The following is a 144,179-nucleotide window of genomic DNA, read 5'->3' as shown; positions in this document are numbered from 1 at the left end:
ACACCAGAGATCTTTCTTGCTCTCTCTCTGCCCTGTGAGGATACCATGAGAAAGCAGTCACCTATAAGCCATGAAAAGAGGCCTCAGAATGAAAACTAACTTGCTGACACCTTGATCTTAGACATCTTGGCCTCTAGACCTGTGAGAAATAAATGTGTGTTGCTCATTCACACACATTTGGTAATGGCAGCCAAGGTGACTGAGACAGGAGGCATATCATGAACACCCTTATGTTGATGACATGTCCCCTCTTCAGACACCCATTTGTCTTCCCTGACATCTCTGAGACAGAATTCCTCTCACGTTTAGGATGACTCCTTCTAGTTTATTTTATTCATTTACCAAATGTGTATTGAGCACCAGCTATGTAGCAGGCATTGAGCTCCGTGCGAGATACCTTTCTGAATGAGTTTACAGGGCAGTGGGGAGAAAAAGAACAAATGAAGCAATTCTAATACTATGTGATAAGTCCTATGACAGGGAAGTACAAAGTGCTGTAAGAGCCCAAAGGAGAAGCTACCATCTCAGACAAGGGGGATCGACTCACTACAGTACAAAATGTTTCAGATGGGCCCTGAAGGATGAATGAGAACTAGTCAGCAAAAGGATGGGGAATGGGGGTTTTGGTCTGATGACAGTGTACATACATGCTGTGGGCTGGGAGATGTGGGTTCCTCTCCCTTAGTCACTCACTGTAGACCTCCCTCAGGGGTCCATCTGCAGCCCTCATATCTGCTCTAGAAACAATCTCTCCCTTAATAGATCCGTTTGTTTCCAAGTCTTCAATTATATTCAAATCTGAATTCCTAACCAGAACCCTCCTCTTGTGCTCTAGCACTCTTTTTAATTGACTGATCATCATTTCAGCAGAGCAGGTCACCAATAGCTTGTCTAAAATCTAAGTCTTTACCCCTTCTCCTCAGATCTGCTCTTCCTCTTGGATTGCCCATGTTTGCAAATAGCCCCAGGCTTCTCCCAGTGGTGTAGCCATCTTCTCCTCCTCCTCCTCCCTTACCCTCCATGTCCATCCATCACCACGCTCCCTTTCCTCAATATCTCCAGAATGTGCAGTCAGATCCCAAGCATCAGATTTGAAGACTAACCTATATTGATTTATTATTACAAATAATGACTTGACACTTCACTTAATCGAAAGCTGCAAAAATCCATGAATGAAAACACAAAATCCAAGAGATAAAGGCAGATAGGAAGTGGAAGTTGCTATCATAGAATCCAAACAGAGATAAACAGACAAACAAACACAAATTTTGAGCTCTGAGCTTTCTATCATACAGGGAAAAGAAGATGACGAGACTGACTACAAAATTCTCATCATAGGATGAAAAGAGGCATGGCCAACAAATCTGTTGCCTGGAAGGGATTTCTCAGAGACATAGAATACTAGGGCATTGAACAAGGGAAATGGAACAACAAAATAGGAAAAAGCAGGTTTTGTAAAATAAGCAAAGATCTTCTACATATGGATCTTTTACATATAAAATATTTCTTAAATATTTCATTTACAGTGAAGCCACCTAAAGTTAAATCATGATTCTGCAAATTCAGTCTACATAGGAGTACAGTGAAATGTTTCCTATAGAGAGCTCTCTAACAATCATGAAAGCCTCACCTGTCCCTGAGACCATCTAAGTGCAAATGCCTCGAAGGGATTTTTAACCAAAGCTATGTTCACAACCGAGGTTACAAATTAGTATCAAACATACTAGGATACTAGACTACTTCTCATCTTTTCCTATTTCATTTCCTCAGCAAGGCTTTCCCAGAGGACCTTAGCTAACAAAGACGCCCCCCACACCCCAGTTTAATCTATATACTGACATCGTATCATTCTCTTTGTTTCCTCAGAGCAGATACCACAATCTGAAATGACTTGTTCATTAACTTGTTGATTTGGCCTGATCATTCTTCCCCAACAGAGGTAAGCTCCCTGAGGGCACAGCTCATGTTTGTCTTGTTCACAATTATATCCACAGCCCTTAGAAGTACCACTGGTTTGTAGCAGGTGCGCAATTAAAAATTTTTTAATTACTGAAATGAATAAGGATGTAGTCTATGCTTTCTGTTTTAAATCTTTGTATGCCGTACACCGTATATATGGAAAAGACAAAGATAATATTTTATATGAAAATTTTAAAGCCTGGCTTAAAGTCTTACCCGTCTCCATTTTCTCCCTTCTCCAATCCATCTTCCATTTTGCTGTCAGAGTTGCCATCTCTAAGACAATCTAATTATCAACTGCTCCAAGACTTGTGAAGAGCTACCCACTGGCAACTCTTCATAGTGGCAATTGAAGCCCTCAGCAACCCGAATCTTTAAGCTTAGTCTTTTACAAGTCTCTTCACTCTTCCCACACAACCGAAATCTACTCACTGTCCCCCTGGTCATTCATGGCCCACAATCACCAACATGCCCGCACCCATCTCCAATGACTTACCTTTCCTTGTGCTAATCCCAGCATCCAGGAGCCCCACTCTTCACATTCCTGTCTGCGGAAACTGTACTCATCTTTCTAGCTCATTTCTTAAGTCACAAGAGCCTTCTCTGGATTCTTGTGAATTACTAAATGTCCTTCCTGTCTTCTCCAATAGTGCTTTTTACCTGTCTGTATGGCATTGTCCACCATCTGTTCTATACGATTTAGGTGGTTAGTTTTATGTTTCTGTTTCCATAACTAGATTAGATTATGAACTCCCTGAGAACAAGGACCAACACTTTATTGATCTTCATAGCTCCCCAATCTTTAGCACACTGCTAGGCATATAGTAGGCGCTCAACAAATGTTCGTTGAACTTAACATCTGCATAATTAGAACAACTCAAGAGGCATTAATGGTGACTGCTCTGGATTTCAGTTTTACACAGTTGAAGGCCTGGGTGCAGCACCACCATTTACTAGATTAGCTGATGGATTTCAATTTTGAACAGTTGAAGGCCTAGGCACAGGGAAACCATTTACTGTATTAGAAGTGTATGAATGTCCACTTTACTAGCTTACAGTATCATATTAGTAATTGTTGCAAGTAGTTCTGTTGCAGAAAAATTATTTACGTTCCAGTATACAAATACGCATTTTTTCCTAACAATGACTCATGTTACAAGGTGCTCTACTATATTAAAAACATTTTTAGAGACTCCGTCCGTAGACCAAACTTTTACTTTTTAATCTGACATCACATATAACACTGTATCTTATTCTGTGAAGATTTAAAATGATTCAGGGACTTTTTCAGCCGCATTTGCTGAACAAAAAGACAATTTTTCCAAATTCGGCATCAAATGTAAAACTAGTTTTTTTCCCTTTCTTTTTTAACATTACAGAATTCTGAAAACCTTATATCTGAAGAAGTTTAATAACTCTAAGTACTTGGTTGAGAACTAAAATTGTGCCACTTCTTGATTGCTTTCAGTACTGCTCCCCCACCAAGATTGTTTGCCAAATTCCAACATCATTTCCAAAAGTACTAACAATCAACAGAGAGGGCAATGAATGAATTCGCCCATATGCATCTGTCAGGCTACTGAGCGATAAAGCATACAGGCTGAGAGAATGGTATTGAGATATATGTGTTCTTACCATCTGCACATGGTGCAGCAATGCATTTCACACATATGACACACCTGAAGCCTAATTTTGCATATGAAGAAGAAAAGCATTCATGCCAACTCTCAGCACAACTCACGTCACATCGGTTTCACAATTGGTGGCTTTACGTCACTTTATGTTCCATATGCCTGTATGTCCAAAATATTTTTCCTTGTGACAAATGATCGCGACATAGAATCAGGTATCTTTTTAAATCAGAGAGGATACTGGCTTTAATCTTATGCTAACAAAAATCTCAGTCACACTAAAACAGAGTATTTGAGAACAGATTTGTTTGCCTTCTCAGAACTAGTTAATTTTTACTTTAATCATACCTCAGAAGACTAAAGAAAGGAAAGGAAATTGAACTGCATAAAAAAACAAAGTGGCAAGCTATGTATATTAATTTTACATTAGATATTTTGGAAGGGCAATTCATTATTTATACAGGTGTTACCTGACCTCTGTCCAGGGAGTTATTCATTTTAACCTATTAATAAGCACACTATAAACAACAATGAAAGTTACGTGACCTTACACAGCTGTCTCCAGCCACTGTACTTCCATCGTTAAGGAAACTGTTAGATGACCCTCTTGTCAGAACACACTAAATCTGTCTGAATAAGGGAAAACAAGACGTTTTCTCCAAAGGATAAAGCAAAAATCCTGGGCAGAGTTGCTGCTCCCACTGTACAGTCACCCTTGTTATTTATCATTTATTATTTACCTATGTTTTTCGTATAAGCATTACAGGAAGCTTTTATGCTGCTTGTGGCACATAATCAGTTGCTTATTGCCAAGGGAAAGACTTTTTCCCCAGAAAGACAATCTGTGCATACACTAATTTGAAAGACAGGATAGGAGCTGCAAGTGTTTTAATAGCCCATTATCAAAAATTATCCCTTGGCTATAAAATCCCCAGACCATTGGCTTGAGATCAGCTCAAAGAAAAATGAGATTACAGAATTTAATCTAGTGAAGGGGAGTGAGAGATGAGTTTTAAAAAGGCTTAGATCACAAAAAAAGAAAAAAAAAAAGAAAGAAAGAAAAAAAAAGACAGCAGACAGAACCGAGATCAGCTTAGATTAAACCTTCCACATGTTTACCTCATACAAATCTGACATGTTCCAAGATTGATTTTAATTTTTAAAAGTATGCTGTTACTTTGCAACATTTTAATAAAGAGTGGGGAAGGTTCAGAAAAAAATTATATGGTGAGGTGACAGGAAACAAAACAGCATTTTGTCTTAAATTTGCACAATCTAATTTATAGCAATAAAGCAGAACCTATGAGTTCTGGTAAATGTCAGGGCTGTCATGTCCATTACATATGTGGGTAGGTATGAAGCAGAGTCTCCGTAGGCCCTTCAAAAATTGCACACAGCCGCACTAATGCAAACCAGAAGTCTCAGACTGCTGGATGAACACTCGGATTCATTCCCATGTGGATATTTAGAGAGGGTGCCCTCCAACCCCACCCCATCCTCATTTATGTACATTTCAAGAGACCAACAGGAGGCCATAACCATGGAGGTAGCTCGTGAGAAGACAACTCCCACCCCAACAAAATCTGGCCCAACCCCTGTAAAGCAAGCAAGAGTCCTGTAGAACCTCCCTCTCCCCCCCTCCAACCTCTGCTCTCTTACATCTCCTCCCCCCTCTCCTCCCCCCTCCCCTCCCCACAAGCATCTGCCTTGCCCAATCTCGCCTGGGCCAGCTCCAATAACAACATCTGCTTGGCAGCTTTTCAAGCCCACGGATAGTTATCTAACTGAGGCTTTTGTGCTGTACTGTTTATTCTATGTGAAGAAATGCCTCCTTAGTTGAAAGAGTACTTTAGAAAAACTGTGCAGCTATTAGCAAGTGAAGCACAAGGCTAATAACCCCCACCTGCTCATCAAATTAATTATGACATCTGAGTCATTATAACTCAGAAAGAAAACATGACTGCAGATTTGTCACATGTAGGAATAAACATGTATTAGGACCAGAAAAAAAAAAAAACTCAGACCAAGAGACTCAGCTGGACAAAACACATGCTTCCACCTTGCAGAAACTGGAAATATGGATCCTATCTTCCCAAGTGAACTGATGAAAAAGGATGAGTGGTTGGCCAGACAGCCACACTCATGTGAAATGAAGCAACATGAGATAAAGTCAGGGAATATGGAACCTCAAGGAGAACACTTAAGGAGTCAATAATAATTTCTTTAAACAAACCAAAACACAATACAAAGCCATCCCACCAAAGAAACTATGCTGTTCAAAATGAATGTGACCCCCGTCACTTGGTCCATCTTAAGTATACTCGCAAGAACCCAGGAGACAGAATTCTTTCCTCTAGGTACAGAAGGATATTTTAGCAATGCTAATAATAGTCTAGGAAGAAAATACATTCAAGATGAAAATAAAAACTTGCCATGAAGTTATTTAGCATTTCCTAGTTTTATGAGTGCATAAAACTAGCATTGTCAAAAGGCAAATTCTGTTCAGTAGCCATAAAAAGTATTAAAATTTAAAGTCAGACAATTAACCTCATATCTCACAGTCAATAGTGTTTTGCTAATATTTCATAGTATTGAAAGTGGCCAGTTTTCAGTGTATTTTTTCAATAAACTTAAAATAGCTAGCAATCTCTTATTCGTTCTATATATTTCTGGCATTTGCAATGATAACATATCTTTTAAAATATCTTATCCCCAAATTTTGAATGTTTTGAATCGTGATTTAGAAGACAAGTAAATTTTAACAAAAGTAAAATTGTTTCAAACAGAACGTGATTTAATAGATGATGACCCAACCAATACAGCCATGGCATATTCTTTGTCATTATTTCAAAAGAAATAAAATTCTGACAAAACATTTGCATGAAGCACAATAAAAAGCACTCCCACTTAAATACTGGCAACTATAAATGTAAAGCCTTTTCACCTTTCTGTGGTATCTTTACTACTGAAAGAACTTTTTAAATATTTTTGGAGTCCTTGTGCTGTGCCTATCAGAAAACATGAATCCTTCTTTAAAAGCATATTACTATTTTGCTAAATGATATCAGCCTACTACATTTTATAGTCTACCTCTAGGAAAGTCATCCCATTATAGCAACAGCTATAACCAGTTCTGGCAAATAAAGTTCTTTTCATTCTGTTTTATAAGAAGCAAAACCCACAGAAGAGTTCATTTTAACACAGAACACATTAAATTTATAAATCCTTTGAGGTTTAATATAAAATGAAAGCAAGTCTCAGGAAGCAATACAATTCGTTTTTTTCTCTCTCTCAGTAAAACAATTTTGTATCAGAGTCCAGCGCTGAGTTGATTTATGTAAATGTGTTACTTAACCTCAACTTAAGATATAAATCCAGAGCAAACATAACAATGGCAATCCTGACACTCTACTTTGCCAAATCAGAAGATTTAGTCAGCCTAGACTAAAAATGAATTAAGATTATATGGAGAGTGTCAGTCCTAAGTCAAGAAAACATGCACAGCCAGAGCAGGCCAGGGAGATCACTCATTAAGTAGTCAGCGATGCTACAGAGCAGTTGCATGTCTGGGAAAACACGTTCCCAGTTTTAAACTCCACAGCAAATCAAGGCACTCTTTTTAAATGGGTGCATTTTCCGTTTTTTTCCACAACATCAATCCTGAAAAGAACCTCGGCTCTCTGTTTATTATCCGCATAACTGTCCACATGTTGAGCTGGAATAGGACTTGCGTCCTTCAAGGTAACATGGGACAGTGCCCCAGGTGGAGAGATGGACTCAGGGCTAGGAGGAGTTAATGCCTCCCTCCTGAAAATAATCTCCAAGTTGCTTTTTAACAACTGCTTCCCACAATTATCAAATTCCTTTACCATGACAGGTAACAGCTACATATCCCAAAGAAGTATGATTGTGGACTCTCCAGCAGCAGATTTGTCTGTGTCTCCTGAACACACACACACACACACACACACACACACACACACACACACACACACACAAAGTTACAGCCATGCTGGTCAGGCATGCTGTACAGAAGTCTGTCTGGCCAGGCCTGAAAAGTCAATACATTATTTTGTGAAAAATATCCTTAGCAAGTATCAGTATTTGTTGTCGGTTGGTCTTTGCAAATTCTAAAGGCACACCAGAAAGAGGGCTACAGAAACCCCAGCAGTTCCCAGATCATACACAGTACAGGGATTCTCGTAGCCACTTAATCTCAGCACGCATCTCCACCCCTACTTCCTTCCCAATGGTATGTGGTCTTGAAAACACAAATGTTCACGTTTCCTGAAGCTAAGCTGCAAAGGAAAAGTCCCCTCCCAAGAGGCTGAGCTGTAGGCCCTTAGTGCCCCTGAAATTGTTCACTCCAGTACAACATGATGTGACACTCACCACAATTAGCCACAGGGAAACAGTCTTTTTTTCACCTCTGATGTCATATAATAGATAAATCCATGATTTGAGATTGTATCAGTGAGCCATGTTATCTACAACAAAGTATTTTAGGAAGAGTTTAAGAGGGCCACATTATTGCAAGGCTAATAACTTAAAGTGTCTAAGGGGCTGGGGTTCCTCTAAATCTCATCCTGAGATACTCTTGGTTGAAGAGTAGAAAATGATAGATGCAAATGATTTTTCAGAAATTAGACATTTTCACTGGTAGTTCTTCATTCTACGTAATCCTTTCTTCTCTCATTCTCTACCCCTTCTCTGGCTGGCATTTTTCTTCCCTGTGTGCATACACACACGCGTGCACACACATACACACACACACACACACACACACAGGAAGACAGCCATTAATATTAAGAACAGTCTTCTGTAATGTTTTTCAGAATTTCTCAGGGGCTTAGGAGGGCTGCAGCCTTGCCAAAATTACAAGCTTTCCTCTAGTCAGAAGGGATGTCTTTTCAAAGCCCAGCCCTCATTTTTCAGTCTGATGTAAGTAAATTTACCTCTGTGTGCTGAGCTGAGCAGCTTTTCTTTGTCGTTTTTGTTTTTCTAATAGCTGCTGCTCTGGCAGAGCTATTCATTTCAAAGGGAAGTTAGAAGCATTCTTCACTCTTCCCCTTTTAGATTATTTGCAGTTACTGACTCTTCTGAAATCTTAGATTGGAACAGAAACCTAAAGCATAGCACCATTTGAATGCAGCAAATCACCAGCATTCCTGGGATCACATTTCTCTAGAGCAAGTATTCAATATGAGGCATAAGAATTAAGTCTAAATAGGTTAAAATTCACAAAATAAACAGGGAGCAGTATCTGTTTTAAATAATGGTTCTTCTCCATTCTGATAGCATGTTGAAGGATAATAATCTTTTGGAAACATTGTCGAAGCACCACACAAGAGGTGGCAGAGTTATGTTTGTTTTTTAGCAAAATCAACTGATTTCTTGAGAAAATCAAGTCAGCTGCACAGAGACAGTTACCGTTTGGAAACATTGTTTAGGCAACCAGTAAGAGACAGTGAAGTTCTGTTTTTTAGTTGATTTATGTCAAGAAAAAGTCAAATCAACAGTCCCAGACCACTAATCTGATAAAATCTATGATAAAGACCAGTGGATGAACCATTGCTTAAAGTTCTTAATCTGGCCCTGCCTCAATCTATCCAATGGACTTTAGTTCCCAGTGGTGGACAACACCCTTGGTCCTTTTGCTGAGGGTTTACATGGACTGGGCCAAGATGGCCTCCCTGAATGCACCGAGGTCTGCAAATTCTCCATCTGTGTCACATGTTTAAATGAGTAATCCAGAGTGCATTACCTTTCTGGTTACCTCACGTTAACTTCTTCTTTATCAATCAGCATGCACCTCCTTTAATGAACACACTTGGGTTAACGATGGTTTGGGGGTCTTCGTAATTGTCAATCTCGAAGTCATAGTAAGAGATAACCGTAAAGGGATATCAGTGCCCTTGGAGTGAACAGTGAGGACAACATACACGGAGCCCTAGTAGGGGGACCCTGCCAGGCCAGAAAGACACTCATGACTACTTCCTGAGTCATCCTATTCACCAGCATTGCCTTGAAGAATAACGAACATGTATGTAAGTGAAAACCCTTTTACACACTGGGGATTAAGGCCTCAGCATCTTTATTTCCTCGTTGTGCATATTTATCTGAAAGGTCATGAGTATGGTACTCTCCTTCACTGCATGCTAAGAAACTGATGCAAAACTAAACCTGCAGGAAAGGGGAAAGACACTACCTTCCTGAGGCAATTTTCAAATGTCACTACAAATAGATAAAGCAGTGAGCACGAACTCCTTCCCCTCCTTTCCCCATGCCCCCCCTTCCTTTTGTTTTTTACTTTTGTGTGAACTCAGTCACCTTAATCTATCTAATTCTATTATGCTTAATGAAGCCAAAAGACTAAAAGTTGTTGATGTTCAAACCCCTACCAGTATACCCCAAACTTCCTTGAAACTAGGAAGAAAAAAAAAGAACTCATACTGAGAGGAAGACTCTCTCAACCGTATACAATAGCTCAACCAATTACCAATTTGCATCTGTAATGTGAGAAGGTGCTTACAAAGAATTACATGGTCAGGTACTTCATATTCATTTTTCTGTCTTTTTTAATTAAGCCCAAAAGTTCTAGATTTACCATACTCAACTTTTGAGTATGAGATGGAGAGCCCAGCATTGATATTCTTTGGACTTGAGCCATTTAAAATGTAATGGAAAAAACAGTTGGGGAAGGATCCCGTACTTAAGCCCAGCTCTCAACTGCCTGTTGGGTGAGGACTTAATGGTTCTCAGCTGTAGAATGGGGACAATATCTATCTCACCCAATTGAGATAAATATTAAATAAGATACTGTAAATAAAAGACAAAAGTGTAAGTAATTTATAAAGTATACTTTAAGCCCTTAATAAGGAAATACATTAACATAATCCACATGCAATTACCTTCACAGCAGCGTGGCTTGCAATTCAAGGGATAAAGGGAGATGAATGACTGAAAGGGATGGATCCGAGAAGGCTGAGAGGTAGTGTCCGGGGCATTATTTGTGGAGTCAGACAGGCTTCAGATTAATCCAGCCTTTTCCACCTCCTAGCTGTGTGACTTTGGGAAGCTTATTTTAAACTCTTTGGACTCTCATTTCCTCTTCTTTAAATGAGGAATAATAATGTCTATCTTGTAAGAGAAGCTGGGATGTTTAAATAAAACACTACACATAAAAGCCCCTGACTTTAAAAAATAATATTCATGCAAGGGGAAGTGGACCACACCAAAAATTTCTTATGGACTGTTGTCTTCCACATCTGTCTTGTTAATACAACTTCATATAGTTACCTTCTAAATATCTTCAAGTATTCTGGATTAAATTCAGATTATGTGCTTTTAAAAAGTGTATCTTTTCTATATCAAGCAGAAACGTGGCAAAGGAAAAATACTTTTGTAAAAGAATCATTTACCAACTTAGGAAATTTCTTTATGGTGCTATGAAGAATTTGTTTTCTTATAATGAGTTACTCTTTGTGACCCATCTGTAAAAAATAAAACCTCAAAACACATTTTAAAACAAATAGGATATTTTAACCTTCCTAAAGGATAAACCGTTTTATATGTTGTGTTTTGGGGAGCTTTTTTAAGTTATACGTTTGTACTTAACCTGAAAGGAAAATAGAAAATAACTGGCCAATAATCAGCTATATTTTTGGCTGTCTACAATTCAGAATTTTGAAACAAAGTCCTCAAACCGCCCCCCTGAAACAAGTATAATACGCATGGTTTGCTAGCATAACTTATTTTAAGCATCTTTGGGCAATATGGATGTATGCGCACGCTCACACACACGTGCACACACGCAGACACACACACTAAAATTTCTGAATCAATAAGTCATTTGGAGGAATCTCCAGAAGTGTGCCGAGGCATGTTTTTGGTGTTTTGCCAAATTATGTGCTTCTGTTTGTGGCTTTCAAATGTGGATTAGACAGACGCACAAGCATGTACTGCTTGGCAAGTAGCAACAATGGTCTAGTCTGAATTTAGTAATATAAGCTTTTCATTAGTCCTCTTAGGTGAAAGAAAGAATTAACAACAACTTGTTTGAGCTCTACCTTTATATCCCTTTGTCATCCATTCTTGTTCACTTGCCATAGATTAGAAGCCAAAGGAATTTCAGATGTCCTCTGCAGATAGACCTAAAGCAAGGGCTTCAAACAGGGGTTCAAATGTCGAGTACATTTAAACTGGAATCTGAACTTTTGTTCATTGTTAGCCTAAAGCTATAACTCTGCTTTTTCAAATTCCCCACTGTACTTGAACATCCAATGTGCCCTCTTTTTTTTTTTTCTGACAAAGAAACAAAGATAGAAATTACCTAAAGAGATAAAAGGTCACTTGAGATTTCTGTTTCTCGTGTCTTCAAATTATCATACACAGAAGTAGACTTCTACATAACAAAGAGCTCACAAAGATGTGTCTGTCTCTATGACAGTTTCTGGGAGAAGCTGTGTCCTTAATGCCCTGTTTACACCACAGTCACTCCAAACTTCAGAGGTCAGCTTCTCAAGACGATAGACTTCGGTGCTAAATTCAGAAACATTTCCAAAGCAAAGCGAATCCCAAATTCTGTCACAACCATCCTCATGACAGTATGTCTTTCTAACCAGGACCAATAATCATTATGATCGTCAGCCCTTCTCCAGATCACCTTAGAGAACACCAAGGGACGTTCAATTGATTTGTAGTATTTGACATTTTCTTCTGTTTGTGCGTAAGAATAATCCTGATATCTAATAGAAGAGTTCACAGGAACCAAGAGGTAAAAACGATTAAATGCTGACAGTGGCCCATTGTTAACTGAGTCCCCTGTGTGAAGCTACAGAAAGATTAGTTTATACAGCTGCTGCTATTTGTCATGACACTGCTAACAAGAAAAACATGTTCAATCCAAGTCTTACTTGGGACCTCCAAACCTGGACAGTTCAACGGTCTGAAACATATGTGGAAATCAACAAACAACACTATGGAGAAGGAAGACCAGTGTATCCCCTCTGGTTGTCTCAGAGGCCAAGGAAAGAAAAGATGTGAGCCTCTGTGTGAGCACAGCCTAGAACATTCAGATTTGGGGTTTAGAGAACAAAACATGTAAAACAAAGGTGAGCTGGGGATTGGGGCAGGACCCTGTAAGGAGCAGTACTAAGGTGTAATGTTGGGACTGTGCAGTAGGGAATTTAGACCTTTAACCTCAGCGTGATTCATAAATGGTGACTTTCTCTGGAGAAGGTGAAAAACTAGGACTCGGAGAAAATATCTCCAGTCAGGGAATGAGGCGAAAACCATGTCCTGTGTCCCTTACATTTTCCAGCAGTAGAAGTCTGCTCTGCCTATCAACTATAGGCACACTGAGAAAAAAAAATGTGTTAAACATCTTTAGATTTTCAGTAAAACATCTAAGAGAGGCTAAAAATCCACAATAGGCTCAATACAAAAATATTATCAGTAATATGTATTAATCAAGGTGTCAAGAATAAGTCAAAGTTCATAGTCTCAGGAATTTTTCATTTTAGTGCAGAAAGAGAGGGTAGGCAAAAAAGATATATACATCTCTATATATTTACACACACACACACACACACACACACACACATGAGGGGGGAGCACCCAATTCAGTTCACAAAGCCCTTCCATACATGTTATCAAAATTTATCCTCTGAATAACTGTTAACCCTCGCACCATTTTACAGATGGTGAAACTGAAGCTTAAGTATCAGTAACATAATGGAACCAAAAAGGGAAGCCAGGTCTCCCACCATAGCTCTTACTTCTATATTAATAGGAGAATATTATGTCTACCGATCCCCATGAATGAAAAAAGTGTATCAGGCCTGAAAACTGTGACTCCTATTTTCAATATTCATAAATACATTCTCAAAGTTGTATCCCCTTTCCATTACCTTTCACACAAACATTTTACCTAAGACTCGACTGCTAAGCTTGAGAGCTTACTGAAAACCCAAATATAGGGAAGTTGAGGCTAACAGTGATCAGACTGCTTCCATAGAAATGGCAGGTCAAAGGGCCTCAAGGACACTTGAAGGAAAGAGTTCTGAGGCAGGAGGAATTGAAATACCACACTTCAGCGAACGAAACATAAATCTAGTTTGAGGTAAGTTGCTCATCTACAGCTCAATGAACCTTAGACATTTTCCTGGATGAATATTTATGGGCCATACCATGTGTGGCTTCTAATCTGAAGTTGCTTCTTCTATACACTCCTTTCTCACTCTTCCTCTCCAGTTCATTATCCTATTAGGAGCTGGCTGAGGAGGCCATCTTGAGCCTCATGGAAGGTACAATTACCATAAAGCTCCCAACTGCAAACAATGGGCTTATAAAAATAATGCAAACTCAAGAGGTGAGAATGGAGTTAAATTCCTTTTGCATATTCTTCATCTAAAACAATCTTCCTTCCCCCACATCTTTCGTGCATTTGACTAAAGCATCAAAATACACTTTTAACATAAGTAGCAGAATTGCTTTGCGATCAGCTGAAGTGCCCATTCCAACCCTATTAACTTGATCCAAGATGGTACTTCAAAACAACACACTTTGGAAATGACAGGTAGAAATCCAGTATCCTATTTCTGAGGAAGAGAAATTAATCTTGAGTCCTGTATATCTAGTTTAGTACAAAGTCTGCTAAAGAGGTTATTCCTATCCTGGATTAGCTTCACTAAGCCAGCTTAAGATCTGATCTAAAATAATAGATTAACAAAATTGCCAATGTCCAAATCCTGATTCCACCACTTACTTGTTCTGTGACCTTGGACAGCTGATTTAACCTTTCTGTTCCTTGGTTTCCTTACAGGTACAAAGAAGATAATAACAGAGCTTGCCTCACAGGCTTGATGTAAGAAACAGTTGACTGTGTGTGTGCACACGTGCATTAAACACATAAACCCCCACACACACTCACAGACTCAAGTGTTTAAAGAGAATGCTGGTATCTACCCACTCCATCAAATCTTTACTCAGATATTGCCTCCTCAGTAAGAACTACCCCCACCAATTTTAACAATTCAATCTTCCCTACCCTTGTACCCCCATTTTATCGATTTTAAAATTAGATGCAAGTATTTCCCGCAAGATCAATGCTCCTACGTTCAGTATTCAATTTACAATTTATAACATGCCTTAAAAAAAATGAGGCATCTCATTGGCTAGTCTCCTCCTAAAGCAGCCAGTTCATCAAGAATTCCATTCCTCCATCAGCCAGTGTTAGTAAAGGTAGGACCCAGAAGACAGCTCAGGGTGGGCACATAGGTGGGGTCTGTGGTTCCTTGGAGGGTTCATCTCTTGTGACCGATGGAACACTCTCCTCAGTAAATAGCAAAACAAAAACAAAGTAACTCGAGATATGGAGAAGGCCCGGAAGGGTTACAGACCCAACTGACAACAGTGGTTTCCTCAAAGGATGAACAGAAATAGACCAGGAGGAATTTTAGCTTTCTTTATTTCCGCTTTTACAATGAGAAACGATTTAAGTTATCACTGTATAAATGAAAGATGATATTTAAAAGCCTGGATATAGTGCTACCCAAAGTCCTACTCTGAAATTTGTGATATAGAAAGAAGTCTGGGGCTTCCCTGGTGGCGCAGCGGCTGAGAATCCGCCCGCCGATGCAGGGGACACGGGTTCGTGCCCCAGTCCGGGAAGATCCCACATGCCGCGGAGCGGCTGGGCCCGTGAGCCATGGCCGCTGAGCCTGCGCGTCCGGAGCCTGTGCTCCGCAACGGGAGAGGCCACAACAGGGAGAGGCCCGCGTACCGCAAAAAAAAAAAAAAAAAAAAAAAAAAGAAAAAAGAAAGAAGTCTGATATTTCTCGGTAAACACTGTAATAAAAGTAAGTTGCAGCACTTATGTAGGAAAAAAAGAATAGTCAAATACAGTATCAAGCCCCTGTAAGTGTTCATGGTATTCATGTAAACTCTTTATGATTTTTTGGTAAATATTCATTTATTCATTCTAACTTTTCCTCTATGCACCTGTTTTCTCTATCCAGTACCAAAATACATGCACACAAAGCCCCAAAACTGTGCACTGTTAGGCCAAATATCTTAAATACCTACAGACTACTAAAGGAAAAGCAAATATTTTATTGTTCCACAAGCATACTGACATGCACTTAAAGTGAAACAGACAAAAAAATATAAGGGTGCCTGAGAGTTTATTTATGTTTGAATAGAATTTTCTGCTATTATTCTGATGTTCATTTCATATCATAGAAGACCCACAGCTGAACACACCCATAAGTGTGTTCACTTGACCCATAAGTGAATACACACAGTTAAAAGAATGATTTTCTATAAAATTAATCTCTAGTTCTATGGTTCAATACCAAATATTCTTCAAATTTATGGTGGTTCCCCCCTTTCAATCACCTCTTCCAAACTATGGACTCAAATCAGTACTATTTTGAAAGCAAAAATTCTCTTTTGTATTTTACACCATTGAGGCCATTAAAAATATTAAAAAGGTTTTCTTATAGCAATTTTTCTGGAGATTTACTAGACTGCAATACCTCACCTGCAAAATAAATTAGTGATCCATAAATTGCATTGCTTCTTCTTTGCTGCAATATGTAAGGTGAGCCAAAATGGGAAATTACATATATTTTTCTAGATAAATCCTGTCAAATAAACATGAGAACAGCAACAAAAACAAAACAACAAAAAAACAAAAACAAAAATCTGCATTGCAGTTGCTAACTTGAACCATGCCAATGAACATTCAAAAGATTAATCAAAGGCTTGACAGTTGTTAACAGTTCACCATGGTTCCCACAATTATCCAATTAAACATATAATGCAAATAGTAGAAGTCTTATGGGTTCCATAGAGCATGAATATCAGGCTGCTTCAGAAAACTATTAACTGTAATGTACTGTCTGCTGAGTCAGAAGAAAGTGAAAGGAGAACCAGTACGTTTATAGAGGAAGGCAAGCAGAAGAAAAATAGAGTGGAGAGACACGTAACTCAACCACCCTTTATGTGGTCATATAAACACAACAGACAGTGGTAAAATCTAGAAAACAAAACTTAAGTAACAATTATTGTAAAACCAAAAGAATGCAAAGCAATGATTTTACCCTATAATTCCTACTGGCTGCACGATACCCACAGCATACTTCAACCACACTTCTCTAGTTTGCTGCTACGTTAGAAACATGGATGTAATTATAGTTGTTGGCTTTTGACTCTGTCTATAAACCATGCAGAGATAAACTGCTATTAGTGAACATACCAACTCCATATAATTGTGTTTTGACATTATAGGTAAAAACAGTGAGAAGAAAAACTAACCACAGCAATTATAAACAGCATGCTCAAGGTCATGTCAGGTTACTTATGACCTTGACTAAATTGCTGTAATCCCTAAGCTGCATTTTCACACGTTCAGATGCATGCACACGCGTGCGCGCACACACACACACACACACACACACGCGCAGGTGAATATCCCATACTTGTCTTTTTTAGGGAAACAAATTAAGTGAACATAAAAACTACTAAATTATATGTTCAGAAATACCCAAAGGAATTCAAAATATGTACTGTATCGGTCAAATATCTGTACTTTTTATAAAACCATTATATTTAAAAAAGCCAAACGTAAATTTTAGAAGAAACATTTTGTGGTAGGTGTTCACTCTAAAAAAATACTCTATTTTGTAGCTGTATCTACTCAGGGGAAAAGAAGAATTGAAGCAATTTGATTCAGTATCAAAACTTCTGCTACTGTATAAGTTGGGTTTAGGTTGCCTTTTTTGGAGAGTAATTTTTAAATGCTGAATCCATCTACTTACACTTATAACATTTCTGTAATGATTATCCAACTATTTACCTCATTTTATTGGCTACAGACAGAACTATTACATCCATTTCTTTTCTTTTTGTAATTATCAGCCTCCCCCTCCCCCAGCAAAGTGGCAGCAAAGGGCATCAAGAGGGCAATAAATATTCAATAAGCATTATTTAAGCATGATATTCGGGAATAAAATACAGCATTGTTTTCAACGACTTTTCCTCTAAAGTATAATATAGTTTGTACCATCAGCAACAACATAAGTGTGAAAATCACAATAACATTATATTATATGTGGTGGCCCACATTGCAGAGGTCCAATTTATAAGTGAAGTGATTAATTTTCAGAGATTATTTATAGAAGTGGCAATATATATACATAATCTTTAATATGTGTTGATACCATTAAGCTCATCTCATCTATTTGTATATTTCTTAAAAGTATACAGAGATTTGTTTTGGGTTTTTTCCATAAGCTTTTCTTATTTGATCTCTTTAATATGCTGATCAGGAATGCAAGAGGATTTGCTTTTATTACAGATCAGGAAACAGGTTCCTGAAGGTGGGCTTACTTGCCCCAAACCACAGGACGAATGAGAAGCCGGGGATCCAGGTGTGCAGGGCTCCAGTGCCCAAATACCCAGATTCAAATCCCTGCTCTTTCTCTTACCCACTGTTGTACAAACTCGGGTCATGGCTGAATCTCTTTCTGTCTGGGTATTTTTACTTCTAACAGGATGATGATGATGATAAGAGTGATGGCTTCCATGTCAAGTACTGGTGAGGATTAAATGAGAAACACTATGCAAAGCCTTTTAACACAGTGCCTGGCATATGGTAAGAGCTTAATAAATATTAAATGTTGTGACTTTGTTATGGTTACTGCCATCGTAGAGCCAGCTACAACAACTTTGACAGGGTTAAAAAAATAAATAAATAACCCCATAAATATCAAATCCGGAGATTAAAGTTTGGCACACATCCTAAAAGAAAACTGACATAACTAAATATCACTGTAACTCTTGACTGGGGTGGGGAGGCTGGGGGGTTGGCAGGGCCTGGTCTTAGGGAATGAACTGCATTGGCTTTTCTTAAAGGTTTTCTAACAATATACTCATTGATTGTGTCATCCCACCATTCACTGGACACAAGTTTAAGGAATTTAGATTAAAGTGAGAAAAAACTATACAAATTAAAACTGTGGTGAAACGGCAACAGTGCACTAGTGTCTGTACCCACTTTATCTTGAAGATCAAAGTTCCCCTGTCTTAACTGCCACATTCCAGCCCAGACAGAATAGTTTCTGTGTAACTAACTGGCAAGTCTAGCATCTTGACTGAAAGTTCACAGTTAAGGGCTTTAACATAATGTCTTGGAGGACAATGGACTCCTCATTCAGGGCAAGAGCAGTCCCGATGGTGTTCAGGGCTGCACGAACTCAAGCTGATTCAGCCTGGGCCTTCACTGGTCTTTTTATAAAGTATCTCTGAAAAGAAATCAAAGGAATAGGAAGAGAAAAGTATCTACATTCATGTTTGGGGGCAAATATAAAAAGCCAACATGTTTAAATGTTTTGAGACAATGTCTAAGAACACCAGAGAAATTTCTGTCACTTGCTGCTCACTGAGGGACAGAACAGCAGTGTCTGAGGAACAAACCAATGCACATCTAGGCAGCTAGAAAGAAGAAATATTTACAGTGGACAGAAAAAATATATGTAATTATTTCTTACTCTAGGTAGGAAGGACCACACTCAGGTTTGGTGACAGCTCTTTAACTGACAGGTATACATGATTATAAAATGCAACTGACAGCCCTTGAAAATGAAGAAAGACCCTTTAATAAAAGAAATTGTTCTACCCGGAGATGATTAAAGAACAGGCTTTTTAAATGGAGAAGTAGTAGTAGTGAAGTTGGGAATATGAGATGTGAAGGGGACAGTCACGGGTTCAAAACGCCGCTCTCTGTCACTTACTTGCTGTCTGATTGGAGAGTTATTCAACATATTTAACCTCAACTTCTTCATTTATTAAATGATGATAAAATACCTACTTCTTTGGGTAACTATGATGATTACATTAAATAATTCATGTGATACACAGGACATTCTCAACACATTGTATTTATTTTTGTTACTGCTACTATCAGTACCAATTATTACTACCATAATAATAAAGCAGCAATAATAAGAGGGATCCCTGTCTTTTCTGAAGAGAAAGCAAAGTCATTTCTGGATCCTTCCATCACATTATCCTTCTCCAAGTCTCACTGTCTTATCTAAAAAGGAAATGAATCCATTGAACCAAAAGGTCAATGAAACATATAGGAATAGGGGATGGAGGAGTGTTTCCTCTGCAAACTCTAGGATGATTTACAAATCTCATAACCTCTGATCTAAATAATCCACAAAGCTGGCACCAAAAATTCAAAAATAGTTTTGTCTCTGTTTAGAAAAATTCTACAAAGAAACTATAATGGAAATCAAAATACCTGTCCTTCATTCACTTACCTATTTTCTTCAGAAAACTCTCATCACAGAAGGAACCCAGAGTAAATTTACTCAGATGTAAGCAAACGTCAATGAACCTGAGAAAAATGTCCCAGCTCTTCTAACAAATAATAATGATAGAAGAAAAAATATTCTGAGACTTGTAAAGAAAACCATTAGTTTAGCATAGTAAAGTAGGGTGGGTTTTTATCATAAACCAATCATAAAGGCCATGATGCCTATTCTTGAAGAATTGGATTACCATGTATGGCTCTTGACTTGCTTAATCCTCTCTTTAAGGCTGTTTTATCTTCCCTATGTATCCTTTGTGGTCTACACAATAAACACATCCAATTTCAGGGTCTCATACAAAAGCACACTAGAATAAGAGGAAACAACAAATGAGAAAGACTGCTTAGCTTAGAAGAAAAGACTAGCTTGGAAATCACTATAACTTTTACTTTCTATATCAGAATTAATTATTCAGAATTGAAAGAAACAACTTACAAGTCAAAGATAAAACAAATGATCATTTCAATCCTTTTAAAAATGTGTGAATAAGTTAAAATGAGCTTATCTTTCTAACATGCAGAGATTATTCCTCACTCTATAACATTTTCTTTTATTCCTTCTGCCTTAATGTGAATAGAGTAACTCCACCGTCTAGAAGTAGGGTTAAGAAAGAGCTCCAGAGACAAACTACACGGGTTTAAATTTGCTCTGAGTGACTAAACTAGGCCACAGAGTTCTCATTTGTGAAAGAACAGTAAAGTACCTCACATGGTTAAGGAGGGAGAAACAAGTCACACAGATAAATCTCTCAAAACAATGCCTGATACATAGTAAGTGCTCACTAAGTGTTAGCTGAACAACTATATACCAAAAAGCATAGTGGAAAATCACCACAGCCTAGAAAACCCTACCTTCCTTTACTCAAACTATCTGTGGAGGCTGAAGTCGCTAGGCAAGACCTTTTCCAAGTCATTAACTCATTTAGCCCTACTAAAAGCTTTTGAGATTACTATCCCTATTTTACACAGAAGAAATGGAGCCTCGGGAACTTTAAAACACTTGCTGAGAGTCGTACAGCTAAAAATGATAAAAACAGAGTTTTAGGCTCAGTACTGCCAATTCCAAACTTATGACACTGTTTTCATGGCTCCTTCCAGCAAATTCCAACTCCCTGTGCTTCCAAGTCACTTCCTCCAAAATCACAGTCACCTCTCGGGCTGCCATGTTAGCTGCAAAATCTGCAACAGATCTGCTGACATCTGAGGAGCCGGAGAAATCACTGAGTGTACCTCCAATGCCACACTTCTATTCTTCAGTTTCCTCTATTAATTGCCATCATCATCGCGAAGCCTAACACGTACTCACTCTTCCTCCAGGCTTCACTACTGTTCCTGATTCTCACCTCTGAGTGGTGCTAATGCCGCTCAGAGCCCAGTGCAATGGCTAGGGCTAGGCCAGAGTTAGGAGCGAGGCCAGAGTTCAGAAAGGCAGGCATCCTGACATGTTTTCAATTTCCTGCAAGAAAAGCTACACGCTGTAAGATGTCATAGAACATGCTTGTTATTACCATATGTACCCGACAAAACTATTTTTTGTCATACAGATGAAAAAATCATGCTTGTTCATCAAAATCATCTATTCTCATGGTCTCAATGTTTTCTCAGAAATTGTCACAAGTTTTTCTAAGTCATTTCCTTCAGATGATAATCACTAACATTACTCTTTCCACAAGTGTTGATTAAGCAGCTAATAGCAACTTTTCAGTTAAGAAAAATAATAACAAACATCGGATGATTCCTCTTAAATTGTCTTTACCTATTGAAAAGTTAGTACAATGCTCATCTTCTCTGTATTGAAATCCCCATACCCGGCACAGTACCTGATACACAGTGGATACTCAATGAATATTTGCTGAATGACTAAGCAACTTGTATGTAGATAGGAGGATGGCTTTAAAATGCCATCATAAAATGGCAAATTGAGGGCTTCCCTGGTGGCGCAGTGGTTGAGAGTCCACCTGCAGATGCAGGGGACGCGGGTTTGTGCCCAGGTCTGGGAAGATCTCACATGCCGCGGAGCGGCTGGGCCCGTGAGCCATGGCCGCTGAGCCTGCACGTCCGGAGGAGCCTGTGCTCCACAATGGGAGAGGCCACAACAGTGAGAAGCCTGCGTAAGATCACTGCCCTCTAAGAACTTATATTCACATTTATTTGTCTGAGGAGGTGAGGAAGCATAGAGGAACTCAGCATTTCACACACTGGATTCAATTCTTTCTTCAGGGGTTAAGCCTGGTAAACTTTAAGGCTTGAAAGCTAGTTTAAAGAAGTTACCCATGTTATAGCTACAGCCAAAGGATTATCAAAGTTTTCATTTATATTTTTTCTCTAATTTTCTATGAAGGAACATTATATTCTAGAATAGGTATCATTAAAGCAAACTATATTAGGAAAATTCAATATATGAAGCTGGGTGTTATTTTATTGTTGGGTGTGTCACTGTATCGATCCATTGCTCTTAGTAAAAAAAGTATAAATTTGCATCAGATCATATATTTCAGCCTGACTATAAAATATACCTCACCTCATCACACTGAAACAATTCTTTGTTTCTAGTGAGTTGGAGAGCCACACTTGATTTTTGAAATAATAATAATAATAGTGATATAAACTGGACACGAAACTGAATTCAGCTAACTTTAGAGTATTTTTTTTTTTTTTTTTTTTTTTTTTTTTTTTTTTTTTTTTGCGGTACACGGGCGTCTCACTGCTGTGGCCTCTCCCGTTGTGGAGCACAGGCTCCTCCGGACGTGCAGGCTCAGCGGCCATGGCTCACGGGCCCAGCCGCTCCGCGGCATGTGGGATCTTCCCGGACCGGGGCACGAACCCGTGTCCCCTGCATCGGCAGGCGGACTCTCAACCACTGCGCCACCAGGGAAGCCCTAGAGTATATTTTAAACAAAATATTTTTGCAGCATATTCTGCTTTCCAGATTTTTTAACTGCCTATAGAATTATCTTCTCAATTCTAAAATATCTAAAACAAATTAGATAAATTTAAAAGATATTAAATAAAACATTTTAAAACAATGTATACAGGATTACACTGAAATCTGAAGCTAAGCTATATGTAAGAATAATGTTGTTTAATTAGAATTATTAGAATATTACTATCTACCCTAAAAAAGAGATTAATTAATCAAAGCCATTTAGTATTGAGTATTTTAGCATCTGGATTACAACTTACTATTAGCTTTTTCCCTTACTAATAAATTATTAAAAACACCAAATCTGTTAGCCTACCAAAATAATAAAATATATAATTCTCATATAGTATATGTCATTGCCAAATAGAATTCATTTATATAAGATGCAGATCCTTGGTTATCTACCTCATTTTGTTTTGTTTTTGTTATATAACCCCTGAGAAAACCCTGCTTGAGATTCACCTCCTCTCTGTGACCTTTCCAGTGCAGTCCCACAGGGTCTCCACCCAGAGAGCTAGGCAAATCCAACTATATATAGTAGTTGGTGAGACCATTAGTTAGTTGTATACTTTTTCCACTATCTTGGTCATTTCTGTTTCTCTCACTACAGGTTACCATTATCCTCTCTTTTCTACTGATAAATTATTTGGGAAAGGTCATCTATATTTCCACTATTTTTTCCTAACCCTTTAAAATATTGAAATGCTTAGTACAGAGCTCCCACTCAATAAATGCATTTCTCAACTGTTTTTCACCGGTATATCAAGTGTTTTATATTTTCCTTGAAAGACACATTTTAATAAATCCATACGTGTCCACTTTCCCAACTATATGATATATGCAGAATCATATTCATAACACACCAAATAAAAAGAATTAATGTGCCATATCTACGTATACACACACACACACACACACACACACACACACACACTCTTCAGGAAAACCTAATAATGACTGGTCAAATGAATAATAACAGGATAAAGATTATTACCGAATAACTATTGAGGAAAAGTTGCCAACACCAAAATTTTTTAGGCACTTAAAATATACGTCAGTGAAATGATTTTTTTAAATTATGTAGTGTATTTTTAATGAATAAGACAAAGCAGTCAAAAATTATTCTGCAGAAAATAATCTTACACAAAATACTAAGATCTCTCCTCAGCTTTTTGCAGGACTATAATTCAGCGCTATCAGAGACACAAAGGAGAAAAAATTTATATCACCATTCGAGCCCATGAAAAGGTTTGGGATTTTAAAGTCTTGATTTCCTGCATAAAACACCAGTGCCTCAGGTATTCCCTGCTAGGCAACAGTTACAGATATGTTCTTTTTTCTTTCTGATTATGTTTATGTCTGAGATTTCCTTATAACCCAAATGAAAAGCCTTATGAAAAATGGATAATGTATACTGGATTCTAAGCAGAAATTTAAACAGGAATCCAGCATGTCTTTATGCTCCTAGGAAAGGCTATTTCCTTCAGTCACCTACAGATACTGAAATGAGCATTATGATTCGTTGTGTTTCTATATCGTTCATTTCTTTATGGATCAATTTTGAGACATTACACAGAAACTAAAATATTTTAATTTTTGCTATCACGTTTCTTCCTACTTTTGGCAGAGTATTGTCCCTGATTTAATGCTCTGCCCCACAAAAGGGAGATCAAGTCATAGCAATAATTGCAAACATCTTACTGAGTATCTGCAATATGACAGGCATGGTGTTAAGCACCTCGCAAGCATTTTCTCATTTCACCCTCACAACCCACTGCACAGCTCAAAAAACTGAATCTTAGAAAATATAACCAATTTACCTAACCACATAGTGAATAACAGTAAAACAAACATTTAAAGCCACAGCTTGATTCTAGAATATGTTCTACTGCTGATACAGATACTACACTTCATATGGTTTTATTTTACTCATTCCTGAAACTTAAAGCACATATAAGATACAGACACTTCTTATACAGTGACCAGTCACCAGGTGGGATATAAAAGAAAACAAAACAAGTCTCAGGAAACATCAGTTCTTCCCAGTTTGAGGAACTTTTAAATTACCACAGTAACAGTTGTCTGATTTGCCCCTAATGTTCTATATTCAGTTTAAGTAATTTATATTCATTCATTCCATAAATACTTATTATCTATTTTATAATGTGCTCCCACAACATTTCTACTGATTTTGCTGTCATGCACTTACATAATACCCGACTTTTACTCATCTATTTTTCCATCTACAATTGTGCCTTTAAAACATGCTTTCAAGCTTTCCTCATAAACTCTCAAACCAGAAGTTAGCTGCTAAAAGTAGCTGATATTAAACTTTTTCTAATACTGCTAATATCTCTGCTTTAAAAGTTATTAATCTCTGCTATATTCAGGGGTGCCTTGATATACATAAGTACATTACAGGACACATATAATTTACAGATAAATCTTTCATGTTATAAAAGAATTCTTACCTTAGCAAAAGGATTCACTGAAAGTTTCCTTTTAAAATTGAATGCCCCTTGTGAATTTAACATGTTTTGGTTTCTAAAATTAAACTAAGAAAAAATTCTTAGAAACATCTCAAATAAAAGAAAGCATATGAACGTTTGTTTTAAACTGGGAAAAAAAAAAGCATTTTAAACTGAGACGAGAGATATACACCACACAAAGGAAAATGGAGACATCGTAATTATCAAGCTAATCTGAAAATTGTAGACATCCAGGAAGCAGAACTTAAATCAGCTCCTCATAACCAGCTCCCATTTTTTCTTCCAATACCTGACTTTCAAAAAAAAGTTTTTCTTACAACCAGTCTCAAACATGACCTTTAATGGTTACTGGAAATCTGGCAGTACATTTTTAATGGATCCTTTCTGTTTTCCAACTATGATCAAATCCATATTAGGTGACCATAACTTAAACAGTTTTTCTCACCCACTGAAAAAGATAAAGATAGTCATTCTCATGAAGACCATAGCTATAGGGTGACTTCAATAGAATATACCCTATGAAAAGCTATAAAAGAAAAAAACTGAACTCTTGAATCAATTGATTTCAATAAATTACAAATGACAACACATCTTTTAATCACAATTTTTCTTTGTACCTAAAAAAACTTGCTGCTATGTTCACAAAATAACACTTTTAATTATTTATGCTTATTTATGCTCATGTAGCAGTAAAACTAATGCAAACAACCAAAGTGGCTTTGGGCCTCTCTAAGACTCAGTACCCACAGCTGTAAAGTGAGAAGGTCTCTAGGGATTCTTCCAGCTCTAAAAATCTATGAATTAAAGACCTCTTTCTTTAAAAAGCAAGCTTTTTATCTAGATTGAACCAAATGATTTGACTATTGGACTTTGAGCAACATGAAAGTGTTACTCAAGAGTCAAGTTACACATTTTCTATTTCTTTTTAATAAATAAAACGTATTAAAATCCCAGATTTAACAAGAGTATGCTAAACTTCACTAAATATTGCTTAATGTGAAGGGGATCTTCCCCCTGCCGGGGTAACCAGAAGCCAAATTCCTAAGATGCTGGAGCTAAGAGGGATAGAGGAAGTCTTCTGGCCAGCTCTGTCACTTGACACATAAAGAAACTGAGTCACCGAGAGGCCCCAAGTCTCCCAGGTACCTGCAGGAGGGAGGGCTACCAATTTTCCTCCCTTCTGCTTCAGCATGCTGCTTTAGTCACTATGTGGCATACAGTGAAACTCTACATCAGTAAACAAAGGAATAGAAGAAGGTAATTCCATTACCAGGTCACTAAATAATTTAGAGCCTTTTTTTTTTTTTTAATGCAAAGATCTTATGTTCAGAAACTTACAGTTCAAAGTATGTTAAGTAAAACCATGTCCATATGCAGATATGTCTTCTCCCATATGCATCTTAAGAAAATAGCAAAGAAAAAAAAATAATTTATCATCAGCCCCTAGGAAACAAAAACTGAAATTAAAAGAAAGAATGGAGTAAATCTAAATTGTATATTTTCATTCCTTCTAAAAGGATTAAATAACAGAATTCTAAATGGTTTGTTTGTACTTTCCATGCAATATGTAGATTAACCATGAAATTCTGTTTGGGACACTTTGACATCTGTTTTCAGTGCATTACAATGAAATCTGGGGACTTGATACATACATTTGCTGTAATAAAACTGTCACTAATCAGTGTTTTCCAAAATATTGCCCATAACTATTACTATTCAGTAGTCTCATTTGCATGATCTAATATTGTTGCTACATCATGTTTTCCCTGACAATGTGTTAGCTGGTCCCAGGCACATGTTCTAAAATGGCTGCAAACCACTCAATAATCTCAGCACTTCCATGGTACTCTGTACATATGCATGCAATCTGCCCCAGAATTGAACTAATACTACATCCTTCACAAAATTTTTTCCCTGTAACTGGAACACCCAAGGTTGAATTCACATCCCCGGGTGTGAAAAACTCAACAAAAATAAAAGAACCCACATAAAGGAGGAAATTATGCCTCATGGGGCTGCCACAGCAGAAGATGTAAACACAATCCTATCTCAGAACTCTCTTTAACAAATCTGTAATAATTCTGTTTGAATAGTGACTGCCCAGTCTGTCCTTAACTTAAACCATTTCCATGAAACACAGAACAAGATTGGACCAGACTTTGAAATTGGGTCTGCTTCATTTTCTCCAGGATTAATAAATAGCTGTATCAATGCAGGGACCAAGCAAGAAACACCAGCTCACAAGGTGTTAACACACCTCCTGGATATTAGATTGAACAAATGCTTCCATTTCATACTGCATATATCTGGTGTGTTATGTGCAAATCTTGGACCTCAGGTGGAAAGTGATTCTTTTTTTTTTTGAGATTTTTTTTTTATGTGGACCATTTTAAAAGTCTTTATTGCATTTATAACAATATTGCTTCTGTTTTATATTTTGGTTTTTTGGCCATGAGGCATGTGGGATCCCCGACCAGGAATCAAACCCACAACCGCTGCGATGGAAGGCGAAGTCTTAACCACTGGACCGCCAGGGAAATCCCAAAAAGTTATTCTGAGAGCCCAAAAAAAGGTCTTCACCAAAAAAATAAAAACTTATGAAAAACGTTTTGTCTACCTATGCTAACTCGAAATGAATTCCATATTTTATCAGTACTTAGAATCATATTCATTTTCCTTAACAGTCCAATATAATTTCATTTTGTCCTCCTATGAACTCATCTTAAACCTGAAATATGTTTCTCTATACACATGTTTTATATTATACAAATGTTGGATACAAAAAGCAGATTAATTGTAGGCCCTAATACTGTGTTGTCAGTACTAAGAAGTCATTCCAAATGTTCCAAAAGGGATTAATGTAGTATAACAAGTCTATTTAATTATTGTAAGACCAGTGATCCTCATATTACTATAAGCAGCTTTTCCCTTATTTGGAGACTGTAAATAGAACAGATACTGTTACATGATAACTATAAGTCTTAACCAAAAATATTAATGCTTTACCATCAGGAAATTTAAAGAAATATGTTAGCTTCACCAGGAGGCTAAGAAAGGCAACCAGTATTTAAGAATCATGTACGCATCGATTTGCATACATGGTCAATGCATATTGACCATTTCAGGTCAATATCAACTTTAAATCCTAAGTGCAAACAAAGCTTTTCAAATGTATTAGAAGGACAAAATACTAAATCCTTCTGCCATCAACAGCAATCCAGTTTACACATGTCAAAAAATTTTGGATGTACTTTTTTATGTACTAAATAAAATACTTGCTTCTTGATTTTGAACAGAACAGCAACTAAACACCAGGTATGTTCTCAAAAAGAAAAGACATGACACAGATTATTAAAAATTATGTGCCAGAATCAAAGCAAGCTAATCAAGGTTCTGATTCTACTTTCTGCACACCCTAGTTACCCTTTAACAGACAGTGAGATAACTTTTCCTATTAACTTCTGGCCAGAAACCCTAAGTATAATTATAATTTAAATGCTTCATAGAAGACTATGAAAATTTTTTGCACTGTATCAGTGTGACATGTGATTTAAGATATTTCCCTAGTAGAGACTGTGGGTATGGGCTAAACTGTCCACTTTGCAAATCTGCTGTACAAAGTAAGTGAGAGGAGCAACCCACTGCCCATGGGCAAGAAGCACCATGACTGGTTCCCCAAGGAAAATCCTGCCCACAAAAGAGGCTCCAGGACCACCGGATCCAACCAAGCAGAGCCACAAAACTCAAGCGCTAATCCCAAATCTAATTTGGGAAGAAGAAGAAGATGTTTTAACCACTTCCCATTTGGCTTTCAGTTGTTCTTAGAAAAAGTGACATCACTTTAAGTAAGAAATATTAACTTTTTTCCTCTAAAGATTATTTAGTTAATTTTCTTAACACCATAAAAAAAGGACGAGTGGGAAAGACTGACTTAAAGAGGAAGAGTCCAGTGGCAATAAAGTGAAAACAATTCATGTAACTAATGAGACATTTTGAGTTTTGACCCAACTAGGGATCGTTTTTAAATAAGACACTTTCAGACTTGAGTCTAAAAACCAGCGGCTTGCTCCTCTAGAACAATCCAGTCCACATCATCACCACTTCTGTCCAACCAAATCTAAAACATAAGTGTAGCTCTCCCAAATGTTGGCAATTTCATTTTTTTATAACTAAAATTCCTATGTTTTCACTGGAGTACAATGAATTACAAGTACTTCCTACTACACCCTTCATTTGACACAAAGTTATTTACTCAAAGAGCCAACTAATAAAATTATTTTACTCCTTCCTTTCAGTGACTCCTAGATTGATCAAGAAATTAACCCTCTGATAAGTCTGACATAGAGGATTGCTAAAACTGTACAGTAATTCTACTTTAAGTTGCTATAAAAACCATACACAACTAGGAACATGTTCCTACTAGGAAATATCTATACACATCACTGTGATCAGGACTTTCATTTTCTCTTTGGAGTGTCTTAGCACCTGAGATACACATAAACTAATTGATGACCTCTTGCTGCAACACCTAATTAATCACTCATTCTCTTCACTATTGGGCATCTTCTCCGGATACCTACATGATGCCATGTTCCTTTATAAAGAGCAATAATCACTCTTATTAATAACATCATTGCTTTGACTTACATGAATTATTTCATGTAATCCTAAAACAGCCCTGTGAAGTGGGCATTCTAATCCTCATTTTACAAAACAGAAAACTAAAGAACGTGGAGCTTAAGTGACGTAGCCAAGGTCACAAAGTTGATAAAGAGAAGAACCAAGACTACGAAGACATGTCAGATTCACGCAATTATTTTTCTATGTTCTACGAAAACTAAAAGGCAGGAAGAAGGGAGATGTGCTCAGCTGTGAAGGAATCCAAAATCCAAAGCTGACAGAATATTTTAAACGGTATGTTATTTACTCCTCAATCTATGAATGAACCATCCTTCTTAAGTAATTCCTGAAAGATCTAGGCCCTACTTCTCTCTTTTGTTCTCTACCTTCACTTCTTTCCAACTCTGCAACACACACACACACACACACACACACACACACACACCAATTACACATGATCCAGGAACTTAGGCTCTTTAACTCAGCAGCTGCGATTTGTTTTACATCATTTCAGTGGAGGAACTGAGGCAGACTTCTGGAAGAAATCACAGACATTTTTTAAATCCTTGGGGGCTGGCCGCTGTTCTTGTATCACAGTCCCACTGCATATGACCCACTCGCCCACTAACCACATCCAAACTCGATTCTTTGTGGACTCCACTACTGAAAACACCAATGAATGAGCAGAAAGGCATGAGAGGTGTTTTCAAGTCTAGACTGGATTTTACGGACAGGAGAGAGAAACTGAGGCTATTGACTAAAATCAGACGTTTCATTTACCTTTCTTCCTTGGATCCTCAGGATGCTGGATTATCAACACAATTAATGCTGAAAAGCATTTAAATTCCTTGATCTTGTGAACATTCCTGGGGAAAAAATAGTTTAAAACAGCAACAACCAAAAAAAAAGAAAGAAAAAGAGAAACTCTCTCACCTGCCATTTCAGATATTTTTTAAATGAGAATAGAAAAATTGCACACTTTTTTCCAAGGTTCTAGTGTGCCTGGATCACATTGTCTCTCATCTGTCAGTATATCCACACACATGGATAAACAGTATGGGACATACAAGTAAGGAAATGCACATTCTAACTTAAACTTCCTTTTTTCCTCTAATAATTTAAAAATAAAATGTAACAGCTTGGATTTTAAATATTTAATCTGGCAAATATAGGAAAAATCATGAAATACAATGTCATATTTGGCAAAGAAAAATTTGGTAGGATAAAAATATCTGTGTTTTAACATTTTAGAAGGCATTTCCAATATTTTAAAAATAAAATTATTTCACTGCTTCGGAAGAGAACAGAGGTAAAATTCTCTATTTTTGCATAGGAGGGTTTCATAAAGAAGGGAAAAAACAATTTTTATATTTGTTAAAATAAACATTGAATTTCACATGCTGGCAAATGTCCCCAAAGACGTAAAAGCTTCAAATTTACCAATGGTTCACTATGTTTTGAAATTTAGCTATCTAAGTCACAAGAATAGGTTTCCCCTAAAACTATAAGATGGACTATGTAAAGTTACAACATGACTCTCATTTCTTAAAAATTTTGTTTTAATCCTACATGTTTAAGGATACAGCTTTTTCCAATACCAGACAAGTTTAAGAGGTGAAGTTTAAAAGTCAGTCATTTTAGGACTTAACGCATTGCTAATCCAAAGCATAACTAAATTTACCAGTTTCACCCTATATAGTGACAATAAAATATTTTTATTGTAACAGCCGAAAATGTTGAAAAGTAATTATTAAGGAAACCATAAATATAAAAAGCTGAAAAGCCAACCTCAGAAGAGAGGGGAAAAGGAAATGGTGATATGAATAATCATAAAACACGGAAACTGAAAATCTAAGCAGAAGAAATCCAAATCCCTCTAAATGCCAGAATACTACCCCCCACCTCCTGGAGCAAGGAGGACTGCACATTTGCCCCCATCACTGTCGGCAAACAAAAGAAAGTCACTTCTAGGCTAGACCATGTCAAACAGAAGACATCACTACTGCGAGGGACGCCTGGAATCCACTGGGGTGTAAAGTCAGGGCTGGGGCTTTTTGTCAGCTATTACCATAAAAGAATAAGAGGAAACAGTGACATTACTACACAATAGAAAGGTCAAACAGCTTGCAGCCATTTCATGACCCAGACAAGTCAAGGTCAAAGGATTCAGGTAGCAAGTTAGCCAGGGCATAAGTTACAACACAAATGAATTGTTTTAACACATCAGCTTTGGTCAATTAAACCTAACAAGGCAAGTTGCATCACGTAGCAGGGTTCCTGACACTAAGGCCAGAAGCTGAGACCAACCTCATAAAACAAGGCTTTTAACATAGCATAGCAAATTTAAGGTAATCCATCCAGAAACTGCAGATGTCAGAATAATAAAATACAAGTTGTCCTAAGCAGGAACATTTTTCACACTTCAGAATTCACTAATAGAGGGGTACAGACTTCATATTGACATACTCGGGTTATTAACATGGGCACAAATGTAATCCCCTACTCACACGAATTACAAAATACACCCTATTTCAAATAACTATCTTAACATCTGTGCTTACGAACAGATTTTTGTCCTAAGCTCTACCATTCCCTGTTAACAGCAATACATTTCTCCATGTATATTTTTCAATGTGACTTTTGAAAAATGAAGTTTTAAAAAACATCTTCAGCTTCATGCTGCATCAGAATATGTATTAGTGTCACAATTATGAACTGATGCTTGTTAAATGCTTTTGTGTAGTTTTGTGGGAGATACATGTATTTTACAATTCAACTCAATACTATTTATTAAATTTTCTATTTTGAGACCTGGAGTTGACGCTAGCCAGAATTTTAAAACTGCAATATATTTCAAGAATTTTTTCTCAAAAGCAATTCTTATTTTCTTTTTTTGCGCTTGTTTAAACAAATCCCATTTTCAACTGATTTGTGCTTCATCCATAACTTACTACATGCTCTGAACTGCCTTAAAATGGGATTCTGAAAATAAACAACCTCCAGGCAACTCTCAGCTAGTAAAATTACTTCATCCATCACCCCATATTTTCAATTATATAGTTCTTATTCAGAGTTCTTTAATTTGTCTGTGATTCATCAGTGCTGTCCTGTTTAAACGATCATCATAAACAGAGAGAATATGTGTATCTAAGTGTTTTATTATAAACAATATATTTATGCACAAGAATAGTTTGCATTCCCCTCTTAGAACATTGCTTGATGCAATTTGGAGGATATTTTTTTCTTGTATGTGTGGCCTTCAATTCAGCCTCAAGGTCTTTCCACCTCATTGGTTAATTGGTGGCCATTTCTTCCAATTTTCTGAATAATATAACAACCCAAAAGCCCAAGCATTCAAGTCCCATTAGCCTCACATCCTATACCATCCAGTCTAATAGAAACTAATCCCGCAGACTCCCTCCTCCACAACATGCACTTAAAGTTTGCAAGTTCTCTGCAGTTTGGTGATTTATTCTCTATGCCAAATCCCAACAATGGAATTCAGTGAAATTAACCACATCACGTAATTAGAGTTCAAGGACCCAAGAATGTATTTTAAGACGAGACGACATACCACAGTGCCACAGAAAAGTGAGCTTGAAGAGGAAGCTCCCCTCTTGCTATGCTTGGCGCTGAGGCCTGCTGCTGTAATAACTCCTGTTTGCCATCACATAACCACTAGTCCTTGAGATTTCTAAAATTATTCCTCTGCCACAAGGATGGAGGGAAAAAAGGTTGTAAAACTGCTTTGAACATAACGTTGGCTGATCATTTGCTCTGTCACAGTACATACATGGACAAACTCCTCAAGTGTCACAAGTTCAACGTTCCTCAACTTCAAACTAGGAAATGCTACCTTTTCACAAACTGAAGAGACACTTCCACCTAAAACTAGTTTCAGAGCCAGGGATCACCCTTGCCTTTGCCCATCTTTTTCAGATATTTAATAATTCCCTATTTTAATGAGTGCCTCTTCGGCTACTTCCACTCTCTGAAACCTTAACCTTCCAACAAAGCAATAATGATTCTTTTGATTATAAAGTCAGTTATCATGTAAGCCACTGGGATGACAGATGTGAAGACCTATTTATCTCAACTTTTATGAATTCCAGAGAATTCTGGCTCGGCCTCCCACTAGGTTCCACCCTCTTCAGGTGCTGAAATTCCAACTGGTTGGCAGGGATGGCAGGAGTAAAAGTGTCATAAAACAGTTTTTTTAAGCCCACTGGTCTAGTTTTTCAGTTCAGTCAAGCAGAATGAAAGTGTATGAGACAGACGTTACTCATTAGATATGTTGGATTGTTATTCCAAATTATAATGACAAACTTAAGAGTAAAAAGTTAATGGAGGGGGCTTCCCTGGTGGCACAGTGGTTAAGAATCCGCCTGCCAATGCAGGGGACACAGGTTCGTGCCCCGGTCCGGGAAGATCCCACATGCCGCGGAGCAACTAAGCCCGTGCGCCACAACTACTGAGCCTGTGCTCTAGAGCCCGTGAGCCACAACTACTGAAGCAAGCCCACACGCCTAGAGCCCATGGTCCACAACAAGAGAAGCCGCCATAATGAGAAGCCCACACGCCACAATGAAGAGTAGCCCTCGCTCGCCCCAACTAGAGAAAGCCCACATGCAGCAATGAAGACCCAACACAGCCAAAAATAAATAAAATAATGAATGTTTTTTAAAAGTTAATGGAGGATTAAAACTTTAATTTCCTTTTGGCAGTTTCCTCGTAAATTCCAAATTTGGGGAAAAACAAGTAAGTAAATAAAAAATCCTACCAAATCTATAGTACAGCTATGTGTGGATATACCTCTTAGGTACCACTACAGAAACTTTAAAGAATTAAAGTAGGGGCAACAGGCCTCCTCAATGGCTCCTGCCCAGCTGAGTCTGCAGGCACACACCCTGTATCTGTCAGGAAGCACCCCTTGGGAGACCTAAGCATCATCTCCTATCATTGCACTTTTCCCCCAAATTACCATGATTCCTGAATAATGAACATCATTTTGGTCCTTCTGCATATGGAGTTATTTTCCCACACAAGAGGCATAGCGCACTAAATTTGCAAATCCAAACGTGTAATCTAGATGAATATTTTTCATTACAAAATGTGTAGTGCAGTGTATACGGTGAGAGGGTATAATGCAGAGAGTGACACCCAATGCTGTCAGCAGGACATTTTACCAACCTTTGCTGCCTCCAAAAAGTGGATCATTATATACTTTTTAAATATTTGAAAATCATAATTGATATAACAAATGATATACCTCTCTCTCCCTCTCTCCTTCTCTCTCTCTCTCTCCTTTCCTTTTGAAAAGTGAGATCATATTAAGAGCAATTCAAGAGCTTAGTTTGCCGTATCAGAACACAGATGCCAAGCTTTCCCAGCTGGCAACTGGGGCCTCAGAGTTTAACTCTTGAATTGTCCAGCAAAGCTATCAGGGCAGGAACATCATGGCAGAGAGGGCAAACTTCTGGCCCCTTAGGCTGTGTTTTCTTGTTATCAGTGAGAAAATTGCTACCTATCTCATCTTACAATATATGTTCCCACAGAGGTCTCATTAAGCCTAGGAGCAAGACATGCCAGTAAGAGCCCTTCTTTATCTGGTGAATCGTGCGAGAGCCAGAATGCAAACAAGTGTGCACTAGAGTTCATAAGTTCAGTCAAGGACAGGACGCTAGATGGGAAAACTTAACAGTGTTCCCCTAAATCAAACATGCATACAAATGTCATGCTTTCTGAGCATTTCACAATGTAAGCACACCAAATCATCCTGGAGAGCAGCCTCGTTTTAACAGATTATGAAAGTTTCCTTTTCCCCATAATGGGAAATATCTGCAAATGAAGTGAAATTTATTAAAAGGTTAAAATATGCTGTCAACTTGCAAACAATTATCTACTTAAGCTTTTCACTTCAAAAAAAAAAAATTGTTACCCAAAAGGATTCTAAAAGTCTGTAACTGAGGGAGGAAAACAATTCTTAGCATTTGCTTCCTCCCTAATGAGATGTGACAACCAGGAAGGATTTTATTTCAAAAACAATAATAATGATTACAACTTCCCCTGTAAACAAGTCACGTTTTTCACAATGTCGAAATGCACTTTGATCATCATATCAGTTACCAATAAAACAACAGAAGTTGCCATCCACAATTTTAAGGATTCCACAAGGCTAAAAAGAAAACTCCTCTCTCATGAGAGCCACGAGGTTCCAGGCCTCTTTAGCACTCCAAAACATGTTTAATAAGAGTGCAAAGCACAGTCCAAAAATCAGTCAGGCTGAGTTGAAACTCGAATCTGTTAAATTCATGACAACAGTTACTCTCTCTTGAGATCTTGAAACATCTTAGTGTGTTGTGACCCATCTCTTTCTTCAAAACTCTTTCCTGCCTCAGAGAAAGCCCAGCCCCCTACCCCACACCACCCTTCAGACAGGACACAGTGTGGCCACTCAACGCCTCCATAGGCCAGACTTCCTTCTGTGCAGCCTTTTGGGTAGCACTGCTAATCCTTCTTATTAATTAACGAGATAATGGTTGTTAACCAGAAAGCAATATGAATGCAAACCATCTAGGAAACCTCAACCAAAATTATTTCAGCCTTTTGGTTGGTCTTCCTGACGTTAGGTTTCCTCATGAAGGTTTTCTCATTTCTTTTTTTTTTAACGTTTACCCTGTTACACATTACTAACTAGAAAAAAAATAGGAAGGTCCTCTCAATGGATTACTGTAAAATTTGGAAGTGTGGAAACTGAAGGAAATAAAAATTGCCTAAGAAATAAGCAGTGATGTGACTGAAAGCCACAGTCAGCCCTGGCAAGTGCATTCCATGTCACTGCAGCCAGCTAGCCCTCCATACCCTTCCCAGAGCACACCCAGCATCCTACAGCATACTTCTGTCCCGGGACGGTGTGCTCTGCAAAGCTTGCCTGGTTTTTGTTTTGTTTTGTTTTGCTTTGCTTTCAAGAAGGCAGTAACAAAGACAATATGGGGAATAGGTACCACCTGCCCAAGAATCACTGGACATCTTTAATATCTTGGGGAAAATGGAGGCCACTTCAGAGCTGTTTTCTCCTTTAATCTGTCACCATCTTAAAAAAAAAAAAAAAAAAAAGAAAGAAACCTAAAAAAAAAAAAAAACAGATAAAAGGAAGGGTTTTCTATCAGCTAAGGTTTGCTGCAGCAAACAAGCAAGCAGCTTTCATTCAGGGATTGTCAAAAACTTTTCAGTGTGCCCACTGCAATGCGGATGCCAACCAACGAATCAAAGGCATTCAGCAACTAGACAAAGAGGGTCTGATGCCAACCTCGGTGCCACTGGCAACCATTATTGGCATCCAGCACAGTGTCTGCCTTTTTTTTCCTCCTCGCCTGGCACTTCACAAACAAAATGGCGGTTCTTGTAGCAACGAAACAGCCGAAGCGCAGCCCTCTGAATCAATACCGTCAAATGATTTTATGGATTTAAACGCAGGGACTCCCACATGATGTGTATATTTTAGGTAAAGTGGGGGGTGGTATCATTTTATAAATGACTATATTGAACATGACCCTTTCCTAAACATGGAGCAATACAAAAATGGACTAAATTGTGGTCAACCAGACTCTAGGCACAGAAAAGGCTGAATAACAAAGAGATTTAGCTTTAAAGGAAATTCTGCCTTGCGGCCATGGGATGCACAAGTCTAATGAACTATATATCAAAACTGATTTCAAAATGCATACATTCTCCCCAAAACTGTATCAGATGCAGATGTAGCACTAGAGCTTGTGTCAAAGCTCTAGTAACTCTTTCCACATTTCAAAAAAAGATGAGGCTGAGGCTGCTGGGCATGAAAAAAAAAAAAAAAGTGTGGGTTGAACCAAAAGAGAAAGAGGGAAAAACCATAGGAAGTTGGTCAACAATGAACTTTATTATTTGTTGGTCTTTATTTCATCCTCCAGAAGAGATGCAGTTTGTGATCTTGTATAAATAACCAAAAGGACTATTGACATTTCTAGATCTGGAAATTGTCAATATATTGTAACATCACTCCACACTGCAATGCGGATGCCAACTAACAAATCACAGGCATCCTGAGCTAAACAAAGAGGGTCTGATGCCAATCCTGGTGCCAGTGGCAACCATCTTTGGCATTCTCTCTGTTCTTTCTCATGTTTTCCTCCCAGTCGTTTAGAAGTGGGGAGAGAAAGAAAAAAGAGGGGAAAGGTAATTCCGTTGCTCATTCTGTTGCAAACATTACATTTTTCTTTTCTGATTTTTCTTTCATGTTTTTCATTATACTTTTTCACCTGACTGATAAAACATACTTAAGTGGGTTTTCATGCACTTAGAGGAGAAATAAAAAGTCACGATGGGAGATATGCAGCCCTCTGACTGACTAGACTTATATTGTAAAATTCTTTCTTTAATCAAATGCACTGCAAAATGACATAATTAACCTACATCTGACCAAAGGAAAAAGATATAAATTTTGAAAAAAGGAAAACACAAAAGCATCCTGATGTGACTTTTTCAAAGAAAGAGCCAACAGATGTTAAGAAGATATGGTGCACTCACAGGTAGCAGAAGACATAAATTAGGTGCACAGCGTAAAATAATAAAAGGTTTTTAAAAGAGAGACTAAAAACAACAACAAAATCAATGTTTTATCTGAAAATGTGGTCTGCAAGAGTTGCTTACAACTTTATGACTATCATGACCGCTGGTGCAATGCAGAAGGCATGTATGCATTTTTCTTTCTTCAATCTATCTTCACAAATCCAAAGGATATGTTCTTTATTGTCAGTTCATCAACCAAGAGAGTTGGCTGCCTGCCCCAGGAGTGAATGTACATGCGTGCACACCTCAAGGACTAGCCTTCAAGCAAGTTAAAAGGCGAGCAGCAGTGAAGTGCTTGCAAACCTTCCCTCCCTGCACTAAAAAGTTACATGACCCACTTTCTACAACTTTACTTCCAGACTTGACTTTCAAGACAGAGTTACAACACACAGACAGTCAATCCAACACATATATACAGCCCACCTTAAAATGTCACCTCCTAGACAGATGTCAATCAAATTAAGTGTCATGTGTTAATGAGCTTTTATTTTGGGACAAACAGGGGAAAAAAAAAAATTTTTCCCCAAATCATCATTCCTTGGATTTTAATTTTTCAGTGTATAGAAATAGTAAATTCAATCTTTCATTAAAAAAAAAAACAATATTTCCAAATGTATGATATCAAGCACCATTATTTAAAATCAAACTAGAAATTTTTAAATGACTTGTAAGCATATCTCTAAAACTATACCAAGGAAATACAAAGACAAAAAGCACATAGTAAGTACCTAGATTTCTGAGTCAACAGAGTAATTCTGATATTTTATATTTGGGGATGATGATGAAGTTCATACCATTTACTAAATTCCACACTTATATAACACATATCAGATAACCGTCTGCCACCTGGCTATCTGCAGGCCACTTTCCCTACCACCAGGCCAAGTTAGCAAATGACCCACCACCTATGGCAGATTAAACTACAGTCCACATTTGGTAGGTTGTTTTTTAAAATGTTTTACTATGGACTGTGCTTATACAAGGACATCTATATACCGATATATTTATTTGAAGTATTTCTTTAAGCCTCCTTAAAGAAAATATATTAAGAAAAATAAAAATAATAAACATGTTTCATGAACCCAGAAAACACTCAGCAAAATATATCACCTATTCCTCAATCATTCCGGCAACATTTATACCACTCTCTTTATAAAGGATTTTTTTAAATAGGTACGGTATGCGGTTTCTGCATTCTTTTTGAGATTTATTTTAATCCAGTGTAACCAGTCTACTTTCTGTTTTTGTTCTGTAAGGAGAGCTGCGACTTCCCTCCTCGGTAAGTTTTATGAATTTACACTCAAGTAAACGAACAATATTAAGTGTTCCCAAGTCACTCAGGGAAAATATTATAACATAAATTATTTAGACAAGAACTATGATCCCTTTAATCTACAACGAGTATTATACAATCAAAAGTAGGTGTTGATAGAAATATTTAAATTAAATAAATCGAGGTCTACGTAAGGTATACTTCCTGATACTGGCTATCTTAAGCATTCTGTAATAGGAAATGTTAATTCTATTTTTTCAAGGCAATAGCACTAGGTTCGTGAATAAAGTTGATCTACCTCGTTAGTTAGGAGGTTATAATACACAGATTGTTAAAGAACGGTTTGACTATTCATAAATCAAGTTACATTTTCAAACTGGGAAAAGATGACTAGATGTAAAGAATGTAGCCGAGGACCAAAAATGAAGTGTAATTAAACTACAGTTTTCGGACTATTCTGTGTCTTTGAAAAAGTGTATTATTTCAAAGACACTTGAAAACACATCTCTTTGTGGTCTTTAAATATCCATGCCTATCCAGGTAGGAAAGCGCCATGTCTATTTCCATAGCTTGTGCATGGCAATGGACAAGCAAGTGGAGGAGGGCATGCCACTCTCCCCAGAGCAGGTGAATGAGACCTAGGCGCCTCCAGGACCATCTAACCCAAGCCAGGTGTTCCTTGTGTGGGGTTTGCGGGCAGTGTGTGCCGGGCTAGAAGAAAGAACAATCTGCTCCTACCTTGCTCCTGCACGTAGTATGCCAAAAACAAATCAAGCTCCTTAACTGATACTGTGATATGATGTGGCTGGACACAAAGTGCTGGGTTTGTGCAATGTGGGGATTTCATGAGCCGCTCTCCATCGGTACTTTCCAAGGGGATGCCTTTGAACAGGATCACCATGACTAGATCCAGACGCCAGACTTTGTCTGCCTGTCGCAGGCAGTCGATTCTCCTAATCTTACCCTTCTGGTCGGGATTGGATAAGACACAGCACGGGTGCTTCTTGCCAGTCACGGTGAGCACAAAGTCCTCTCGGTACTCCTGGCGGATATCTTTGCGCAGTTTGGCCAGGAGCCTGGATGCCCACTTCTGTTTGATTTCAGGCTTTTCACTGAGAAGCTCATCTTTGACTGCTCTTTCTTCATCCTTTGACATTCGCTTCTCGTGCTTTTTAAAGTACTTGCGTTTCCGAGCCTGCAGGTTGAACCAAGTATAGGCAATTGCACGGACGTGTGGAAGTAGTGCCTCGATGAATGGGTGAAATTCATCCTGTGGAAGATGAGAAGGAAAAAGAAGATATACACAGTCAGTTTAGTTTTTTAAAGGCTCCAAAACATCAGACCACAACCCATTCCCAATTCGGTACCAAGAGTTACGCATAAAAATAACATTCTTTTCTTATTTAAAATTATCAAAATAGCAGGACCAGAAGAAAATAAAGTATGCCAAGCTGCCCCTTTTCCACCAAAACTCACAGGTTGATTCTCCCTCCTAAAAAAGAAAATAAGGTTTATATTTGTATTTCCACTCTGGCCCCATCCCCCTCATTCCCACCATGTATCCTACATTCTTTAAAACGTAAGCGACCAAGATGCTTGGCACCTAATTCAATATTTAAATATTTGATTGACCAACTAACACTAAGCAGTACCATTTTACAAAGAACACAGTGAGTTTTTTTTTTTTTTAATCGGAGCAGAGCTGTTCAGAAGGCAGGAGCGATGCCACAGTTCATTTCTCTTCTCTGTGGCACAGAAACACAAAGCATATAGATGCTCAGTGTAATGCCACACAGTTCCCGCTTTTGGAGCATGCTCTCAGCAAGAGGCTGCTGGTGGCACAAAGAGCATGCGCCATTAAACTTGATCCATTTTCTTATCAAACGTCCAACATTCCAACACTGAAACAGCACCATTCCAAGAGTGGTAACTAGAGAAACTGGTATACAGTGAGGGAAAGTGGGCAAAGGACACAGCTTGTCGTATCAGTGTCCTGAACAGAAGGTTTCCATACTTTGAGCAGAGCATTCCCTCCCTCCACCAGCAACGCTGGCCCCCAACACACACACACACACACACACACACACACACACACACACACACACACACACACACACACACACGCTGCTACTCTCTCACAGACCCACAGACACGCTCTTGCATTTTTAAATAAAAGTTTCTAAAGTTGAAACAAAATTGACTCGGATGTTCTTCCGGCAGCTTTCCTATAGAGTCTGAAGCCCCACAGAGTCAGTTAATTTGTTAACCGATCACATGAGTATGGCAATTATTCTAAACCCCTTAAAAATCAATCTGAGGTGAACAATGAAAAATGGCAACTTGGCACCAACTTTACATTCTTTGTGTCTCTGCACGCAGTGGCAGGGTGACACCAGGAGTGCACTGCTGGTCACTCCCTGCTTTTGTGGAATCAATACAATTCATCTGCTACGCCTCTGAATTCTTGGACAGGGCTGTGGGTGCCCATATGCATGGACTTGTGAATCTGCACGTGGAGAGATCCCGTCTTGTGAATTAAGTGGTTTACCTTAGGCTCCTGCGTTTTTCCTGCCTGTTTCATGTAAGCCTTTTATAAGGGAGGGAAGCGGCGACGAGTGGCAGATAATTTGCACCTCCAGTTATTTCAAGTTACTTCCCAAAGCAGTCAGTATTTCATTACTTCCTGCCATAGGTAAAACCTGTCTCCTAAGCTCAGGCCTCTTACTGTTCCGAGAAAGAGCTTAACATCCAGTCGTGCACACTGTATGCGGGCAATAAGGCCAGATCTGAAACAAATGAGAACTTCCACTGCAGCCACTTTTCTGGTCACTGTATTGTCACCTCAACCACAAAATAACTTTCTCTAACTGTTTATATCCCAAGTTAGCATTGACATCTTAGTGCTGGTCACCCTGAACTATGTGAAATAAATTCTATTTAATCAGCAGACTGATGAATTCCACCAGGTAAAAATGATGAAAGTATCACAAATGACACTCTAACAAAGAAGACAACCCCAAACTCCCATAGAGTTATGAACTCATTTTTAAGATCAAATTCAAAGTTTCAACGCTAAAGACTGCAGCATGTTCGCAGTCTGCAGTTCAGATCCGGAAGAGGTGTACATCCCATCCAATCAATAATGCAGTTTTCAAGTGTTTTAACATATTGCTGTAAAATGTTTCTAGAGCAGAATAAACCTAAATCAAAATTTTATAACAATACAGAATGTAGATGATTACATCACAGCATGAGGCATAACCAAATGCCATAGAGGAAATCATTAAACCGATCAGTAGTTTCCAGCAGAGATTTGAACAATTCAGTTACTATGCGAGCACATTAAACTAGGCCATGGAAAGAGTTAAACCACAATCTGTTCTTTGTGTGGGAAGGCAGCCCTGCTCACAGCAACCACAGCCCATGATAAGACCTCCCTATCTCCATATACTTTCTGATGCCATGCTTTCAGCATTCACTGTAACTACAAAAACTTTGTTTATCCCCCTTAGAAATATATGCAAAAGGAAACCCTGCTCAAGGAGATGTGGACTCAAACATGCTTTGGGAACTCACTTCCTATATTCTGACTTTAACTATGATTTATTGATATGATCAAAAAACATACATATATACTCATGAACTAAAAACTTGAGATGTAAAGAGTACATGGGGGCGGGAAGAGCTTTGCCTCACTCACTTTTTACCCTTGCCATACTTTTAAAAATACGATATTATTTTAACAGATATTAAGCAATATGTTAACTTCTAAGTACTCTTATCCCTAAGTACTATGTTCAGTAACATTTCATTTTCCTATAAAGACATCAAACATACTTTGATTAAATTTGTTTGAGCTTCCAATCATCTATCATGTAACAGATCTCAAAATTTTAATAACTTATTTAAACAACCAAAATGCAAATTTGAGGGCTGAATTAGGAATTTCTTAGCAAATGCACACAAAACAATGTTTTTTAAGGTTGCCTTGAGTTTGTTGCCAATGCTGCCAAGTAATGTTTTAAAACATACTTTTTTCCTATTGATAAATAGAAGTAGCAAACTTTCTCAGTCCACAGTTGCCTTATAAGTATCTTTCAGGGCTTTACTATTATGTGAATTCCTTTCAAGCAAAACACTTACTTCTGACATGGAGACATAGCCTCAAAAAAGTGATAAGTAGAGATTTTCAGCAAGTCACATATATTTCTGTGTTAACATGTCTAAAACATCACCTCCCGAGTATGACTGCTTTCTAATGCTGTTACAATATATTTTTAGTGATTTTGAATGATATGAATATGGAGCATACTAACTTGTCTTAATCAAAAACAAGTGATTAAGGTATTCAGATATCCTAATTAATAGATTATCACAATAATACTTTAAACAACTATGAAAATTATTTTTTAAGAAAGCAAAGCATTTAAATGATCTAAGATCTAATGACTCTATGCTAAGGTAATATGCCACCTTGCTCTCTCAGATTTTTTATTAAAACACATTGGCATTCAGTAATGCCAATTCCTTCTCTTTTTAAACTTCCTTTAGTTGAACTAAATTGATAAAATAACCTAGTTACAAATTTCAAATATAAAAGTAAACAGTCCTAATTCTACTGGAAACATGTCTTTTTCTTCACAGAAACAGTGGTCTCCATGAAAGGGATGGAAAATTAGACCAATATAGAGGCAGAAGAGTAAATACTAGATATTCTTGGAGCACTGCTATATAACAGTAAACCATTTTTTTAAATGTACCTTAAGAAATTGAGAAACAGTGAAAGAAAAAAAAATTCAATGCAATCATTCCAAGTGAAAGTTATACTATTAAGGATTTATATTATTTTTAGAAAAAGCAAATACAAAATCATATATGATGGTTCTTAATTTTCTTTTTACATCTGATTTATACTGATACATAAATACAGATTTATATCCATGTACTGATACTTTTGAATAACACTTTGATAAATATCAACTTTAACTGTAGCTCCTTCTGAAAATTCTTTCTAAAACCTAGATATCCTTTTGTAACAACTGAAACACTTAGTAAAGTTTTCAATCAATTAAGAATGTTTCTCTATTTTGTATTTACATATCCTAAAAAATGTTTTGCTGCAGCTATTAGGATCTTGTAACACAAAACTAAACTACTGGTCTGATATCAAAGTAACACCGTTAATGTTACTTTTGCAACACCTTACACTACCTATAAAGTCACACAGATATTAAAGTGAGAATTCTAAAGCTAAAATTTCTTCTCTAGTCTAGACCTTAAATCCCCAAAACAGTTTCAATATGTCAACTTAGATCTACATTATTAAAACAGTAGAGAATATCAGTCATCATGAATTAGTGTTGGTAAGCATGCACCCTTGAATACTAATGTGATAGCTGAATGACTATGCTGTATATGCTCCTAATATTCCATATGTCACGATGCTACAATATTATTTTTAACTTACACAAATTTAGATAAAGCTAGTGACTTTTCAATACATATTTAGAGGAAACCGAAAATGAAATGTAATCGCTAGCAATGTTTCTGAAAAGCCGATGCTGGAAATATGAACTAATATAGAAAAGCAATCCTTTACATGAGAGTAAGTGGTACAGCACTTTGCAAGTGAAAACCTTACCTCAATTTGTTTTATTTGAACTATGCTTCAATAATGTAAAAATAATGTTAAATGGATGGTTACCAAAAAGAGGGAAAAAAATCCTGCTGATGGGTAATATGAAAGGTAACTTTTGCAGCTGAAGGCAATTCGTTATACCTGAAACAGTTTCATCATCATATTTATTGGCCATTATTCACAGCCTTAAAAATACAAACAGCTCAGCAACTCATTTTTCCAGTTTTGTTAAATTAAAGTGCACGTTTACTTGCTGAAAATAGCCATATCTAAGTTAATCATACTCAGATGCCAAACAAAATATAAACAATAAAAAATGTGTCAGCCAAAAAGCTACAGGACTGTATCCAATCACTGAATAAGCCTTATCATTGTTTTCATCTTCATTCACAATTTATGAATGCCTCAGTCCTTTTGAATCACAATGGCTTCTAATTGTCATACAATTGAAACCTTAATCATTTGTTCATCAGAAAAATGCATCATCATGATACTGGATTTTTTAAAAATTGTAACACACCTTAGACTAGGCGACACTTCAACTATTTAGTTTTTAAGCCAATGTCAAAGAAAATGGTTCTCAATTACTAATCGTGACATATCCTCCTAAAACCTGAAGTCAACTGCCCCATACCTTTAGAGGTTTAAAATACTGCTTCGAGTAACAACTCTGGGCTAAGATATTTTGTCAGCTCGTCAGTTGGTTAGTTAGCTGGGCAGCGATGAAAGATGCCCCCAGGTAAGTCTGTTTGGTCTCGCCACTTTTCCATTTGACCGACTGGTTTAAAATTATATAAATTGTGTTCCTGCAAAAGTATAAAGCCACTATTTTATTTCATAACACTGTTCCTAAAGTCTTAGGACAATTTTCAGAGTGAAACAATTTTAAATGACCTTACTTTCCAGCATTTCTTTCTGTCCTACGCCCAAATATCGTCAAATGAACAGGTCTCTACAAAATAAACATGTTTTAAAAGTCCTTAACTTTCACCACGACCAACTAACTCGAGTCCACGTACAGACCGCCTTTGTGGCGTGGTCACTGGAAACCTCAAAGTGCGGATCGCGATGGACCTGAGTTTCAGATCCCCAAATTAAGCAAAGGAATGGGTCCCCGGACCACAACCTCCGACTCGCTTCGTCTCCCGCCCACTGCCTGAAGCGGAGTCCAGAGGCGCCCACAAGGACTCCTACTGGAGTCCCCTTGCCCAAGTTCACCAGTTGTTTATAAGGGCTCAGTCCTCCCCTAAAGCTCCTCTAAAGCCGGAGTCCGCCTCGGCGCGCAAGCGAGGCGGCGGGCACCCTGGGCGGGGGTACAGCAGGCACTAGTGGGGCCGCGCGCGGGCTAGCGCTTGCGGGCCCGGGCCTTGCCCATCCCTGGCGGCCTCGCCCGGCCCAGCCGCCCTGGCAGGGCGCGGGCGCCCGCTCTCCGTGCCCAGGGCGCTGGGCTCGGCGCGCGCGGTGGCCGTGGGCTAGGGGCCGCGCGACGGCTCCCGCGCCGCCCGGCAAACCCCGCCGCAACTCCGGGCCACTTCTTCTGAGGGGGACCGGGGTGTGCGGAGGTTAACTAAAGCCATTAATTGTCCGCAGACGAGAGCAGCAAAACAAAACAAAGGCATTTCGGGCTAGAGAGAAAGCTCGAGAAAGTGACCGAGGCATGTACCTGAGTGAGACAGATGGGAGAATACATCATGACTTCGCCTTAAAACGCACTTTCCCGGAGATGCCCAAGAAAATCTTCGAGAAGCAAGAATTTCATCTATTCATTTTACAGTCATCTGAGCCCCGCGATGCGATCAATCAGGACGGGGCTCTGCGCTGGATCACCGCAACTTCACAACAAACCCAGTCCTCCTTAAATAGCCAAAGATTCAAGTTCACTCGGCGTGCTAGATTTCCCGGGGTGAAATCCAATCTACACTTTTAACCCTCCTGCAGTCCGAGCGCGCTGGCCGTGCTCGCCGAGGCCGCCGCCGCCGCCGGTGTTGGCTGCTTTTCGCCTGGGTTTGGGGATTTGTTTTCTGTTTTGCAGTTGTTGTTTTTGTTGGGGGCTAGGGGGTGCGCGAAGATTCGGTGTGGGTTGGATTGGGGTGGTGGTTGGTGGTGAAATGCTTTTTTAAAAAAGGCGGGGAGGGGGGCGCAGGAGAGAGGGCGGGAGGGAGAGCGAGGAGAATGTGTCACCGCGCTGGGAAAGTTCAAGGTTACAGCCCCGAGCACTGCGGCAGGATCCCGGAGTGGCGACCGCAGGCGAAACTTTGCCGCGAGCAGACCATGTGTGTGCGCGAGGGGGAGCGTGAGCGAGTGCGCGCGTGTGGCGGGGCGCGCGCGGGAGAGGGACGGGGTGGGGGCGGGGTGGGGTGGGGTGGAGTGGGGTGGGGGAGCCGGGAGAGGCCGGGGTGAGGGAGGGGGCGCGAGCGCAGGTCTCCTGGGCGGAAGAGGCTCGCGGCGCGCAGTCCCCGGCTGCAGCCGCCACTGCCCGCGCCGACTCCTCCACGCCCGGCTGCCCTCCCGCGCGCCTCGCCCCGCGTCTGACCCGGCCGAGCGAGGAGGCTGCTGCTGCTGCCGCCGCCGCCCAGAGGGATCGGAACGCGCTCCTGAAAAATCCCAAACGATAAATCCCGCTCTCCCGCTCGGCTCCAAACTCCTCTCTTTTCTGCTCTGGGCTCTTTTTTTCCCCTCCCTCTCTCGCTTTCTTTCGTTGCAAAACTTGCAAGTTGAAAAATTCACCGGTTCCACCCTCTGGACCCCGGTCGAGCTCTCTCCAAATCAGACTTAAGGATTGTTTTATTATTTAATTACACAATCATCGCTTTACTCCTCCTCCTGCAAACGCGCATTCCTTTTGCACCAGCCTCTCCACACCCCCCGCCCCCCACCTTTCTCCTCCTCCTCCTCTTGCTTCTCTCTCTCTCTCATTTGTTAAAGCTCTCATACCACTGCAACAGCACCACGACTTTTTTTTATTATTTTAAATAGATCTTCTTTCCGCCCTTTGGGCAAGTCCCGCATCCCCCACCCCCACGTACACACCCCTCGAAAACCCGCCCTGGAAGAGGTATTTCGGTGCTCGCTGCGGACTCTTTAAACCGCGGGAACCTCCGAGTGGGAGAAGCACTGAGCCGGACTGGGCCGGAGAAAGGAACGAATGGAAAATTCCCTCACACCCAGGCCGCCCCGGGGCCCAGGCTGGGGCGCCGACTCTCGCACCCCGGGCGGGCGCGGTCCGCAGTGCCCGCCGTCTGAAGGGAGGAGGGGGAGGCCGGGGAGGCGGGGGCCTGAGCGAACTTGGGCTCAAGTAGTTGGGGCGCGCCGGCGCGGATGGGGGCGGGGCCCTCCGGGGTCTCCCTTGCGCAGGCCCGCGTCCCGGGGCAGCTCCGCAGAAGCGGCGCGCCTCGCCGCGGTTTGCCGCCCTCCCTGGCGGTGCCCGGTGCACGTGGCCTCACTCGGAGCGGGAGGACCGGGCCGAGCTGCTGCCGCCGCCACCGCCTCCGGCGCCTCCTCCTATTCCTCCTCCTCCTCCCGCGGGTTGCTCCGCTCTTTTCCTCCAGCAGCCCCTCTGGCTCGCCCCCAATCCCCACCCCCCCGGGGACCGGGGCGCCGGCGGAAAGCTGCTCCCGCCCCGCCTGGGTGCAGGCAGGGCGGGGCCGCGGCGCGCCCGGGGCTGCGGGGCGGGTGGGCGCGCGCGCGAGCGGGGTGCGTGTGCCGCTCCAGCCCTGCAAAGGCGGCCGCGCCCGCCAAGCTCCCGCGCGAAGCCCCGCCCCCACCCCGCCGCGAGCCGCGGGCCCCGAGTGAATGAACTTGATTTCGGATATTTGGAGGCCGGCGGTTTGCCTTGCACCCTTGCTGCGCGCGCGCGCGCGCACGGGCACTGGCACACACAGGCACACACTCTCACATACACACCCCGCCCCCCAAATTCCGGTTTTCGGCCAGGGGTGGGTGGGGAAGAGGTGGAAGCAAAGGCTGTGCAGACAATGGAGAGAGGAAAAGTGAGTGCCAGGGGCTCCGCGTCTACCTAGCCGGGGGCCGCGGAGAGGACTCGACGGCCCCAGCCCCGGGGCGGGGCCGCCCCCACCTCCAGCTGTGCTCTGATTTCCCTTTCCTCTTTTCCTCGCTTCCCCCCTCTCGATTTTTCCCCTCAACTTTCTCCTCTCTCTGTCTCTCCGTTTCCTGCCCACCTCCCCCCACCCCTTTATCCCCCCACCCTGAGGACCCAAAGGAACCAGTGACTTTTTCCTTCACCAAGTGGGAGTTATTCACATCAAGCATTTCACAACGACACATCAAGAAAAGTAGGCAGGTTCAAGTCAACCATGAAATGGTCACTTTTTAACCCCGTCCTGTCCTCATTAGGGAAATGCTCAAACACAGTCCGTTTTCAAAGAGCACTCTTAATGAGGCGAGCCTGCCAAGTCCACCAGCTGCAGGCCCCGTAAACCAAGAGCCCAAAGAAAAAAAGCACTGGGGAAAGAGGGGGAGTTGAGAAGGCCAGGGGTGGAGGTGGGGGGAGCGTTGGTTCTGGGATGACAGGTAAAGTCGGAGAAATTTAGAGAACTCTCCCGAGTTAACCCTTTAGGGCACACACCACCAGGAGCGGCCTCCCTGCTCCCCCGGAGGCAAATCCTCCAGTCAGGTCTCTGACAACCTTAATTTCCTTTGTGTGGGTCATTTCTTCTTTTTTGAAAAGCCAGGATAAAGTTGATCGTCTTTATAGATGAAAGAAATGAGGTGACACTCCGGGTTATAAATACTCATTTCTCTCTCAGAAATTTTTAGGCGATCTCATGCTGATTTAAAAAAAAATCCCCAAAGCATCACTTTGTATTGCACATTATGCTGCATTCCTTTTCTCACCCTCATACCAGAGTCTGAGGGGAGGGGGGCGGGGAAGCGCTACTGATAATACCAGCTTTAACTACTGGAGTTTCCCTTTGAACAAATATTCAATTTAACCGGAGTTAATTTACCATAAAAGACATTCCCCTTGGCACGAATGCACTCCTGTCCTTGAACACACCTCTTTGAATGCCTGAACTCGTACAGAAGCCATTATTTCGAGGTCTCTTTAAAAATCAAGCGCCCATCTCTCTCTTTCTCTCCCTCCCTCTCTACTTCCCTCCCTCCTCACCACACCACCCCCAGTGAAATCCTGGCACCCAGAGAGCGCTTCGTTCAGCCAGAGATCCTAGAACGAGCCGCTGTCCCCTAGCAAAAGAGGCCCAGTGCTGAACCCTGAGCAAGTGTCTGCAGACAACGGCTACCCCTCCTCCCTTAATTAGTTTCCCTTACCAACAGAAACGGTTTCCTTTTGCCACCCAAACTAGGTCGCATCCTAAAGTTTCTCACAAGCTTAAAAAAGAAAAATGAAAAATTGACAACTCTTACACAGAAGAGCCCACAAAAGCTGCAGCAGCGCCAGGGGTGAAGAAGCAGCGACAGACCCAGGTAAGACCCCAGAGAAGTGAAGATGTCCGGGGCCTTCCAGGCCTATTACTGAGGGGTTCAAATCTCTCCGTTTGTAGGGCACTTATGGTTGGGCACAGTTGGATGAGCATGGAGTATGCTTGGTAGTTGGCGGTTTGGATCTCCGAGAAAAAGGAAAATAAGAAAGGAGTAATGGTGAGGAGGGGAAAACTAAAGAGGAAAAAATGGGCAACAGAGACATCCGGAGTAGCTTATGGGGTGCTCATTTGATATGGCTTTGACCGTCCTCTCAGGCCTTGGAGCCATGGGCGGGATGGCTGACCCCCCACCCCCGCCGCCAGAACACTACTTCTTGTACAGCTAATGCCCAGGCCACTGCAGGTCTTCCCAGGATGAACTCTAAGAGAGGCTTCTGGAAAGAGGAGCTGATGGATCGGGGTGTGTGGAACATCTGTCTTCTCTCAGCAGGACCCTTCACTATCTGTACTTTGAGAAATGCCAGTCTTTTAAATCCCAGGTAGAAGAGCAGAGAGAAGGAAGTGAGAAAGTACATACGGTATTTTAGCCACTTTCCCTTTTACCCAGCATTTCTGTGCCATGGTATTAAGAGTGGTTTTAAAGTGTCTCTGAAAAGCTTCTGATACTATCAAAGTGGGCCAAACACTTTTTAGACTGGTACTTACCTCTCCTAAACTGCCTTTCTTCTTGTCTCTCTCACTCACTGAAAGAGTTAAAGCAAGTCAATTTCATTCACCCCAAAATCTGGCTGGAAGAAAGAAGTGAAAGGCTTCTGCAGCAACAGGAAAATATGATATTTCAGAATCCCTAAAGACCTCCTCCCTAGATCACCTATTCCCTGCCACCTTATAGGGAGAGAAGTTTCTTTTCTGATAGTTTATTGATTTCAAGAAGTGCTGGAGTGTCTGTCCTTCAGGGGACTGGATTTTTCAAAACTCAATTGTATATTTGAAAAAGTAAGCAGTATTACCCAGTTGGAGCCTTTCATTGACCTCCAGAGAGGAGCTTAACATCTCAAGGGTCTTCTAATATTGATTTTCTTTTAAACTTCTCCCTTTCAAAGAAATTCAGTGACAGGTAGTGAATCCTGAGCAGTTTAGGGAAAGGTTCTTGGAGCTTAACAAAGCTGTCATTTTCAATACACGCGGATGACTTTTTTTTTTTAGCTCTTGCATGTGATTAGAGGGGAGGCTCAACAATTCCACACACCCTGGCTGCATGGCCAGTATCAATATTTTAAAACTAAATACAAAAGAGACAGATGACCTCCTGACCCCAGGAAACAGGCCTGCAAGACTGCAAGTATCTACTACACCATGCCCAGGGACCTTTTCTTCTTCCAAATGAACCATAAAAATCATACACGTGTAGCCTGTAAAACATAATTTTATATCCACAAGCAAGAACATCAAAAATCCACTCAACAATGCATATATAAACAACCAACAAGTACTGAAATTGTCTGCACTTGATGGGAATTGCAAAATCATGCCCAGCTCTCTCAGCCCTTAAACTACTGTCAAATTAGGGTAGCGATCTTTCCCTACTAGAAAATTCACAACCGGTTAGCTTCCCCAAGCCCCATTGCCAGCACTTTGCCTTTCACTGAAATGAATAAATAACCGTGGACTTTTTTCCCATCCTCTGGGAGCTGTTTGGTGTCCCCTGAGGACAAAACTAAATGAGAAAAATGACGCTGTTAATAATGTCGCTGCTGAAATGCCTGTACTAGACTGTTTAAAAAAAAAATACCATCCCACTAAGTGTGCCTACATTTCGGGCACATTTACAAGCCCCCACTGAATCTGAACACAGACTGGTCAGCATTAAGATTAGCTGGTTTCCACTTCTGTACAGAAATGAGGCTCGTTCATCAACAGAGATTCCCAACTTCTGAAGACATTTGCTTTCCGGGATTACAATGTCAGCAGTTGCCCTGTAATTTTTTCATGATTTATTTTAAACTTTGAAAATCATGGTAATAATTGCCTTGCTTCACTAACAATACTTCAGAAGTTATAGGCACTTTCACATACAGTCTTCTTTGCTGATCCTTTTAGAGTTGTAGCTATTGTGTCCTTTTTCAAGATAGCTGACCTTTAAAGTAAAACTATACTATCATTTTATTTCTACATGTAAATTGGCTTCTGTTACCCATCTACATGTGCCTCTGTGACATGAAAACAGATCAGTTTTAAAGATCTGTTTAGAAAGCTTCATCCAGAATGGCTAAGTCGTCTTTACATTCTGCATTAAGTGTAGAAAGTATGTTGCAAACCAACTCAAACTTTCTGCACCCCTTTCTCTAATTCTTTCCTTGAAAACTGCCTTTCTGTTTCAAAACCAAAACAATGCATAACAACAGGACTGTGCATTTTAACTTTCAAAATAAAATTTAGCCAACAATTGCATAATTACAAAGATAGAAGACAGTTGGGCCTATACAAAATATATATTGATATTTAAGTAAACTTTTATCTCTGAAATATATCTGAAAAAAATTTACAATACACAGTAAGTTAATAAATCCCAAAGCAATAATATTGTCAAATTGTGTGATGTCACAAACTCTGAAAGCAAAGTTACAGATGTTCGTGACATTACATTCACCAATAATTATGCTGCTGCGCAGTCTGACCATCTTTAAATGGATGCCTCTGTCTACTCAAGAATAAAAGGAATTTATTTTGGACATCAAACAATGAAACTGTCACCATTTATTGTATGAAACACTCAGCTAATCAATTTCCTATTAAAACAGCTTTCAACAATACTCAGCTTTAAAATTCATCAGGGCCAGTAAAAACCTTTTGCCAGTGCACAAGAATGCAGTCCCAACCACGGACGATAATTACCCTTCTAATACTTTTATTGCCCAAGCACTTTTTCCTGTGCTCTCCATCAGTTAGGCAGGAATCTGCAGTATAGTGTATCAGTGAGTTGGAGTGCTTGACCTTTGCCCACATATGATTTAATAGGGACTTTTCAGCACTAGAGCTTTCTCCATCTCTCATACCATTAAATGAAAACATCAAACCTCAGATGTAAAACTGGAAACCACAACGTTTTGTGTTTCACAACTCTTTGCAGTTTTTACTTAGGCTGCTTAAAGGTCAGCTTCTTTGCCTCACAGTGCTCTCCCCCATACAGTAAATGTACTCAAAAGTCACACTAATTCTCATTTTGATTAAATCTTGAACTCCCCAGTCAGATACACACATTCATCCTGCTTATTTACATTTGCATTCTTTTCTAACCACATAAGCATGTGTGTATGACTTTCTGGATTTATTCCATTTTAGGGCTGATTTAAATATCTGTTCAAGTATGGGTTCACAAGTTAACTTTTTCCCGCCCGTTGGAAAGTTAAAATTACAAAGGATGGTGTTATAGGATCCTGTCAAAGAAAGTTAGAGTTAATCTTGTGTATTTTGGCGCCTTTTCCCTGCCAGCTACTGTACTTGGTTGGGGGGAGCGGGTTGGAGATCTTGTCTGTCCCATCTCAAGTTCAATGGCAGTTCTACTAACTCCAGGAGAAGATGGCCATGTTCACAGCACTAATAATAATTCCAATCACGCCACTTCGGCATTTTGTGTCAAAGTCGAAACTGGCTTCCCCGCCCCCTTCAACCTGAAAGCTGCCAAGTCCTCACACACTCCGCATTCAACCACAACTTAATGGATGGGATATTGTGCATTAAAATGTGTTCCAGACATACTGGCGAAGAGAGGACAAGGAAAAAGGGAGACAGACACACACAGTTAGGCAGAAGGGAAAAAATCCTAGAGCAAAAACAGCAGGGCAGGAAAAAAAAATTATTAACAGGAGCGGGAAGAAATCCATCATAATCTTTTTTTTTTTAATGGAGGGGGAGAGTGGGAGGAGGGCTAACAATTCTATCCTGCCACTTCAGGAACAAGGGGCTAGGGGTAACTAAACTTTAAAATGAAGATTGATTTTTAAAACTCCAGTTCACCAGAGCTAAATAAAGACACTTTTAAGTGAGCATATGTAACAAATCTGTACATATTCACCTTAAAGAGAAGGAAAATGCTCCAAAAAGAGAGAATGGGCTACAAGGTACAACTGAAGTATCATTTGTACAGTGATTTTTTTCCATCATGGGGGAGAAGGGGGGGGGACTAGGGAGTTGAAGCAGGAAAAATGCTACATTTCACACTGTTTTGGACTCACAATGTTATCCACTGATTCTCGCCATAAAAGTGTGACATATACACTAAAGTTGCCAAAGCTTAAAAAAAAAAAAAAAGCATTAAGGCTGGAAATCCAACACTATAGCCCAACTTGTAAAGAAGAAATGACATTTAGGTAAAGTCTCTTTACAATGTACAAACAGTAAAAAGTCTGTGTCTGGGGATAGAAGGGGATGCAAGGGACAAACAAGACAAGCAAATAAAACCCGTCATTTCAAAGCCACATACCACCGCATTCTATTACGTTAACTAAAAGAGATGTTGAGTCTGTAACAGAACCCTGGGCCGCTGACTTCACGTATCTGAGGTACAGATTTGTGGACTTTCTCAAGGGTTGTTTTGGTGTCGCTTATTGTATTTATTAATAGTTTTTATTTTAAAGCGCAATCCAGGAGTTAGTCTCGTACTTTTGTTTTTAATTATTATTTCTGCAATGCCACAGTTCTTGGCCCAAAGAAGAAAAGGCGGCAAAGTCAAGTCTAAAAGCAGGCAGCCCCTCAGCCTGTCTGGGTATCCAGTTTTGCTTCCTCTCACTTGCAGAAGACTGTTTCTCGAGGTAGACTTGAAAGCCGTCCAGAGTGGTGTGTGTGTGTGTGTGTGCGTGCGCGCGCGCGCGCGTGTGTTTGCTGGGTTTTATTGTTTTAGCAGGGCTGCTCTGGGGCTGGGGGCTGCCTCCCCGCCCGCGTCTGGGCTCCGAGCGGGCTAGGCAGATGCAGCCGGCACGGCCGCGGGGTCGCGCGTTCGCCCCCTTCCCGCCCTAGGATCGGCCGGGCCGACGGCGGGGCTACCCCGGACCGCGGCCACCCGCGCACCCTTTCCGCGCCCCGCCCGCGCTCCGCCGCCGGCGTCGTCGCCTCCCCGGCTTTCTCTTTCTCCGGCCCATCGCCCGCCAGGCCCCGCCCCGCCCCGACCGGCCCAGCGCGCGGGAAGCGCGGCTCTTCGCTTCCGCCTGGCGGCGGGAAGGAAAGCGAAAGGAGGAGCCGGGGGCGGGCGCGCGGCGATGCATATTCATCAGGGCGCCCAAGGCGGCGGAGGCGGGAGCGGGCCCGAGTGGGTGTGGCGGGCTGCCCGGCGCGGGGGCCCCTCGCGAGTGGCGGCTCAGCTCTTTGTGCCGCCCGGGCGGGGCCGGAGGGCGGCGAGGGAGTGCGGCGCCGCCTGCCTGCGGGGCTGCCGGGCTCCGCGCGCCTTTGTGCTACCGCGCTCGGGGGCCTCCCCGCGGGCGTGCGCGAGAGCGGAGCCGGGCGGAGCAGCCGCGGGAGACTCATCACCAAATGATAATAAAGAGCACGGGACTGGTGCTCTTCCCTACTAGCCGCCACGTTTTCGGTCCCCTTCGCCAGACCACGTTTGTTTGGGTGTAAAAGGAGTTCTGAAATGTACCTCACTGCGTAGCGTTATCATTTATAGGCATGCATGTGAATGTCAATAATTCAGGGGTAGGTGGAAGAAATAATCAGCCCCAAAGAAATATGCAACCCCTGGGTCCCCAAGAAGTAAACCCTAGATGAGATGTGGTAGCGGGCTCATGTTCCTAAAGCGGTTTTGATTAATATTTTTTTAACTTAAATATATGTAGGGTTTTTGCTTAGTTTTCAAGTAATCCAGTCATTTGCATTTTAAGCATCTGTAGTGTGGTAACATAATGTTTAACGTTTAAACCAAGTTGTTATATAGCTCTGATTTAAAACTGAAGTATTAAATATAAAAATATAGCACTCGCCCTAAATTTACTTAGTACTAACCCACATGTGTTTAGAAAAGATTTTATTACAGAGATCCTGACTAATTATGTAATTGCACAACAGGCAACAATAGCTTCAAATATCCACTAAAAACCCTGTTCAATTATGTGATTACCAGTGGGACCGGAATAGCTCCCAATGAATTGTTCTTATTTTTCTACTAAATGTGAGCATGTCAGTATTTTAATCCCAATTATATTTACCCTCAGAGTCCAAGAGAACTTAAACAACATTGTTCAGGTTCTTTGTTCCTACAATACGCATTATAAAACAAGGAAGACATTTTGGCCTCATTATCCAAAAAAAAGTTTTTTTCTCCTGTACCGGCATGGGCACACACACATGTATACATGCTTATATTACATACATATAATATGTACATATTATGTAGATGTTTGTGAATAGTATACATATCTCATTTCAATGATAAGTGCAAAACTGAGAATTGGATTGACCCAACTGAGCTTTAGAAAATGCCAAACTTTCAAATGGGTTATTACCAGTTCCCAATTTCCCTTCAGAGAAAAAGTAACAAGTGTATATCTATATAGCTTTGGGAGGGAGATGAAGGATGGGGACACACACACACACGTATGTATGTATCTCCACATTTAGCTATAACTTCCCAAGAAAAATTAATTTTTAACATCTATCTTGTTCCAAGTTAGGTAATTTTAACCACTCAGCTAGTATAGCTCTAATTCAGTATACCCAGGCAGTCAATTCAAGTGGGTAACAAACAGATCTGTTTCCATTCTAGGATTTCCTAATAGTAGTTTCATGGTTCAGTAAATCACATTTAGCACTAACGAATCAAATATAAAATATGAAAATTCAATGTGGCTAAACTAAAATATATTATTTAGGGTGGTGGAGGGAGTGTTTAAGTGAGCAATGTTATCAAATTCTAAGACTTTTACAAGTGTGCCTCAGAAAGCTGCTTCTCTTATAATTATTTGAAGTCCATAGCAGAGTTACCAATCCTTCTCAATACCTATTTCATGCAAAGGAGAAATGACGTTACAGAGAGAATCCAGTTTTCTTTAGGAAATATCCTAAGACACGAAATGGGAAAAGGAACAGGAAAGGGGAAAGGGAAGGATTTCCTTTGCTTCTGGTGACGAATGAATCTAGATTGTGTCACCTGTCAAATAATTTCTTCCTAAGCATATTATTTAGTAATAGAATGTACCATTGTATGTTATGTTCAGCGTTTCATAGATTACCTTTTTTATTTGCATGTCATTTGTTTCTTTTGACATGTGAAGCTTACAAGAGTACTTATTCGTATGTATACCGATCACTCTTCTGTCAAATACGTACACATATTATAACTAAATGATATCCAAAGTTTATAAAATAAGGAGATTAATTTTCAACATGTCCTATAGAAATCGGTCTCACCTCAGTGGGTTGTTGCTCCTAAATCGTTTAATTGGCTAATGATGATGGTCTTCTAATCTACAACACTGGTTGACTTTCCAGTTTTCACAGTTTTTGACATAAATAAATATGTAGAAATTCAATTCAGGAGTGTTTTAAAATAGACGCTTCTTTTAAAATTAAAACTATCTTGGTTAGAAGCCTTTCCTAATGTACTTAAATTTCAATATCTTTTTATATTCAACGTTTTATAAATTATAACTAATTATTCGTTTAAAAAAAATAAGGAGTATCTAACGTTACTTAGGCATTTTGGCCTTGTGATACATCTAACTGAAGTGATTCCAGTAGAAAAGCTAATTTTTTTCTGCCTTTAGTTACAGGCACAATTCATTCTTTAGAACTTACTAGAAGATTCTCCACTACACTGAAACTTTAGATTTTCTGTTTTTTCCTCAAGCCAATTAACTGGTAAAGCAGTTTCTGTATTTTTTTTCAAATTAAGAATTTAGTGTACAAGCAACATCTGCATGTGTTTGAGAATAATCACAATATAACTATTTCTAAAAGGCATGCATTATTACAATGCTTTATGTAATAATTAAGTAATTCCTCTACCCCATCTCAACCAGTAATTTTGTCATTACCCCAAAGGTTTTTATTTTGTCTTATTTCTCCATTTCTCAAAAATATAGGAGGTGTGTTTTTATTTCTATTATTTTTATGATTAAAAGGTACACACTAATTTTTTAGATTATTTTATTTAGTCCATTATTGTACTAGCATTTGTGCAAATTTAGTGTATATAATAAAGATAGAATATTTAGAACTCAATACTAAATAAAACACAATACCATCTTTTAAAACAATTGAATGATTACGTTTTAGAATTAAAACTATGTAAGATATAAACCTGTGTAAACATTCATATTAAATATTACCTCTGGGAAATAGTTTCAATTATTTCTTAATTATTTTAAAAATATTTAGAGAGGCTTAAATTAGGACATTTATTGTATAAAGTGCCAACTTCTGGCATTTTGTTGGCATTCCATAGCTGAGAGCTGTCTCCATACAAGTTGCATTGAGGAGAGGAGAATGGCTATCTAGAATATTGTTGTGTAAGAGGGATACCCAAGTATAAATAACAACCTCTGGTGACTATTTTTATTTTTCATTGGTTATAGCCATCTTTAGCTATAATCCGTTATGACTCGTCTTTAGACATTGACTGGGAAAATAAACAGTGTCTTTGCCACGAGACATAGTTGCTCATCATACAGAATTATATTTGTGCAAAAGACTTCAAGAGATTACCAGATAAGCCCTTGCAATGGGGTCAAAACTCCACACTGCCCAGGACAGGCACACCAGGTCACTTTCTAACCATTGAGAGTAAGGGTACGAAAATAAATATACACATGCAGTGTTCCTTCTTTCACTAACTGCACGCTGCACCTGTGCACACATATATCTGATGACATCTGCTAACATAATAAATATCAAGTGGCTTGTAGTGTCATCAAAAATCTGAGATGGTGGTATGGCTCACAGCCTCCTCAACCCCAGGCTATGGTCTTGGTAAATTTCACAGGCTAAATAGAGACAGACTCACTCTTTCTGTACATGAACTAGAGGTTTTCAAGGGCAGGTTAAGGTGATTTACCCAAGGGGGGAAAAAAAACCTCTAGTTATGACTCAGTGTGTGAAAAATCTGCTCTATGATTCAATGGTGATAAATCAAGGATATCTCCCAGCTTCAAAAAAAGATCATTTTTATCTCAATTGTTATGAATTCTCAATTTCAAGGTTAAATTCTCAACCTTTCTTAGCCAGCATATGTTTTTAAGACTTAGTTAAAAAAAAAAAAAAACTATGAGCAATTAAATCTTCATAACTTGCTTGCTCACTTTTATATAACCTTAGAATTTTAACCATCAAAATGTCCATGAAAAGTAAACAATAAATTTGAATGAATTTAAGCTGCAATGATGACTAAATTGAGCAAAGAAAAAGCAAGTGTTTTCTCAAAAACTTTTCAGGATATTTTGTGCCATATGTAAGGTTTCTGAAACAACAGAATCACTAAGGTATTTTTTTAACCATTTTCAAAAACCAGAAGCATCTGGCAATCCAGAAATCAGTGAGGCAACAGGATGCAAGAAAGCGCTAGACAGTCTACTGATCCTTCACTACAGTGCTGGCAAAGGACCATCTTGCTTTTTGCTCAGTGGACCATTTTCAATGAGAAAGTGAAACTCAAGTCCCCTACATCCACATCCTGGGGCTGATTGTCCTCAGTGTCAAAGATTCTTCTTGACATACCTAGAACATGGTGGTATTATTTTAATTTGCCCACTACTAAGGAAGATCAATAACCACATTTTTGTGGATATATTCCCCAACTAAGAAGGCCTAGATGCAGTCCAAGGAGTAAGGGAAAAATGCAATCTTTCTACAAACATGCATCACATGTTTAGTATGGGGCTGGGCACTACCCTGCAAGGATGGGTAGATTTTTAAGAATTTCTGCATTTATGATAAAAAGCCCTTCCATTCCTTTGTGCTAATATTCTCCTCTAAATTTGTTTATAATAAGAAAGTAACCTTCCCAGGGTATCTTGGAAGCCTTCAGATAAACACATTAAATAACAACCTTTGGTTTTCTGCTCACTTTACGGGTAGTTGATGTGGATTTATAGAATGAAAACAGTGTTGATAGAAAAGCAAAGGAAAATGTAATTACAGACAATAAGTTACCCTTCCCACCCCACCACCCAGTAAAAGCAAAAAAAAAAAACCTTCTATAATATATTCAGAAGCCAAACTAACAAAGTTGGGAAACTTTTTTTTTTTTGCGGTACGCGGGCCTCTCACTGTTGTGGCCTCTCCCGTTGCGGAGCACAGGCTCCGCGGCCATGGCTCACAGGCCCAGCCGCTCTGCGGCACGTGAGATCTTCCCGGACCGGGGCACGAACCCACGTCCCCTGCATCGGCAGGCGGACTCTCAACCACTGCGCCACCAGGGAAGCCCGGGAAACTTTTGATACCACTATACTTCATGAGGTGGGATGTATTTTTATAAATGACGGGGCGGTGGGAAGAAAGAACAGTGTTAAGTGGGAAACTTCAGGCACAAAGAGTTTACCTATGTGCAACTAATACTGCCTGCTTTTTTACAAATTATTGTCTAAGCATGGTTGACAAGCAAATACAGAAGTCGGCACAGAAATAGAAGTTTCCAGAACATACCTAATATCGCTCTCCCTTTTTCTCCTAATGTCTGCTACCATTCTGAGCTGCCCTTAATATTTCTTTTATCTTTTTTCTTTTTTGTTATACAAACAACAAAAAAAGAGCAGAGATATTTTAAGTGAAAATTAACAAATATAAAGGACATCCACCTACAGTCCCATCACCTATAAATTTGTTGTTTGCACATATTCCAATCCAGTATTTGCTTACACACACATAAACTATTTGCGTGGTTATAATCTTAAGGTGGATAGAATTTTGTTTTGTACATTTCCACTTATTGACCTTATTGACATTAGTGAAAAGACACAAAATTTAAAACGTTAAAACTAGAAGAGACTTTGGGACTTCTAGACAAGAGATAAACAAAACTGGCAACATCCTGTGTATTGCCCTGTCATATTTTTAATGTTGGATTTCACTGTCAACGTATTAAAATTGGGATATTTTACTTGAAAATCCAAATATCCTGCTGCTCTTGAAAAAGTGGGAGGGGAGACATGTTGGGGACGAGTGTTGCGCACAGGTTGGAGGAGAGCAGCTGCTGCCCCCGTTATTTGGGGCTTGGTCTCCACAGTCCCGATTACTCCCTATCCCGTTACACCGGTTACCAACTCGCCTCTTCTTTCCCCGAGTTTACAACCCTGATCTATGCCAAATGCTCTTGTAGATGAAAACGGGAAAACAAATTTCAGAGGGGTAAAGTGACTTACTTAGGGCTACTAAGCTAAATATTAGCATTGTCCACATTGTAAAAGAGGCTGACTCTTTTACAAGACTCTAAACAAGCACCATGTGTATTTACGTTTATTTTCGAGCGTGTGGGGAAGAGAGGTTCTGGGCGCCAGTCCGATAATCTCACTAGAACTGCCTTGCCCACCACCTCCTTTACAGACTGAAATGTCCCAGGTTAGCCACCCACCACCTTTTTGCTCCAGGTCATAATTAACATTTGATGTCCATAAGCCAGACACCTATACCCCCATAAATCCTGGCCCTGCCCACAGTGACTCCGTTCTTTCTCTCATTAAAAACAAAATATCAGAATGCAAGTGAAGGAAGCTGATCACTTTATGGAGATAACATCCAATCTGCTGTTGTTGATAAAGGAACTACTTAATTAAAAAGTTAAAAAAAAAACTTATGATATTCTTATCAGACCTACCTCATAGAGGCGTGATGATATACCAATACCCTAGCAGACAACCACTGTCCTAGAAAATATAAAACTCCCATATCTGTACAGAGACTATATTTTCGGAATGTTAAACCAGGACACATGGTGCCACCAGGAATCTTTTTTAAATGAATTTAAGATTTTGGGAAAGTTTTACAAAAGTTTAAAAAAATGATTCATTGTTAGCTGTGGTTTAATAAATGAGCTTTATGACAAATAATAAAAATGCAGACCATCTAAGAATGCCTGCTCTCTATATCTATATGGGAAATTCTTAGAAATTTGCCTAGAAAGTGGGACTTGACGGCAGTAACCACTGTGTTGGGTTGCCATTAAGTGTCCTGTGCAGTTTGCACTTGCTTGTAGTGCTTTGTTCTCAAGACAGAACACCTACTCTCTAGGTTCTGCTCCCAAATGGAGAAGGACCTGAGAACACACAGACCACGTCATGGAGTCAACACAGTAAATAATTGAGAAGCTCCTGCATTATGTACTCGTTGAGTCTACAGTTACTCTCTTGGCAGGCACAGAAGTGGTCCATATTCAATCAGGCTCTGGGCTCATTCACAGAAGCGGTCTTTTTAAAAATTATTTCTACTTTTTATTGGAGTATAGTTGATTTACAATGGTGTGTTAGTTTCAGGTGTACAGCAAAGTGATTCGGTTATACATATACATATATCCATTCTTTTTCAGATTCTTATCCCATATAGGTTATTACAGAGTATTGAGTAGAGTTCCCTGTGCTATACAGTAGGTCCTTGTTGATTATCTGTTTTCTATATAGTACTGTGTATATGTTAATCCCAACCTCCTAATTTATACCAAAGGGGAAAAGTGAAGGGGGCAGGGGATGAATCAGAAACAGTCTTAATGGCTCTCATTCTGCCCAAAGCACCATCTTAGTTGAGCAGCACTAAGGAGGCCAGACCCTCTGTGGCCCGTTTCCCTTTCCCCTGAGGACCAGATATGCACATTTCTTCTGGAGCATTTTAAATGAGTATCTACAAACTGAATCTTCTCCTCTACTATGACCAATGGCAGCACCTAAGTTAAGCAAGGTCTCCCCTAGGGTGATGGTTTTCCCCATTAGGTTAAAATGAGTGTCATGACAAGTGCTAATATTTACCACATACTGAGGTCTAACTATGGCTCTGTTCTCTGCTCAGAATGTCACATATATTATCTCAGCTCTTTTAAAGATGCAGAGCCTGAGGCAAGGGGAGCTTAAGTCACCAACGGAAGGGCACAGTGCTCCTAATCTCAGTCTTTCTAATTCCAAAGCCTATGGCTATAGCAGACCAGTACATGCAGCAAGAGCACAGGGCAAGGTTGTGACCATCTAGGTGAGTGTGGCCCCATCACAGGTGTTGCCTTGGGAGGCTTCACAAGTATTCCTTAAAGCATTTTTATCACTTGTCTTTTGAAATTGCTTTTAGAACCCCAGGTACATCCTTTTAATATTATCAATGGGATAGATCTTCCTCCTTTGAATGTGGGATTTGAGTTTTGGATATATCCTTGATTCATTCAATACGCTGTGGTGATTAAAGAACTTATCAAGCTGGGTAAACCAGTTTGGATTGAAAACAAGGCATGACAGAATGTAACAAGATGATTTTCATTCTCCAGAGTGTTCTGAAGGTAACGGAATAGAGGCTTTAGAGTTGGACTTAGAGGCACCTGGGTTTGGGGTTCAAATTCTGACTTAGCCACCTGAAAGCTACGTGATTCTGGGCAAGACATGTAATAATTCTTAGCCAAGGTTTCCTCACCTTCAAAAAGAGCATAAGAAGATAATATGCGCATCAGTGTTGTTGTTTGAGGATCAAAAAATATTCTGTGTCAGGATATGTAGGAAAGTGTCTGAAATTTAGTCCTTTCTCAATAAGTATTTCCTGAATCTGACTATCAGATTATTATTTGTCTCTGTTCTTGTGCTTCCAATGTGGTGAGAGATGATAAACAGGAGTTAACAGAGTCTGTGACAATGACCGGACCCCAGCACCCCTCTGAGTGCCACTGGGCCTGGTGTATAGCATTTATTTGCAACTATACTAGAAAAATCAAGAGTGATGTCCCTAGTTCCCTGATGCTAGGGGAGATGGATTGAAAGGAGGCTGTGGTGTGGGTTGAAGTTTATGGGAGGCAGTTTCTATCTCAAGTTTACTCCTTGGCACTCTCTAGAAATGTGCAAAACATAATAGCATCTTAAGCAAGTGCCCCTTCCTACACATTTATGGACTGCCTACCCTACAGTGGGTCCTGGCTCAACATGGGACAAGGGGCACTGGTGTTGTCACGGTTTCCAAAGGGCTGGCTTAGTGACAGGCATAGACTGATGCTACCCAAATTATAAGAACTGAGAACACCCCAGAACCCATCCACATATACAGTGTCATTCATCAACTGAATAAGATGATGTAACTCTATACGCAACAAATGAGCACCTGCTATGTCCAGGAGACAGAGTGTGAACAAACCAAACAATTTTCTAGCATAGAGGAAAGAGACCTGGAATGGGGAGGGGGAGGGGAGTGAACAGAGATACGGAGTTTGTGTGGTGGTGTTCCAAATTCATACACCTGCTAGGCTTCCCTGTAAGGTCAAAGAGGTGGTCTGAGAATTCTGGAAACCTTGAAGGAAGCTGTTTATCAAAAGAAAGAAAGAGAAATGTGCAAAGCTTTTGGCTACATAGAGTCAGTCAGGGGCATCTAGCGAAGATGGGGGATGGGGGCAGCCTCTGAGGGCGGTAGAGCTTTGGCAGCTGAGCTAGAACCACCCTGGGCTCTCCTTTGCAGCATCCTGCAAGGCTGAATACTTAGGGTCATGTTTTTCTTTTCAAGCTGACGTATGTTCATTTACACACTGTAGCATTTATTAAGCATCTTAACTCATTTAATCTTCTTAACCATCCTATAAAAACAGCTACAATATTGTTTCCACTTCATAGATGAGAAAATTAGGGTATAGAGAGAGTAAGTAACTTACCCAAGGTCAATAGCTTCCAAGTTTCAGAGGTAGGATTTGAACTTATGCAGTCTGGCTCTTAACCACCGATTTTATGCAAACTTTTTCCTCTCCTCTGCATGCTCCTCCCCCCAATAGAGTGGTTTTTTGCCCAACTTTAAAATCTTTCCTCTTTTCCTGCAGGGCTCATTCTAGGTCCCACAACTCCCAAACAGGAAGCCGTAAGTGTGGGCAACTTAGCACAACTACAGAGTGACACTAAAGGCCATCAAGACTTAGTCACTAAGGAGAAAAGAGGCACTTCAGCAGCCTTGGCTTCATTCTTTGGATCCCTAAGGGAGGAGACCTAAGTGACTACCCCCTCTGTCTCTCTTCTTGGCTTTAAAAAAATAAACTGTCATCCACTCATATGAAGGAATGTTATACAGCAAGGAAAAGCACAAACTTCTCTACAACAGGCATGTAGAAAAGTGCACATCATAAGTTTATAGCTAGGTGAATAACCCACGTCACGAGTGTCCATATTAAGAAATGGAAAATTACTGGCAATCCAGAAAGCACATCCCATTCTCCATTCTCTGCCAATTACTACTCCCACCATCCTTCTCAAAGATAACCACTATCCTGATTTCTAACAATACAAAATTGTATTGTCTGTTTTTGAACTTTATATAAAGGGAAGCATATGATATTCACTCTTTTACTTCTGAACGGTTTTGTTCAACATTTCATGTAAGAGTTCTTCCTGCTGTTGGAAAAAACAAAGTTGTTTTGTTTCTCCACATTGCAGTATGGAATTCTATTGTATGCATACAACACGGTTTATCTATTGTATACTTGACAACCACTGGGTCGTTTCCAGTTTGGAGCCAGTACAAATAAAGGGAATAGAAGCATTCTTCTACATGTCTTCCAGTGTATGTATGTATGCATTCTCTTGGGCATAAACCTAGGAGAATTTCTGGGTTACGAAGTAGCCTATGAACAATTTTAGTAGATAATGCTAAATAAATTTCCAAAGTGATTGTACTAATTTACACTCCCACCAGCAGTGTAGGAGAGATTTAGTTGTTTTACATTTTCCCCAACACTTTGTATAATCGGTCTTTTTAATTTCTGGATTATAGTAATATCTCACTGTGGTTTTAATTTGTATTTTCTAGTTGACTAATGAGGTTAAGCTGCTTTTCATCTGTTTATTGGCCTTTTTTTTTTTTTTTGGCTGCTTAGTATGAAGGATCTTAGTTCCCTGACCAGGGATCGAAGCCATGCCCCCTGCAGTGAAAGCACGTAGTCTTAACCACTGGACCGCTGGGGAAGTCCATTATTGGCCACTTGGATATTCTCTTTTGTGAAATGTCTGTTCGAATAGTTTACCCATTTCTGTTGGGCTCTCCTGTTGGGTTTTTTTTTTTTTTTTTTTCCCTTACTGATTTGTAGGAGTACTTTACACATTCTGGATATGAGACTTTTGCCACTTCTATCTGTTGCAGATTCTCTTCCCATTTTGTGACTTGCAATTTCACTCATTGAACATTGTAAAATTTATGTGAGTTTTTAAAAAAAACTGTATTAAGGAATAATTTCCATATAATAAACTGAACATATTTGAAGTGTACAATTTGTTGAGTTTTACTGTATGAGCAAACTCCTGAAACTATACCTCATTCAAGATAGGGACCATTTCAATCACCTCCAAAAGATTTTCTGTACTTCATGGTAATCCCTCTCTCCTGCTTCCCGTCGCCTGCAAGAACTGATCTGCTTCTGTCATTATAACTTGGTTTGTATGTTCTAGACTTTTATGTAAATGAAATTATTCAGCTTATATTCTTTTTCATCTGACTTCTGTCATTCAGTATATTTTGACATTTATTCATGTTGTTATGTGTATCAATAGTTCATCTCTTTTTATTACTGAGTGGTGTTCTATTGTATGTTATATCACAATTTATCTATCACCTGTTGATGGGCAATTAGAATGCTTCCAGTTTGGGGCTATTACAAATAAAGCTGCTATGTACCTTTGTGTACTAGACTTTGTATGGACGTAGATTTCTATTTCTCTCAGGTAAATACATAGGAATGAAATTTCTAGGTATGTGGTAGGTATCTCTTTAAAGGGTCAACGTTTTAAGGAACTGTCAAACAGTTATCCACAGTGGCTGTACCATTTACAATTCCATCAGCAATATATGAGAGTTCCAGTTCCTCCACATCCTCACCAACTTAGTATGATCAAGTCTTTTCGCCTTAGCCATTCTAATTGGTATGTAATGTGGTCCATTATCATCTGAACATTTGTTTCTCTAATGGTAAATTGTGTTGAACATCTTTTCATGTGTGTATTAGCCATTCTTGTATCTTCTTTGGTAAAGTGTTCAAAATCTTTAGCCCATTTGAAAAACTGAGCTGTTTCTTTTCTTTCTTTCTTTTTTAATTAATTAATTTATTTTTGGCTGCGCTGGGTCTTCAGTTGCTGCACGTGGGCTTTCTTTAGTTGTGGCGAGCAGGGGCTACTCTTTGTTGTGGTGCAAGGGATTCTCATTGCAGTGGCTTCTCTTGTTGCGGAACACAGGCTCTGGGCTGTGGGCTTCAGTAGTTGTGGCACACAGGCTCAGTAGTTGTGGCACACGGGCTTAGTTGCTCCGCAGCATGTGGGATCTTCCTGGACCAGGGCTCGAACCCATGTCCCCTGCATTGGCAGGTGGATTCTTAACCACTGTGCCACCAGGGAAGCCCTGTTTATTTTCTTAGTGTTGAGTTATTAAAGTTTTTTTGTATATTGTCGATACAAGTCCTTTATCAGATATTTGATTTGCAATATTTTCTCCCAGACTATAGCTTTGCTTTTCAGTCTCTTAACTGTGTCTTTTGAAGACTAGAATGTTAAAATTGTGAGGAAGTCAAAATTATGGATCCTGCTTTTAGTTTCATATCAAAGACATTTTGCTTAATCCCAAATCACTAAGATTTTTCTCTTTATTTCTTTTGGAATTTTTACAGTTTTATGCTTTATGTTGAGGTCCATTTTGAGGTAAATTTTGTATATTGTGTAAGGTGTGTGTTGAAATTCATTTTTTCCTCTATAGATATACAATTGTGTCAGTACCATTTATTGAAAAGACTATTTTTTTTTCCTCCACTGAATTGCCTTTATACTTTTGTCGAAAGTCAGTTGTCCTTATACGTATGGGTCTATTTTCTGGACTCTCTATTCTATTTCATTGATCCATTTGTCTCTCTTGATGCCAATAACACCGTGTCTTAGTTACTATAGCATTATAATAACACTTGAAATCAAGTAGTGTTAGTTCTCTAAATTTGTTCTTTGTTAATGTTGTCTTTTGATGAACTCTTCTGTTGTTCTTTTGATGTACTCTTCTGGTGTTTTGTTTTGCTTGTCTTTTAACAAGTTTTCGCTAAGGAACCTTAAACCCACTCAGACAGACACTCTTCTTACTTGGAGCAAGGGGCTGGTAAAACCCAGGTGGAAGGTGAGCTGGAAGGGCACCTCTGATTTGTAGTAATTCTTAGAAGTGACCCAGCATTGCGCCAGCTGTTTTGCATACAGCCTCTCATTTTATCTAAGATCCTTATAATTTCCCTTCTAGGCATATGCTGCAGAACAGGGTCACAAAACCTTTTCTGTAAAGACCAGATGTTTTAGAGGGGGCCAACTTCCCGGACTTGGACCGATGCATCTGCACAGTCCCACATGCTAAGAAAGGTTCTGTGCTTGGTTGCATGCTCTGCTGTCCCCATGTTGAAACTCTCGATAGCTTTTTTCTTTAAACGAGGCCCTGAATTTTCATTATAAATGAAATACTCTGTAGCCAATCCAGATTGTAGGCTCTGCGGGGCCGTACAAGTCTCTGACTCATCGGCTCGTCTCTGTCCACCTTAGAGGAAAGCAGTCATAGATGATATGTAAAGAGTGAGCCCAGCTGTGCTTCAAGAAAACTGTATTTCTGCACACTGCATTTGAATGTAGTATCATTTTTACATATCATGAGATTTTTTTTCCTCTTAATCATTTTAAAACGTGAAAACCTTTCTTAGCTCCAAGGCCATACAAGAACAAGCAGTGGGTTCTACTTAGGCTGTGGGTGGTAGATTTCTGACCCCTCCTTGGGGAAAGTCCTGCATATGTGCAGTAGGCGAGGTGGACAGGAAGTTCACACCAGAACAGTTCGTGAATGCTCCAAACTGGAAACAAACCAAAAGTCCCCACAAAGGTAGAATGGTTAAATACACTGTTGTGTATTTATCCACAACATATGATTGAAAGAAAGAAGCAAGTCACAAAAGAGTATATGCAGTATGATTTTATTTATATAAAGTTCAAAAATAGGCCCACGTAAAAATTGAAACTAAAATTAAAAATTTAAAAGCAAGGAAATGATCCTAAGAAACATCAGGATATTGGTTACCTCTCAGGAGAGGGAGATGATAGGGAGGAGACTTCTGAGGTACAGGCAATGTTGTCTTTCTTGACTTGGGTCATGTTTACATTGTTGTTTATATTTATTCTTTGAACTCTACCTTTTATGCATCTACTCTGAAATGTATATCTCATCATTTTTAAAAGTTCAGTTCCTGGCGCTAACCCTAAGTTGGCATTTGGAGCCCCATTTCATAGTGAGGTTTGTGGTGGGCCCCAGGGGGCAGCTGCATGCCCGGGCCACATGTTTCCAGCTTCCTGAAGCTCCTCTGATATAATTTTGAAGACCTTTGGCATCCTTCTAGCCCTGGGCTTCCACATTTGCCAAGAAGAGTCTTGGCTTTTATAGCATTCAAATGTTTTTCTTTTCAGTTTGCTTTCGTCTCAGACACTAATGCTCTCTGCCAAATTCCCTCAAGGTCAAATCCACGTTATTATGGGTTCCATTGTCTTGAAGGCTTTCTTGTTTGCAAATTCCATTTTTCCTAATTTCAAAATATAAATAATTCAATCAGATTGAATTGGGCAGTGGAAGTGTGTGCTGGCTACTTTCCCTTTAACCCTCTGCTCTTCAGTGTTTATTCTCCTCTTAATATTTCTACCTTCTGGCTCTCTACGTGTGACTGTATGTTTTCATTAGCTGGTCAGGGCTAAATTGAAAGAAAGGAAAATATGTACTCATGGTTGAAAAGGACATGCATTTAGGAGTAAACCAACTGGAGTGTGAACCTCACTCAGCTTATCAGCTGTGTGTTCAAAGCCAGTGACCCAACCTCTCTGAGTCTTTTCTTTCGTTAATGGAAGTGAGGGCTGAAAACTATGAGAGAAAATCATTGCGAGAATTAGATATGTGAAGGTTAAACAAGAAAGCCTGTGAAATGTACCTAGCTCTGCACCTTCTGCTACTGCAGGACTTGTGGAAGGGAGGCAATACATTTTAGTTTTCTTTCTCTCTCCCTCCTTGCTTCTTCTCTCCTCCCTCCTTCCCTCCCTTCCATCCTTTGCTTTTTCAAGATTTTTCTGCCTACCTCATCAACCACGTTTATCCAGCAATTCCCTAATGAAAGAAAAGGATAATAGGCAGGTTGGCGACAGGAAAAATTAAAGGTGAAAGATTTTGCTCTGGAGCCTGAGGAAAGAGCACAGAGCACACTTTAATTGCCCACTTCTCTTTATACTCCTCCTTTTCCCTTGAACTCATAAGTCTGTTCACACCTAGAAATCCAAGAACCATAGCAAGGCTGCAGTCAGAATCTTTAGAGAGCCTGAGAGAGCTGCACCATGATTTTAGGGATAAAAATTGCTTCCATATAAATCACTTAGAACCTTATCTGGCATACTGTCAGCACTCAATAAATGTTGGATATTATTACTGTTATTATTGTTGTTATGATTAGTATTGTTGTTCAGGACAAGCATCCCACTACAGGCTGTCGAAGTTGTAAGGCCATTAGCTGCCTTGTTTGCCAATTGCCTACCCAAGTTACAAATCATAGCAATGGTTGTTTCTTTTAGCATTTCCCAGCCTCCGGTGTCATTTCCCCCCACCAAAGGTTTCATTCTGCCCTTTCCAGAACAAACATCATTATAATCACTTCTTGTTCACATCTCTGATATCCCCATGGCTCTTGTTGCTCTCACTGGTAGTAGCAACACCTCTGAATTTACTACCATCTGCAAATATCATTAGCTATTGTTTATTCCCTCTCCCACACTATTAATGAAGATGTTAATTAAGACCAGAAACTAACACTGACCCCAGCAGCAATCCACTAGACATTTATCCAACTGGATAAACTTCTGTTAGTCATTACCCACTGCTCCTAGACATTACCACCACTCCATTCCCTTCATCTGCTAGTTTGTAAGAGACCAGGGGAGAGAATTAAGGGAGCCCAGTATTATTTAAAAATTAACACTCTGATACTTAGGGGTTTTGGGAAAGGGATTTGGTGGAACATCAGAAGGGCAGTTGTCAGTAGTATGCATGAGTGAAATGAGCCAGCCTCCAAAAGAATTTGGTAACTGCCTGGCTCCACTTATGGGTGTCTGATAATTTAGCAACACACTGTGAGGGTGGAGGACACTAGTACAAATTATAGAGTTTGCTTTCAGCTTCTTCCTTTTACAGATGATAGGACTGAGACCCAAAGAGGTAAAGAGACTTGTCCAAGGTCACTTCCCTGGCTTGTGCTAGAACCTGAATTGGAACTGGGGGCTCTAATTTCCTGTCTCATGCTCTTTGCAGGAGCCAAGTTGATCATGCTTCACAGAGGTTCTGTTCAGACACCTGCGCATTAGCATTTGCCCACTAAATCCTAGATGCACGGAGCAGTGTCAACTTCATCTTGTTGTCCCCAGCAAATCATCTCCTATAGTAGGAGTTCTTTACATACTTATTAAAGAAATGAGCGTTGTTCACCCTGATGCACTGTTCTCTCAACATATAAATTAGTGCTCCTCAACCTTGGCTAAACATTAGAATCACCCAAGGGAGCTTTGAAAAAATACCGATGCCCACAGCACAGCCCTTGAGATCTGGATTTAATTGGATTGAGGAGAGACCAGGCACTGGTAAATTTTTAAAGCTCCCCAGGTGATTCTAATGCAGCCAGCGTTGTGAGCCACCTCCGAGGATAAAGTGTTTTTCCAAAGATTCCTAAATTGGGAAGTTTCTTGTTCTACAGAATGGGGTCAGTACAGAACTGCTGTAACTTGGCAATTAGGAGCAAACCTTTCTCTTAAACAGGAAACTGACTGCTCTTCAAACCTTTTCCTTGCAAAGAATGCAAATCACCTTGCCAACCCAGAATGATGTAGTTTGGAATCTATTAATCTGGTGGTTATTACTGGAGACTATGTGCCCACAGAGCACATAGCATTTACACCTGGCAATTTTTCCAGACTTTAACTGTGTAGGCAGTAGTGCCAACTTAAAGCTCTCAGGTGGTCCCAAAGTGAGTAACTGGTTTAGTATACAAGCTGGCCCACTGGAAGCGAAGCAACGTCAAGCAAGGAACAGAGGACTCACCGGTGTTCAGGGGTTTGCTTATTTAGACATTAATACTCATTGTACCCGTTGCAGTAACAAATGCCTTCCTGCCGCTGGTACGGCAATGAAGCCTTAGCAGATGAAGAATGTAGGTCAAAGACAAAATAAGGAAACATAATCTCAGGCTTCTTCCTGGACAAGAGCCCAAGAAGAATAAAAGACAAGGCTCTGGAAGGCTTCAGAGGCTGCTAGGCTCCTGGCATCATACTTTGTGGTCTTTTCCATTTTAGGGGAACATCCATACATGACTATGTGCCCAGCAATACTCACACCTTTCAGAGAGGGAAATGCAGAGCACTCGTGTTTGGTTGTACGGGTTGCTCACTGTCCAAGGGTGCCTGGTGCATGGGGGTTGAGATCTGCAGTGGGAAGAGGTGTTTCCAGGAAGGACAGATGGTTCTATTTGTAGTTCGCAGAAAGGCCCCACCTGGAAATTGGGATGCCTGAAGATGGAGAAAGACAGACACAACAGGTTTCCACATCCTGGTCATAAGTAGCAGGAGCCTTGTGATGAAAACAGGGAAGGAAAGAGAAGAAATGATGGAAAGTGTTGGAGAGGAACCGTGAGGGACTTCCCACCCTCACAGAATATGCCCCGAATCAGTGCCTCTCAATGGCCGTGAAGGCTGAGATGAGACAGGAAAATGTACAGGAAGCCAGTGAAACGTGGAAATGGAGTAACTGTAGAACAGACAATAAGACGCACAGAAAAAGGAAGTCCAAGGTGGGAACATTTTTCACACGTTCACTCTCTCATCAACTGAAGTTGGGGCCCCAGCCATGCATGGCTCACAGGCTTGCCCTCTGCTGTCACAACCTGGTCCAGTTTTGGGGAAACAGAAAGGAAGAGAAGGCATCCTGGCAACCGTCCCTGGTGGAGGGTCAGGACAGGCACCTCCGCCAGTTAATTCTTCCAGATGCCCTGAAGTGTCCTCCCAAGACACTGTCCGAGAAACAGCTTAGCTAGAGAGTGACTCCTCTGGACGGGAAAAAAATCGGTCATTTCGACAAGGTCAAAATACCAAGAAAACAGCTTTCCCAAGTGAGAAGTTCTGGGTCAGGATCACAGTTCATTAGAACCTATTCTTGTCTGCTTCTCCCTTCTTAGGTTTTTTGGGCAGGGTGTGATTTTTAGTATGTGCCCCCAAACAGAGGCTCTGTGGGCACATGGTCTCTAATAAAAACATGTAAATGGGTTGGATTTTGGATAAGGGTTCTCTCCCTGTTCACCACTGAAAAGAAAGAACTCTAGGGGAGGGACTGCAATACTGCAGCCAAATAATGCCATCCAAGGACAAATTAGCCCAGGTGGTATTTGGGCATAGAATATAGGTGGGCTATGCTGTGGTCTGCCCTGCTCCAATACTGGGACTCAGAGAGCAGTCAGGTTTCCCTTAGGGTCTGAAAATTGGGGCAATGTGGATGATTACCCCTTTGCTTGCACCTTAGAAAGCTCAGGGAGGAAGCCAGTGGAGTGAGAAGGAAGGAAGGGAGGGAGGGAGGATTCATTTATTGAGCACAGACTGCTTGCCAGACATTGCTCTTGGCTTTTTCATACATGGAATTCCACTGAATCTTTAGAACACCACTGTGAGGTAGGTAATGAGTGCCTACCTTGCCTAGCTAATGAGCGGCCAGGTTACGTTCAAACCAGTTTTGTCAGGTTTCCAAATTCCTCCCTTTACCTCTTGTCTCCATGAACTAAATCTACATACATATACACCTGTATATATGCACGTGCATATGTGTTTTATCACATAGGTGTTTCTTAATACTGCCCTTGTCACCAAGCAGCCAAACAATGAGGGTAAATTTCCTGTGTTATATTTCTGTTTTTTATCATCTTCTCAGGCTAATGGGTTTTCCTCTCTTCAGAGTTGCCTCCGACGTTGTTTTCATCAGACTTTGCCTGTGTGTTATTGAAGAAAGGAGGAAAAGAGGAAGGGATGAGGCCGAGGGAGACCATTTGTCCTGGTTCTGTTGCCTACTGGGCATAGTTTGTTTTCTTTTATTGTTGGGGGGGGGGAGAATGCCACTGTTTGCCACCCTGTACCACCAACTGTGGGAATTCTCAGATCTCCTTTAGATAAACAGTTCAGCCCTCTTTAACCCACAACCTGCTGATAGTTGAAATCCTCCCTTTGCTTTCGAAATAGCCACCCTTGGAGAAGCTTCTTTCCAAGCAGCCATTCCATACTTCTCTTAAAGAGGCATTGAAGCCCTTGCCTCAATTTCCAGGGCCCCCTACGTTTTGGGTTTTTTTTGGTTTTGTTTTGTTTTTTCCTGAGAGGAAGTGGAGAAGGGCTGGGGCTGGGAATGCAGTGATGAGGCTGCACCTCCCTTCCCACTGGCCACCTGCTGCCCAGGGGAGGAGAGTTATGACCAGGTTCTCCCCCAGTCCCCACCCCATGGCTCCTTGGAGCAGACACAGATGCTTCAGGAGGAGATGCTATCACAAAAGGGTTTATTAGGGAAAGAAAGTGTGAAAGGGATGGGGCTGTTGGCAGGGACGCCTGTTCCATGCTTCAGCCTCTGCTGTCTGCAGGTTTTGTTGATCGATCCTTCCTTTTCTTTCTCCACTCCCTACTTTCCAAGGGTTTATATTCACTTTACAAAGAGAAGCAATTGCCAGGCAAAGATGTTTAGAGTATTGTATTAAAGTTTGGTGGAGAGGAGGGAAGAGGAAGGAAAAGGCTGGATTGTGGAGGGGACGGGGTGGGGGGGGGGGATGATACTGGCTGCAGAAGACTGCCAGAGAAAGCAAAGGCAGGCAGGCAGGCATGAGAGGCCCGAGCAACGGCCAAGAAGCGAAGAAAGGGCTGCCGGGGACAGGCGGACAAAGTGTGCCTGAAGCCTTATAGAAAAAGAGCAAAGACCTGAACAGGAGGGACGCTTAAAAACCAAAGTGCAAATGGACTTTGGGGTTCTCCTGGCAAAGAGAACCACCAACAAAATACAAAATAGGCCACCGCGACAACCCAGAGAAACGAGTGCTGTGGAGGCCGTTCGGAGATGCCACAGAAAAGGCCCAGCAAGTAAATATATAAAGGGCAGAGTATGCTAATATGCTGAGAGCCTTTAAACGGGGGGAGTGGGGCGGGGAGAGGGGGAGAGAGAGAGAGACTATGAAGGTCTGAGACAGAGCGACATCAAGTGAAAGCAAAAGCAGCACAGAGACAGACAGGGACAAAACACACACACACACATAGCCAGACCCCATAGAGGGACACAGAGAGAAAGACAGAAAGGGCTGAGGGAGGGGAGTGACAGGGGGCGAGTGGGGTGAGAGAGAAAGTCTCTAGCCAAATGCGGGAGACTTGGCAGTGGGACAGCGGCAGCCGGGCGAGGCAATAACTGCACTTGCTGTGTCTCGTCTATTGTTGTCTGGGGGGGGGGGGTGGAGTGGAGGGGGCAGGGGGAGTTGTTTGTTTGTTTTGTTGTTTGGCCTCTTTGTCTCTTTTGTTCCAAGCAGTTAGTTTGCTTCTTTCCCAGACACTGGGCTGATGGAAGAGCTTTACGGATTTTTCGTAAAGAAAAAGGATTAGCTAGTTTACCAGTATTAGTAATTTCTCAGTCCTAACCCAGTTCCTGCCTAAGTGACTGTTTGATTTTTTATTTTTTATAAAGGATCATATTAAGAATGGAGAGTCAGCGTTTACGCTGTTTTTTGTGCCTGATTAACAGGAATGAACTGGTCAATTTCACCCTCCCCAACTCAACCCCTTTCCTAGGGGTTTGCCAACACTGCAGGGGGGAGGAGGAAAGCAAAAAAGGAGAAGAAAATCCTACAAACAAAAGTAATGGGGAACATACATAAATAACTCCAAACACATTGGTAGATGTTCTACTTTTTTTAAACCTAAACATCAAGATTCGAAATATAAACTTGAAGCTTTAAATAATCAGAAGAGGGGCTCTAAAGGAAGAGGGATGGCTCAGTCATCCCTCCCCTGACTCCGCCAAGGCACTGCCTGCTCCCTCAGAGTTACACCCGGGCTTTTCCCAGGCTCCATCCCAGAAGATAAACAGCACAGCCCCCCGGCTCTGGGAGCCTGTCCTGGGTCACTCCCCACCCCCTCCTTGGCCTTCCTGAAAGGAAATGACCCTCCTGCACACTCAGGGAGCCGAGGTGCCAGTGTCACTACACTGAGTGCGGAGTTGCTTTCTATTCATTTGAGGAGAGGTAGGGGAAAGGGGTGTACCGCAAGCCTTTCACTTCTTTGTTTCCACAGAGACTCCCTGCTTCCTGTGCTCCTAGTAATTTAACTAGGTTTTGGTCTACAGCAGACAGCTTCTGAAGGAAATGAAATTTTAAAACACTCCCAAATTCATCTCTGTTGGGTTTTCAATTTCTCTCTAATCCTCCCGCCCGAAGCACAGCCAGCCCTTTTCTTAATCTTATCTTTCTCCTCTCCTCTCCTGCCTTAAACGCTCCCAATGAAATCTAGGGTGCTGGAGATTAAAAATAAATACAATCCTAGGACTCTAGAAGGGTAGGTGGGGTGGGGATGGCAAAGGGAAGTGGGGGGCTCCTTTGTGAATGGATCCTTTATACTCAAAGTAAACGCAGACCACAGTGGAGGCTTCTGCCCTCCGAAGTATGGCTGGGTATCGCTGGCTCTGGGGGCTTAAGGTGCTTCTCCTTCGTCCCGCCCTTGAGGAGTTTGGGACTTAAGAGACTGACAATTTCGTCAGCTGCTCAGATTTGGGGGTGGCAGGGTGAGGAGTTAAGAAGCAGGGTTGGGGCTTCCCTGGTGGCGCAGTGGTTGAGAGTCCGCCTGCTAATGCAGGGGACGCGGGTTCGTGCCCCGGTCCGGGAAGATCCCACATGCTGCGGAGTGGCTGGGCCCGTGAGCCATGGCCGCTGGGCCTGCGCGTCCGGAGCCTGCGCTCCGCAACGGGAGAGGCCACAGCAGTGAGAGGCCCGCGTACCGCAGGAAAAATAAAATAAAACAAAAAAGAAGCAGGGCTGCTTACACTCACAACTTTGGCCGCTGCCCTCCTCCATAACGTTAATTTTTCTTCTATCTTCCCCCACCCCCTCACCCCACTCGCCACTCCTTTTAAAAAGCCGCCACAGCCGTCTCGCTGATGATGGCGCCTCGTGGTTTTGCTCTTATTGCTGGGGGGCCATTTGAACGGGCAGGGGATACCTCCCGCCTTCCCAGGCTGCCCTCCGCTGGGTTTTCTCCGACACAGCCTTGGTGGCAACGTGGACCAGGGCATGCAGGGACCAGCGGGGGGTGGAGGGGGTGGGGCGATGGGGCGAGGAGGGGGGACCTCGGTCCCAGGAGGCCCAGCCCTAGTGGGGCCTGTGCGAGGCGCGGCCTGATGGAGCACCGGGCGAGGGGCGCAAGTGTTCCCAAGCTCAGGGAGGTCAAAGGGAGGACGTGGTGGGGGCAGGTCTCGGCAGCTCTCACGGGGAGGCATTTGTAGCCACCTTTGCTTTGGGTAGACGTTTCACGTCCGCGGCCACACGAGGTAATAAGACATCCTCCTAACCTTGAGCGTCAGGCAAACTTGATTCTGTTGCCGGGGACGCTGGCGCAGCCGGGCTGAACCCATTAGCCCCTACGGACATCGCGCAGGGCAGGCGTCGTCTGCGACCGACGAGGGGAACGCATCCGGCACGTGGAAGTATCAAGGCAGAGGGCTGGCCCCCGACCCTGGCGGGGTCAAGTACAGTCCCCATCCCAATCTGGTGGGATTCAGAAACACCCGGCGACCCCAGGCCCGGGAGTCCGCCCCGCGCGGGTCCGCGACGGATTTCGTTTCACTTCCCCGCACGCGGTGCAGCACACCCAGATATCCAGTTTCCCCGGAACGTTCCCGTTGACTTGGTTTGAAAGTTAAAGCCCCAGGGTAGTAAGGCTGGCCGCAAAAATCTCCATCTCCGCTAATCCTAGACAAAATAAAAACATAATAGGCCACAAACCAACCAACTCGGGGCCCTTTCCGTGGGTGTCTCTCGGCGGGGCACCCGTTGCTGCAGGACCTGGAGGGAGGGAACCTTTCTACCTCGAATTTTCCGTGTGTAGGAAGCCCTCAGGAAGGTGTTAGAACGGGGTCTTCCCCCTACTCCGGTCTCCTAAACAGGTATAAAAATATCCCCCGCACCCGCGGCATCCGCAGCTCTGGCGGGGTTTGGGGGCGAGGGCCGGGGGGAGGCACAGGAGGCTTGCCTTGAGGCTGAGCTCCAGCACGAATTTGCCCCACACCAGGACGGAGGGTCTCCTTGGGAGACGAAGCCCAGACGGAGAAATCGCGGCCTGGGGACCCCTGGCCTCACTCAGGAAACAACCCGCCCGGCGCGAAGGATGCGTCTCCCTAGCCCAGCGCCGGGAAACTGGAAGGCAGGCGGACTCTTGAGGCTCCAGCAGGATGTAATCTCAAAGAAAAAAAAAAAAAAAAATCTAAAAAAAAAAAAAAAAGAAAAGAAAAAAAACCTAAATTTGCACAAAACTAAACTACAAGCCCACAGGTCCCTGCGCCGCAAACGAGGTGGGGGAGGAGGGGGCGGAACGGCCGAGGCGCAGAGAGTGGAGGATGCGGAACGAACTCCGTCCCCTGCAGAGACGGTGCCTTCGGGGGCTCCACCACCGCGCACTCCCACTCGCAAGGTTTGGACTCACAGGGGAGGCCGAAGGTGGGAGGGAGAGGAGAGAAAGAGTGGTAGAGGGGGCGGGGGTGGGGTGGGGTGGAGGGTTCTTTTCCTCCTCTTGCCAGCGCCAGCCGAGGCGAACTAGAGGTGGCAACGCGCTGGAAAACTTTGGAAAGTTTAGGTAGCACGGTTAGCGGAGGAGGCGCAGGGCGTGCAAGCTGAGCTAGGGTAGGCGTGGGCGAGCAGACTGGGTGTCATTGGGAGGCCAGGTCCTGAGGCGGTTAAAGATCCAAGTCTCCCGGATCAAGTCCGCCCACGGCCCCAGAGGTTTCTAGGGGCCAGTGACCCTGGGGCGTTTGAGGGCGTTTCTCTAGGGGACAGAGCAGGCAGAGCCGAGGTTCCGCGGTGTGTGTTGGTGCGGAAAACACTACCCCACGACAGCTCAGAGCAGCAGCGGGAAAGGCTTGTCTGCCAAAGCGGGGATTAGATCCGCCGGCTCAAAGGCTCGGTCGCCCACCTTCTACCACCCGGCGAGGGCCTTGCGCGCGCCAGGGATCTTTCAGGGTAATGCGCTCAGTTTCGAGTCGCGCGCCGGGTCTCCGTGCACCACGTGCGCCCACGGCCTCTGGCGGGGACATTTGGGAGAGTGCCCCTGAAGGGGACGGGGCCACGCAGGCAGGATCAGGCTTCTGCGACGTTCTGGCCTGCGCATCCTTGCTGGAGGCAGGACGCAGTGGCCCAACCCAACTTCTCCCTGCGCCCTGGGAAGGAAGTGTAGTGCGCTCTCTGGAGCGCAAGGCCGCCGCCGCCCATTCCACACACCGCCTGGCATTCTGCTTTTCCTCACTGCGCACCAGGGAAAGGCATAATTCAATAATATCATCCAAGTGCAACACGGCCTTTTCCTCTTTTGCTCTGGAGCCTAGGGCGTTTCGAAGGGGAATCTCCCAATTCCCAAATAAATACCTATGGGTCTAAAGCCGAGCTGGGTTCCGTAGTAACTACGGGGGGGGGGGGGGAGAATTCAAATCGGTTGTGAATTTACAGCCTGAAGCGGCTTATTTAGGCTTATTGAGTGCCATTCCAAACGGCCCAGCTTGCGCTATTTCGAAAGAAGCTGGAGATGGGAGAGAAAACAGGGTTATTTCAGATGACTCCCAGAACGCGACTTTCCTTCCCCAGCTCCCGATGTGACTGCGTCTGGGCTCCCGCTTAACGCAGCCTGAGCGGCCCAGCCTTTGATACATAAGCCTTGCCAGCTCCCGGGTGAAACTACCTGTTGGGAGATTCCGCAGCCTAGGCATTCAGCCCTCTTTTACCCCGTGCAAAATCCTGGCAGCGATGAGGATGGTTCTGGGCTTGGCACGAGAAGGGAGAGGACAGAAGAGCCGGGAGCAGCGGACAAAGTCCCTGGCAGTGCCCAGTGAGCTGCGCCCGCGCTTCTGCTTGCTCTTGGGGAACTGGTAATAGTACGCTGAGTGGGGCCCCTGACTTCAGGGATGGGCCCAAACTCAGCACGATTCTCTAAATTCGGAAACCACGAAGCGGTGCCGTTTGTGCTGGCACCTCGGTGCAAGTCTAACTTTAAAAGACAAAAAGCCTCCAGGCGGCTTCCTCGGCGCCCACTCCCACCCTGCACTCCAACACCCCGCATTTTTCCCTGTACCAAAATTCACCTTACTACTTCTTGGAATTCGGAAAACTCCTCCGACGCTTGGACTCGCTGCAACCCAGAGGCTGCTTAAAGCTCTTGCAAGAGTTGCTTGAGGGAAATCAGTGTTCTTGCGAGCAAACAGAATCTCTGTATTTTAAAACAACCTAACTGGATGAGGGAGCGGAGCTAAGAAGGACAATCTGAGCAGTCTTTGCAGTCTGTTGGAGGAAATTTCGGAGACTGGGGAGAGGGGGCTTGTCTCTCACAGGAACCTGTGGGAAGGAGAGTTCGGGCCGGGCCCTGGGGCTGGAAGTCTCTCTTGGGAAGCGCACAGCCCGGGTCTGCCTCGCGCGTTTAATAACATTCTTCCCGGCAAACTCTCCATTAGATCCTGCCCTGACATTACATTGGGGTGGGTGTGGAGACGCAGGCTGGGCTGAACCGGAAAAATTTCCCCCAGACGCTGAAGGCACTCCGCGTTGTGTCTCCGATGCGGGTTTCTGCGTTTTGATAGCGAATTCCACTCCGTTTTGGGAGAGGTGGAATTTGGGAGAGGCCCTACGGAGGGGCGCGTTTGGGGTCGGAGGGAACGGAAACACTTTCTCTATAGCTAGGGGTACAGAGACGCTTTATTTCTCGGCGCACGCGCTTACATCCCCCATTGTCACAAAGCACTCGGCTGAAAACGAAATGGGGACAAATATTCGGCAACTGCAAGAAAGGAGGGGTTGTAATCCTCTTCTTGTTTAGGATACTCGTTTTGACAGCGAAGACTGAGGGGCTACACGGAAGAACAAGAATTTATTCATGAGATTTATTGCACAAGGATGAGGGTTGAGACTTCGAGCCTAAAAGACAGCTCAGAACGTTTCCCGCGCCACAGTCTCTTTTTACGATCCTGGCAATATTGGGCTGTTCGGCCCTTAAGTCACACCTCTAGTCCCAGACCTTAGCGGTATTTCCCTTCCCCGTGTGCCTTCTTCCTGTGGCCACTCATCTCGGCATCCTTGCCCAGAACTAAGGGCGTCTGGAACAACTCTTGCAAACTTGCGCTTCGCAGGGCGCACACGCACCGGTGAGCTCTCCCCGCGCGGCCCGCTCGGCTGCCCCGGGGACCCCTCGGGGGCCTGGGAAACCCGGAATATTTTCCAGCACTCAACCTCGGCGCTCCTGTTCTATTTCAGTTCAGTCCCAGGGGCACGGACCCAAGGGTAGTAAACAATGCTGCTTATTAGAGATACAAACGGGCACAGAAAAGAACCGCGCGGAAAAGCAAGCGCAGAAAGCATTTTAACAAGTGGCCAGACATTCAGAACTGCCTGTGAAAGTGACTTCTAATGTACAACAGAAGGCATTTCTCTAAAAACACTGAAGTTCGAAGAATATAGGTTTATCAAAGTATGATGATTGGAGCAGTTTTTATTTATTTGGTTTTGCTTTCTGGAAATCAGGCAGAGTTGCTGCTACCTGCCGAAGCCTCTCTACCAGGCACCTCCTTCCTCCTCCCTCTCCCCCCTCCCTTAGATCGCTAGGCCTTATAAAAAAGGGAGGGGTCTTCCAGGTGTTGGCATACTTTGGAACCGTTATTTCAGATCCCACAAGAATTGAAAACACTACTTTCCCTTCAGGCAGAGACAACACGGGCTTTGGGGGGAGATGTCATTGTAACAGGCAAGGCCAGATAATTCAGAGATACCAAAAAAAAAAAAAAAAAAAAAAATTACACTTTTTCTTCTGACCTCCAGAGTGGGGTCTGAAGATTCCTCCTGGGGAGCGGGTGAAACCAGTTTCTGCTCTGCCTGATGGCCTTAAGAAAGGGCCTCCCATCTGCTCTGAACACCCCCCCTTGCAATGTCAGGAAATCTTCCTGCCTGCAAATATTGGCAAGAGGCTGCTACGACAGGCGGTGCTGCTTTAAATAGGAAGAAGACCACAGGGCAAAAGGAGTCTCAACCTTCCTACCCACCAGACCACCTGCCTCCCATCCCCAAAGGCCCAGCACTGGCAAAGGAGACTATAAGGAAAAATCTCTGATTCTGAGCAGGGTGGGAAGTGAATCAGTGTGTGTTCCAGGAACATGCCTCTGTTGGATTCTCAGGAGCTGGGCTGCCCCAGAACAGGTCTCCCCAACCCAGCTGATGAAGTTTTAGTGTCTGAGCATCTGCACCCTCCATGACCCAGTCTCTCTGCTTCTGTTGTGGTGATTCAGTTAATGCTGGGAGAAACTTAAGAGGTTCCTCCATCCAGTTCTACCAGGCGGCTCTGCTTCTGCTTGTGCTAAGGAGAGGGTCTAGTCTCCCCAAGGCCAGCCCTGTGCCCCACACAGAACTCTCAGCCTAGGAGATTGGACTGGTGCTGGCTCTGGCCGGGCCAGGGGGCTCTGGCCTTGAATTTCATCCCCTCTGCCAACCAAGGGCATCTCTTTTGTCAGGAAATAATCATGAGGCCAACTACACCCAAGGAACAGCCTAAACTGTCTTTTCCCACCTGCCCCCTCACCCCAAGCTGATGACCTCACAGTGTTCACGCATTTTTGTCTCCTAATTTAATTCCTGTATTATTTTAGAACTTGTTCTGCTGTCTCTGGCCCTTTCCGCCTACCCTAGTTGACAACTTTTAGGAAGGGTTTCGGCCTGATGAACTCAAGCTTGAGAGACCTCCTTGTGAAGCCTGTGGCTGAATTTTAGAAGGTGCCTCAGTCACTTTTGGGGGTGAGCTCTGCTCTGTCCTTCCCACAGTTTTCCAAATCAACTGGCCTGTATCTTGTAACTTTACAGATGTGGAAACCAAGGCTCAGAGAAGGATTTGACTTACTCAAGGGCGTACAGTGTGCTGAGAGCAGAGTCTGCATCAGACTCCGAGTTTCTCGATTTGAAGTCCAATTGCTCAGTTTTGAGGGTGGTGTGATCACTAATAATAAACTACTGTCTGGGAAGCATCAACTCCGTACCAGACTACATGCCACGCCAGACACTTTACATAAGTCTTCATGACAGCAATTCTAAAGAGCATCATTAGCCCCAATAAAAATTTAAAAATAAAATTACAAAAGTAATGATATGCATAAATCAAAATACCTCCAATAATACAAAGGGGCATAAAATGAAAGTAAAAGTCTCCTACTCTGCCCTTCCCCCCTGCCCAGAATACCACTGACCTTTTTTGCCCTTCAGTGACTTTCTCCATATCTGATAGACCTTATCATTACATTGTGAATTAGGAGAGGTCAGCTCACATCAGGTGGACTGGCTGGGGCTACCTGTCTCCAGGCTCAGCACTTCCATTCTTCTACATTAGCTAAGGTGACTGGGGGAGAAAATGGAAGTGAAGGAAGCCAGAGATTAAAAAGAAGGGTCAGGTTAGAGTTAATATCACCCCTTCCTTGCCTCTCCTCCTGCCCCATCCAGGCTCCCACTAATGGTACAGTTTTTCAGGAGCCCAGACCATAGGTTCTCTCAGGGCAGATAACCTGATGCTCATCTGTGATGTCAACTGGACAAGCAGCTCTTCTCAGGCCTGTCACCTGAGTACTGTCACCCAAGTGCTGCCCACACCCTCTGCTAGCTCTAGGAGTGGTGCAAACCTCTTAGGCTTGAGATTTCCCTGCCTGTCTCTGCGGGTTGTTCCGAAGCTAAAATGAGAGGCAGGGAAAGGACCCCATAAACTTGAAATCTCTCCATGTAAATAGAGAAGCTGCCTTTCAAAGGCCTGTATAGGACCCCGTGCCCTATTCATTCAGAACAGTGGCTTTTTAGGGTTCTTTGCAAAAAGCGTGTGTTTCGGGGATTTGAGGGTTGGCATTTTGTGAGTTGTGCCTTTGGGGCAGCGCTAGAAGTATGTCTTAGAGAAGAAGTATGTCCCTGAAAGACAGCAACACTGAGTCTTTGGAATCTGAGTGGATTTCTTTTTGCTGAAGAACAGATCCAGCCAAGCTGGTGAGAGCAGAAGGAAGTAGTTACCTTGCCTGGGTTGCACAGTGGGGCGTAAGAGGTGTGGCTGAAAGCATGCTTACGCCCATCCCTTTGGGTAGGTGTCTACCTCCAAAGGCTGATCTGAGACTGTTTAGGGGCAGGAGCGGTGGTGAGGGTGAACACCGGGGGGCATGAGCTTCCCAGAACCAGTCATTTCATTTGTTTGTTATTATTTTTTTGAGTGGAAGGGAGGGGTAATAGAGGACGGATGTGATCGTTTTTCCAGGGAGCTAGTCCTGTCATTGAGGCTCCTTCATTCTGGAAGAATCTTTAGAAATATCCTCAGTTGAGGGGCCTCCAAGTGAGAGCAAATGATAAGCTGCGGCCACGGTCTCCTAAGCTTTGCAGAGGAAGAGCTGCTGGGGAGGGGGTCTGGTGTCTCTGAAAAGCCCGTCTACAAACATGCCCAGAGCCCGGTGACACGCACAGATATGAGATGGGACGGAGGGAGACTGAGCGTCAGGCAAGAAGAAGAAAACGGTTTTAAAGTGAATGAAGGGAGCTGGGGAGTGGGCGGGTTCCAGAGAGAAACCGTGAAAGGAAGGCACGGCAGATTTTCGTGGAGGCCTAGCCGGGCTGCAGAGCATGCCTTCAACGCCGGTGTCAGGACAAAGGATGCTGCGCCCCCTGGTGGCACACCGGCAGCTGGCTCCCGCACGCTACGGCGGAGACCGGGCGGCCAGACCCAGGGACCAGCTGGAAAAGTCGGCGGGTCAGATGCCTTTTCTTCTGTTTGCTAAGGGAGTTGAAGTTGAAATAGCCTTTGCTTTCTCAACTCTGCAGTCTAAATAGAGACGCTGGTATAAAGAGAGAGGGTTTTGTGATTTTGGTATGCAGTTTAGGCCGACAGGACAATGCCTGTTTGGAAGTAGCCTGGTGGGGCGGGAACTGCCCTGGCTGGGAGAAAAGACCTGCGTTTTAGGTGGAATGCTGGTCTGGAGCAAGTCTTTAAAAATTTCAGAACCTCCTTTTCCTAGTCTTAACACAAACGGGGATACAGTAAGATGTTTTGAAGGTCTTTTCCAAGCTCTAATACTGGGATTTATGAGATAATCATTACTTTTCCCAGAGCCTTGCACATTTGACATGATTTTTTTCTATTGACACACAGGTGCAAAATGCTACATGTTTCGGCGTCTTACGTTCCCTGGTTCTGAGCAAAGATTTTTGTGGCTCCTTTCCTTTTAAAAATGCAAAATAATCCTCTTTTCACACAGAAGCCATCCCCTCCACCTTTTGTGGAGCCTCTTGCAAAAAAGCAGCAGGGTGAGCACAGATCTTTAGTCTCTGCTCTATTTCTTTTAAAAATAAAGTAGGAAAGTGTTGTGCTGGAAATTATGCTGCTAAGTGTTACATGTGGTAGGTGTGAATGTATGTTTCAATAGTTCCAGGCACAAGACCAAAAACTTCCCCAGAATTAGCAGAATTTTCAGCTATAATCTGGCTAACATTTCTGCAAATAGGTACAAAGACCAATTTGGGAGTATGCTGCCTCCAAGGAGCTGTATAGTTGGGTTTCCATTGAAATTTGGGGCCATCCCTTAGATGGTCAGGTGATTTTAAGTAGGATCGCTGAGAGTCCCCTCTCTTAAAACCTACAGATTGAGTCTGAGTAGAGAGTTATACCCCACGGCAATTTCTCCTTTCTGCTCTGCACTTCAAGTCTTATTGCTATAGAGTGGGTACATTTTTGTTTTCGTTTTTAAGAAACTGATTATAGTGCTGCAAAGGATCACTTGAGTAGCAATCTTAGTTTTGCAGAGGTAGAGGGAGTGTGCAGCCATTGTCCCACGGTAGGAAGTGTCACTATGCCGTATGCTACCCAGGAGGAGCCAGGTCCATCTCTCTGAGAGAGGGGGAGCAGGAGGAAGAAGAGCAGCCCATGCAACGTGGCGGATGTCAGCTGCTGAGGACCGGGCTAGTGCTGTGACTTGAAGCACTGTGCCCGCTCTGAAGTGAACAGCTGTACTGGGCTGAACTGTGTTGTGTCCCCTGCAAAATTCATACAATGAAGCCCCAACCCCTAGTACTTAAGAGTGTGACTCTATCTGGAGAGAGGACCTTTAAAAATGTTATTCAGGCAACAGGAGGTCAGTGGGGTGGGCTTCCATCCAATGTGACTGCTGTCCTTATAATAAGAGGAGATTAGGACACAGGCAGGTACAGAGGAAGAGCCTGTGAAGACACAGGGAGAAGGTGGCCATCAGTGAGAAGGCAAGCTCGAGACTGAGGCCTTAGAAAAAGCAACCCTGCTGACACCTTGATCTGAGCCATCTAGCCTCCAGAACTGTGAGAAGAGAAATTTCTGTCATTTAAGTCACTCAGTCTATGGTACTTCGTTATGGTAGCCCTAGTGAACTAATACAAGCAGCAACTCGGCACCAGCCAATTCTGTGCTCCGTTTAGGGATGCAAACATAGAGTTACCAAATTTTTCTAGTTTTCAAGAGAGGTTAGGAGTCTTTTGCTTTTTAACTCTTGGCAGCAGGGCTGGTGGCTTCACAGACATGCAACCTGTGCGGTCACACAGGACCTGGTACTAGGAAGGGCCTCGTTGCTTGGTTTAATGTGAAATTCTTAAACTTTGAACAAGGGGCCTGTATTTTCACGTTTCACTGGACCCCGCAAACTATGGAGCCAGTCCTAACGTGAAGTTTGAATAAAGTTTAAGGTTAAATAAAGTTTAAATAAGGCTAAGAGTATGAAACAAAATATGTCTGAGGCTGGATGCAGTGTGGGACACGTGTATGAACTTTCTTTTGCTAAATGGATTATGATTTCCCATTCGCCCAGAATCACTGGCAAGAAATTTGTAGAGCCCAGAGGCTTTCTGGGATTTGGAAGAAAGGCACAGATATTCCCCAGGTATGAGATTCTACATGAGCTAGTGTAATCCTAACCAAAAAAAAAAAAAAGACACTTTTTTTTTCAGGGATGGTCAATAAGAACCTCACAATAAGAATATGCTGAGGGCTTCCCTGGTGGCGCAGTGGTTGAGAATCCGCCTGCCGATGCAGGAGACACGGGTTCGTGCCCTGGTCCGGGAAGATCCCACATGCCGTGGAGCACCTAAGCCCGTGAGCCATGGCCGCTGGGCCTGCGCGTCCGGAGCCTGTGCTCTGCAACGGGAGAGGCCACAACAGTGAGAGGCCCGCATACCACAAAAAAAAAAAAAAAAAAAAAAAAGAATATGCTGAAAAAAGGAGGGATAAATTGGGAGACTGGGATTGACATATACACACTACTATATAAAAAATAGATAACTAATAAAAACCTGTATAGCACAGGGAACTCTACTTGATACAATGTAGTGGCCTGTATGGGAAAAGAATCTAAAAAAAAAAAAGAAAGAAAAAGAGTGGATATATGTATATGTATAACTGATTCACTTTGCTGTACACCTGAAACTAACACAACATTGTAAGTCAACTATATGCCAATAAAATTTTTTTTTTAAAAAAAGAATATGTTTAGAAAAGGCCCAACATGAGGAATTAAGTGTTTGGTTTGGGATAGAGAGCTGGGTTGGGCCCTGCACATGCCTGATGCTGGAAGCTCTCCCAGAGCCATCCACCTGGGCACCGCGTTGGGCTTTGGGAAACTGGAACTGAGTATGTTCCCCAGTATGACCAGCAGGTCTCTGAGGGGCAGTACAGCCCACTGTATAAGCAACGTGGAGACCCAGCAGGCGACACAGTGAGAGGGACTGGCTAGACCCCAGTTTTCTGCCCGCAGCTGGGGAGCAAGATTCTTTCTCCTTTGGGCTGAGCCAGTCCCGAGATTCTTGAGAGGTTTTCAGTTGGGCTGGGTTAGGAGTGCTGAGTTGCGAGAGGGAAATCTGGACTGCCTGTTTCAAGGTGGGCCTGAGCACTCCACTGTAAGTGAATGAGATTCTTGAGGGTCATGGTGCATGCCACGTCAGGTGACTCTCATCTGGAAGGGAAAATTTTGCCCCTGGTGAAAGGAACATCAGTCATCAGTGAGCAGAGTCCTGAGGATATTATGGAGAGATCCTGTCTTTAAGGCTATGCATTGATTTATAGAAGCTCACTGAAAATATTATAGCGGAATGTTTGGTCAGGAGGTCTGCTTTTCTAGTTCTATTTCTGCCTGGTACTGGCTTAGTGGAGAGTGTACATTTTTTAAAAAGTAATTTCTTATGCACATTTATGCAAACTCCCTCAGGGGAATGAGTGCAAGACTGTTTGAGACCCTCTGAATTTCTTGGAAGAAAGTTGCTGTATAAATTAATATAGAGCTTTTTTTTTTTTTTTTCATCCCAGGTCTGCACGATACTTGGAAGAACACTTTCCCATCACGCAAGGGAGAAAATGAAGCTCTCTGCTGGTCTCTATCAGAGAAGCTAAAAATTCCCCTCTCTTTTCTGCAAGCTTCCCAAACCCCATGACTCTGATTTCCAGGCCAGAGAGTAAGGTTTAATTTTTATTACTCTTTATACTTTGCATATGGAGAGTGCCTGAACAGCACTGTGAGGTACTAGTTATTATGAGCCTGTTGTGGGCAAGGCCAGACCTTGGTGTGACAAGAAATTCAATCACACCTGCTCAGTGATCTGTGGGCCCCAAGTCACCTCCTATGTTCTCCTGACAAACAGTACCCTCCCCTGCCCTGGAGTTGGTGAGAAGACTTCTTCTTTGGGCTGAGCCAGTCCCAGGATTCTTCAGGGGTTGGGGTAGTGACCCCAAATTTAAGAGAATTGGAATTCTGTATGTGGCATTTCTACTTTCTTTCCTAAATGGTAGGGAAGGAGAACAAGCATGTGGAAAATAAGAAACCTTGCTAAAACTTTTAACTTAAAAGACCACTGGGTTAAGAAAAATGAAAATTATGTCCATATAAAAACTTGTCCACAAATGTCATAGCTGAAAAGGAGAAAGAGTTCAAATGGCCGCCTGGCCACCAACCGATGAGTGGATAAACAACATGTGGTATATCCCTACAATGGATTTACTATTTGACAATAAAAAGGAATGAAATATTGACACATGCTACAACATGGATGAACCTTAAAACATTATGCTAAGTGAAAGAAGCCAGCCACAAGGGAACACCTATTGTATGATTCCATTCATATGAAGTTCCTGGGCGAGGTATATCTATAAAGACAAAAAGTAGACTATTGGTCACAAAGGCTATAGGTCAGGGTGGAGACATTGGAAGATGACAGTTGAGTGGGTCAGAGTTTCTTTCGGCGGGTGATGAAAATGTTCTAAAACTAATTGTGGTGAAGGTTGAACAACTCTGTGAATGTACCGAAACCATTGGATTTTGCACTTTAAATGGGTAAATTGCATGGTGTGCAATTATGTCTCAATAAAGCTGTTAATCTTTTTTTAATGATACTCTAAGAACGACCATTGGTTTATGTATTTTTCTGAAGTTGCTCACCTTGGGATAAATGTGTCTAGGCTTAAAAACAGATTGTATGAACTAAGTAAAATGAGAATGTGGAAACAGTGATTTTTCTCCTAGGCAGAGAGACTGGTTTGCAGAACCATGTGTAGCCACAATAGTTGTACCGGTAAATGTTTTGAACTTTGCTGAACATTTTTTTCCTTAGCCTGAAATCATTAACACCTGTTTGAAAGATGATATGGAAGTGGCTTTGTTGTTTTTGTCTTTTCCATATTCCTTTCCCTTTCTTAACTAACAGCACACTGATTTTTTCTTAAGGACCCACCCACCTCATTTTCGGTCCGCGTGGTTTGCATGTTGCTGACCCTATGCCTTAGGCTGTATGACTCTGACCTGATCAATTAGCAAATTCTACCCAGTGGTATTGGAGCTGGCTCATACCAGCTCACCTGAGCCAACCAGTAAATTTTCAGGAATTTTGTGAGCCAGTTGTTAAATGTCATCACCATTAAAATTTAAAGTATATATATTTATAATTAAATAAGTGATATTTAAAACAAAGTTAATAGGCACTCAAAACTCATCACTTTCTAATTATTTGAACACATTATACTCTTATCTGTGCTCTTGAGGCTACTGACATCTATTGGATCTGGATGGTGGAAGTACTATATAATGGTCCGCTACTGTGCATCTTTTCCCAAGTCCAAGTTCAGTGACTTCCTGTTGATAACTTGAAATTGGACATGGTGGCAGTATTTAAACCACGGAGGTTAGGCAAATATTATATACGAGGGCTCCCCATTTTTTGTCCAGGAGATTGTTAAACATTTACTGGCTGTAGTGGGTTGAATGGTGTCCCCCGCAAAAGATATGTCTGTACTCTAATCCCTGGAACTTGTGAATATGATCTTATTTCAAAAAAGGATCTTTGCAGGTGAAATTAAATTAAGGATCTTGAGATGAGATCATCCTGGATTATCCCAGGGGTCCATGCATACAATCACGTGTGTCCATATAAGATCAAGGCAGAGGGAGATTAAACACAAATACACAAAGGAGACACACAGATAAGAGATGGAGGCAATATGACCACAGACACAGAGATCTGAGTGAAGCGGCCACAAGCCGAGGATTGTCTGGAGCTACCAGAAGCTGGAAGAGATAAGAAACAGAATCTCCCCTAGAATCTCTGGAGGGAGAATAGCCCTGCTGACATCTTGATTTTGGATTACTGACCTCCAGAAAAGAGGAAGTAAATTCCTCTTCTTTTAAGCCACCCAGTTTGTGGTAATTTGTTACGGCAGCCACAGGAAACTAATGTACACGCTGCAGCATTATACATGGTTCAGGGATGGGCATGTGACCCATGCTAGGACAATGGGAGGTCAGCTTCTGTTGTAAACGAAACACTCTGCTTCTACCAGGGGTGGCTATGTGGTTCCATCTTTGCCACGATATTTATTTGCCAAAGAAGGAAAACAGCAAACAAAGTGGTAAAGTTGGAAAGTAGAGACAGAAAAAGAGAAAGAGAGAGTCCAGACAATGTTATTTGAGAAGCTAGATCTGTTCTACCACTGAATTTTTAAAATTCTTTGAACAAATTAATTTCTTTTCTTTCTAAACCAAGTTCTTATCCAATAAAGCCATGTTAATTTTCAGAGCACAGATAGGGTTGTAAATACAAACAACTGCTATCATTTCATTAGTTACTATTTAAATCAAGCATAACTAACAGAGAAAATTTTAAAATATATATATATATATCAAACAGTGAACAATCTGAGATCTACCTGAATTCAATCGTGTTCACTTGTTCCACAATTACTGAGCCAACCATGTCTAAAACATTCCATTCAGGACAGATATCCATCTATTTAAGAGCTTACAATTTATTTGCCCGTGTAGCCCACATTAATGAGGTTACCAGCAGGATTAACTTTTCATTACATAGTCCTTTTTTTTCCAGATAGTACTAAATTCATGTAATTTCATTATTTTTCCTAAAGAGAATGTGTTTAATGCACAGCTGAAATATTTTAACTTGTTTATGAGATTACATTTAAGTACGTTCACAGATCATAAAAAAACTCTCAGAATTTTTGGGTTGGGAAAATATTCTTATAGTGATTTTCAATAATACTGTACCTTTGGTAATTTTGTACCTTTCAGCAATTTTTATTTTCCATTATCCTTAGTTAGTTAGTTAGTGTGGACAAGCACATTTCAAAAGGAGCATGCCTCAGAAAATCCAAAGGACAGACATACTGTACTGAACTATTTTTAAAGTAAAAAGAAAATCTTTTTATCTTTAGCATTTCTATCTCTAACCATTTTTCCAGTTCAAGAGGTTTAAAATTAATTCTGTCCCTCACAATCCTATCTCTTGCCTCTATTTTCAAATACCTTTGTTTTTTGATGAGCACATTTTGGATGAATTCCCAGTCAACTTTTAAAATTTAATTAAACTCAGCTAAGTTTAACTCAGATAGCATTAACAGATAGTTTCTTGATAGCTGATTAACTGGGAACCCATCTTTAGGAATTCTGAGAAAAAAAGGTTGCTGAGCATTGTTTGTTGCTAAAAGTTCTAATACTGATGCCACTAGCATCAATAAATGAATGCCCACTTGTCTTGATTTAAAAAGGAAATGAACTTTCAAATGCAAATATCCAAATATTACATTATTCTGAGTATTTTATACTTGCTAGTAGCATTACTTACCAAAAAAGAGAATTGGAGTATTTTCAAGTCAAAAAACCCACATAAACCATCAAACACATAAAGAACAAGCAAGCAGACTGCACACACACACACACACACACACACACACACACACACATGCAGGCACACACGCACATGTATGTGAAGCATAGGGAATAAAAGATTTTACTGAGGACATATATCATACATTCATCGGTCAATGTTCAAGCCTACTCTCTTAGTCTAGAACAGTACTCCTCCTGTACAAAAAAGTAGCCACCTGGACTTCCCTGGTGGCACAGTGGTTAAGAATCCACCTGCCAATGCAGGGGACACAGATTCGAGCCCTGGTCTGGGAAGATCCCACATGCCGTGGAGCAACTAAGCCCGTGCACCACAACTACTGAGCCCGTGTGCTGCAACTACTGAAGCCCACATGCCTAGAGCCTGTGCTCTGCAACAAGGGAAGTCACCGCTCAATGAGAAGCCCGCGCACCACAATGAAGAGTAGCCCCTGTTCACCGCAACTAGATAAAGCCTGCGGACAGCAATGAAGACCCAAAGCAGCCAAAAAAAAAAAAAAGTAGCCACCAATGGAGAGCGATGGACTGGGAGTTTGGGACTAGCAGATGCAAACTATTATATATAGCTAAACAACAAGATCTTACTATATAGCACAGGGAACTATACTGGAAAAGAATATGAGAAAAGAATGTATATATATATATATATATATATATATATATAAAACTGAATCACCTTGCTGTACAGCAGAAATTAACACAACATTGTGAATCAACTATACTTCAATAATATAAATTTTTTTCCCCAAAATTCTGGGGGAGATTAGACTCGTTATCAATTTGAACTTGCAAGAAAACATGGGAAAATCAAAACTTAGCTTTCAGAATCCCCATTTTTGTAGCCCCCTAGAAGCCTAAAATAAAAATTGCGAACACATAAAGTTCACCAAAGAGAGAGGTAAACAGACTCAAAATAAGTGTTTAGAAAGCTACTTTGTTCCCATGAACAAAAGTAGCATTTAAATATTACTCATTCTTGATAACGCTGGCTATGGAGAACTCAAGCAAGTTTGCTTTTTTCCTAAAGCAAAAAAATGAAACTCACTCACCACCAAAGCTGAAATACAAGGAACCGGAAAAAATCAGTGATTTGTTCCCTGATGGCAGCTTTATGCCAGAGGTACAAGAGTTTCTTTACACTAAATTGTTTTCTTCATGTGGAAAACATTGATAGGAATCTAGGTGAGTGGATATAATTAAGTAGTTGTGTGGCTCTAAAATGCTCTTTTTTCCCCATCTAAACACCTCAACATCTGCCCAGGAACCAGAGGAGAGGAACAGCCTTCGAAGAGTTTGGCCCCCGAGACATTTCCAAACTGCCGGGACAAAGGCTTGGAACAGCTACAATAGGGAACCATCCTGCCTTGGACCCGAAGCTAGATTGATGACCTAATACATCTTTCCATCTCTGACTGCCATAGTTTTATGAGCATCAAGAACTGGGCATCTGCCATAGTCAACAAATAGAGCTTCTCCAGAGCTTATACAACCACAGAAACTCAAGTATCCCCCAAAACATAGATCGTACAGTCTCCCAGGGCTCAGGGTGCTGCCTCTAGCTTTCACCAGGTATGAGATGGAAATGCTTCTCTGGCAGGATAATTCTTAAAAGGAAGCGTGTGTGTTACCCTCCATGTTATCTTGGCTTAAGAACTCTAAGTCAGTGCAGACCAGATTGCTGAGAAACTAGCAAAGGATGGCTTAAGGGCCCTCTTTCTCAGGGACCCCTTCCAAAGCCCTATACCTCATTTTGTATTTGTAATTTTGCATTCTCTTGGTTGAGTCCCCTTAATTGCATAAGCTGTAGAATTCCGCCCTCCTTCCACCCCACCAAATGGGGATCTGCCCCTGTAAATTGCACCAAATCTTACCTTGAAAAGAGTGTGAAAATTAAACACAAACTCCTATTCATCTCTTATGGATGTGCTGCTCCCCTGGCAAGTCACTGCTGAGGATGAGACCCCTTGGTTTGTGTCTCTGGTCCTCAGCTGTTCTCTCAACTAGAGCAGTGGTTCAAAAACTGGCTGCCATTTAAGTTTATTCTCCTTAGCTCCTAGTGGAAAGAACACTCCGTTGTGGGCTAACTATTACAATGGATTACGGACTCTAAAGGCCAGAATAATTTCCATGTGTGGTCCTCCTTTTGGTTAAGTTGCATCACTGCTCCACATTAGCTATGTTTTGTTTTCTACTCGAGTTGACGGATTTGGAGTAGGCTTCTACACTTTCTTAACAGGTCTCTAGAAGGACCAAGCCACTGCATCATCTATTTTTTTTCTGATTATAAAAGTAACAGCATGTATATAGTATATATCCATAAATAACTTGAAACATTATAATATACAGCACAGAAAGTGAAAATCTTTCATAATCCCACACAGCTGAGAAAACCAGTTAACATTTTTTTCAAGGCATATATTAAAATTTATTTATTATTTTACAAAAATGGGATTATATTCTCAACTTTGAAGTGTGCTATTTTCCACCTAGCAGTATGTCTTACACATATTTCCATGCCAGTCTATAAAAAATGATCTTCCTTTTAATCTTCTTTTTAACGGCTCCGTGGTATTGTATTCCATGGCCGAACCAAACTTTCCTTAACCAATTGCCTATTAGTGCACATTTGGGGCCTTTCCAGTTTTCCCCATAACACAGATCCTTGCAAACATCATTGTACATTTACATCTTTGAGCAGTTGTAGGAGTATTTCTCTATGATTAATTCCCAGAAGGTAGATTATTATCGGGTCAAAGGGTATGAGCACTTCATTTTTAATAGCTATTGCCAAATTGCCCTCCAATAATTTTATACCAATCTATACCCCCAACCACACTGTAAGAAGGAAGCTGTTTCCCCACCCCACCTTGGCAACACTAAAATCATGCAATTTGGGGATGTCTGATGTGAGTTAGGAGTTAAGAGGTTCAGCCTGTGCAGCTTTTTCCCTTTGTGAACAGCTAACAAAGACATCAAAAGTCTCCCCCTTTCCTTGATGAACCCTCTTCTCTGAGTGAGCCAATACCCAGACAGACATCTAGCTAACGTGAGAGGTGAAAATTCTAACACCTAATGCTTTCGCCTAGCTGGATTAGAGACAATTGGCCAGCAAATGCATAAGCAAATGTGTGAGTTATAGAATACTTAATAACTTAATTATGAAAGAAATATAAAGCAGTCCTGACTTGGGCACCTCAGTTTTAACGTAAACAGCACATTTGATCTCGTAGCATCAGAATATTTACATCTGCACAATTCCTGGAATTCACCCCTATGTTTAGTGGAGCAAAGTAATTTGAAAAATCTATTCTTTAAAGGTATGTGAAAAGTGACTTTGAGTCAGGCCATTTAAGAAGAGCAACGTTTGCCAACATCCAGTCTGAAGGAGCTCATTCGGAGGATTACCATGGTTTACGTCTCCAGGATCAGAATGAATGGGCATTAGACTGAGAAGAAACTTTAGGAGTTATCCAGTCAAAAGATTTCGAACCTCTGCTCTACGAAGATTTGGGGTTGCTTTAGGGAGACAGAAGAAGCTGACAGAGGAGTAAGGCAGCAGGGGTTAAAGGCACATGGCATTCTAACCCTAATTCCACAAGAGCCCCACTGGGATCTGCTTTATATGGTGGGTTATACAGTGCCTTATCTGGAGCAAGTTGATCCCTTACTTTCCTCGTCTATAAAATAGACATGATAACAGTGCCTGTTAAGAGTAGTGAAGATTACATTCAATAATACTGTACATGTCAAGGGCTTAGCCAAATACCCTGCACATGCCAAGGACTCAGTGAATGTTTACTAATGTATTATTTACGACTTTCCTTTGAAAACGGATTCTGCCGCTAAAACACATACTTGAAAACCACTCATTTATTTTTGTCATCTTGCAAATAAGGTGGTTCTTTAAGATGCAGTGGTGTTAGATTTTATTTCCTGCTTCCCAATCCAATGATCGTACTCTGAGACCCCAGTCCACTTTCACGGAGACTGCTGGGGGCTCTGAGGATAATCGCCCTCCCACACACCAGGTGGCTCCACTCGCCAATGATGTGGCCAAGATCACAGCTCCTCTGGCTGCGTTCCCGTTGGTTTATAGAAGAAATATCAACGTACAAAAAAAAAGTTTACCTTGCCCTGTGGGAGAAGGTCCCTGCAGGTTCACCATGAGAATTGAACATGGAAGTTGCAAAATGTTAAAAAGATTACCTAGTTGCCATCTCATCCATTATTATGAGGACAATTGAAAGGAGTTCAGAAAGGGACACTTAAACCTTCTAAGACTGGCTGAATTTTCTCTTCTTGGCCAGATGTTTTTAAAAGGAAGAATTCATCCAACAAACATACACTCTTATCAAGCCTTTTCTCAGGAAAGCTTGTCTCTATGTAGGGGAAGTTTTCAAGTTTTCCTAATGAATCACAGACATAAGGCTGGAGGGGGAGAGCTTCCAGCATTTTCCTCTTTGAATGGTCCAACATGAGACCAAAATCCAGGGAGTAAGGAGCAAAACCTTCCAAACCGTGTATCTTTTCTACCCAAGAACCCCTTCCGTGCCCATCACTGCTGCTGCCGGAGAGCCAGACGTGGGTTTGGGGAGGGGCTTCTCTGTGTCAAGGCCGTTTGGGGTCTGTGCTAGACTTAGGAACAAGTAGACATAAAAGCTGTAGAATTAAGGGTTGAAAACAGCGTTTAATGAAACCCCTCCCTCCAGACGCTCTTGATCAAAGTCTCTCCTTGCACTAAGACAACCGGTCTACAGTTGCATACATAAAACTTTGGCAACACTCTGTCCTCATGGCTTTCAACAGAGGCTTTAGACCTCTGAAACTGGGCATCGTCCCAGAATTGAGATCCAGTTGCATTACGCATACCAGAAGACACACCACCACAGCCGAAGCCCGTGCAACCACTTTCTTTTAACCTCGCGTCTGTGAAAAATTACTTTCCAAAAAAATAAGTGAAACCCGATGTCTTCTCCGGGTGGTTATTTTTGCACCTATGAAGTCAGTAAAACTCTCCAGATTTATTAGACAGCCCTGCTGCGGAAGACAAGACCACTTCCTATTCCCCAGCAGAAATGTGTGCCATTCCTTTCTGTAACCTTCTGACCACAGCTTTTAATTTTATTCATTTCTTTTATTTTTCCCAGAAAATTTGTCAGAACCCTCTAAGATAAGTGGCTTGGCCTGCACTAAAATCCCAATCTCTGGCATCCAAAAGTGACAAAATGAACACATTTCAGGCTCCTCTAGCTTTCCTTCCTGTTTTAGAGAGACCCTCGTTCCTTTTCATCAGAAACAGCAAAGAGTCTGGCTGTCTCTCCTTCGACCACTCTAAACACCAAATGTAACACCTACCAACAAGTTATACTCCTGTGGGCGTCCACTAACCATGGGATGATGACCATGATAATGACGACTGGAATCAGCTCTGTTTACTGCCACAGTATTTACTGAGCCCCTACTGTATATGCCAGGGTTCTCCTGGGTATGGAGATGCAAAAATGTAGAGGATAATGTACATTCTTTCCAGGAGCTCAGAGTCTACTAGGGGAAATAAACATGTTAACAAGTACAAGTCATTTAGTGTGACAGGTTTACTAATAAACGGAATCTTGTGGGATACAAAGAATAGGACATGGAAAGGTAAAGAAGGGCTTCTCAGAGAAGATGACGCTTGAGCTGTGTGTTTAAAGATGAGTAGGAGTTCATCAGATAAACTTAGGGAAGGGCATGCCATGCAGAGGGACTACCAATTGCAAAGGATCAGAGGTGTGAAATAGCATGGTGCATTTGGGACCTAAGATGTTCTGTGCGCTGGGAATGAAGTTCAAAACGTAAGCAAGTTGTGCTCGTGCATGAATGTGGGTAGACTTTTTAGGCAAAGGGGAACTACCGAACAGGATAAAGACTTGGTGCAGTTGGCGTGATCAGCAGAAAGAGCACAAGTGGCTGAGAGCTATCCACGGGAGAAAGGAAGAGAGCCTGAACTATGCCAGTGTGATGGGAATGGAGAGGAAGATTTACAGTGATAGCAAAGAGGAAGACATAAAAAGGTAGTAGAGGGCTTCCCTGGTGGCGCAGTGCTTGAGAGTCTGCCTGCCAATGCAGGGGACACGGGTTCGTGCCCCGGTCCGGGAAGATCCCACATGCCGTGGAGCGGCTGGGCCCGTGAGCCATGGCCGCTGAGCCTGCGCGTCTGGAGCCTGTGCTCTGCAACAGGAGAGGCCACAACAGTGAGAGGCCCGCGTACAGCAAAAAAAAAAAAAAAAAAAAAAAAAGGTAATAGAATCGTAAAGATTCCCACTCCAGAAGGACTTTTAAGCAATTGTATTTCATTATTTAACAGAGAAAATTACCTCCAAAATGCTTTTAGTATTAGTGACTCACTAAATTTTTTTTCTCCACCTACTTCCAAAACTGATTTGAAGTAGGAAAAAGATTCTGTAGCTACAGCCATGGCCACCGTGTATGACTGTGTAACCTTGGCCATCTATGAACTAATGAAGAGCCTCTGTAGTACATTATACCTGGTTCAGTCATTCTGAACATCTTTTAAAGAAACTCATGCCAGCACTATCTTGACTAGCTTGAATTTTGATTATCCTCGTGTTAATATGCCATATATCACAACTTACTTTGTACTTCACTGGATGATAACTTCTAGTTCACTTACTCATAGTTTCAGGGCATCAAGAGAGAAGGTGCCCTTGGCTACATGCACTCATTTGGTTTTGGCAAAGGAAACAAGGTGAAGTGCAGCATTATGGGAATCAGAAGACTCTTGATTTGTTCCCTATGAAATTGGGCAGGCACATAAGCTCAGTTTTCCCAACTGTTTAATGGCTCAACATTAATGTCTACCTCATAGTTTTGGTGTAAGAATTAAACGAGCCTATGAATAGAAAGTGCTTGGCACATAGTAAGTTGACAGGTCTTAGTACTCTCTATGCTGTGCTGGGTGCTTGAAATATAGTATCTCATTATAATCTTTTAGTTTTACAGAAAAGGAAATTTAAGCTCTTTGAGGGCCTTTGTTTATCATTATATTTCCAGTCGGCAGAATAGTGTCTGCCTCAAAACACCTAAGTGTCTTGCTAAGAGGGATTAAATAATAACTTGTCCAAAGTCAAACATCTAGTAAATAGCGTGATTAGGATTCAGACCTAAGTCTGCACGATTCCAAGCCCAGTGCTCTTTTAATAATTTCCCAGTTTCATTGTATAAAAGACAAGGACATGGAAGCTGATTGAAGTGCTGCTTTGTGCCTTCTTTTGCTACCAGTTCTCAAATTATTTGATTATTATCCTTTAGGGTTCTCAGTATAAGTAGTTTCCATCCATATCATTTAAAGGGCATTTCCAGAGTATTTATACAAGGGTCAAGCTCATGGCTTATATTTTTTGCTTGAGCCCCATTTCCAGTTTTTAATGCTTTCTAGGTGAGGTTCACCTACTAGAGTCTACAGGAGCCATTTCAGCCTTAACATCTCCAAGCCAGGGCTCATCCACCGGCCCCCAGCTCTCCCTTCTCCCACATTCACCCTCCAGAAGCCCTGCTTCCCCTTATGTCCTGATAGATGACATTTTTTCCACCCAGGCACTCAAGTGAAAGATTTTGGCTTCAATCTTTACTCCTCGCATTTTCCTTACCCGACTGGTCACCAGGTTTTATTGTTTCTACCTCAGAAATGGTTTTCAGAACTGACTTTTCCTTTTCACCTCAGCTGCTACTCTCTAATTCAGTACAGTGGTCCCTCGATACCAGTAGGGGATTGGTTTTGGCCCCCATGGCCCCCACCAGAATACCAAACTCCAGGGATGCTCAAGTCCCTTATATAAAATGACAGTATTTGCATATAACCTACACACAGCCTCACATATACTTTAAATCACCTCTAGATTACTTATCATACCTAATACAATGTAAAAGTTATGTAAATACTTGTAAACAGAATGTAAATGCTGTGTCAATAGTTGCTGGCAAATTCAAGTTTGTTTTTTTTTTAACATCTTTATTGGAGTATAATTGCTTTACAATGGTGCGTTAGTTTCTGCTTTATAACTAAGTGAATCAGTTATACGTATACATATGCTCCCATATCTCTTCCCTCTTGCGTCTCCCTCCCTCCCACCCTCCCTATCCCACTCCTCTAGGTGGTCACAAACCACCTAGCTGATCTCCCTGTGCCCTGCGGCTGCTTCCTTTTGGAACTTTCTGGAATTTTTATTTTTCAACTATAACCCATGGATATGGAGGGCTGACTATACTTCATCATCTTTTGTCTGAAGGGTTTGGGCAGCTTCCAAGTTGACCTTCTTCCCTTCAGTCCCTTCCCTCACCACCCTTTTGAAGGCAAAATGATCTTCCTCTAACATAGAACAGATCTGACACTCTCCAGCTCTAAAACCTTTGGCAGTGCCCCTTACCTCCAGTGTAAGAGGTTATCCTCACTACTATGTAATATTTTATTTAAAACGGAGCCCAGTCAGATTTTCCTGCCACTCTTCCCATGAGTCCTTAGCTTTAGCTATACTGAACCACTTGCCCTTCCCCAAATGCCCAACATGCTTTGGGACTTTGGGCCTTTCTTCCAGCTGCTTCCTCTGCCTAGAATGACCTTCCCCTCCTTTTTGGCCTTGAAAATTCCTGCTCATTCCTTAAGGCTCAACCCAATCTCACATCCAGGGTGAGGCTCTTTTCACTTCCCCCAGCTGACTCGAGGAAAATTAATTTTCCTTTGCATTCATCACAGCACTTCCAACATTTTTATTAAAATTAGTTCTTTATGTATTAATGGTCCATGGAGACTTAAGATCAAGGACTACTTAATTCATCGATGTGACCCCTGTCCCAATATAAAGTTAGTTAAGTTTTTTTTGTATTTAAGGCAAAAGAGCACATTGGTCTTTTTTTTCTTTTCTGTATCTTTATTTTTTTGGAATTTTATTTTATATTTTTTATATAAAAATATATTTATATATTATATTAAAATATATATTTATATATAATATATATTATATATATATTTTTTATACAGCAGGTTCTTATTAGTTATCCATTTGCACATTGGTCTTTTAAAAAAAATAAATGAATAATAGTATAAGTAGTAAAAGATAAGTCATGTGGAGGGTGGGATGATATCAGGTGTTAGGGATTTTGGTCTCATTCATAGGAGGTACTCAATACATGTTAGTTAATTCATGAACAAATCTACCTTATAAATACTTGACCTCACTCCAGGCACAACTTTGCTTAATAACAAAGGTAAAGAACAGCTATGAAAAGGACAGATTGGTCTCAGGATCATTTGAAACTGGAAATCCATTAAAACTACATCACTCCTAATGGTGAGGTTTCTGTAGACTTGCATGCTTTCTTACCCAGCTATGGGTCACCCTCAACATAGGATGCTTTAAATGTTTTAAAATCCTTCTTGGAGTTCTATCCATCTCTTTGTTTAAAATGTAATTTCCAACCAGCCAGAGGACCAACATTTTCTTATAGTTGTACATAGCCTGTTATCTCTGAAACTTTTGTCAACTTTTCCTCTTTATATGTCAGCTTTGGAAATGAGTTTTTACTTCTCTGTTGTAGGAGAAAACACTCACGTAAAGAACTGTTAATACTAAAAATATCTAAGTACCTACTTCTTAGGGTATGCAGTCTACAAATCTCTCTTCAAGGCTATTCAGTGGTTTACAGGACCTGTTTTAATGAAAGATCTCTCTGGACTGGGGAGTCAGAGACTCTAGGTTCTAGTTCTGACCTGCCTCTAGTCACTTGAGTGATGGTTGGGCAAGTCACTTAAACATTAGGTTGCAAATTTGGAGCACCTAGGCTGGACTTGGACCACAGATGTATGTTGTTTACCCCTTACTAAGTGACAATTTAATTGGGAGATTTTATATAAGAACATAGGTTTTTATTTTCTCTTGAGAAATCAGCAGATCTGGCCACAGGGGTCCCATATTCCTACTCAATTTGTAGTAGCTTACCCCTTGAACCCTCTAACATGGCATGGGCTCTCCAGGGCTCCAATGACTTCATCATTTTCTACTGACCTTTAGTCTGCCCTACACAGAAGCAAGATACCAGTTTCTGTTTGTCTATGTACTTGTACTCAAGGGTGATATTAGAAACATTTAAGTACTAAGGCATGGGAACTGACCCATCAGAATGGATACCTCTGTGCTAGAACAACATCCTGGGGATGCCCTACTCTCGCCAGCTGCTGTATCGTGGGGAGGTCCAAGAGCTCCTAGAGAAACAGCAGGGGCAGCATCATTTAGTGGGCTGAGAGCAGCCTCCATATGCCAAATGCAAGGACTGTGCTGACCTCGGGTGCACACTTCCGGAACTTAAGCCCTGCTTGATCTGTTGTTGTTTTCTCAGAGTAGAGAGAGATATTCCTGTATCCACGTCTCTTATTGAAAACAAGCAAATGAAAGAAAACTAGATTTTAAAAAGGTAGAATGGTTTTCTTGCCCTTGGTTGCCTTGTTCATTCATCAACTGGCCGCTACAGCATATGAGTTTGATTTCCTGGTACAAACCAATCTATAAACTCTTTTCCAGCCTAAGCATAAGGAACCTCTAATTTTATCCATTTTATAAATGGAGTGAAAATTTTGCAAAACATCTTGAAGAATTTTGCAAATCATTGTACAGAATTTATATAAGGTCTAAAACACTGCTCGAAATAATAAATCACCAATAAATTATCTCCATTTTCTTACTGGGCTTTTCAATTTTAAAAGTACTGTGATATATGGGTTTTTTTTTCTTTTTTAATTTAGCCATGGCTATTTTTCAAATGGAATTAATGACCAAAAGCTAGCCTCAACCTCTAATTACAGTAAGAGACACTAGACAGGAGTTGTTCCAGACACTGACCCATCTTGGCTCAGGGAGAGGCTCTGGGCAGTTTTACTCTGTGCTGGATTAGTACCTGGGGCCAGGAAACATCTGTTATAACATGCGGTCCAGTGGGTACTCTGCTTAATTATAAAATGGCACTGCAGTGTCCCTTTGAGTTGGCTGGCCTTAGCTTCTAATGCTATACGATCAAGCAAAATGCAGTTCTAGATGTTCTGTTAACTGAATATCCAACCCAAGTGTTGAAATGCTTTGAGAAGAGTGAAAAAGTTAAACCTTTGCCCTCAGGAAAAAGGTATGGGGAAAGACAAAACAAAGAAATGATTTCTAAAAGTAATTGAGAAGCTTAAATCTGAATGGGCGTTCCTTATATAAGGAATGGGGGAGCTGATTCAGGGATGACTCACACTTCTAGAATGAACTGTTTATATAGTGCTTCCTCCTCTTCCAGGAATCCTGTTTGGAAGCTCAGGAACAATGACAATTGAGAAGCAAAGGGAAACTGGAGAAGAGTGAGGGAATGCTTGGAACACCCAGAGGCTCATTCACCTTGAATAAGAGGACACTTTTCTGTCCCGAGTCCACGCAATCAGTTATGTCCCAGGATTTAGGGTTAATTCTTGGAACACATTCACTTGGGAGTTCTTCCTAATGGCATGAAACTCTTCTTAGCCCTCATGAGAACTTACCTTCCCCAATCCTCTTATACGCTGAGGGGAGAACAGAGCCCATTGTCAACAGTGTCTGCTGAGGAATATCTTTTGTCTCATAGCTTGTTGTAATCACTTCCAGACCAGGGGTATATTTATGATTTACATAATGTTGCAGAGGAAGACGTCTTAAGGACTTTTTTTCTCTAAATCTTTCTGAATTATTATTTTAGACTCATTGCCAGGTTTTTTTTAAAGGGGGAAGTTGATGAACTTTTAAACATGTCATTACATGCTCTGAAATAGCAAATCTTTGTTCTTGCAAAGTTTCTTGTGGAAAGTTTACGGGCTGTGTGTGTGAGTGAGTGTGTGTGAGTGTGTGTGTGCATTTGGAAACAGGTAGAAAAGGAAATGGGTGAAAAGGAACACTTGAGGTTCACTGATAAAGTTAAATACATGTTGTGTGTTTCTGTTAGAACAAAAGTTGGCAGATTTGGGGGGATCTTACCCAGCATTTGGGGCGGGTTTTGGAAGGGCAGCTCTATGCTCACTTTTCATCATGTTTCAATAATTAGGGGTAGGAGCTGAAGGGTTAAGCCCTAAAGCAAGAAAATATCTCTAAGTCAGAAAACAAAGGGAAACTTGCATATTTCTGAAGATGACATCGGATCAGCCTGTGGATTTCAAGCAATTATGCGATATTATGATTCCCACTGAGCATGCATTAGTTGGAATACTGTTCTTTTTATTTCCCCATGTCCCAGAGTTGTACACTGAAAGAGCCCTGTTCAACTTCGCATGTCAGAATTTTGAAGGAAAAATTATAGTAAAATATGTTTAAAACAGTGGGGCCTTATGTGATTGAACACAACATTTTCCAAGACTTTCAAAAATCCTCGTTAAAAATATGGTTTTTGTTTTGTTTCTTTTTTCCTTTCTTTCTTTCTAAAATTTTTTTCTTTTCAGTCAAGCTTTTACCTCCTCTCCTTCCTGGAGAAAAGAAGACAGAAGTTTCAAAGGATATCCGTAACACAGCCTACATTTAGGGCCTGAGGACTTACAAAGGCTTTGTTTTAAATGAGACACCCCACCTGGAAAATAAACAAGTGAGAAAAGTTCATCTGTGTATAGAACTTGAGTTCCAACAACTGTGGTGACAGTCACACTGTCTGAGTAAATGTCCCCCAGAGTTGTCTTGTGAACAAAATGATGATTAATTGGGGATTCTGTGAGTTGAAAGATGGGTTGTTCATAAAGGGGAGGAACTTTTCTAGAGCATGAGGAACTGAAGACTCAGCTTCTGGGTTGTTCTAAAAGGTGAAATGTCTTTTTTGAATTGAATTAATTAAAAACAAAATAAAACAAAAAGCAGGCACAGCGAAGTGCACAGATTAGGAATGATGGTGGATGAGTGTTATATTCATTTTATTCCACCATATTCTTTCTCCCAAAGGAGAGAAGTAACTTGTTTGATCAGTTAGGAATTGCATTTAGCTGTAATTGACAGAGACTTGGCTTCCATGGCTTAAACATATAAGAGATTATTTCTAAAAGAAATCCTACCTCTGGCTCACTGGGGCTCATAGCATGTTTTCTCAAAGTCACCAGGGACCCAGGCTCTTCCTAGCTCTTTGCTCTTCCATCCTGAGGCCATGATATCCCTCTAGTCATCATATGTTCTCTCCAAGCATGAAAGAGGAAAGCCAAGGTAAAAAGGAAAGCCCTCCTAGCTTGGTTAACTCCCTTTAAGGAGCTTCCCCAGAAGGGCCTCAGAACATTTCCACTTACAATTCATTAGCCAAACCTTTGTCAGATTACTGCACCTAGCTGCAAGGGAGCCTAGGAAATGTAGTCTTTTAGGAAGAAAAATTACTGTCCTAAATGAAATCAAGATTCTATTACTGTTAACAAGGGAAGAGCAGGTATTAGATTCGAAACCAGAAGTCTCTGTCATACTCATATAAAATATACTTAATGCCAATATATTATCCAAGAATTTTTGATTGCTTCTGTTTGAATTACGTAGTGTTTAAGGCACTAGTTTAAGAACCCAGTTTTGCATTGCATTTTATCAGTGCACATGGCCAAAATGAATTCTTTTGCACACCTCTGATCTTTTCCTCCACTACTGGTGAAGTTTAAGCTACAGCAGTTTTGGGGTGCATAATTAAAGAGCAGAAAATTCCATATACTCCTAAGCCTCCAAATTGAGCAAATACAGTTTCTTATATAGAAATTATACTGATAAATGATTGCATCTTCTTCAATCTTTTTCTTCCCCACATTGTTGGAGCTTAAACTTCCTCCATCATAAAAAAGTGCACATTTTAGAAAATCTGTGGGTTCATAATTGGAGAAAAGGAAGAAACTGTAAAGACTAGCAACCAACTTAGGAGATACTATTTCCCGCAAGACTGATTACCCTCCCTTGAATTTCTTCACTTCCCTGTTTTACGCTGCTTAAAATTCTACCGATTAAAGATTCACTTTGGTTCCCAGGCATCCCCTTCTGAAAATGCCAATTTTTTAAAAGAGGTAAAGTTATTAGTCATTCAAAAATCAGTGCCAATTACTTTAATCAGATTGCTTTCCTACTGGCTATGATACAACTTCACTGAATGGGAGGTATTTATTTAACTAGTTTCTCTTCTCACTTGAAAAATAAAACACACTGGTGGCAAAAAATTCAATCTGAACAAAAAGATATACTGTGTAAATAAGTCTCCCTTTTACCCCAGATTCCAGGAGTCTTTTCCTTGCTGATGTAACAATTACTAAACATTTCTTGTGAGTATTATCTAAAGATGTATTCTGCATGCAGAAGCATACATAGATATTAACACACATATACACACAATGCAGATCTATAAAAATCCTTTTGTTTTATCCAAATAATCATATACTGTGTACCTTATTTTGTACCTTTAAATTTTTTTAATATCATTGAAGAATATTTTTTAATCAGCATATATACCTGCTACATTTTTAAAAATCCCTGTTAAAATAGCAGGGTTTTTTTTTATTTGTTTTTGTTTTTGTTTTGTGGTACGCTGGCCTCTCACTGTTGTGGCCTCTCCCGTTGCGGAGCACAGGCTCCGGACACGCAGGCCCAGCGGCCATGGCTCACAGGACCAGCCGCTCCGTGGCATGTGGGATCTTCCCGGACTGGGGCACGAACCCGTGTCCCCTGCATCGGCAGGCGGACTCCCAACCACTGCACCACCAGGAAGCCCCAAACAGCAGTTTTTAATGAGGGAAGTAATTCTATATTTTTGGAGCATGGAGCATGTTGCTTTAATATTTTATTGTGAAGGCAACAGTGTCCTGGCACCTATGAAGGAAAACCTTAAGAGAAAGGAGAAGAATGGATTGGCCTGGGATTCTAATTCCCACGTGTGACACTTCCTACAGAAACTAATGTTCCAAGCTCCTAATAATTAAGTTGACTGCACACCTAGATTTCCCTAGGAGAGCCCCCATTTATGCTTGTTGTCCTGGCATAATTTTTGACCACTTTCATACTCAAAATGGTCCCAATTTGGATGACAATTATGTAATCACCATTGTAATAACTAATTGACAAATTAAGTAGTTAGGATCAGATGCAAAGATTAAAAAGGCAGCCTAGTGGGCTTCCCTGGTGGCGCAGTGGTTGGGAGTCCGCCTGCCGATGCAGGGGACGCGGGTTCGTGCCCCAGTCCGGGAAGATCCCACATGCCACGGAGCGGCTGGGCCCGTGAGCCATGGCCGCTGAGCCTGCGCGTCCGGAGCCTGTGCTCCGCAACGGGAGAGGCCACAACAGTGAGAGGCCCACGTACCGCAAAAAAAAAAAAAAAAAAAAAAAAAGGCAGCCTAAATTACCTGACAGTGGGGGTTGTCTACTTGGGACCCTGCTTAGCTACTTATGAGCTTTATGATCTGGGGAAGTTATTTAACTGCTCTTTGCTTCAGTTCCCTCAGCTTTCTAAAGGGAGTAATAACTGCCTCATAGTGGAATTATAAACATTCGATTAAGTAATGCCTGTGAGGGGCTTATCACAATGTCTGGTTCATATTTAGGGCTCAATAAATGTACCCATTTATCTTATCGTTATATTTTCACCATTTTTCTCCCTTCCCCTGCCAGACCACTTCATTCTTACAACTGTATAAAATTCTATTGACTGAGATTCATTTAGGTGAACAGTCATCATCTTCTAACAATGGATCATATAGCCATTTAAGAAGAAAAATTAGATGTGTACAGGACAGTGATTGTTAATTGGAGGGACCCATCATCCCCACCTACCCCCAGCCCCACAGAAGAGGGAAATCAGAGTGTGATTTGAAGGTAGACCAGCACTTTGTACTTCGGACTTGATTTGATTCGGGTTTGATATTAAATGTTTTTTTTTTTTTTTTTTTTTTTTTTGGCGATACGCGGGCCTCTCACTGTTGTGGCCTCTCCCATTGCGGAGCACAGGCTCCGGACGCGCAGGCTCAGCGGCCATGGCTCACGGGCCCAGCCGCTCCGCGGCATGTGGGATCTTCCCGGACCGGGGCACGAACCCGTGTCCCCTGCATCGGCAGGCGGATTCTCAACCACTGCGCCACCAGGGAAGCCCGATATTAAATGTTTTTAATTTCAATAGCATTAGAAAAGGATGTGCGTGTTTTCTCTAGAAAAGAGGAGATTTATTCGAAATGATGGAGAGACACCGCTGTAGCCGTTTGTACTTTACCAGCAGAGCTGTATTAATCTGTTGTTAATGGAATTACTTCAAAAAGAGGACTCAGGAGAACTGACAACCAATCACATATGATGGTAACATCTTAACATCATAAGATGGTTTCACTTTCCATAGATTATTTCTCCCAAAGCATCCCTTAATGGATCTTCCTCTGGCAGAAGCTACATATCAAACAACGGATGACAATTGTTTGTTCAGACAACCTGGAAACTCCTGAGGCCTTTTAGGGAAGGATAAAGGAACTTTGACTCAGTAGGAGTGGGAGGACAGAGCTATTGAAAGACCAGGAACAGGTATTTTTCCCTTCATATTTATTTCCTTAAAATTGAATTAGGTTTCTATGAAAAGCTGTTTTGTAGAATAACAACCTCTTTATGGTTTTACCAGCTGAGACATAAAAGGCTATTTGTGGTGTGCTGTAAGTTCTGAATGCAGGTGAAAATTCCCTACTTACTGGTTATTTTAATGATAATGAAAATAATATTTTGTATGTAACCTGACCCATTTAACCAGGGATCTTAAAATCCTTATGTCACTGTGGTATGGCATCATTTTGACTCTGGGTGAGAGGGTTGCTGAGAGCTTGATTAATTTTCAATTTACAAAATTCCCTTCTCCTCCTTCTTAGGTAATTTTTTTTTTTTTTTTTTTGTGGTACGTGGGCCTCTCACTGTTGTGGCCTCTCCCGTTGCAGAGCACAGGCTCCGGATGCACAGGCTCAGTGGCCATGGCTCTCGGGGCCCAACTGCTCCACGGCATGTAGGATCTTCCCGGACCGGGGCACAAACCCATGTCCCCTGCATCGGCAGGCAGATTCTCAATCACTGCGCCACCAGGGAAGTCCAATTTTTCTTTTTTTTTTTTTTTAATTAAGGGGGAAAAAAGCATCATTTGACCCTTTGAGGACAGGATATAGGAATAATTCTGGCTTCTGCCATTACTTCTTATCCAAATAATGTACAATTTTCTAGATATATTGGAAAAAAGGGACTCAATCCAGTAACTAGACTCACCTCTGAGCCACAGGCTAATGGAAAATTTTAAATGGTGCATAGCATCACAGAAAGCAAGCAAACAAACACACACACAAAAAAACGACCTTTCACCTAGATCTAGAATGCTTCTGGGTCTTTAACCATGGGGAAGCCTGGAAGAAGCAGCCAAGGGAAAGACAGTTTAACCACACGACTTAAGGTGGCACAGGGGTTACAAAAGGTGAATTGAAAGCTTCGGGCTAAAGACAAGGAGCAAAAAACAAACGAGAGACCAGTTGTTGCCTAATACTTGCACCAGATTTTGACCCGATGAGCTGGTGATGTAAATAGAAAAGTCTACCCGGGCAGGTCAGAATGAAAGGGAAACGTCTTCACTCACTTTGAGCCAACCTTGAATTCATCTATTCGGAAAACAAGAAAGCAGAGTAATCCTCCCAGAGTTGAGACCCTCTCTCTCTCACTGTACAAGGGAGATGGTCAGAGGGGGTTCTGCCTGAGAAATGCCATCTTGCCTGGACTACCCCTGCCTAGAACTTTGTACCAGAACACTGAGTCATTGCCGAGCTCAGTGGTAGAAGGGGTACCATCTCCGGGGCTCTCTGCAGGGCTTGGTGTTTTTCATCATAACCTCTAATCCACACAACTATGCTGCAGAGAAGGCTTTTCCATTCCTGCTTCTCAGAGCAGGAATCTGAGTAAGGCATACAAAGCCACACAGCCAGGAAGGGGCAGAGCAGTGACTCGAACCCAGGTCGGGGGAAGCTGGATTCTGCCACTAGCCCACCTCATCTGTGCCCAGATCTCTGCCACACTAGGGCCCAGGTTCTCTGACCCTGGATTTTCCTTGCTGTGGTCACCTGATTTCCTGTGCTCTAGATTATCAAAGCATCTGCAGAGTGAATACCTTCTCAACCATTTTGTGTACAAACTGCAGTGGGTGGCTTAACACCTCCTAACAGGGCAAGTCTCACTGCATTTGTGGTTTGTGGCCACCTCTGACTGGCCCACAACATCCAGTTCATGTCAATTTATGTTCCTGTTCCCTTTTTGGCTAGGGAGGGGCGTGTCACATCTTGGCCCTTTGCCCTCGTCCCCCTCTCTTTTATTCCTGGTCTGCAGCTTCTCCTTCTTGTTTTTTTGTTTTGTTTTGTTTTTTAAACCCATGGACCTCAGCCCTCAATCCCAACATGTATTTATGACTAAAACCCACTTATGAGCAGGTGGTTGTCACACCTGCGCCAATGGGGGTGTGGAGATGGCTGAAACTAGCATCATCCGATAGAACATTCCACAATGAAGGAAATACTCTATAATCTACACTGCCTCACACAGTAGTCACTTGAAATGTGGCTAGTGCGACTGAGGAATTGAATTTTTGGTTGAATTTTAGTTTTAATTAAACGGCCACGTGTAACCCGTGGCTCCTACAGTGAATAGCACAGGATGGGCATCCAAGGAAGGGTGAAAGACGGCTACATTTCTGGATGTCTCGGGATCTTAGGTCATGCCTGCGGCTCACATCTTACTGCTGGGAAACCCAAGGATGGGCTGCTTCATCAGTAGGAAGTCCCCAAGGATCCAGAGTCATGTTTAAAAATAAATATCCAGCTTGGTTTAGAACTGGACATGGAAATGGGAGAAGGAGCACGTCTGGTTGGGACTCGAATAGTCAGTGGGATGGGAGATGGGGTCAAATTAGAGAGGGAAACATGCAGAACAAAACTTTGACCATTTTAACTTGCTAGCTATGTGATCTTGGGCAAGTCACCTCCCCTCTCTGAGCCTTGGACTCCTCATCTGTGAAATAGAGAACAACATAATAATGATAAAGATAAAAATACCTATTTGTGTATCGTCTAACTTTGTTAGTAAGTATACCATCGTGGACGTAAAAAACATTTTTCTAAACTGTTACCTCTCTTTAAATAGTAATTAATTATCATTATTTTGGGCCAATGTCTGGAAGATCTGGGGAAGTTGTAGACACACAAGGTGTGAATACATCCAGGCAGCTGGTGGGACTTTGTGCCTAACAGCAGGTGAGTACTGTTGGAAAAGGGGTGTTATATAAGTGCAGGGGGGGAAACATTTTATCCAGGGCTCAGGGAAGGTTGGTAATATACTTGGGGTTCGGTATGGTTAAGGTGACATCAGGCAAGGAGACAGGCAGTGACACAGCCCTGGGGAAGCGTGGGTTCACTGGAATGTAAGCTCCCAAAGGTCAAGATAGCAAAATAGTGGCTTGCATGTAGCAACCACTCAATAAATATTTGTTGAATTAATACATAGATAAATAAGTGTGGGGCATCTTAAGCCCTCCCAGCTCGATCCACTTACAGAGGGCAGTGAAATAGTGGTGCCACGATGTTTCGCACAAAGCACCGGCCTTTCACGTCTGCTTTAGCTGGAAAAAAAGGCAAAAAACCTGAGCATTTGCTTTTCTTCAAGGGCCGTTAAAATAGGCTCCTGTTGTTTGTTTCTGACTATGTAGTTTGTCTCCCTTATTATAATCTACAGTCTCTGAGGGCAGGGACAAATGCACTGGCCCCTAAGAGTTACCCAGGAAGTGTTTGAATTATCTTCCTAAAAGAGTTACAATCTGGGAGATACTTTTCAGAAGGCAATTCTTTCTCCCGTTGCAGAGCACAGGCTCCGGACGCGCAGGCTCAGTGGCCATGGCTCAGGGGCCCAGCCGCTCCACGGCATGTGGGATCTTCCCGGACCGGGGCACGAACCCGTGTCCCCTGCATCTGCAGCCGGACTCTCAACCACTGCGCCACCAGGGAAGCCCAAGGCAATTCTTTTCAATGCAAAGAAGAGGCTAACTGAGAAGTGGATGAATAACAACACCACTTCGGAGAACACAAAAGGAAATGTGGAGCTTCTGTCCGATTGTTGACCACACCAGGCAGACAAGGAGTGATCCCAGAGAGAGAGAGGAGACGGAAATTCCCCCATATGTGGTTCCTGTTTATCTGGAAGGTGACTTGACAGAACTACTCTTCCCACTGGAACCTAAGTAAGCACTGTAAGGGGAGGGACAGGGCTGTATTTTGCTGGCCACAGGGCCACCACAGAGTTGGGCACACAGGAGCCCTTCAATAGGGAGTTGCTTGGGACAACCCATTTGGAAAATAGTTTGGCATTATCTAATAAGACAAGCACACCCCATGGCAGAGCAATTCCACTCCTAGGTCTAAATCTTCAAGAAATTCTTATGTAAGGGTATCAGGTTACATGTGCAAGAAAGTTCACAGCAGCACTGTTTGTAAGAGCCCCCAGATGGAAACAACCTAAGTGTCTCTTGATGGGATAAAAACGTTGTGATATATTCCTTTAGTGGAATATTACACCACAACAAAAATAATTGGCATAAATGAACTACAGCTGCAAGACGGGAGAAATGCATCAAAAAGGGAATGAAAGTCCAGAAAAGAAAAAGCAAGCAAGAAAAAGAAGACCTTGTAGAAGGTTCTGCAGACAGGGCAACCTTGGTGATACTAGATGTCTTGCATACTGAGGTTCTTGGGCTGGGCATCTGGAAGCTTCCCAACAGTGCACAACTTGGAAAGAAGCAATGGAGAGATGTCAGCTTAGCCTTGGGCTCAATAAAACAAAGTACAACTCTTAAGAAGAGAATTATTAAGCAAGAGGAAGATAATAAAAATTGAAAACAAAAGGTAACAGGCTCACTCCATCCTTGAAACCCTTCCTAATAGCTTAACAAAAAAGAACTTGGTAGCAAATTCACTTAGAAATGTCTGTAATTTATCATCTATGTGAAGTTTAACGGCTTAGTTTATCTGTGTACAGTTTTATTCATAAAATGGATATTGAGCTACTCTCAAGTAAATCTCCTTTTATTAAGGACCCGATACTGAAATAGAAGTGGATCCTAATACACCATTGATTACTCTTTTGATGCCAAAGAAAGGGTGGATCTGTTTGCCTTCTAGGATTGAGAGGAAGAGGTGTCCCAGAATTAATCATTCAAATAGGGCTGTTACACCAGGAGAAGAGAAAAGAGTGTCAAGGCAGTGTTAAGAATCTGGGAAGGCAGCCAGCATGGTGTGCATGATTAGGGTGGATAAAAACATAAAGAGAAATATGGTCCAGTGAGTACTGATCTGTTTCCTTTTCATTTTTAAGGGTGGTTTACTTTTAAACAAAAATTGTGTGATTTTCAAGTCGCTATAAGAACATAGCTGACTCACAGATTTCTTTTAAAATCAGAGTTTCTGCAAGCAGCACGCTGACAATAAGAGAATCTGATCTTATGCCTTTTTAAAGCATCTTTCATGATGGCAGAGAGTACACTCTGCAGATTTCCATGAGACCGTCTCATCTATGGCCACCTTGCGGAGAGCCACCTATATTGCCATATCTAAAGCTCATTAACATTTACAAATTAAAAGCCAGTGGGAAAGAACATAATCTTGGCAACTGCCTCTTGGGAAATCTTACAACTGCAAGAGCGCCATGGAAGAGTGCTTTAAATACCATCATGGTTCATCCAACCTCCTCACAATTGTATAGGAGGGCATGTGGCCAAAGGCCTTGCAGGGAAGAGATCGGGGTGCCCAAGCTCACGATTGGCTGGGGGAGAATGATGCTGAGCGAGCCACTTAGCCCGCTCTTGCTTCATGAGGAGCACGCCACATGCTTCTTTGCACATTCTTTTAAATCCTCGTGTGGTTGGCATTTGGAAAAATATCGACTGCAACCAGACGTCGCAATCCTGATGACAGCTCTTGAAATCCCGTCTTTCTCACAGCAACGTCTACTGTCAGCTCCCCACCCTTGTCACCAGAGAGCCTTCCCCACCCAAGTTGCACTCCAAATAGAAAGAATTTCAGATGTGCTTGTCCTGCTGTCTCCTCCGAAGGCCTTGACAAATATTCAGGTGGTAAATAGCTCGAGAGAAATGCTGCTGATAAAATTAGTTCAAATATTTCGCAGAAAACAAAACCTGACACCATCACGATACTTGATAGCTCAGCACTTCCGAACCTTTCCAAACTCTCTTGCCCTCAAAGACCAAACGTGGGATGAATTGGGAGATTGGGATTGACGTATATACACTACTGATACTATATAAAATAGATACTTAATGAGAACCTACTGTATAGCTCAGGGATCTCTACTCAGTGCTCTGTGGTGACCTACGTGGGAAGGAAATCCAAAAAAAGAGGTGATATATGTATACGTATAGCTGATTCACTTTGCTGTACAGTAGAAACTAACACATTATAAAGCAACTACTCCAATAACGATTAATTTAAAAAAATAAAAAATAAATTGCCTTTATTTTTTTCCCTTTCTAAAGCCAACCCTTGCTACCTCCTTCTCTCAAAAAATAAAATAAAATAAATAAAAAAGAACAAGATGGTGATAGGATTGTCCAACCAGGAATTTTACATTACAAATAGCTGTGCTGAAGGTTAATATCCAAGGTCAGGTGTTATTAATATCCATTTGAATTTTGTTCCTCTGGTCTATGATCTCGTCTGAGTCACCTCGTTGATTTATGACGTGGTAGTCCCAGACCATCATTCATACTCCTAAAATTCTATTCAGGCCTTGGTATCAAACCCTCTCTTTAATACCCTTTTTGGTTGTGTCTGACCCGTAGCTTTACAGCCCTTCCTCTTATCTCCTTCCCACAGGTACCCCTATACCTGGTGTCCAAGGTCATTTGATTGATTTTTCACCCTGCCATCTTCTCCTCTTCCTTCATTTTACTGTAGAAAAAAATTTTTTAACTCTTTTCTTGAGAAGTATTTCATGGGATTTCTCTCCCCAAAGCCAGTTCTCCACCTTGATTTTCAGGTAAATGGCCTCTTCAATTTTTGTACATAGGCCTGCTAATTTGTCTGTCTGCCATATGAGGCATTTATTTTCTCCTATGTAGCTGAAAGTCGTGGGCTCATACCCCCAGCAGGAGCTGACAATCCTCAGGACTTACTATGTGCTAGTCACACTAAGGGCTAGGGGCTTTGATGGATTCTCACCTAATCCTCACAACAATCCTATGGGGCAGCTGCCATTATTTTATTCACTCAGCAGATGAGGAAACTGAGGTTCAGAGAGGTTTCAGTAACTTACCCAAGGTCACCCAGTAGTAAGTGCCAAACTTCAGACCTAAGCTTTCAGTCTTTCTATTTCTGAAGCTTGTGCATATTATTCCTTTTTAGCTGCTTTCCTCTATTATGATGATGATAACTGATGGGCAGTCAGTCTCCATGATACAATTGTTATACAAAAGTGGGCTTGGAGGTCTTTGCAAAACACATATTAACACTAAAATTATATCAGCATCTGGTATACTTATATAAAAACACTTTTTCTGGTACATCTAAAAATAAAATTTAAAATTTTTAACCATTTGAAGAGTAGCACATGCTAATATAGACAGTTCTTATTTAGAAGAAAGAAAAAAAAAACCATCAATATTCTTAGCAGCTCAAAAACCACTACAGTTAACATTTTGATATATACTTCTTGCCATTTTTCTATGCATAATTTATATATTTGTAATCTTCTGTATATATAAATTTGAATCCTGTATTTCCTCCTCAGTATTATAATAATCACTTCCCCCCAGGTATTTTCTACTTTTCTGATTGCCACGGTCCCTAACTGCAGTCAGAGACACAGTAAGATCCTGCTCAACACATGCTGAATCATAAGATGAAATCTAGTCATTCATTATTAACTTCATCAAGTTATAGAATAGATAATACATAGGCATGTTCAAAATTTCAAATGTGAAGAAAGATATATAGTAAAAATCTGCCTCTTACTCTTGACTTAGAAGGATACCTTCCTGTACAGAGTTCGGAAGTCCAAGCTCCCAATTGTCTTAGTACCAACTTCTTGGAAACATATATCTGGATAACCCAGTTCCTTAAATTCTGGATTCAAGAAATCAAAGTCCAAAGAGACATTTTTCCTCTAGCAAAGGTCCAACTTCTTAGTCTTTGTCTTTTGTCTTAGAATTCTAGGTCTTCAGGTAAGTGACAGACCCTTCTAAACAGCTATACCTACAGAACTCAATAAACAATCATAATCCCATACACATAATAATCCTCATATTTTAAAGAGATGCATACATAAAGGACAAGGAAATAGTTTTATTATGCACCCTCTTAGAGTAAAACAGAAGATTCCATTAGGAAACAAAAGGAGCCTTATTATTTCTATTTGCTGCATACCAGTGTGTCGAGTTCAGTATAACTGATGTTGGTGCTTCCATATTCATACATTTATTAGACTGTTTAGACAAAGTACCAGCACAGGGGAAGGCTGGCTTGGAGACCTTAGATGAATGTTTTCTAGTGTAGAAATTCTCAGAGTCTGTTCTATAGGATAATAGTTTCTTGGGATGTTATTTAGGTGTTCTACAGAAAAGGGGGATTCCACAGACTAATAAGTTTAGAAATTTTTAAAAGAAGGAAATGAAAAAATGAGATTGACCAAACAATACTTTCTAAAGAGTAGGATCCCACAGAGCACATTTTGGGATTCTGGCAGCTTTGTCACTAAATAGGTATGAGGTTTGGGACTAGGCGACTAAATTATTCATCGCTGTTTGTCTCAGCTTACTTAGGTAACCATTTAATTAATATGAGAAAGTTATTTTTAGACCAGTTTTTGCCAATAACTGTTAGAAACAGATCTCAAAGACCTCTGCAGCCTTGGGTTCAGACCTGTATTCTTTACAACCTGGCTAGAAGCATGGCGAGCATGGTGGCAACATTCAGTACTGAAATATTATTACTAGGCAACCATGAATCTCGAGTTTTTTCATTGGAAACATAAACTAGAAAACAAAAACTTTTAATGAAGAATGATCTTACAAATAAAAGGTAAGTTATAGTTTGCCAATGCATATAACCGACACAATACTAATATCCAGAAAACAGACAATCATTGCAAATCAGTAAGAAGAAGAAACAATTCAATGGAAAAACGAGCAAAGGATAGAAACAGCCAATTCACAAACCACAAACAAATGCCGATAAACGTGTGAAAGGACTGCCTGATTTATCAAGAAAATACAAATTAAAACAAGATAGCATTTCATATCTATGAGACTGGCAAAAATTTTTCAAGTCTGGCAATGTGGGCATGTAGATTAGTACAATTATTTTGGAGAATAAGTTAGCAATAATTATAGAATAAAAAGTGCTTTTTCTAAAACACAGAACTTTCATGTCTAGGTACATTTTAGGGGGCAGTGTTTTCCAACCTCTTTTGCATCATGGCACACATAGAGAATGATGATATTCATATAACACACTGGGGTAACCTGAGGAGGCTGCTCACAGCAGGAGGTGACCCATCCGGGGGTCTGTGTTTCCCTCAGGTCTCACTTGGCTTCCCTGAGGGCTCAGGGACCCCAGATCTTCTACTCAATTGTAAGGTACTCCTGTACTGCACTGGTTAGAAAGCTCTGCCCTAGAGAAGCTTGCTCTGTACACTCAAAGAGATGTGTACAAAAATGTCCACCACAGAGTTTTTATTATACCCAAACCAAAAAAAAAAAAAAACCAAAAAAAACCCAAAGTGACAACAACAGCTTAAATGCCCATCAGTAGGGGAATGAATAAATAAATTCTGTTATACAAGGGAACACGATATAGCAGTTAAAACTCATTAACTTGAATACACAGGTGAGTTGCAAAACCGTAATGTTAAGTAAGGAAAGCAAAATGTAAAAATATCCATATACTATATATCATAATATATGCATGCAAAATTTTTAAACAGACAAAACTGTACATACTCACATACCTGTTAGGTAAAGGTATGAAAATATTCATGGGTGGGGTATTACCACCTTCAGGGTAGCAAATGCCTCTGGAAAGGAGGGAAGGCAGTGTGGGATTTAATGGTGGGTGAGGGACTCAACGGATAACCGTGCCATCCTATTTCTTAAGAAACAAAAGCAGATGAAGCAAATGTGGCTATAAGTTATGTGTTAAATCTAGGTAGTAAATACATAGGTCTCTAATATATTTTCACTATATTTTTTGTGCATTTGAAATATCTCAAAATTTAAAGAAAAAACTAGATCAATGGTTTTAAGCTTGTATACACATTTAAATTACTGAGGAGTTTAAAAAATTTCCCATGTCAGGGCTGCATCACAGATCAACCAAGTCAGAAACTTAAGATGTTTCTTAAGACGGGGCCTGGATGTCGGTATTATCGAAAAGTTTCCCCAGTTATTCTAATGTTCAGAACTACTGAATTAGATGATCTCAAAAGTTTCTTTCGAACAATATTCTCTTTTTCTAAGTATTTTATTTTATTTTATTTTTAATTTTCTAAGTATTTTATTTTATTTATTATTTTAAATTTCATTGTTTCCTCATATGGTTTCAAGTGAACACAACTGTATGAAAAGCCAGGCTCTGTTAATATTCACTGAGAATTTTCCTTCTCTCAAAACCAGTTATCTTTTCCGGGTGCTTATGCATCTTTTGTTTTCTAGAACCACATATTACTCCTCTCCCATTTAGCTCATTCATCTCTCCCCCTTTCTCCTACCACCTTTCTGAGACCATCCCAGAAGGAAAGTCATTCAAGCTCCACAAACTTAGGCTTTGAGTCATTCGTATGCATTGCTTTTGAACATATTAAATAGATCCATATGTTATCTACAGTAAGATATAGGTTTTTCCTTCAGAAAATAGAATCCAAAAACAAAAAAAAAACCATTCCAATATGTACACTTAAAAAATTTTAAGTAGGCATCTAAAATGAAGGAGAAATTAAAAGTAACTTGGGCCAGAATTTTGAATATTAAAACATTACAGCAATGGTAAAACATAAACCAAATATATGTCTATTTATATCCAAAAAAGTTACTCTTTCCCTGCCACATGCACAGAGACAGCTCTCATAATGGCTCCACTTCAATCAGAGTTGGATCACAAGTAGAACAGTAACGAAAGTGGCCGTTTCCAACATTTCTACCCCTAAAGACTCTTTATTATCCTCTCCAACTTCAGAAATTCCTATGAAGTCATCATCAGCCAATCGGAGCTTCAAATGGTTTGAAATAACTCATGTAGCTAGCCACATTGAGTTGATATAGAATCAAAGAAATGTGACATTCTCCTTAGCCTGGGCAGTTGTGTCATGGTTAAACGTATGATTTCCATTAGATTTCCCAAAATGTGGAAAAATCGCTTTCAGACCCTCAGCACTACCTCTGGGGATACTTATTTCAGATTACAACCACTAACTAAAGTGTCATTGTCTTGAATACACCCTACCAAAATCTGATCTGAGGGACAGTAAGAAAGGGAATGCTGAAATACAATATATGTCAGCAGACCAGCGAAACTTCCACTACTACTTAACTGTCATCGGAAGGCAGACTGATATCCCAAGAGGGGGAAAAAGAAAAGCTAGAAATGCCATAGTTACAAGATCAGACAGACCCGAGTCTGAATCTAGGTTTTACAATTTTCTAAGGCATGACCTTGGTCAGCTTACCTAATCTCTCTAAACTTCAGTTTCCTCATGTATAAAGTACAGAAAATAAATATAGTTACTTCCATAACCAACATCCAGATCTTGGTTTCTAATAGTATTCTCCAAGAAGAGGAACAAGGACTCCTGGTTCCTGAGAAATGCCTAATTCCAAGGCTGGGGCAAGTACTACATAAGATGAGCCTGGAAGCCAAGTGGAGCACCTTGCAGTGTCAGAAAGTAAGAAAATGCTCCAAAAATAAACAAAACGGGCTGGGGGTGGATGCCAAAGGGACATAAGAGCCAAATGAAAGAGTTCCCAATGACCAAAGCTGAGATAATTTAATCAACAAAATAAATAATGTGGTATTGGATTATAACCAAAAGTATAAAATAAATACCCTTAGGTCCACGGTGATATAAATAAATGATTGAATGAATAAATGGGGGAGAATAGACAAGTCACCCATATGGGAAAATTCCAAATAATTCATGTAGATACTGCCCCTTCAAACATGGATGCCCCTTCAAACAGTGATTTTCTTTCAGAATACACTATTGCGAAAGGAGGTAGGGGGTGGGGAGAGTAACTTTTCAGTGGACAAACCTGACAAACACTACTTCAGCCAGGAGTTCAAGCAGCTTAACATTAACAGTGATAAACCATGTTGAGAGCAGGCACTCTTCATACGATGTGATGAGAATGGCACTTTACCTCTGTGGTCTTCCTCCCAATATAATTATGAGAGAAATCCAAATTGAGGGACATTCTACCAAAAAAACCTGACCAGAGCTCTCCAAAACTGTCAGGGTCACCAAAAACAAGAAAAGGCTGAGAAACTGTCACAACCAAGAGAACCTAAGGAGACAGGATGAGTAAATGCATTGTGAGATCCTGGGACAGAAAAAGGACATTAGGTAAAAATCTAAGGAAATATAAATAAAGTATGGACTGTGGTTAATAGTTATGTATCAATATTCGTTCATTAATTGTGAAACCCGTACCATACTAATGTAAGATGTTAATACTAAGGGAAACTGGTTGGAGGAGTATTCAGGAAACCTCTATACTATCTTTACAACTTTTCTGTAAGTTTAAAATTATTCTAAAATTAAAAGGTTATTATGAGAAATATTAATAGTTACCTCATGGGGTGGCGGTGAGGGTCAAATTAAATGACAAATTTAAAGCATTTAGCACAGTGCCTGGCACACGGTACAAGCTAATACCTGGGAATTATTGTTGTTTAGCAGATTTAAGCAGAGTTAATTCATGAGCAGCTTACCAATTCATTCCAGAAGTAAAATACTCATATTACTTGGGGAGCATGAAGAAAGAACTAATAAATCCTACCATCTTATGTATTTACTTGTGTTTCTAAGCATCAGTAATCTTGAGAATTCTATTATTGTTACCTTTGCTGGGCAAGTCTATCCTGTCACTTTACTTTTCTAGTATTATTCTGCATGTCAGGATAGAACTCTGAGTAATGAATTGGACAACACTTCTGGATTATTAAACTTTCTCTGCACAGAGCTGGGCAATGCTCCTTCTAATAACTTTTCTCCAATTCCATCTCCTTATCCAATGAATTTAACTTTACTCACTTTATGAGAAATGTGCTGAATACACCTCCAGCACACTGGACCATCTCTGCACTGCTACAGCCCTGCATATGTCCTAAAGAGTGCATTTAACCATCTGGTGTTTGCTTCCCCCCACCAAAAAAAAAATCTCTGGCTCCTACTTATACATCCATCCCTTCTCCTTTGTCCATTAAGCCTCTTTGACCCTGCTTTCAACTCAAATTGGAAGTCACAGCAACCTCCTCTGAGTGTTTGAATTAGATTTGCTTTTGAGCACTGGAGCACATTACTGCAGGCGTTCTTCATGATCTCTCCCAGTCTGTCAACTCCCTGTGGGCTGAGTCCAACTTCAGCTCCACCTGGTAACCTTCTCCACATTTAGCACCAAGTTGGGCACATCCAGTGCTCCAGTAAACATTTATTAAAGTGATGCTAATTTGGATGCCATCCAAAAAGTAACTGAAGCACTCAAATGTGGGGATTCATCTCCCTTAGCAGAGACACCAGAGAGGGATTTCCTGAGTTGTCTAGGGATGAGTCCCAAGAACCTATGATAAAATAAAATAAAAATAAAAGCCTCCAGTGACTGCCTTCTTTTCCCTAGCAGTTTTTTTTTTTCATAGTATAATTCTCCCTCTTCATTTATCAGAATCAGTCATCTTTTCTTTTTATTTCTTATCAGTTACAGTATTCTTGGCTAACTAGCAAATATAGAAATGGTTAAATCCAACATGTTCCATTTCTTCAAGACCAAGGAAGGGAGTTTTGAGGTTGAACTGCTGATTGCTAAATTATACAAATAGATAAAATAAGACTCATATCATCTATCCATCCATCCATCTATCCATCCATCCTCTTTCAACAGCATTTACTGATTGATATGATATGCTAGGTGTTGTGCTGGGTACTGGAGATTCAGGGATGAATAAGAAAGCCCTTGCCTTCAAAGATCTCCCAGTGCAATGGGGTGGGGGTGGCGGGGGGGGGAGGGGGAAGGGAAACAGACAAATAAATAAGTATAAAGGCAACATGATAGGTGTCATCATAAGAATAACGTGGACAATCTACTTGGCGGGACATATTCGTAGAAGAAAAATGGTTGGCAAAAAAAAAAAAAAAAAAAATCACTGACTGTTTCATGGCTTTCTCCAAATAGCTCCATTGTCTTGCAGAGGATATAGAAGGCTGAGAATGAAACCTTGGCTCTGACATTTCCTAACTCTGATCATCAGCAAGCCACTGAACTACCCTGAGTCTTAGCTTCCTCCTCTGTGCAAAACAGTATCATTGCAATTATTGCCTAAAAGTATCTTAAATTTACAGGGAAGATCAAATGGGAGATCTTTGAAAACTCTAAAGGGCTGTAAGAATATGAATAACTACTGTCACATTTATTACAAGGCAAAGGAGAACATTTTCACCTTACAACCTCCTCTGCCCAACTCAACCCCCTTAAGAACTGAAAATGTTGTACAGTTTATTTAATCGAGCTCCACTTTTCTGCTTTGACTAGACTGGTATTGGGTGGCTTCCTCAGACCTCTGGGTGCCCAAATATCAATACATTCTGTGAGAGAGACCCTCACAGGCAGATTTTAGGCATCATTAGAGGTGCTTCCTCCATGGCTACTCAGCCATGGGGTTAGCAGTTTGGGTGGTCTGATTGGAGAACCCTGTTTTTCAGTCTAGTCAGAGACCCGTTCATATCCTGGGGCAGCAAAGAAACAAAAATCAAAAATCAAGAGACGCCACATCTTAAAAAAAGAAAGCTTGGATCCCGTTTGAAAAAGGTAGTAGTGATTTCGAAGGGGAATAAAGGCAAGAGATGGTGAGTGCCAGGATACCGTCTCCCACAGGCTGGCACGGGCTTGGCGTCCTGGATGAATCCAAAGCAAAAAGGCCGACAGGATGTGGAGCCACATGCTTTTCTTGTGAGCCCAACAAATGTAAAGATCCCTTAATCCACACCAAAATAAAACTGAAATGTAAGCCGACAGGAGTCCGGACCCAGCGTGACCTCTTCCACCGAGCCACCGTCCATCCTCCAACCTACTGAGTTTGCTGGCCATGCTGGATTTCACCTAAAAAATGCTCCCTTGTCCCCCCCTCCCCCACCATATTCTTCTGACATTTTGTGCCACCCAGACAGCAGCCCCAAATGCCTCCTTGGGTGACATCACAGATAGCCATGGGTTGCTTCTGGTATCCCATCTGTTCCTGCCGGCCTGGCCTCCGCGAGGGCGAGATGCGAAGGGAGTGTGGAGTGGAGGCTGGGCGGGGGCGGGGTGGGGATCGGGCCTTTGAAGCTGTTTTCTATCGGGCGCTGCAGCTGTCAGCGTTGGCTGCGGAAGCCCGTGATTGTCCTTGCAGCTCCCTTGCCCGCGGTGCACTGTGCTTTGGGATATTAATTGGGCTTTCATTATGCGAACGTACCCAGAGGCTTTTGCGGTTGATTCCTATATCTATATTGATTCATAAAAAATGCCAATAAATAACAGCTCTCTCAAAGCAGCTTTGCATGTTTTGGATAATGAGTTGGTTGATGTCCCACCTCCCCCACTCCCCCATTTTTCTTTCCTTTTTTTTCCTTTTTACCCATTACCGCATAATAGATCACAGAATCTTTAGGACAATGGACAAGCACATGGGCTAAATCACCTTATTACAGTTCCATATAGTTGAAAAGAGGCTTAATGCTAAATTATCAGATCCCAGCTATTGTGGAAACCAAGAAAGAATAATGCTCCAAAATAACCCAGTGGTGCCTCTGTGGGCTCATTGTCTGGGGATCTATTGGCCCCTGCCACGGGTGCGCCCCATTGAGTCAGCAATCCCCTGAAATGAACAGTGCGGCCCAAATTCGGGCTGGAAGTGAGTCTCTTTTACTTTTTGGTATATTGGAGGTTACAGGATATTTTAAGGCCTGCCCTTTCAAAAAAAAAAAAAAAATCTTGTTTTACGTTTGTGGGTAACTGTGGGCAAAACTATGTTATTAGATTCGAAACGCCCCAAATTCAGCATGTCACAGACGACTTCGGCTCACAGAATTACCGTATATTATCCCACATAAAGTGCAGATGAAAGCAGAAATTGTACATCCGTTTCATTTCACTGAAACTTTTCAAAGGAAGGAAGGATGTTCATTAAAAGTTAACAGTGACACAGCTGTGCAGAACTCTCAGAGAAAATGTCATTGTCACGGGAGCCTGACTGTGACCAAGTATCATTCTCCATAGCAGAATGTGAGGTTCCTGTGGTCTGTTGAGCTGTTAATGGCATTGAAAAAGAAGAGCGGTGCCCCCAGGAGAGTGGCGATGCAGATGGGTTTTGGAAGGCCATTGTTCTAGCCTGCGTGCCATAACTTCAGCAAGAAGTAAATATAATTTTGTTTCCAAAAACTAGGTAGACTCAGAGATCCTAAGGAAACTCTTCTCATTTCCGGGAAGATGGGTTGGACATCATTTCTTTGTAATAAACTATGTCCAATTCTCTCTCTGTCTCTGTTGCTCTCTTTCTTTCTCTTTCCCTTCCTCTTTAAATAAAAGGCCCACAGATATTAGATGGGCAACAGTGGAAATGCAAAACGAACAAACAAAAAAACCCCACTGCCTACTAAAACCGAACTTTAATAAAATTGCTCTTGCCCTGTTCCACTGCCTATTGTTTCCACAGTATTATATTTGGTTGTCTCTCATACAATCTCTGAGAAAAACAAGAAGACAGGGTAAACAACAGAGGCTTAGGTAAATATGCAGAGATAACTGTGTATTCCTGCTATTAGATAAATTTCTCTTGAACTGCTTCATGCAAATGTTCATCAGCAATGGCCATGGAAATTTGGGTAGTAAAGATAATAAGTGAAAATTTGGGGGAAAACAATCCATATTTCTCACTTCCAAGAGATTTAAAAATATCCAGTGTGATACTTCTCTTTATAATTTGAAAAATGGGTTAGTTAGAGAATAAACATCTATTTTTTTTTCGAGATTTGAGAAATTCTTCACAAGTCTCTATCTAACTCAAGACTAAAAAGAGACTTGGAACCAATTTAAGAAAACCATTAAATTCCTCTTCAAGACCATATTAAGTAATGATTATACCTTCGTACCAATATCGTCTTTCAATTTAATGGGGAAATAACAAGACAGCCAGCAAAATCACGCAAAACATTTATCTAACTGAGGTGTTCTGCTGAAGTAGCTATACAAATGCACCTCTACTAATTACGGTATATTAATAAGTAGGAAGATAAGATTCCGTTCGGAAGGGCACAAAGGAGACGTAGTGGGCATGTACCGCCTTTCAGGGCACACGAGATAAAACAGAAAAATGACAGAAATTCAAGGGATGGAGCCGTTCTGTCATTCTAATGGTTTTCTCATGTTGCTCAAATGGATCTTCACCAGTATAATGTTTCTTATGATGGCCTCCATTGATTTAGTGCCCACTATGTCCCAGGCTCCATGCAATATGCTTATATAATATGAATATTTCCCACTCCATTATCAGAAATGGCAAAGACCAATGGCTCCTTATTTATTTTTGATAAGGATTTTGGAGTGGGGTATAACAGCAGAGGTATGAAAATGACAAAGAAAGGTATTTATCTGCATTTTGTAAATTCTTTTCCATTTTTCAGCTTAATTTCTTCTTGACTAAACTCACAGCAACTTAGGGCTTGCGGGAAGGGTATAAACCTCAGAGTATCAGTGCTATTTCTTCTCCCTGAAATATCTGCAATTTATCCTCCGGCCTCTTCTATTCTTTCCCTCACCATTTCCAAACAATCCTATGCCAGCTCTGTGAAAGCCTGGAAAACCAGCCCTGCAACTGGAGGAACCTTCCCCAAAGTGGTCATATTTTCTGAACCTCAAAGCAAGACACATCGCCTAAGAAATAGGGGCATTTGAAAGAAAAACTGGCTAAACTTTGTGAAATTTAGACTCTCCCAGAAAATCCAAGGTATAGCGTTGACATTCTTTTAGGAACCCCTGGGTTATAATTCAGGACTGCACACCAGACAACCCCAAATTCAGCAGAGACTGGAATTCTTTCCACGTCCTGAGCGCATCTCTGACTAGATTCCTGTAGGCTCTGCCTCTCGCAGTTGGGCCATTTGAGAATGTTTGCTCCAGGTCACCTTCTCCTGAGTGACTATCTCAACTTCATAGGCATGAACAAACAGAGGTCCCCACAGCTTGAGGGCGACTGATGTATCTTTACGGAGCAAAGCAAGCTTTTAAAAACAAAATAGAACAGGAACAAAGAGTTCCTGTACATGCAAAGTCTCTGCTCCACTCACAATCTAGCTCTGACCTATAAGTCTTTTAGATGGGTGTCAACTCACTCAACAGTAACATTCTAGAAAGCCATTCAGCCAACGTGTTTGAGAGGTAGGGATTTGATAACCTATCCACTTGCCGCATGTGGCTACTGAGCACTTGAAATGGGGCTGGTGCGAATTCAGATGTGCTGGAAGTGAAAATACCTGCAGGATTTCGAAGATTTAGAACACAGAGAAAAAAATGTAAAATATTTCATGTACAATTCTAAAATATTGGTTACATGTTGAAATAATATTTTGGAAATATATTACTGGAATTAATTTCATCTGTTTCTTTTTCTTTTTTTTAATGTGGTTATTAGAAAAATTTTAAATGACATGTGTGGCTTATGTTTAAAGTTCGCATTTAAGGCTCGCATTATACATTCCCATTGAATATCACTGGTCCAGATAGTTGAACAGAGAAACAGAACATGATTGCATAGGCCAAGGCAACAAATTTTTAGAAATTACCTTTGCTTTGCTCTTAAGTTTGCAGTTGACAATAAAAAAACTCCTACATACACGATGAGAAAATATTTTACATGCATATCTTTTGTACAGATGTATTTTTTATTAGCACTGAGTCGCTTTTTGAATTTAAAAATAGGCAAAGAATTTTTAGACAATTAAAATATCAGCTTGAAATACAGACTTGCAGATACATAGTCTTCAGTTTTTAACTTTTAGCATTCTCAGAATCATAAAAAAAAAAATTGTTTTGATCTCCCAGCCCTCAAAAGATTATTAAAATAAGTTTACTTGGATTCGATTTTTAAATTCTTTAAACCCAGAAGTTATGTTCAAGTCAAAAAAAGTCAATGTTATGCATTTGGGGAATATAGACACTACCCTGAGAATAAAATATTACAGTATGCAATGGGAGATGTTTAAAAGTTGCATACATATTCTAGGTTTTATCGTTATTCTCAATAATTCAAGCAAGTTCTTATTTTTTTTTTAAATTACGTAACTTGGTAAATAAATATTTAACATTTAATTTAAGCAACAGAGTTTTGCCCGAGTGTACTCTGTGCCCGGCCAAGTCGCGCAGGCTTCAGATTCTTTCACCCGCATGTTGAGATCATCTTATATGACAATTTTACCTTGGTGCATATAACAGCTAATCAGCTATAACAAACAAGGGCTAGATCAAAGGCAAAAACACACATTTTTCTTCACTAGCAAGTCCTGGGATTTAAAACTTCAATATCACCTCTAAGGCATGCTTTCATAATAAATAGTATCATACAAATAGCAGAATGCATTATAAATAGTAGCTTTATACTGTTTACTTAAAATCATTTCAGTTTATACTTATAGTAAATACTTAATCTTTAGACATAAAATGTTTTCACACAAGGACAAGGTTCTTGCTTGATAAATGTGCAGGGATGCTATTAGTTCTTACTCAGAAAGCTTAAAAATATGTGCATTCAGAAATGTTTGCCGTAGTACTTGCAAACCCAAGCTTCTTCACGCTAAAAGAGATCAATCCAAGGCTGACACCAGAGGGATGGTGTTGCAGAATAAAAACTACATGTTTTTTCCCTTTGGAATTTTTTTGTTTAATTTTGGGGTTTTGGCCCAACTTTGGATTGTTGCATCAGGTAAGAATCTGTAAAAACATACATCCTCCCCAAGCTGAGTAATATACAGACCACAGCTGTAACTGAAGTTAAGCCACCAGCTAAGAATAAAAGCACCAGAAAACAAACTAACCAAAACCTAAAGCAAACAACATGCTTATCACACAATAACTATTGAATAATGCAAATATTAACAACGCAAACCAAGCAGGGGGCCTCCATCTCAGGAAGAAGAAAAGCCAGCGAATAGAAGGCAGTGATTGGGAAATCAGGTCAGCTCTTCCTCCTCGGTAGAAAAAATGGATCAGGACTGACATCTGCTGGCCTTGTTAATGGGATGTACCCATTGAAACAAGGGTCTTGGAGAACAAAACATTCTGGTGGGGTGATACTGCATCACCGGGGTGGGAGGAGCTTGGCAAAGGCCTTCCTGATGGGCCTCCTGCAAAGTGGCCAATCAGCGGCGGCCCCTCCAGACAAGAGTAGCCTCAGTGTTTTCCTCTCTTTGATGTTTCACCTTCATAACCAGGAATGTTTTTCCAATCACCCTAAGAGGGGACAGAATACTATATAGGTGGATTTCTCGTTAGAATTACATGTTTTGAGAAGTAGTGGTCAACGAGATACTCAATTGAGATGATGATTTCACATCTTTACCAAAAGACTCATTGGAGATTAAATGATTTTAAAAAGCTAAATGTGTGTCCACAGCCTGACAAGCTCGGTGGCTTTCACCCTCTTGAAACTTCATCAAGTCAATGTCCCAGATCTGACCTTTGCCATTCCCTCTTCTACTCCATCACTTCTCCCCTGGAATCCATCTGACTGAACAGATATCAGGTTTGGGAGATTTTGTCCTCATGAGGCCTTGCTTCCAAGCTCTGCAGTCTTAGTTTTCTAAGCACAGTGTTATCCACCTTTGGGAAAGGCAAGTTCCCATTGTCTTGGAAGGTATGAGAAGCCTGGGACAGGGTCTATCTTACTCAAGTCATCTTCTGGGCATCTAGCACAGTCCCTACTACATAATAGTCACTCAAAAAATATTGATTGCTTTACTTTGAAAGTTGAATATTCTATTTTCCCCCATGTTGCTTTTAGGAATGCAATTTCTTTTTGGTGGATCTGAACATAGCTGAATATTCTAATATTTAAGTAGATACACTAGTTTTAATTGCAAATAAGCAATGATGCTGAGTACTCTTTGAGTCTCTCAGCAGTGCTCACTTCCCTATTATTTCAATCTCATCTCTTATGGGAGGCACAATCCTACTGTTTGTAATAGTAAAATTAGGTCATGGGTTGTAGAAATTCTTCTCCAGAACAATCCTTAACATGCTTCTCATGCTTTTATCTCAACGATAAAAGTGAAACTGGTGGGCCAGAAAGCTTTCCGCCTCTACCCTTTGCTTATATGACTTCTAAAGTGTGGCAAAGTATATGTGACTGTGTCATATACACGTGTGTGCCTTCTGGTATATGTGTGCATGAGTCTCCGGACATAAACATATTACTTAAAAAAATATTTTTTATAAAGCTTATAGAAAAAAATGAAACCTGGAAAACTCTCCCAAAAGACAGAAGGAGGAGAAAGCCTGAAACTTTGCCAGTGAGTTTAAGAGGCATACTAATGAGACACCATCTTTAAAAACACTAGCAAAAACTATCCGGCCTAGGACAAAGAGGAGTCAAATTGCCACCTCAAATGGCATTTTGGAAGGTGGAGGCAAAGTAGTGCATATAAATCATTAGCTTTAAGATGAAAATTATTAGCTTATGTCAAAAAGTATACAAAACCCATTTTCTCTTTTCACCTTCTGTACTTTCTTCCCAGCTAATGCAAAAGAACAAAATAGTTTCACTTTTCTTAAATATAGTTGGAGTAAAGGTTCTGTTTTTAAAATTTTTTTTAGAAAAAACTCTGAGAAGATAATTCTGAGTATTTATTCCAATGGTTAACACTGTTATGGATTTCATAATTTATATATATATTTAAAATCCTCTAAACCCCAGTATTATTTTCAGATTAAAAAATAGATCTTAGAAAATAAAGGGCTTAAATTATTGGGTTGTACCATCTCAATATTTATAACTCTAATTTCAACAGTTTTGTTGAAAACATGTTAATTTACATTTTGAAAAAAATTGAAGGGGGAGATTAAAATCATCCTGCTCAAAACCTTTGCAAAGCATTTTGCTTTTTATATACCACGGTAACCTAATAAAGACACCATCACTTGACAGATGGCGTGGCATATTAGCCTCGAAATAAAACACTAGATGCCAAAATTATTAACTCCAACATGCTCAGAAATAAAAAATAATAATTTTTGATCCTTTTTTTTAAACACTCTTCTCTTCCCTCATGTCATTCTGCAACAAAGAGTACTCAACTTGTAAAAACAAAAACAAAACAACCCTTCAGTACATACTCAAAGGCCGTTTGCAAATACCAGGAAGTATTTGAAATACGGAACCTGGAAAAGATCACCTTGGTTAATATTCTCAGTCCTCTTTAAGACCATTTCAGCCAACACATAGAGACTCTCCACTTTCGCACTGTTTGAGCGGAACATTTCTTTTGTCATGCTGTTGCATCTTTATCCCTGCCCCCCTCCAAACATATAGTTGATGGAATAAAGGCTTTCCTCAGCTCTGTACTCCTGAAATCTAAGCCTTGTGGCTATGATATGATGTAGTAGGGGTAGGGCTAGGTCTCCAGGCCATGATGAGCCCTGCTCAAAATAAAGTCTTGTCTCTTTAAGAGATGATGGATTTTTGCATGCAGCCTCAGCAGCCAATGCAAGGCACTCACGCCAGGTGGCAATGCTCCCATATCCCTGTTTTAGGGTGTGAAAGTAAATGTGGGGTACCCCTTTCCCTGAAATTTCTCCTGCTTTTATGGAGGCTGACATTCTTATTTTGTAATCTTTTAGAATCTTCATTCAAAATTTAAGTGATACTGGATTTTCCCTTCCCTTCCTTTCCTCCTCATCTTTCTTCCTTTTTTTCTGAAGCTCTCATTCAGCACATCACTTTTTAACCTCATCTACATCAGGACAAAAAAGGGAGTAACACACATCACAACTTTTTTTACTATAATAATACAGAAAGAAAGAAGGTTATCTTGTTTAGAGAGGAAACGATTAAATGTTTTTGCCCTCTGTTGGCCTGCTGTCTTTTAAAATATTATCATGTTATTTCAGTGCCACCTAAAATATCTACAAATGCAAACCTTTCTCTGCCAAAGAGATGTCATAATTTGCATTCCCAGAAAGGAATTCTATGTTCAGATTCCCATTAAACATACTCAAGGCCACTAACCGACTAAGGAAACACCTCAAGGAGAACATTCCAAATATATGGACCAAGGACATGAAACTCTTTGGATAATTTTTTTTTAATTTCCAGATTTAAAACTTAGTAGGTCCTTTCTGAGAGGTGAAATTTAGAAAATCTTAAAAAATAATCTGGCAATATCTGGTCTTTCCTCCCACCTCAGGTGTTCATTTTCCTTTCTATCATGTAACTAGATGAGTGCTTCCACATCTAGAAACCAGGCAGGAGACACTTCCAAGCTATGGGCTTGATATGTAATACGGAAGCTATATCACTCTTTTTGTTGTCTTTATAGGTTTCAACAGTCCCTACTGGCTGTCAGAAGAGCCAGGAACGGAAGCATCAATAAGCACACTTACTGGGCCAAGGATTCTTTTAGTCAGTAAATATTTGTTGAGTGACTACCAAGTACCAGACATTATTCTAGGCACTGGGGACACAGGAGTGAACAAGAAAGGTCCAGATGAAGGCAAAACCTCAAAATTCAAAATTCTTGTTGGAAGAGGAAACAAGATCATACACACACACACACACACACACACACACACACAGAATAAAGTAGGTCACTTCCTAATTTTTAAAATACTCTTTCCTACCAGCTTGGCATTTGGGGCTGAAATTTCCATCATAGAATTGATTCCTTTGATTTAGTTGATTCTCTATCTTTATCTGGAGACTATCCAATCTTAGGAGCTATAATGGGGGCAGGATCTGTCGCTCACTCTATGAGCTAAAAATGCAGAGTTGTTTTCCCCATCTTCTTTGCAATAAGAGAGTAGCTACATGATCTAAGCTCAACCCATCTGATACGTTTGCTCTTGGCTTTGACTTGGGAGCTAGTGAGTTAAAGAAACTAGGACCACAGAGAACCCATTCTGGGTGTGGACGGTGTAATAGCAGCAGCAGTGTTATCCTTCAAGGGGCAGCCATGTAATGACAACATCATGCTTTGAGGCTGGAGGCATCAGTGGTACAAGCTTCAGCGTCCACTTTAGCAGCAATAGCAATGGCGCCCTCACTCATTTTTTGTTTGCCACGATTTTGGCAGTGGTTCTAGTTTATGGGAGAGACTCATTAGTTTTTCCTGGGCATACAGCTGGATTATACCTTTCAGTCTCTTTTCTGGGTTAGATATGACCTTATTACCAAGTTCTGGCTTATTAGCCGTCAAAATAAAGATGCCACTTCCAAGGTGAATCCATAAAGACCTCCCAACAGATCCTTTATAATCTCTCTACCTCCATCTATTCATTGACTGACAATACCCAGAATAACCTGGAAATCACATGCTGAATATGGCACAGCCTCCATCAGCCTGGGTCCCCAAATGGCTGCAGGGAGTAGACCCTCCTCGTCAATTAGATTTTAGTAAATGTGAAACTTCTATTGTATTATGCCATTGTGATATTAGGATTTATCTTTATAGAAGCTAAATTTTCCTAACTAATGTATCCATTTGTACCAGAAGTGGAATGTTTCCATAACAAAAACCTAAAATGCATGATTTTGGGTAAGCAATGGGGATGTCAGTTGCAAGGAAACTGGCTTTGGAGGCTGGAAAGACGAAGATCTATGCTATGCAGTGGAAAAATCTTTGATAAAACTCTCTCTTGATATAACGGATTAGACAGGTCAGGTGTATGCTGATTCTTTAGCTCTAGGGGAAAGGGTTGGAAAACAGAATGTTAGTATCAATTTGCAAAAGAGTGGATGAACTCAGGCAAGAATTGGCTTGCTTTCAAACAGAAGTGAAACCGAATGTCAGAAGCTAGAGCTGTTGAAAAGTTGGAAAAATTGACTGCTTCCAAAACTCAAACAGTAAGAAATCAGATTGAATAAGACTTAGCCCTGCAGCTAAGATCAAATCAAGGGTGTGGTCTTCCTATCTAAGCTTGATGGCCTTAGGCTGTAGATGGAGACAGTCATTGTGATTAGGAAGCAAAATCATAAATCAGGTTTGAGAATTATGACCAGGAAAGAACTTTGGGTACAGTTACTAGCACATGAAGCTGGTTGGAAGCAAATTGATTGGAAGCAAAAAGATTAGAAGTCTACTAGGTTTTTGAGGGGATTATACTGCCAAAGAAACCATGAGCTTGGACTAAAACAAGCCTTTGAGTATCAAAATAAATTTTGGGCCCGTAAATTTATCAGCAATATATGGGCTTTGAAAGCTATGCAGCCTCCAAGGAGGGCAAACTTTCCTCTAAACATAACAGAGGTGGCCAAAGAAGAACAAAGAAGAAACTTCCAGACAGTGGAGCAAGGAACCATGAATAACAATGGACAAGAGAGTTTCTCCCAGGAAGCAGATCTAGGGTTTATTCTAGAAGCTTTCTTCACTCCCAGGGTTTTCAGGAAGTGTGCCCATTAGAATTTAACATCTTTACATACCAGTGATCGCTGGCTATCTTCTATTTTCCACAGGGGTGGGTTTACTATCATTTTGCTCTTGTTCTCTCATTGTATATCAGATGCTGTTGGGAGGAGGTAGTAGGTAACTTGTCCTTCTAGGTATTGGTAGCTGGACTGTGAGAAGTGATGGACTTGAACCTGATGGAGAATACTGAGCATCCCTAGAGAATCTGAGCTTCAAGCCAAATTCAGTGACTGGACAGTATTTGGGGTTATCTTTCTCAGGGAAGAGATGATTGTGTTCTCTTTGTGGATGGAAGCATGGCATAGGTATTTGGTGACAAGAGGATGGACTGGAAAAGAGATTGCCTAGCTATTCCTCTTTGTTCCTGGGCCCCAGATGGACTATATTTCCTAACCTCTCTTACAGTTAAGTGTGGTCATGTGACTGAGTTCTGACCACTAATATGAGAACAGAAGTGATGGATGTTGCTTCCAGACTTGGCCTATAAAAATTTCATACATGGACCTCCACTCCCCCTTTCCTCCTATTTGCTGACAGAATGTTGAGGCTCAAGGTGATCTTGGGAGTCATATGTTGAAAATGTTAAGGCTCTCATCAGCTTGAATTCCTTAGTGATTGCACGGAGCAAGGTCTCACTTCCTTTCCTTTGAAGTCCAATTGAACTTTGAGTGAGAAGTACAGTCTCTTGTCTTAAGTCATTGAGATTTCACAGTTTATCTGTTAATACAGATGGTATGTCAGTATTACGATGTACTGGTTGCTGCCTTATCTTTATTCCTGCCCATTTTCCAAGCCTGGTGTGGTCTTGGCCATGCTGTGAGCTTCTGAATAGCCTTCCAGTTTATTTGTTTTCTGTTTGTCATTCAGAATTGGTTTACTTGTTTGCAACTAAAATCTTTGATTGGTAGATTAGTTGTAAAAGTTAAATAGTGTCCTTAGCACAATGACTGACACCTAACCATTCTACAGATGTTAAATTTCCCTTTGGTTTAACTGGAAGGACCAGTTTATAATTTCCATGTGAGTCAATAATAGAATCTATAATAACGTCAGATAATATCTCACTGCAAATCAAATTGTTGTCTCTGATTCACTGATCAGCTGACCATGCCTTGAGGAAAATGTTGTATGTTATTGGTAAATTGCAATGAGATGTGGAGAGGAAGTCTCCAATGTTGCTGAGCTGGGGTCGGTCTGAGGAGTAGTTAGTCAGGTGCGTGCCACTGATCAACTCAGGGGCTGAACTCAGGTGGGAGTGAGCATTAAAAGGAATCAGATGGGAAGCAATTTTGTCCACTTAATTTTTCCAAGGGCATCATTACCATATAATAATCCAGATACTGTGGAATAAATGTTCAGAGCCTTCTCAGTATGGGAAGTGACGAGTGTTACTTGAGAATAACACGTGATACCCAGAAACCACACGAGGATGTAGAACATTTCCAAAGGAGAAGCCCTCAGTTCCTATGGTGTAAGTTTGTCTGCACAGGACAATGTTAATGAGGAAACTATACCTGTAGGTAGGTAGAATTATACCTTTACGGTTATATTTTAGACCATAAGGTTTAGTTAGTTTCACTCTTGGTTGCAAGGGATAGCCAACTACATTAGTTCAAGTAATTAAGGCTTATTAAAAAGATTCACATGACAATAGGGGAGATGGAATTTCCCAGAAATCCAAGAATATGAGCCACATTAGCTAAATTTCATGGATCTAGAACCATGAGATCATTCAGAATCTAAGTTTATCTCTAAAGACCTCTGAAACCTGATTCTGTATATCTTCATTCTCATTCTAAACCATGAACATATTTCAGCTACTTTTTTATATCTTTCTTGCCATCAACTATGACTGATTTATTCCATATTTCTTTGCTCTATAATTAGGTTGTAGCTTTCTTCCACCAATAGGGTCCAATATGGTGGCTTGAGCTCCAGCCGTCACATTCAAGTTTCAGAGACCAAGATAGAAGAAGGGATAGAAAAGAAAAAAAGGCAAAATGAATGTGCCTACTGTCACTGAAAATAAATTCCTGGAAGCCACCACGTGATACTTTTGTTTATATTGTCTTGATACGAATTTATTCATGGGATGCTGAGAAATCTAATCTTTATTTTAGTTGGCCACAAGTCCAACAAAAATTGTTTTATTAGTGTGGAAGAAGAACATTAGAGATTTTGAGAGATGAGGAAAAAAATGAGATGGAATCAAAGAGGGAATAGTAGCCCTTAGAATTGTACTTAGTTTATTTTATTTAACAAACACTGAAGTAGTACTTATTAGGTTTCAGGCACTCTTCCAAAATGCTTTACATATATCAACTCTTTTAATCCTCATAGCAACCTTATGAAGTAGGAGTTATATTATCTCCATTTTACAGATGATGAGACTAAGGCACAAAGAAGTTAAATAACGTGCCCAAGTCACATAAGCCATTAAATGGCAAGCCCTGGGGTTAAACCCAGCCAGTCTGGCTCAAGTACTACCACAAACTTGGGATTAATAGAAGGATGCTCCTAGCAATATGCTGGTAAATATTTAACAACTGGTTCTCTGGAGGAGGGGGGGAACCCTGATTTATAGTGTTGGCTGATATCCATGGTATAAATACTCTCACCATAGATAAATAACCTCAAGAACATAGAGAAGAGCAAAATGTAGCCAAATAATTAGGAAGTGATGAGTTTTGAGAATTTATTACGTTTTCTTTTTAATATAATTGATTTAATTGTAAGTTACAATACTTAGTTTTTAACACTAACTATGTTTAACCATAGGTTCGCAAATTTCATGAAAATTTAACAGTTGGGTCTTATGAGCAAGCACAAGTCACCTTCAGCACAGGTGTGCACTGGACGTTGCAGTGACAAAAAGTCAGGAGTCAGAGGATGAAGGTGATGAGCAGTGAGAGGGTGGGTATTGAGGTTATGTATTCCTGAGTCCTCAGGTAGATGCTGCTCTTGTCCCCCTAGGAGCATCCATCCACCCTCCTATTGCAGCTATTTGGGCACAGAACAGCGTCCACCTTCTCAAACTTGACATCTCTCCTCTGCTCTGGGGCCTAGAATGCTTGGCTCATCCTGATTCAGACTTAGAACACAGATGCATACAGAAAGTGATGAATTTAAAACCAAGTCTCGGGACTTCCCTGGTGGTCCAGTGGTTAAGACATCACCTTCCAATGCAGGGGGTGTGGGTTCGATCCCTGGTTGGAGAGCTAAGATCCCACATGCCTCACGGCAAAAAGAAAAAAACACCACAAAACAAAACAAACAAAAAATGTAAAACAGAAGCAATACTGTAACAAATTCAATAAAGACTAAAAATGGTCCACATCAAAAAGAAAAAATCTTTAAAAATGAATAAAATAAAGTCTCATTAGTTTCCTTCTCATTTCTGTTGATATAAGGAATATCAATTTTAAAGATAAACCAGTCTCTGGAATTAGTCTTTTGTTAGAGCTCTGTTACCTTGGACACCTTGCAAATGTCAGCAATTTTTACCAGACCTATAATGGATACTTTAAAAATGTCAATTAGCGATAAGCAAAAAGTAATGAACTATGGCTCTTGGAGATGTCTGTTTCCATTTTGACAGTGTTATAAAAATGAACAAAAATATTAAGATGCTATTCATTTAGAAATCTAAATATCCCTGTCCTTCCATTACTTCTCACAAAGTTGTTATTAAAAGACAAAAATAAGTCTTAGACGGGCTTCCCTGGTGGCGCAGTGGTTGAGAGTCCTCCTGCCGGTGCAGGGGACGCGGGTTTGTGCCCCGGTCTGGGAAGATCCCACATGCCGCGGAGCGGCTGGGCCCGTGAGCCATGGCCACTGACCCTGCGCGTACAGAGCCTGTGCTCCGCAACGGGAGAGGCCACAACAGTGAGAGGCCCGCGAACCACACACACACACAAAAAAGTCTTAGTGAACACACATTACTAGATACTGGCAATTTTGGTAGATAGTTGTGGGTACTGATTCTTAGACCATCTTGGTCTCAACATTGCATTATTAATAATGATACACATTATTAATACACATTAATACACATCCATATCTATGACCCATACAATTTATCAATTGATCTTTTTCAGAGGTCTTAGTAGAGTCAGATAAAGCTCCTAATGCTGGGGAGTGGGGCTCACAATGCTCAAAGAGTTTAGTATATTCTGTATCCCACTTTCCTCTTGGCTCAGAAAATGATGGGGGCTTAAATTACATGAACCCAATACGGGGGCAGCTGGCCATCTTAAGCATCCAGAGAAGGAAAAAGATTGTGGCAGAAGAGAAACCATCCCTTGTTACTGAATGGGAGAGCTACTGTGAATTTTCATGAATGATAGAAGGATACTGTGGTCCTGCGTTCTATTTCTCTTTGTGGTCTTGGTTTCTGTTGGGGGCCTTCCCTGATGCTCCTAGACTGGGTGTTGTGGTCAGTCTCCATGATGGCTCCCCAAAGCCCCCCTCCTGGTATTTATGCCTTCGTTTCATTCCCTCCTACATTGTGTCAGAGTTGATCTGTGACCAACAGAATACAGCAGAAGTGACGGTAAGTCTCTTCTGATTGTAGGTTATAAAAACACTGTGGTTTCTGATTCTCTCTCAGATCACTGACTCTGTGGGAGGATGGCAGCCTGAAAAAGAGGCCCACATGGTGAGGAACTGAGGCCAACAGCCCTGTGAGTGAGCTTTCTTGGGAGAGGATCCTTCAGCCCCAGTCAAGCCTTCAGATGACTGCAGCACTGGCTGACATCTTGACAGCAATCTCAGGATCATCTCTGAGCCAGAATTACCCAGCTAAGCCACTCCTTGACTTTGGGCTCTCAGAATCTATATGAGATAATAAATGTTTGTTGTTTTAAGCTGCCAAGTTCAGGGTGATTTTTTTATGTAGCAATAAATAATACCGGGGCTTAGGTTATCTTTCCCTATGGTCCCACATAATTTATTACTCAAGACTGCAATCACTCATTCATGTGTCTGATTCCTTTGCTGAACCTTTTCTGCTTTGAGGAAAGGAATTCAGTTGACTGTTGAACCTCCATACCTAGAATAGTGCTTAGCACATAGTAGGTCTCAATAAATGTCATTGAACAAATGAATAAAGTGAAATGAGATAATGGACATGGTTTCAGACCACGCCATGATTACTGCTCGCTAAAGAGTGAGTCAGCACAGGTCAAGTTGGGTTATTCTCTCGAATTGTGAGAAATTCATACTGAACATTCATTTCCTCTCTTCTATTGTTACTGGCCTCCCTACCATCCTCCCAAATAACTCAAAAGTCAAGTTCTATTCTTCTGTCACCACCACGGAGATCTTGGGATGGTCATCTGGGGTCTGAGGAAGGAGCAGGACTCAGAGGAGAGAATGAATGCTTAGGTAGTTTCCTCCCTACTCAAAGTGAGAAAGAAGAGTTTCTACGATTCCACGGACACAGGAGACACTCCCCAGAGGAGACTGCTCAAGGTGTGGGATATAGAGTTAAACTAGACCAAGGGACAAAGCAAAATTAAGGGTGGGACATGGGGCTTTTAGATTTTTTTTTTTTTAAGGAACTTTAAAAAATGTTTGTTAAGAAGAGGCTAAAAGTTCACTTACTGCTCTAAGTGGTGTGGTGTCTGGTTACAAATGTTCTAGGACAGGGACTTCTACTTCAAGACAGCCCTGCTCACCGTAGGAGAGCCACATTACAACCCACCCCCCTCCCCCACTCCTCCCCCTCCCAGCAAGCCATACCTCTCGAACTGGCAGAATATACATGGGAGGTTTTCAAAGAACCCCTGGATGGCTCTGAAGTCCCATCAGGCACTAGCTCTCAGAATCTGTTGATAAAGTCTTAATGAAACACTATGAAAAGACCAAAAAGCCTTTAGTTCGAAAGGAGTAACTCTCCAGTGCAATGCTTGATAACAGAGATCCCATTTTAGGGCAGGTGGAACCTTCCCAGTTTGCTGAAAAACCACATCATTTGGGGGAACACGAGCAGGCTAATTTAAAAACCTTTTCCTCTTTTTTTCCCTACATGCTCAAGAATGTGGGTGGGGGGAAAGCATGGTCTATTGCGTTATCACTTCCCATGAGAACATTTTGGGGGGAAATACACAGCATTCAGTTTGGTATCGTGCGTGGAGTCCTGAGCATGGAGCAGGATGGTTTGATTTCAGATCTCTCATCTGTTATTTCTAATTGTTTAACCACAGGCAGTTAGCTTTTTTGAGTCTCAGTTTTTTTAATCTGTAAAGTGAAGACACTAGTAATTACCCCCTAGCACTCACTAAAAACATGTGAGCTGAATCTGAATAGGGTTCTCAAGGCCAAAAGAAATAAAAAAGCTGCAAGTGGAACTTGGGAATGCTTGATTAAATCTAAGGCCTGCAGAAAAAGTAAATCATAGGATGCCTACCAGCTTGGGATGTTGTGCTGCGATTTCCAAAGGTAATTTAATATCTTCTAGGATACATAAAAACAGCATGACCCACGAGAGCCACAAAATGGTACTTCCATTGACAATGTCAAGCTCAGTCTTTTGTTTCTACATTTTCAAAATAATATTAACAAAACTTAGAATATGCTGGTAAAAGCCACTAAAATGGAGACAACATTGCAAATGACTTGTCAAAGTTAATAGGCCCAGAATCCTATTTGGTCCAAGAGTCTGAGCTTCTACTATTTCCATCTTTATCGAGTTACTGAAGTGTTCACTTCGGTCTACTTGGCACTTATGGTTATCATTAGGAAAAATACCTCTTTGACGAATTCATACAGGCCCTCTCAGAAGTCTAGTGAGGCCCATGCCATGTCCAGGTTTCATAAGAGCTAGACATAATTCTAAAAATGGAGATACATGGGAGCATAATTGAACACCAAAAGGCAAAAAAACTTGTTTGCCTTTTGCCCTCCCCCATCTTTTTTTTCAAATTCATTTAATAGTTGAGCTGATAATTTTACTTCTGGGTACCTCAGCTTCCCCATTTGTAAAATGGGGTTTTTATCTGATAGGCCACTTAAGAGGATTAAATGAATTAGTATATACAAAGCACTTCAAAGTGCGACTGGCACATAGTGTATGCTAGTAAATGAGAGCTGTTATTCTAATGATCAGTATTAATTTTTAAGGGAAATGGCTTTTATGTAAATGTTTGAGAAGATTTCAAGCATGGTCCTTATCCACACTAAAATCTGAAATATTTACAAGTATATAAATACTAGGTCCCCTTTGATCTTGGCCCTCCCAGGCTAAATGTTTCTCTGGAGGCCTTGTCTCATCAGCCTTGTATAGTTCCCCTTACACACTGCCAGGTAAGTCAAGTCAAATGGTCATTCTATTCATATTCTATTGCCGAGTAATAAATTACCACAAAGTTAGTGGCTTAAAAAAATACACACTTATTATCCCACAGTTTACGTGGGTCTGGACTCTGAGCACAGCTTGCATTGGTCCTCTGCTTAGGAGCCCACAAGGCTGCAATCAAGTTGTTGCCCAGGCCGCATTCTCATGGGAAGGCTTGACCAGGGAACAATCTGCTTCCAAGCTCATTTAGGTTGTTGACAGCATTCATTTTCTTGCAGTTGTAGGACTGAGGGCCCTAGTTCCTTGCTGGCTGTTGGCTGGAGACTGCCCTCAGCTCCCAAAGGCCACCCATGGTTGCTTGCCGCATGGGCTTTGCCCACCTAGCCACTGGCTTCACAAAGCCAGCAAGCAGAGTCTCTGGGGGCATGTTCTCCAGCCAGACGGAGTCTTGTAAAACGTGACATAATCATGTGAATGGCATCCCACCACCTTTACTATATTCTGTTGATGAGAAGACAGTCTCAGGCCCTGCCCACACTCAGAGGGAGACAATTACACAAAGCATGAGCGGAGGAGGCCACCTTCGAGGTTTTCCACCACCGCCCCAGAGGGGAAAGGCCGTGCCCAACTTCCATTTAAATTTCCCAATTCATTTTCTGCTCCAACCACAGAGGTCAGACAAGGTTTTATAGTCTGTTAATTAGAGGGATGAAATGTAGGAAAGGCAAGGGAAAGTAGAAAGAATGGAGTTTAAGAGAAGGTCAAAGAAGAGACAGCTACTCTCTCCATGTAAACTGTGGAAGTGGTGATGTCAATGTCCAAAACCAACCCCTTATATTCCCAGAGTCCCTCCGAGATGGCTTTGGGGAAGGCAATCTGAGTAGGCACCTGAGGTGTTTGAGGTCCAGGCCTAATTCAGCCATCCTTGGACCTACTGGAGTCATAAGGATGGAAAGTGGCCCCTGACCATGAACAAAACTGTTTTCCATGTGGATTAAAGGGAAGATACATTTGACCTTCTTTAAATCCATAAAGGATTATTACCAAGACACAATCCAATTATTCTCTATGTCTTCTGAGTGGGGAATGGGGGAAATGGGCTCCAATTTCAGCAAGAAGAAATCTATATAGACCTAAGGAGAAAAGTCTTAACAGTAATGATGATTAATCGCTGAAACAGGCTATAAAAAGAAGCTATAAATTATCTGTCTCCTGAGTTGGAAAAAAATAGAGTAGACACCTATCTAGATGGTGGTCCAAAGGCAGTGAAGGAGATGGTCCAGACCTTTCCTTATGCACATAGTAACACCTTAAAAATAAACACTTAGTAATGTCTTAGTCATTTTGG

General features: G+C 41.1%; 1 protein-coding gene and 1 long non-coding RNA gene across 14 annotated transcripts in view; one reads left to right on the top strand and one right to left on the bottom strand.

Moving 5' to 3' along the window:
* The window catches only part of NFIB (nuclear factor I B), a 232,978-nt gene extending 184,671 nt beyond the window's left edge, over positions 1-48,307 (bottom strand). For 4 of the 13 annotated variants that reach the window (XM_059071086.2, XM_067041485.1, XM_067041486.1 and 1 more), the window contains exons 1-2: positions 47,182-48,131; positions 40,844-41,150 (exon numbers count right to left, since the gene is read on the bottom strand). In XM_059071086.2, coding sequence (XP_058927069.1) covers positions 40,844-41,150; positions 47,182-47,211 — 337 coding nt within the window. In that variant the 5' untranslated portion in view covers positions 47,212-48,131. Of the gene's footprint in view, positions 1-40,618; positions 41,151-41,532; positions 41,688-47,181 lie in introns of those variants that run through there. The other 9 variants (XM_059071085.2, XM_059071084.2, XM_067041482.1 and 6 more) reach the window with 7 other exon arrangements.
* Positions 48,308-50,658: 2,351 nt separating this feature from the next.
* On the top strand, positions 50,659-116,141 carry LOC131760944 (uncharacterized). The gene is made up of 6 exons (XR_010841966.1): positions 50,659-50,963; positions 89,707-89,852; positions 109,955-110,133; positions 112,765-112,874; positions 113,478-113,854; positions 115,069-116,141. It is a non-coding gene; the product is annotated as an uncharacterized lncRNA (long non-coding RNA).
* Positions 116,142-144,179: the final 28,038 nt, after the last annotated feature.

This window comes from Kogia breviceps, chromosome 8 (assembly GCF_026419965.1).
Source record: "Kogia breviceps isolate mKogBre1 chromosome 8, mKogBre1 haplotype 1, whole genome shotgun sequence".
Taxonomy (NCBI): Eukaryota; Metazoa; Chordata; class Mammalia; order Artiodactyla; family Physeteridae; genus Kogia; species Kogia breviceps.
Note: the sequence above shows the minus strand (reverse complement) of the source record. Positions and strands in the feature narration are given on the sequence as shown.